This window comes from Liolophura sinensis, chromosome 8 (assembly GCF_032854445.1).
Source record: "Liolophura sinensis isolate JHLJ2023 chromosome 8, CUHK_Ljap_v2, whole genome shotgun sequence".
NCBI classification, from domain to species: Eukaryota; Metazoa; Mollusca; class Polyplacophora; order Chitonida; family Chitonidae; genus Liolophura; species Liolophura sinensis.
This window is the reverse complement of record NC_088302.1, coordinates 54,083,150-54,227,328: the sequence shown is the minus strand read 5'-3', so window position 1 is coordinate 54,227,328 and position 144,179 is coordinate 54,083,150. Positions and strand designations below refer to the sequence as shown.

Below are 144,179 nucleotides of genomic sequence, written 5' to 3'. Positions count from 1 at the left end.
GTTTTGAAATGTCCGATTACATTTCTGGTAGATACAGTTGTGACTGTGAATCGTCAGACTTACCATCCATGATAACATGTCATAACTGGTAACCTTGATATTGTAAATAATGATGATCTACGAGGTTTGCTTGTGAGGGATCCCAAGTATAGAGAGCCGAGAAAGATAAATACGAGAGCTAATAAGAAAATTGCCCTATCAGCGCTGGAAAACTTCGCAACAAAATGGTGAACCGGGAGAAGGTAGAACCTTCAGTCCTTATCACTTTGCTTGAACTAGTAAAGAAAAAGGTTGTGTATTAAATCCACCTTATTAATATTAATTCTCATTCGACAGCGAATGAATTCTGAAGGGTCTTACCATGCGAGAGATGACCTTAGAGAAAATACTTTATTGTTCCTGCGGACAAAGCTCCCAATAATATAATATTTGTCTGCAAGAATTATTACTACCAAGTACCAGACATCACTACAACAACTGCCGCAGCATCAACGCACTCTAGAACGCTCAATACTCTGGATGAACTATTTAAAAAACAAGTTTCCTTTCTCAAAAAGAGGAGTGTATCCGTACTTTTTCGTCACACCGATATACCACAACTTTACTGCATTCCAAAAATACACCAGTCCCCAGACAAAGGTCACTTTATTGCGGGATGGAGAAACTGTACCACCAAACTTGTATCTACTCTTTAACGAAGGCATTGTTATCCCTATGTACATATCTATCACGTACATGGTATTTAACATCATAGATGACGCCTCTTGTAGCATGAGATCTTTACATATTAACGGGAAAGACGTAATCGTCCGTTACTTTTGAATTATAATCTGATCGGTTAGGGTCTGTAACGCTCGTCATTTTCAAACTGTATCTAATACCGCTTAACCTGGGGCTAGGGGCCGTAAAGGTAGCCATGCTAATTACATCAGCATGATGCCTTTATGAACAGTTGCAATCAAAGCGCGACTGAGATACTTGTTTAGCTGATATTTGACATGGAACTCATTCACGGACTACGAATTTGAACTTTGATATGGAATTCATGCCTGGAATATTCATTGTCTGCCCGGCATCATTGAAAACTGATGACCGCTTCTCTCTTGTGTGTTACCGGCTTTATTTCTTATTTGTATAATTTCTTACATACCTTTGTCTTCGGGAGTTAGTATTAAACGTTGTTGTGGAAATGGATCTTGCGATTATCGACTTGGAACGCCCTTTACGGACTACGAATGGCATAGGAATATCGGACTTGACGCTTATTACAAGAAATACTTTGTCATTTTGGAAAAAGTACTGCAGTGCAAATGAAAAAAATTCTGGCACTGACTGTTTGCAGATCCTTAAAAACTGAAAATGTCTCACTGAAGAACCAGATTCTCAAATACACGTATAGTATAAGGGCATCTCTCCTCTGGATTTCTGCACTGCCTATACTAAATTTTCTCTCACAGATTTAATTGATAGAATTTCATCACTAATTTTATCGTTGTTTAATAAAACTGGTCACATTAACGTCAAAGGCAACAAAGCCTTCTTCAGTTCCACTACATACAAGGGTTACCATTTCATGGATGTTGATGCTAGAGTTTCTCATTAAGAATCTATGCCAAATTCGCGGAACCATGCATTCAGAGTGTATAGATGTTCCGATGGGTATCACTGATCCCCCGTTTGGCTGACCTATACCTGTTCTCGCATGAATATAACAATATGCAGAAAATATTAAGAAGTAATCCTCACCAGGCCAGATCTTTCTCGTCCACTAATAAGTATACTGATGATCTGCTAGCCTTGAACAATCCATACATAGCACACGCTGTGCATGATATTTACCCACCTTCGCTGGATTTACAGGAAACAACAGACCCTCCAGATGGTACATCTTATCTGGAGCTGTACTTGTACGAAGGCCAAAACGGTGTCTTCTCTCACAGACTGTACGACAAGAGGGATAGTTTCAGTTTTGACACAGTAAATAACCCTTACTTCGGCAGCAATATAACGAGTCCTGAGTATGGCGTGCACATATCTCGCCTTATAGCATTCGTTAGGTCCTGTGTTTTATTTGATTTCAAATAGCACCAAAAGTTATTATTGCAAAAACTTGTGCGCCAAAGTTATTCAGACATAGGCCTTCACTCTAAGTTTCTTAAGTTTTACAATGAGTATAAATTCTCTTGTAAGTAAATATGGAGAGAGCGTCACTGTTACTCTGTTTCATGATTGTGTCCGTTTTTTCCCGGGGTAAGGGACCGTATATTCATAGTGTTGAATTAATTCACCACTTCCGATATATAAACAGTTACAATCAAAGCGTAACTGAGGTACAGGGTTTCAATACTGATTTCACTCAGTCGCATAGAACACACCTTGCGTCTTTCCTACATAATTTGCATGACTCCGTCCTTATTTCGTACTTTATTTACTTTCTTAGTTCTTTGTGTTTAACGTTGTTTTGGAAATTGGCCTTGCGATTACTGACCCAAAACGTCCTTATTGGTTGACGGCTGGTGTATTAATATCTGTTTCGACGCACAGAGTTGAAACGGTTTATAAAAACATCACTGTAAACATCAGTGGTTGTTTGCTGATATATGGTAGTAGTAGTTAGGCATTTACATGAAAAGTAAAACTTTAAATTGACACGAGGTTGGATTTCAACTATCCCTTTGTCATCTCTGCTCTGGTTGTGCTCACTGTGACGTAATCTTTTATATTGTTGATGTTTCAGAATATGCCCATGAGGCTTGGCGTGGTAATAGCAAGTATCAGATATAATTTAAAAGCTCACATTTAAACCTTTGGCGTAATACGCTATTATTCATCATTGATTTGACCACGTGAACGACCCTGTCCATAAACAACCAGGCTATATTTAATGAGCATATATTGTCACAATGATCACAGTTGGCCTACTGTTTACTATATTTGACCATGGCAGATTTATAAATGAGTGACCGTGGTACAGAACAAACTTCAAAGAAATGTGTATGGAGGAATGTATTATTGACAATTAGGACCGACTATGTACTATGTAAACCTACTTAGTAGTGCTTCACCCAGAGCAATGTGTGGACATTCTTGTCTGTTAAAGTTATCAGTGCAACTAGAGTAATGAAATAAACTATTTACACTTAAAGTTTATACAGACATACCAATGGAGACAGGAATCGCTTGTGTTTGTAATAGGTATGTTGTCGCAGCCTGCAGTGGAGGCATGTTTCTGTACCATTTAGAAACATGCAAAGCACTGAGGCTCGCACATGGAGCCAAACTCAAAACAGATACGGATTCTCGTTGAAGTAAAAATGAAAGCACGGTTGATAATTTCAAACAAAGGAACAGGACAGTCATGATGTAATTCATTTGGAATGTGCTTCTCCCATTTCATCGCCAACATAAATTTGACAGTCCGGTACTTTGATATTGCACTGCCTGTAACAGTACGCCACCACTGACATCGGTGCTTGACAAACAGGTAACATGAGAAGCACAGATGTCGTATTGCCTGGATTCCTGGCCTCGTGGCTTGTTCTGGCGAGCACAGCGAACGGTTTATTCTGGCAGGATCTAGACGGTGCCCGGCCAGTGTTACCAGGGAACAATCAACAACCACTGGACAATCCTCCAGAAATTAGACCATCGTTCCAGCACCCCCCACAGCCCGTGCCTCCTGTTTCCCATCCCAAGCCATACCCATACTATGGATATGGATACGGATCTCATCACTATGATCCATACCATCCGTACGATCCCATTCCAGAGCATCCACATCAAGATGTTCATCACTACTACCCATATGGACAACATATGTACGGACACTATCCGTATGGTTACCTGCCTGAAGTTGATGACACGTATCCACATGGATACTATCCTCATGCTCCTCTCCCGCATCCATATCCGGGACTCTACCCTCCTCTGGTCCATCAACCGTATCCTACACATACTGGATACCAACCATACGAAGGAGCAGGTAAATTACTTCCTTCACTCAAGCCTTTGAAATACTGCAGCTTTAATGACATTGTTCATTTACTAATTGTGCTATTCAATATATTTCCCTTAAGCTCATCTACGTGTACGTTAAGGCCGTAGGTATATACTGAGAATGTATAAGAGATATAATAAGAGAACATATTGAAATGAAACAATTTTATTTCATCAATATTTAACGCCGTATTTAAGCTTTTTACGGTGGTCAGAAGTATATCCATTACCGAGGAAAAATTGTTGATAAAGCATATTTGGTTTATCTGTGTCCTAAACTGTTCAGGAATCATACGAGGGTAATCAGGAACCTACTTTAATGATTTGGTTTAATTGCCTTTGTTGAAATTATCAGTTGCTCGCTCTTTTACAGAACTGGGATGTCACTGGAAAATTGTATTTAAGGCTGTTGCTGGTAACCACCGAGATGTGTTTGCGGATTATAATGGCCCAGGCAGCATTAATCTAATGTCACCTCATGCCAAAGAGCTAGCTAGTCCTCTCGTCTACCGTGACGGAAAAATACTCGACATGTGGGACCACTTGATCATTTCCAAGGTAGGCACATGTTTAGCACCCAGCACACTTTTACAGATAACAAACATCGGTTAGACGGAATTTATTTTTACGATTCATTATTAAATTTTAAACACATCAAAGCTATAATCAGATGGATAGTGTTATTTAATTTTTAATAGGTAATATTAGATAATTTCTATTTCTGGCTGAAAATCGTTATGGTGAAAATGTCTGCTGACTCTAGCTCATGGCTGCTTTAACAGCTACTTCTTATTATTCACTGTATAAATACAGAGCATCGGTTATTCACTGTATAAATACAGAGCATCGGTTATTCACTGTATAAATACAGAGCACCGGTTATTCACTGTATAAATACAGAGCATCGGTTATTCACTGTATAAATACAGAGCATCGGTTATTCACTGTATAAATACAGAGCATCGGTTATTCACTGTATAAATACAGAGCATCGGTTATTCACTGTATAAATACAGAGCATCGGAGTTGTAAATGTAAGGGTCATACATACAACTGTGAATGTTAGATTACAGAAAACGTCTTTATCCGTTTTAAATCATACGAATCAATGTAAACCCATTTCTGAAGGCTGAAACCTCATGTTTTAGGTAAAGGTTGAACTCTTCGTACTGGGAGTCCGAGGTGTATGGTTTATTTTTGATGGCTTAGGATCTCGTTCCTCGACGTGGTTTGACAAAGATCGTTTAATCGCTAGTCCATACCATGATGTCAAATCTGGAGTTTTCGAGCACTTTTCCATAGAAGGGTAAGCCAAAACTGTCAGACATGTATAGCACTGTTTGTTGATGGCATGGGAGTGGAGAGGAGTTACAGCGGCCTTACGTCATGCGGCCTCGGTCAAAACGGCATCATTAAAGCTCGAGGCTAAATGTTCAGAATGTTTCATTGCTGTACTTAAATGGTAGTAAACTCTTTGTCGACTTTAGCAGGACCAGCTTGCTTGTGAGGTTAATGTAACTCTCCTCTTGCTCTCATCTACTAAACGTACAAAGTGGTCAACAAAATGAGGTAAACCGCTTATTGTCACTATGGCCTCGTAATCAATGAGACAGGGAAATGTACACATTTTCTGTATGTATGTATGTATGTATGTATGTATGTATGTATGTATGTATGTATGTATGTATGTATGCATGTATGTATGTATGTATGTATGTATGAATGTATGTATGTATGTATGTATGTATGTATGTATGTATGTATGTATGTATGTATGTATGCATGCATGCATGTATGTATGTATGTATGTATGTATGTATGTATGTATGTATGTATGTATGTATGTATGTATGTATGTATGTATGCATGCTGGGAGATTTACGTCGTACTTGACAACTTCTCAGACCTATGACGTCGAGACGTCATTGGTGTGTTTACATAAACCGTGTCTTGTGACACTTCTGCCGTCAGTGAAGTATCATGCCGCAGATATCATGATACCCCACCCAGTCACATTATACTGACACCGGACCAACCAGTCCTATTTCTTTTTTCAACAAGTACATTTTTAAGCTCTTTGGTATGACACGATCCGGGTTTGAGCTCTTGTCTAATGCTGCGATTGATTCCGTAGCATACGTGCCACGCTGTTAGGGATAACTACGTGGCTCTAGCACATGACACTGTTCTGTACTATTTTCAGGGACAGCACCAAAGAAAGACGGTTTTTCATGAGTCGTTCTACGGACAATTGTGCTGGAGACTGTGGTTATATGGCTGTCGTTAATGAACAGTCAACGCCTAACTGTCAATGGGAACAAGCCGGCCACTTGCCGCTCTTTGTCTACAGCACATTAATAGACACATGTGGAAAGTATCAAGATAAAGGTAAGATTTCCGGGTAGTGCTCCGAAATTACCCCACGGATATGCTTTGCTTTTCCAACACAAGTGGATTCAAACAATCAATAGGGGTATAACATCTTTGAGGGACATTTGTAAGTTGAGTTGGATAACATAACGAGATATATGGATAACAATAAATAAATAAGAAACAGAAGTTGTTATCCATATATTTTGTTATGTTATCAATAGGGGTACAATGAAATTGCAAAACACATGTGTGTTTTGATAACGGACCTTCCGTGAAATTGTACCTCAAGTGCGTGTTTTGACAGCACATAACTACTGTAATGTTTGATAGCATTGCACCACACATGTGTGTTTTGATAACGGATCTTCCGTGAAACTGTACCTCAAGTGCGTGTTTTGACAGCACATAACCATTGTAATGTTTGATAGCATTGTAACACAGATTCGTGTTTCCTCTACAGCATCTGGTTACCTGATTTTCCCCAAATTTGCACAACACATTTTGTTTTAACTTGTTTTAAAATTTCTGCACATTTGGTAAAACATTATCCTGAAGATGTCCTGTTTAAGAGAAATGCCTTGGTATTGATTTACACTGTCTCCAAGTAGAGCAACAAACGATTGTTCTATTATAGCACTCTCCACAGTGGACTTTCCTTGGTTTTAGTAACCATGTTATTACGTACTGTTCAACCGTTACTCCACTGTCCTTAAACGATAGGGAAATGAATAAACAAATTTATCCAAAAATACCACCCTATTTTAGATGCTCAACCCTTAGTCATCTATCACATGTACTCTCCCATGTACACTCCCACGTACACTCCCATGTACACTCCCACGTACACTCCCATGTACACTCCAATGTACACTCCAATGTACACTCCCACGTACACTCCCATGTACACTCCAATGAGAGTCTTTTACATGTTAACTGTATATACAAATATGAATGTAAACGATAATATTCGTTTCATAATTCTGTTGCACTGGACATTATTTCTGGGTATTTAAGCCATGACTGAATACGTAAGCACATCTGTTACATGAGTTTAGCAAAATTTTAATCATTGTATCATACTATTTCCTGCATCTACAATATGGCTTGAGAAAACTAAAATCAAGTATTGAATATCTTGCTAACGTCGGTGTTGTTGTGTTTCAGGAGAGGTTCAGTACGCAGATCGCATGGTGATATCGGTGAAGGTGTGTGACGTGCATGTGGGCACTGACTGAAACTTTGTCAACTTCCAGGAGGTTTCCTGAGTCTGACCATAGAGGAATTATGATTTCATTTCTTCTAATTGCCACAGTAACTCGTTGGGGGTATATAACCAGCCATACGAACAGTCTTACATTTCTGTTTAGAAGGTTAAATATAGTTTCTGCGAAAGCTTGTCACCTTTTTCAAAAAACGGACCAAAGATTAGTACGTTTTTGTTCTTCCATGTAAGTGAGTCTCATCTTTTGTGCTGGAATGGTCGTAAATCACCCTATTTTAGCACAGAAACGCCCCCTGTGTTGTCCGCTAATATTTCAAAGTAGGAGAATAGAGCAGTGTTCATGTGTGTACCAAATGTATGTTCCTAGACGTTTTTTTAAATTTTTTTTTATTCAAATATGAAGTCTCAGCTGGCATTGTTATAAAGATATTAACTTTTGTTGTCGATGTGTGTACAGATATATCAAGCAACATGCTTTATTTTTTGTGTCAATAAACGTATCTAGTAGTTTGAATATTTCTACTGCGCATATTTTATCGGTGTTGTCTGTTTAAAGTTTGCAAAAGAAGTTGTGACATTGTTTTATATTGTATTTGAAACAATGGTTTATTAGATGAATCACAGGCTTTCCCTTCAATCGCACGTGGGAAGGTTCTTCAGCAACATGGTGATGGGTTTCCCCCGGGCTCTGCCCGGTTTCCTCACATCATGATGTTGGCCGCCGTCGTATAAGCGAAATATTCTTTAGTACAGCGTAAACACCAATCAAATAAACACATAAAAAATTGTATACATGAAATGCTCAATTTTATCTTAACAAACATTTATTGGTGAAATGATATACGTGTTATGATTCCTGATATCACAATGCGTAATAATATTTCACCCCTTCGACGACAGAATTACATATGCCGGATCTTAAACAGGCCTGACAATCAATTTCCACACGCAGTCGAGTGCCTGCTGTTTCACCAGTTCGACGATAGAGGTATATGTGGGTGTTTAGATCCCAAAATATACCCTTACATTTTTGAATAGTTTATTATATTGCTCTCTAACCGGAAAGATACACCTGACATTCAAAGTAAACTGACAGTTGGCCGACCAGTACGTGACCAGTATGTATCTATGCGTCGAAGCAGACATTCGTATTCTAGCCGTCAACTAAAATTGATATTCCAGGCCAGTGATCGCTGGGCCAAAAACGAAAAGTTTAACACAAACGGCCAACGAACTAAAAAAAGTGCCAAAATAGGACGTAATCATGCAAAAAAGCAGTTTTCAATGATGTTGGAAAGATGCAAGGTTTGTTCAAGGTGAATGAATGGAATATTATAGGGCTTAGCTGGAGAAGTACTATGCTCACAGAATCACAAGTATCTCGACAAACGAAAAGGTGTTATCCAAATCGATTGAACAAGAGGCTGTATTTCATCGGTTACGTGTACGTTGTGACAATTTGCCGGTTATAACACTGTCATCGATGCTGTTGTGTTAGTCTCCATGCTGTTATCTTTTGTATCGTATGGCGTGTTGCTGTATGGCATAGGCATACTGTTTAGTATGTGTATATATATGCTTGGGTTTATGCGTCGTACTTAATTTTTCAGTCATATGACGACGAGGACTAGGAGTGTGTACACATATTGTGTGTTCTCGTGGCAGGGCGTGTCTACGACGCCAAACTGGTGCCGCTACAGAAGTATCACATGACATGGCAGCCCGCAAATTTACAATAAACTGACCTTTGGCCAACCGGTCATGTTTCCTTGCTGTAAGCTTTCAGTGCTTAGCGCTAAGCCAGAGAGCAACAAGTACCAATTTATAAAGGCTTTGATATGACCCGACCCAAGTAAAACCCAGGAGTTTCCGAACTTCGAGGCGGACGCTGCAAGCATCAGGCCACCGAAGCGGTACGGTGTGTTTTGTATTGTATGGCATACTATTTTGTATGACATAAGCCCTACTGTCTTGTATTGCATCCATGGTGTTCGTACACCAGCCCGTCAACCAATGAACACGTTCAGGGTCAGTAACTGTAAGGCTATTCCCTAAACGACGTTTAACACAAACTACCAAAGAACTAAGAAAGTATATAAAGTACGAAAAGAGGACGGAATCATACAAGGAGAAGCATATACCATAGGCCTATTGTTTTTTATTAGGCTTACTATTTTGTCTTGTATGGCACAGGCCTACTGTTTTGTATTGTATGGCATAGGCCTAATGTTTTGTATTATATGGCATAGGCCTCCAGTTTGTACTGTATGGCATAGGCGTACTGCTTTGTATTGTATGGCATAGGCCTACTGTTTTGTATTGTATGGCATAGGCGCACTGCTTTGTACTGTATGGCATAGGTCTACTGTTTTGTACTGTATGGCATATGCCTACTGTTTTGTACTGTGTGGCATACGCCTACTGCTTTATATTGTATAGCATAGACCTACTGTTTTGTGTCGTAAGCATAGGCCTGATGCTTTGTATTATATGGCATTGACTTCCTATTTTGTACAGTATGGCATCGGCCTACTGTTTTGCACTGTATGGCATAGGCCTCCTGTTTTGTACTGTATGGCATAGGCCTCCTGTTTTGTACTGTATGGCATAGGCCTCCTGTTTTGTACTGTATGGCATAGGCCTCCTGTTTTGTACTGTATGGCATAGGCCTCCTGTTTTGTACTGTATGGCATAGGCCTCCTGTTTTGTACTGTATGGCATCGGCCTACTGTTTTGCACTGTATGGCATAGGCCTCCTGTTTTGTACTGTATGGCATAGGCCTCCTGTTTTGTACTGTATGGCATAGGCCTCCTGTTTTGTACTGTATGGCATAGGCCTCCTGTTTTGTACTGTATGGCATAGGCCTCCTGTTTTGTACTGTATGGCATAGGCCTCCTGTTTTGTACTGTATGGCATAGGCCTCCTGTTTTGTACTGTATGGCATAGGCCTCCTGTTTTGTACTGTATGCCATATCACACATTCATATTTTGATTAACATCGTATGAACGATCCTGCATTGTTCACTATTTGGACACTGTTTTGACTCATTCTCCTAGTATATCCCTCCAGCCTGTCCGTCTGTGCTTCTCTTTGCATGAATCCGTCCGAACATTTTTGTATACTTTCTTAGTTCTTTGGTGGTTTGTGATGAAGGTCTTGTGATTATTGATCAGGAACGACGGCTGGTGTACAAATATCCGTTTCGATGCCTAGGTTACATTGAGTTTCTTGACGATTAATTTCCTTTTATTAACATAATATAGATTTTGAACTCGCTGTAAGGGAAAGCACACATGTATTAGTGGGAAAGTTCGACAGGTACTTGCTGATGTTCCCTACCAGCGGAAAAATTCAACAGGTGCTTGCTAATGTTCCCAACCAACTCCAACGATAAATGTGAAACATTAAACAACATCAAGGTCAGCAAATCAATGACTAACACTAACAATATGCAAACAGCGAAGTAAGCAAATCAGTGACTAACACTGTGTAAATGCAATCCTAAAGAGCTAATTAAAAAACTATTTTTCTACTTGTCGTCGTAACAAAGTATTATTGCTCTGTTCATGGGACCTGGAAAATGGTGTTCCCGTTAAATATATATTTAACGGGCGATGCCTCTTACCAATGGTGGTAGAGCGTCCCTTTCGAGAGCGGTAGATCCTGGTTCAATTCTGGGTCGGGTCACACCTAAGACCTTAAAAGTCGTCTCACTGAAGCAGCACTACATGAAAGAGCGGTGGAAATCCGCCCTGCAACGAGGAGGCATATAACACGTACATGCACCCTAACGACTGCGTCGTCGTCATATCACTGGAGAATTGCTAATTACGGCGTTAATCCCAAATCACTCACTCACTTACTTCTATCCGATCTCACGAGGGAAGATCTCAAAGCAACGTGCGGATGGTCGTGAGTTTCCCCCGGGCTGTGCCCGGTTCCACCCACCGTAATGCTGGCCGCCGTCATATACATAAAATATTCCTGGGTACAGAGTAAAACACCAATGAAATAAATAAATAAATGAATAAATAAATAAATAAATAAATAAATATATTTACCTTAACATAACTACGTGGAAGTAGCCACGGTGAACAGTTTCCAACGAGCCCCGAAGGACATGTTTAATATGTGTCAAATCTAGTATGTACTCCACAGCAATTTTTCGTTAAAATCTGAAACTTTCAAATAGTATTTGAAAACGTTATATTGACGATCTGCTAGCTTTAAACAATCCATATTTAGCAAAGGTTATGAAAGATATTTACCCACCTTTGCTAGATTTAAAGGAAACCACAGACTCTCCAGATGGTACATCTTATCTGGACCTACATTTGTACAAAGCCAAAAACTGTTTCCTCTCTCGCAGACTTTACGACAAGAGGGATAGTTTCAGTTTTGACATTGTAAATTATCTTTACTTTGATAGAAATATACGGAAGGGTCCTGGATATGGCGTGTCGCATTCGTTGTCTGACCATTTTAATCAACGTCAAAAGTTATTACTCCAAAAACTTGTGTGTCAAGGTTATTCCATGATACGCTTTTACTCCAAGTTTCCTAAGTTTTGTAATGAGTATAGTTCTCTCGAAAGTAAATATAGACAGAGCGTCCGGAGTCTCTGGCGCTCTGATCCCTGATTGTGTCTCATTCCGCTTAACTCGGTGAGAGGGACTGTATATTCATACTGTTGAATTAGATCGCCACGTTGGATATATGAGTTGCAATCAAACGGCAACTGAGATACATATTGTATTATCCACACCTTATATTATAGTATTGAAAACTGTTGACTGCTTCTCTATGCATAATTTTCGTACTATTTTCATCCTTTTCCTTAGCCCTTTGGTGTTTTGTGATAAAAGTCGTTTTGGGAATTGGCCTTGCAGTTAATGACCTGGATCGTCTATAATGGCTGACGGCTGATATACGTATGCCTGATTTGACACATAGATTATGAAAATGACTTCCCCGCATTTTCCTGTGCATACCTGTATTCTCCTAGCTGTTTTCTAATAATTAGCAAGGCTGTGAAATGGGTACACTGGACAAGGCATTCTTATGGATGTACAACTTCTTGGTTTATTTAACACAACGTTTCGATGCAGATACTAGCATCGTTATCAAGTGAATGATAACTTGATAACGATGCTAGTATCTGCATCGAAACGTTGTGTTAAATAAACCAAGAAGTTGTACATCCATAAGAATGCCTTGTCCAGTGTATCTCCTCACCGACTTCTAAATGCCACTTAAGCAAGTTGTGAAATGGGTAGGTTTAGTGTTGATGTTGGTATCCTCGTAGGTTGGTTGTCAGTAATGTGAAGGTGTGTTTGTGTAAGGTAGGAAGTAGGTTTTGGGTTAGGGTGGGGCTAGGAGGTAGTGCATTCTTATGACTATGCAGTTGTTTCCGACTTTTTTATTCATTCAGCTTAAGATATCCAAGGCTATTGCTTCAATTGCAACGCTTTGCATATACTCCATTGCAACGCTTTTTGAAATAAATAGTATCCACGCACTCCAAAAGTGCGCCCAGTTCCGGATGGGGAAATGCTTGACGCTTTGGAATTGGCATTCGTGGTATATCTTAGCTCTCTGTGATGAGCATAACTGCACAGGGCAAGTATTGGTCAAACTGATCTCTAAATATGGGGATCTTGTCACCTGTCTGCTACAAGTTCACACCGTCCTGATAAACCCTAAATCATGTACGACCTTAAACTCAAATTATGCGAGTAAAAAGGTTATTGCCAAAACTGCGAAGAAAACTTGATCAGGGAGAGGTAAATGAGATATCCCTATACTGCCTGATTCATGATTGTATATCGCAGGTGTTCGAACTGATGTCATCTTCCCTGTCAGTCTTTTGCTATTGTTTTCTAAACAACGTCTTTATTTATATTCGGAAAGAGTATGTCTTTAGTTTAAATGATGAATGAAGACACAGAAAGATATTCCAAACAAACATCTAACAGTCAACGGTGTTAATCATTTGGAATGTACACCGTCTTGCTGTTTGATGCTATAAAACAGAGGCGTTATCAAGCTGAAAAGGAAGTGTGTACTGCAGCCTCCAGAGAAGGTGTGTATACTTCCTTCAGAGTGCCGTAAGGTGGAGAAAATGAAGGTGACAGCATTTGCCGTTATTGTAGGGCTGGTAGGACCATGTTTGGCTCTAAGGATACCAAGTAAAGAGATTTTAACTGATGGAGAAAATATGCCAACAATCGACCATCCAGAAAAGGACCCCAGTAGTCACGCTTTCTTCCCGCAGGATCTCGATTCTCATCACCAAGACGATCCTTTGACAGATCCATATGGCGAATACTACCCTGATCATCGTAACACCTACGAGCAACAACCGCGCGAACCCTTCCTCGAGCGCAATTCGGATCAGCAGGACTCGCACAGGCCTTACCCGTACGATGATAATTCTAACGGTTACCACGGGAGCTACCCGTACAAACAGCATGCTTATAATGACTACAACTCCGATCATAGCTACCCGTACAAACAGCATGCTTATAATGACTACAACTCCGATCATCGCTACCCGTACGACCATTATCCTAACAACGAGTACAACTTCGAGCATCATGACCCGTACAATCATTATCCTTACAACGTGTACTATTCGGGTCAGCGTTACCCTTACGGCCATTATCCTTACAACGTGTACAACTTCGATCATCATGATCCGTACCACCATTATCCTTACAACGTGTACTACTCGGGTCACCGTTACTCATACGGCCATTATCCTTACAACGTGTACAACTTCGATCATCATGACCCGTACGACCTTTATCCTTACAACCTTTACTACTCGGATCATCGTTACCCGTTCGAACATCTCCCTGATGATTACAAAAACCTCGATTATTATCAACATCACTACGGGCATAAAAAGACTTACTGGTGCCCGTGTCAAAATCTGCACCGTAATGGAGATACCGACACAACCGAGGAAAATTAAAAGCCTGATCGAGAACTCTTTGGAAATCTTTGAAAAATGGAACCTGATCAATGATTATTTCAGTATTCTCCAACAGAGTGTACATGCTGTGTGCTGTGATTATCCGCATATAGCCCAGTTATGCCTCATCAAACAGTTTTGAGTTGGCTATCTTACGAAAGAAAAGGGTATACTAGTTCCGGATGTGTGCAAGGCATGATGAACTCTTCCATAATGTGTGCAAGGTACGATCAACTGTTCCCTGATGTGTACAAGGCATGATCAACTGTTTCCTGATGTGTGCAAGGTACGATCAACTGTTGCCTGGTGTGTACAAGGCACGATCAACTGTTTCCTGATGTGTGTAAGGCACGATCAACTGTTCCCTGATGTATGCAAGACACGATCAATTGTTCCCTGATGTGTGCAAGGCACGATCAACTGTTCCCTGATGTGTGCAAGGTACGATAAACTGCTCCCTGATGTGTGAAAAGCAAGATGAACTGTTCTTTGATGTGTTCAAGGCACGATCAACTGCTCCCTGATGTGTACAAGGTACGATCAACTGTTCCCTTATGTGTGCAAGGCAGGATCAACTGTTTCTGTGTGAGATCAATCTTAACGAGACTTTCTACTTGTTCATATACAAACATTTTATACCAGCTGTGTTTTATCAAGACTGTTTCGGACATCCTTTTTTAAGCATGATTTCAAAACTTTGCTTGTTCACTTTTGTTATCAGCCTACAGCACTGAGCAGTTAAAAACTGTAACAATTATTTCATCACCATATTATACTGTGAATACAATCTCTCCTGTAAGCGAGTTTTCAGCTCTTTTTTGCCCGGAAAAGAATAAAGTTATATTCTAGAAAACACTTTGTTTTTACTGTTTATGATTGCTTATAAACGGTACACAGAGTTCCGATCTTTGGAATACAATACTCCATGTTAACAAGGCGGCCAAGTTCAATGGCGAGTCCGATTATACTTAAAACTCCAGTCCGATCCTAGATGTTTACTTTAGAAAACTAGCTTATAAATCATACTCACTGTGTTTTTCGGACACAATATCCCACAATTAGAAAACTTCTGAGTTAATTTCCAACTCTTGAAACTTGGCAACAATATACGATTTTCATTCTTGATGATCGTGGGACAACTCTTAACAACTATTTTGGTGTCGTGTCATGTAGCACTTTGTTGTTGGAATGTTCGTACACAGTCACTTTCTGTAGATTGACAACGCACTGGATGGATGAGAGTGTGTGACGTTAGGCCACATGTAGGACCCTTATGTTAGAATCTTTCATTCTTTTCTACAGCTGTGTATGTAAGCAAAATATTTAGCGAGTTTACTCACTGTTAATTGAGACCTCAATACATATGGTTATATAAGTACATGTATAAATACCTGGCTAGTGTTTAGTTTGTCAATAACCTTCTCCCCATATATACGCTTAAATACTGCTACACCGCATATTTTGTTTGCTCTTAATTTGTTTAGTTTAAGGTGGAAGCTGTAACATTTTATTTATTTTATTTTTTTTTTTTGATTGGTGTTTTACGCCGTACTCAAGAATATTTCACTTATACGACGGCGGCCAGCATTATGGTGGGTGGAAACCGGGCAGAGCCCGGGGGAAACCCACGACCATCCGCAGGTTGCTGGCAGACCTTTTCACGTACGGCCGGAGAGGAAGTCAGCATGAGCTGGACTTGAACTCACAGCGACCGCATTGGTGAGAGACTCCTGGGTCATTACGCTGCGCTAGCGCTTTAACCGACTGAGCCACGGAGGCCCCTGTAACATTTTAGGTTCACGTTATGATCTAAAAGAATGAACGATGAGAGTTTTGAGAGTTTTATATGCCACTGTGGCAGTATTTCAGTTACATCGCCGCGATTGTCTAAAATATATATCGTTAGCTTTGTGACACTGAGGGCGGAATTATTAAATTTATTTCTTGCTTGACCAAGTAGTACCAACAGTTGGGGGACGAAGGTGGGTAAAGTCCAATCACAGCTTGCTATACACCCAACGAAATCACAGAACCTGATCATGAACCAAAGAAAACAACGACCTGGAAATATATACTCAACGAAACCACAATACCTGGTCAAATATGCCTAACGCTGCCATGGTATATGGGAAATATTCTTGTGTACTTGTGTAATATTCCTTGATAATTCAAAGGAAAGTGAAGGAGTTCATATGTATTCACAATGTACTGTATGCAAAAAGGCAGATATATATATATATATATATATATATATATATATATATATATATATATATATATATATATATACATCTTGTGAAACCACTTAAATATACACAAAGAAGATAAATAAATTAATTGTGATAGTCTTTACAGTATCGGTAATCTGTTACGTAGTTGTTGTTCGCTATTGCTGTCTACTCAACCTTATAGAATGTGTCAACCACGAATTCTGACTTGATTCGTCCTGTATTTAGCCATAATTATTTATACGCGATAAAGGCTTATGCCATCAAAGCTCGTCTTGCCTGTCATAATAATATTGCTGTTTCCTGAAGATTGTATATGTTTATTTTCAGTCGGTGCTCATCTGTTCTAAAGGAAGAAGCACGCAACCATTTCAAACAATCATTGGTACAGTCATATGTGTGATCGGTTGGAATCCAAACAATCAGGTCGTTGATTGCTATAAAATAGAGGCGTTAACAAGCAGAAAAGCAAGTCTGCACTGCAGCCTCCAAAGAAGGTGTTCATACTTACTTCAGGGTATCATAAGGTGGAGAGAATGAAGCTGATAGCGTTTGTCGCTATAGTAGGACTGGTAGTACCATGTTTGGTTCTGGCGATTCCATTCAGTGAGGACTTCTGGAGGAGAAGCCCCTGGACCGAATCCTGTGGTAGATCACCAAGACATAGATCCTTACCCGCACGGGTACAATCCGCTTCTTAATTACCCATACGATTCATATGACAAATTTGGATATTATAACTCGTACGACCATGGACTGCTCGGCTCATACCTGAATCTTTACCCGCATCCTCAATATCCGTGCGGACATCAGCCCTACCAGCATTACCCGTACGGATCCCACCACAGCTATTTCCCGATGCAGCATATTCGCACACGATCAGCAATACCTATCCGGACACCAGCCCTACATGTACGGATCCTATCCACAGCACTATCCGGGGTACCAATACCCATACGGACACGAACCCTACCAGCACAACCCATACGGATTCCTTTCCAGAGCACTATCCGGGCCACCACCCATACGGATATCAGATGTACGGAAATCACCATGGATACTATCCGAACCAACGTGCTGACTATCCCTGGAATCCTCACTACAACTACCCTTTTTATGGCCATCACTACGGTTATCATACAAATCAGGCAAGTGAGAATCCGGAAGACCCTAATTAGTTCACTTTTGTCAGCTTTACCGTTTTGCTCTTTTTCATGAAGTACAAGTTTTACTACAGCCGGATTGACATTTTGTCGAGTTTTTTTAAATGAAGGCATTGTGAATTTTTATCTGTAAGTTGTGGTCTGCTCTTTGTGGACTTAACGGAGCACTTTGTAACGCCGACCTGTATACCTGACAGAGAAAACACGGTAAAACAAGACTACCATGTACGCCTGTGTTATCTGTGGGGGTGGTGGTGGGTCCCCGTGTACACCTTGTGGAAGTCAAGACCTATTTAATTATTTGAGACAATATTTATCAACTTTGTACACCAGGCCAAGAAACATTTCTGGACAAATTGTCTTCAATAAATATAACGAGCATTGGGATTTTTATATGATGAAACACTGGACAATATATATAGGACAGATCTTAGTGTGGAACAACTAAAGTTTTGCAATGAATGTCGTGAAACTTATGACTAGAACTTTAAATACTTCTTTTTGTGGCAAAACCAATATGGAGCACTTAATCTGAACGTAAATTGAGTTTTCTCTCTGTAAGTCAAACCTTTTCCATCCTTATGTATATTCAATGTATACAATGTAGAGTGTTTGTTAGAATTATTAACAGTTGTATTCGGCTTGGTCATGGTATTAACATCACCATTAAATACTGTATGGACATTTTCAATGTGAACTGAAGACTGCCTTTATTATGTCCTCGTTTTGCAATATGTGGTATATTCTCTATGATTTCTGTTTCTTGGCTGATCGATTATTAAAAAAGAAAAGAGAGTTGACGACCGACAAACACTCGAGTTCAGTGCCGAGTTTTAACTTACTGACGGCAATATTAGAGCAGTATTAGAGCAATTTTGTGTTAGATTCACTGCTTGTAAAAAGTATTCTATTGCCGCTAAAACACTGAAATCTCACAGAGTGAAGGATTATGGCTTTACACCATGGAAAACTGTTACTGAAGAAAAACTATTCGTTTTTACTCAGTTTTGAAACATTCCTAGATGTTCAATATTTCTTAACTGAGATGAAAAATAACTTTTTAAACTTTTTAAAACAAAAGTTTAAACTTTTTATCTCAAGTATGTTGCCATTGTCTAAAAACCGAAACTCGTCGATCAACTATAGTTTTATAACAATGGCAATAAAATATTTATTTATGGTCTTTGACGTCATCCTTAAAAATTCTTCACTTTTTTGGTGGTAATTTTGGAGGAAAGCATTCAGCCACGTAGCTGGTCAACCAACGTGAGACAAAGACTGCTGGATGTGTACTGATGACGTGGTTGGTACTCAGCGAAAAAAATGCGTTGCTGGACAATGTTGAAATGACATTGTAATCTAAGCCTGGTACTACATATTCGTGTACCAGACATTCGTGTACCAGTAGTCAAGCATAAAGGGTCGTTCGGGGTTAATAGCCATTTTCCAACAGAATGTTCTTCACGATCTCTGACGATGACTGCAAATTGCTTTCGAAACATTAAGTTGTTTGTTTGTTCCTTGTACTATAAATGTTGTGTGTCTTCGTGAAAAATCATTTACAACACGTAACTATAACTAGATTCTAACAAACGAACCCTTCCCATCTGCCTGGGTAGCTCAGCTCGTAGAGCTGTGGGGCTAGACACCCTGAGTCGTGAGTTCGAGTTTCACTCAAGTCAGTCTCCAGTGTCCATTTATCAGTGTAGGAAATCATATCTACTCGATATATTCTCTGCCGATAATTGCAATTCAACACAAATCACCGCAGATTAAGAAAGGATATAAAATAGGAAACTGAGACAGTTTCATGCAGAGAATCAGTCAACAGTTTTCAGTGATGACGGAGAGACACCACGAATGAATTAAATAAGCATTCAACTCGCACACCACACTAGTTCGCAAGTTAATGAAAATGTTCAAAGCGATGATGTTTCTGAGCTCGATCAATATAAGCCCCGGGTTAAGCGAAATAGTGGTATGACACACAGCGTGTAGTGTGTAAACTCTCACACAGGATAAGACGCTTTGCTTCTCGATTGTGTCCACTTAACCTGTGGCCAGGCGCTATATATTTGTCCTGTTGAATCACTGTTGCTTAGAACATACCTTGCGTCTTTCCAACATCACTGAAAACTGTTGACTGCTTGTCTTTGCATGATTCTGTCCAATTTTTGTACTTTATATACATTCTTTATTCGTTATACGTCATTTTGTGAATTGGCCGTGCGATCATTGACCCGGAACGTCGTTATGGGTTGACGGTTGGTATACGAATGTCTGACAGATTCTTAGATCGACATATGTACGCATTATCTGTACTGTTGGTGATCTAATCTATGGTTAAGAGGAACTGATAATAAGACGGAAACAAATGAAGGTGCCATAACTTCTTTTACTCTGTTTTTCAACTTTGTAGTCAAGAGTAATTTAACATTAAGACGAGATGTTTTGATTTGTTCAAGGGAATAGTGATTAGGTACAGTTCAAGTTCATATTGGTTTTTTTGGTGGTTTGTGTTATACGTCGTTTTGGGATTGGTCATGCGATTATTGACTGGAACTTCTTTATTGGTTGACGGCTGATATATGATTGTCTGTTTCGTCGCATGGATTTATTTGATGTCTTACACCTGTAATTAAGATGAACTGATAATAAGACCGAAACAATTGAAATTGCCTACTTTTACTTCATTACAGATTAAGAGAGAGTAGTGACTGGGTACAGTCAAATTCAGCTTCCGGTACCTCAGCAGAAGGCAAACAACCCTTATCTCTTATCGTTGGCAACCTCATCCGATGACGGATTAACATCCTCTGAAAAAATCTCACGAGCTCATGCAGGTTTCGACGAGAAAGTGTGGGTCTGTGCGTCGAAACAGACATTCATATACATACCGTCAACCAATAAAGACGTACCAGGTCAATAATCGCGAGGCCAATTCTCAATAACGACGTATAACACAAAACATCAAAGAAAGTAAAACCGAACTAAGAAAGTATATAAAGTACGAAAATAGGACGGAATCATGCAAAGAGAAGCAGGCAACAATTAATGATGCTGGGAAGACGAAATGTATGTTTTTAGGGGAATGGGTGATGTCAGTATTCAAATCGTGTACCAAGCTAGAATATCAGATGTCACAAAATATGTGTCTCAGTTGAGCTTTGGTTGCAACTGCTCATATATCCAACGTGGCAATCTAATTCAACACGATGGATATACTTCCCCCAGCCCCAAGTTAAGCGGAATTAGACACAATCGTGAAGCAGAGCGCCAGAGATTCTGTACATATTTACGTACAAGAGAAACTCGGGGTGAAGGCATTTGATGAAATAACCTTGACACATTAGTTTTTGTAGTAATAACTTTTGCAGGATCTAACTAATGCTACAAGGTGAGGTATGTACACGCCAGGTGCAAGGCCGTGCGGTATATTGTTGTCCATGCAAGGATAATCTACAATGTCAATTCTGAAACTATCCGTCTCGTCGTAAAGTTTACGATTGAGAAAACCGTTTTGATCTTTGTACAAATATAGGTCCAGATATATAGGTCCAGCCATTCCTATGTTTGATTAGTTTAAAGTCAGCCGATTTTTAATATGCAGTTTAGAAAAATGAGAAAGATCGGGCCTGGTGAGAAGTATTCCTTAATAGTTTCTGCAAATGGTCGCATTCATATGAGAACAGGTATATGTCGGTCAAAAGTGGTGCAAATTTGTAACCATCGGAATACCTATACACTGTTGACATATGATTTCCCAGAATTTCACACAGATTTATTAATAAGAAACTCAAGCAATTCAATGAACATGGAAACATCCCATGAATGGTAACCCTTGTATGTAATGGAACTGAAGAAGGCTTTGTTGCCTCTGTCGTTAATATAGTGGTGACCAGATTTATTAAACACTGAAACAATTAGTGATGAAATTCTGTCTATTAAATCCGCGCTGAGGAGCCATAGTATAGAGAGTGGGGAACTCCCAAGTGGAGATGTCCTTATACGGTATGTGAATTAGAGCAGTTTTGTAGTATTCACATACAGTTGATACTTGAATTTTTTGCGATTTTGCAATTGCACAACAGTACTTGTTCCAAACTGACTGTTCCAAAATGGGAGCTCTCACAAACTGACATAGCTAAAAGGCGCGAGTTGGGGCTTTCGGCCCAACGGCGCCGTTAGCAGTTAGCCTCATCTTATCTCACTTAAATGAACTGGAGAGACTTCTGAAATGCCGAATTGGCTTATACACTGGTAGCTATCATACTGCCCTGGTTGCCCTGGTTATACTCACCATCCTGTTATTCATTATACATAGATACAATACAACACTAAAGAAGGCTTTAAAGTCCTAGTCCATCGAAAAGGTTTAGTGTGTCTTTTTTAATATATTTTGTGAACTTTGGGATTTGACCCAAAACCCGGTGATTTCCGTCGTCCGGGACTTTATGACGTCACAAGTAGACATATGAGTTCATTAGCCATATAGTCAACAATGGAGACCAGTTATAGACACCCCCCTGCCCCCCCCCCAAAAAAAACACACAAACGGCATAGAAAAGCACAACAACGTGGTCCAGTTATGCTAGGATAGCCATATACCCTGACATGCCCTCAAAGACACTTTTATGAATATATTTATCCGGTCTGGAAAATAAATGTACTCTGACGAAATCTAAGCAACCTATTGACTAGTAGCATTCTTTCTCAGCTGACGATTGCGCCCCTTGTAGTGTGTCGCAGTGGTATAAGACTACAGTATTTTATAAAACTAAAATACCGGTATATAAAATAAATAAATAAATAGCGTGTCGCCAGAACGTGCTCCAGTTCGCTATATGAAGACTCGCCTGTAGGTGTGTTCGCCATATTCGGCCAGCAAGTGCAAAGCGCACATAAAATGTTCAGAACAGCTCATATTCGTACTAATTTTACATTCCTGATACGAATATGTGGAGATGAGAACTCATTACGACGTATGAGAACGATCAGAATAGAAACACATGTTACATATACATTTATAACTTTGTACATTTCCGCCTCTAACACACACCACAGTTCCTTTCTTTATTGTAACATTTAAAACACGCCAATTACTTGCAAACCTTTTCTGTAAAAACACAGCGTATATTTTTGTATATTTTATACCTACATACACTGAACTTCTACTGGTGTACTATGCATCCCTGAGGCCAGGCCTTTGCTTTGGGCTTCAGGTTAGTCTTTATTAAAGGTAATGAAAAGTCAGTATTTCGAGTTATTCTAACCCGACAGGTCAGAATTTTGAGTTATTCTAGCCCGTCAAGTCAGTATTTTGAGTTATCCGAGCCCCACAAGTCAGTATTTTGACTTATTTTAGCCCAGTGACGTCTAATATTATAATATTTGCAAATAACTTCGCTGCATATATTTTTTTTAACCTATTTTGGCTTAAATGATGGTGCTAGTGGGTGAGAAATTGACTACTATTTCAGCATTTACATGAACAGTTGAAATAAATCTTAACTGAGTTAAAATGATTAGGGGACATATTTCACCGGTAACGTCCGACCATTAGTGACTATCAGACTGTTGTCGCTGCCCTGGTTAAACTCTACATGCTGTAATCTGTTTATTTCATATCTAGATAAACTGGTGATGTGGCTATTCATTGGCTAGTAAGCTGGGCATATAGCTTATTTACCGAGTTATCGGTAATCGAAACTGACATTACGGCGAGTTAACGGTAATCCAGGCAAACTCACCATATGGCGGGTTATCGGTAATCCAGGTAAACTGACAGTATGGCGACTCAGTAATCTACATAGGCCGATGATCTGGCGAATTATCGGTAGTCTACATAAGCTGACGATCTGGCGAGTTATCGTTAATCTAGACAAGCTGACGATCTGGCAAGTTATCATGAATCTAGACAGGCCGACGATCTGGCGAGTTATCGGAAATCTACAACAGTTGACGATCTGGCGAGTTATCATTAATCTAGACAAGCCGACGATCTGGCGAGTTGTCGGTAATCTACATAAGCTGAAGATCTGGCGAGTAATCGGTAAACTTGGTAAGCTGAAGATCTGGCGAGTTTTCGGAAATTTACATAAGCTACTGATCTGGCGAATTATCGGGAATCTACATAAGCTGACGATCTGGAGAGTTACCGGGAATCTTAATAAGCTGAAGATCTGACGAAGAACTCACACTCGAGCACAGTTCCGACATAGTGAATACATTAAAATGAGCAGTACTGCAGCAATTCTGTGCTAGAGTACTTGTTGAACACCAGTTCTTATGTCAGAGGGCGAAGGATTACAGTTTTACCACGTCACCAAAGAGAACCATTTGTTTTTACTCAGAATTGAACCATTCATTGATCTTTCATACCTTTTAGTTCAAATAACATTTCATGGTAACATAAACATATAACGTTTGTACAAAAATTGTTCATAGATATCTGGATATCAGTTTAACTGTTGTATTAATAAACACATCGTACTGAAAGGTTTGAATGATTCTACAGTGCCTTTTTTGTTGTCTTTGAGCCTGTTTAGTTTATGCAACGCTTCACAGCACTAGGGATAAACTGACACAATGCATCAATATATATATGAACTGGTGATTTATTGAGTTTTGATAACATTAAAACTGTGACTGGCCAGTGACAAAATGGCCTGAAAGTAACAAATATAAAATGGGTATAATTGGACACAATGCATGAAATACAGATGTATTTACGTCACACAGGCGAAAAATTTGGCATATACATACGGAATATCAAACTACAAAAGCAAAGCTAAGAATACAGGAGGATGCCAGATTCGAACCCTGACCGTGATGAAGATACTTTTTCATCAGATTCACTAGTCGATATGAGTAATAATCGAGCGTTACCTTGTTAAGTAGTGTTTGGCACCACATTTAATGGTCATGTGTACGGTATTAATGCTGGAACAAGTTATAACAGATTTACAACTCTATTTTATCCATCAAAAGAGAATTGTCTGGCAAATCCATATCAATTAATGAATTACAAGAGTAAAATGCCTTATAGGTATAATGGGTATCAAGTATACAGAAAGCACAAGCCTGTATGTAAGCGACTATCACCATGTAACTTCACATCAAATCACATCACAACACATCAGCATGTTATCCGATGACGTCATCATTACACCTGTACAACGTAACCACGTACATATTACTTAAGTAACTATGTGTCTATACATCTTTATCGCTCACTTATGTTTGGCACCATGCTCATCTACTGTCATCAGTCTAATGTATTACGGACATTCAACGATATATGGGTGAATGCTTTGAGAAGACGAGGACTCCAGTATTCATCACTAACGCACATGTGTGTACACTCATAAAAGCAATATAAAACTTTATCGGTGTTTATCCGTAACGGACAACTGGGCACATTTAGAAAAATAGTTAAAGTGGTGACTCTTACAATTTAGAACAATTAAGTGGTGTAATACGTAAAATAATTACCAATTCTGTGACAACACATCAAGCACATGCGGTTTCCGGTTAATAACAAGAGTAGTCGCCCCTTAATGGGGTTCAAAGAAAACATTGAGTTAGCTGTTGTGAAAAGTGTCAAAGGGAACTCAACAGTCAGCTATGTACACTGCCGTGATAGTGCCAGGCTACAATTATATGGTTTGGTGTTGTAATACTATATATCACTACTGACTAGGTAGCAGCACTTGTCGATCATTTTTAACAAAATATCTTCGACAATAAAATAATTTATTTTATCAATGGTGTGTGATGTCATGTTTACGAATTTTTCCTCTGTACCGGTATTTAAAATAAATTAATGACACCACCAAAATTGCCATATTCATTCGTCAATGTCAAAGTTACGAGTGGCTTGAGATTATAGAACAAGTTTAAAAGTTTAAAATACAGCACAGAATGATTCTTTAAGGTGCTAACGTCCGTGAATTCTGTTCGGCTTGTCCTGTACTCAGGCGTCCTCTTAATCCAAGACGTAAGAAATGAGTTAGGCGTCCTCTTGCTTCAGTGACGGCAGCACTTTAACGCAATGGACTCGCCCTGCCACAAGGAGACACATTATATGTACATACACCGACTGAAAAATTATTAAGTACGTCGTTAAAACCCAAGCAAACATACATACATACACTGTTGTTCCGATCCTTATTCTGAACATTTAAAAACACGCTAAAAAAACAGCATAGCTACAAATATTGCTGTTCCACTTTTATATGTTTTATTTCTGTGTTGGTTTACTTATATTTTACTTGTACGTGTGTTGGTGCTTATGCATCTAGATTGTTTTATGTATCAACCATGAACTGAAAACCTGCTCGTTTGCGCCAGAATTTGCTTGGTCAGTTGTAGGTTTGCTGGCAAAAACCTAAATATCTAATATAAAAAAAGCAATCAAATGTGAGGAAGACTATAGTTTAAAGCCATGGGTAGCTGTCATTTCATGTTCTGTTAACTTTACGTAATGCCTCTGAAATTCCATCTCTCTATGGTTTTAAATTTTCTGCGTATATTGTACATTGGAGTCTTAGAATCACGTTCATCACACCTCTCAACCTCTCGAGGATGCATTGTATGTTTTAAAAATGAGTCATTTGTTGTATAGCTGTGACTCGTGAAAAATGTGTACAATACTTGTGACAGTTCTGACTATAGTATGCTCTTACTATCAGATTGTTTTGATATCCACTCTGGTCGTCAAATGACTGACAGTGATACAAACACGAATAATACAATATACATAATGTATGTTAGCTAGGCAGGATACAACTTCGCCTCACGAGCATTGTATTTTCTCGGAGAATTAATAGTAATTTACCTAGGTAACGCGCTACTCATGGCATGTGCATCGTTAAAGTCAGAGGGGGAGGTGTAACTGATATGACACTTCTACAGACCAATGACGTTTACGTTTCTGAAGGGATGTTTTTGACCCTGAGGGCCTCTACTTTACCGGTCCCGTTGTCAGAATATTAGAAAAGCGTAACACACTTTTGATTTTTTTTTTTTTTTTGATTGGTGTTTTACGCCGTACTCAAGAATATTTCACTTATACGACGGCGACCAGCATTATGGTGGGAGGAAACCGGGCAGAGCCCGGGGAAAACCCACGACCATCCGCAGGTTGCTGGCAGACCTTCCCACTTACGGCCGGAGAGGAAGCCAGCACAAGCTGGACTTGAACTCATAGCGACCGCATTGGTGAGAGGCTCCTGGGTCATTACGCTGCGCTAGCGCTTTAACCGACTGAGCTATGGAGGCCCCCACACTTTTGAAGATTTAAATGTGCTATTCCCTAATTACCTCCCTTGCTAAAACGGCATAATCGCTATTATTTACTGATTTGGGATCAAAATGACATGGGTTTTAAGCAAAAAGACCGAGGGGTAGAAGCGATTCGTGATGACATATCGGTCAGGTATCCGCATCAGTGCAGTCGTGAAATTACGGGATTGGTGTTATAAGCGGTCTCACATAAGACTCAACATTTGTCCTCCACAAGTATCAGATACTTTTGCTTGAAATCTTACATAGAAAAGTTCACGACACAAACCAAACTTACTGATTTACAAGTAGATGTCCCCATGCCACTGAATGTTGAATTAGCCACGTCCATGATTTAGCTATAAGGCTGGACATACAATGTGCATATTCTGCAAATGTAGAGAAATAATATTATTTTTTCGGGTGTTGTTCAAATTTTTAAAAAATGTGAAAAGAATTCTCCAGTAAATTTAATTGATTTTTGGCAAATTTAGAGCCTACATAAACTACAAAATGTATTAAAATATGCATTCAATAAAACCAGACGCAAATTTGTGTTGTAGTCTATAATTTGCTTTTTTATTGCAAATACAAAAATCCACAGCAAATGCAAATCTAGCCATTAAATCAGTACACAAATAGTGTACCATGCTTGTTCGAAAAAAATGTCTGTCTCAGTCGCGCTTCATGTTCATGTGATCTTGATTCACGTGGTAAACATACAGCCACACGATAAACATACAGCCACACGCGGTAAACATACAGCCACACGATAAACATACAGCCACACAGTAAATATCCAGCCACACAGAAAACATACAGCCACAGAGAAACATACAGCTACACAGTAAATATCCAGCCACACAGAAAACATACAGCCACACAGAAAACACACAGCCACAGAGAAAACATGCAGCCACACAGAAAACATACAGCCATACAGTAACATACGGCCACACAGTAAATATCTTGAAACACAGTAAATATCTTGAAACACAGTAAATATACAGCAACAATGTCGAATATAGCGCTTAGAATGAATGTTAAACCCATGTGCCATGCAACTGTATAACTTGTCATTATTCAGTTATATGCACATCGATTGTTCTTTGATTTCAACTGTTCATATATCTAACTTGGCGATTTTATAGCACACGCACAAAAAACACGGCCTTGGAGCCTTCCACCAATGCGTTCCATCTCATGCTGGTTTTCTCTCCGTATTTAGTAACCCTTGCAAATCTCGGAACTGAAGGCTCTTCTGGCGCTGAAAGGATACGAGTTTTTGTATTAGCTTTCCTATTTGTGTTTCCTATTTGACCTTTGAACCCCTAACAAGCGGGTCATGAATATTTTACAATATTAATGTTACCAGTCAAAAAATCTTTAGGTTGGTAAGTCAAATCTGATAATTTACTTCTGTTCACCCAAGCGCATTTGTAGGCTTATATGTCAGAAGTGTTCTTGGAGAAATCAAACCTCTTGACTGTATAATGGTAATTAAAGATTTTGGAAGCGATTGGTTTAGCATATTTGTAGGATACACACAAAACTCTTATATGTCAAAAAGAATTGTCACAGCACTATAGAGTCTTAAACTGTAAATGGTACCGATGTAAATTTACAGTAAAATTTGCTGGCAATTTTCGGACCAGCGAATTTTACTGTATTTTTATATCGCCACAGTAAAGAATATTGTAAAAACCACAGATGTAAATTTACAGTAAAGAACAAGCGGATTAAGTAACAGTATTATCGTTAATAAGAATTACACTTTCTGCGGGGTTCGACCAAACGAGCTCAGAGTCAGGCCCCAAACCGTCAGCAATACATGTCAACCGTGTAGACCACTCGACCAAGAGGACTTCCACAAATATAGAAGGTAGTTGGCCGGTAGACTTTTCAGCGAACATGCATTACCTCTCTGATGATCACAAATGACTCTTAGGTGAATATATCAGACAATATATATCTGTCCATGTCTGATATCTGTATATATCTGATATTCACCTAAGGCAGTGGCGTTATTTTCGAGTGGTGTATACGGATGACATGTATTGCTAACGTTATGGGGTCTGACTCTAAGGTGGCTGGTGCGAAACCCGCAGAAAGAGTTATCCTTAGTAACGATAATGCTGTTACTCAATCCACTGTTTGTACTGTAAATTTACATCTGTAGTTTTCACAACATTCTTTCCTGTGGTGATGTAAAAATACAGTAAAATTCGCTAGTCCACAAATTGTCAGCAAATTTTACTGTAAATTTACATCGGTACTATTTACAGTGTACATAATTTAACATGCATGGCATGTTCATTGTCAAGGCCCTTATCAAAGTACTGTGGTTTTAGGAACTGAACTGTTTTGACTGGTTGAAAAAGCCGAACGTTGCCCAAACTCTAACTTGGACAAATCGATATGCCATTGACAGACCATACGTAGGATAAATCATGTCTATTATTTAAATGATGAAGTCCCCTTGGCATTGGTATTTGAATAATAAAGCGTTGTGGCCATTGCTATTTGAATGATGAGGTGTCCTTGTCATTGTTATTTGAATGATGAAGTGTCCTTGGTATTGGTATTTGAATGATGAAGTGTCCTGGTCATTGTTATTTGAATGATGAAGTGCCCTGGTCATTGTTATTTGAATGATAAAGTGTCCTTGACATTGGTATTTGAATGATGAAGTGTCCTTGTCATTGTTATTTGAATGATGAAGTGTCCTGGTCATTGTTATTTGAATGATGAAGTGTCCTGGTCATTGTTATTTGAATGATGAAGTGTCCTGGGCATTGTTATTTGAATGATGAAGTGTCCTGGCCACTGTTATTTGAATGATGAAGTGTTCTGCTCATTGTTTGAGGCAGGAAAGAGGTTAAAATGTCCCACTGGCAGAGAGAAAGGACGCATCTGCAAATTCCCTGCGTAAACCGACACACGAGGGCAAGAGCCATTAAACTAGGTCACGGCCAATTCCCATTGCCATTTGATGATGCATGACAAAGATTAACACATGGTTGAACGAAATGGAATGGATAGAGGCAGTCTGGATGTATTGCGAACATAAACCAGTTGTTTTACACACCCTATGCAAGGCGATGGAGTCATTTAATGTGGTTAATACAAGACTGATTCACTGAATGTGTGTTTGTTTCTAATCAACGTTATCATTCCTGAAATTCTGACTTGATTTGTCCACCATTTGCTCAGGGCAATGGCATTCCAGAAACGCGTATGGTATCAAAAGCTCATCTGCGCTTTTATACTTTGGTTGTTGTTTTCTAAACATTAAATATTATTTTTCAGAGAGTGCTCTCCCATTTGAAATGAGGAAATAGATAACTATAACAAATGTGTTACCATCAACAAAGTTGTAATCTAAACAGTTTTGTCTTTCGATGCTATAAAACAGAGGCGTTTCTATGCAAAATAGCATGTTGGTACTGTATCCTGCATCGTGGTCTGTACGCATACATCAGCGAGCCATAAGGTCGAGAGAATGACGCTGACAGCATTTGTAGCACTTGTTGGGCTGATAGGGCCGTGTTTCCCTCTGGGGATTCCAGACCACGATGCTTTCTGGGAAACAGGTGTTCCGAGGCCAATAGTGGATAATGGAGAAGACGACCTTCACTATTCCGACTCCTTCCACTCATTCGACCATCCTGATCAGCCATACAACGCACCGGGTATCAGTCACCCCACCTATGACCCATATGGACATCACGAATACTTCCCTAACTACCATAAGCCTTGTGGATTTTGTCAGCAGAGCTACCCCTATCACCCATATCCACACGGAACCCACCATTCCCCGCTGGACGAATATCTATACGGGCGTTATCCCCACGGACCTTTTGACAAGCACATTCCGGCTTACCATTACCCGCACGATCGGCACTACCCTTATCAACAATACCCTTACGGATACCTGCCCTACGAACACTATCCGCACGGACCCTACCCCCAGCACTATCCGGGCTATAAATATCCTTTCACCCCGTACAAGCCATATAGTCATTACCCGTACCTGCCTTATGGTGGTCACTAATGGACTCCCCACAACCTTTTCTATGAGCATCAGGATGCTCATGATACAGGCACCTCAAGCGATACAGATTCACCGTTGTATGGTTGACCGACTTATTATCAGAATCGACCAGGTTCTTTTATTCTTCTACAAGATAGCGAGACACTGGTGCACTTGTAAGTTTTACCAAAGCAAGACTGGTTTCTTCTCTTAACTCAAAGCAATATTATTTTTGGCAATCCCTGGATCCGTGTTATGTGCAGTCTTAATAGGAACAACTGCAGGGAATGTTGGACTGCTTAACTTTTGAATACAATATATCTATCTGTGTCTCACCTGTACCTGGCACTTTGGAATCCCTACCTGTGAATCTGACACAGAAAAGGCGGTACACCAAAGCTACCATGCAGATTCGTGTTATCTGCTAGAGAGACGTCTGTGTGGTGGCAATCAACAATTTGGATTTGAACATTTTTAAGAAGTAGAATGTTATCTAAAACTACCTGAAACTTAATTTGATAATTGATGTGAACAATGTTATAACACTTAACAGTTAATAGAGGTTGTCGAACTTTGTGTGCAACAAACGAAATAAGTTGATGGTTGGTATATTAATTCATCATTTATTCAGAACTTAAGAATCACTATATAATTTTGCACCGAGTACAAAGTGAATTGCTTGTCTTGACGTCTCCTGAACTGTCACTTTTTACGGTCGATACTCGTGATAGGGCCAATATGAATAACGAGTTAAGAGGTTCCATTTTGAAGTAGAGCTGTGTATTTTTATGATTCAAATGTAGACTTGTATTCTATGATGTTTCCTTCTTTATTCTTGGTTCTAAAGAAACCTGGACGTTCATGGTTGTAACCACATTTGTGTACCGTTATTGGTATCGAGATTACCTGGTTAACTGTTCACACATGATATACAAAACCTTACCTCTTTGGCGCTCTGCAGGAACAACGAAGCATTTTGATCGCTCGGTCACGCCCAACGTTTCTGACTGTTTCTTTAACATTCTTATCACGTTATTGTTCGTTACATGTGTCGACAACAGGGAATTTTCAGAACGTATGTACCAGTAATGTCTAATAAATCGCCAATGACATTACCACATTTTATTTTACCTAGTTCTGGCTTGACCATAGCACTGAGGGTTGCCTCAGTTGCAAGTGGTTAGGCATTCCGTGAACAATTGGAATATTACCATAACAGGTAAATTCAAAGATGGCCGGATTTCACCAATTACTTGTGGTCATTTGTCCGCTGCCAGACTGTCATTACTCCTCTGGTTTTAATCGTTATGTTATAGTATTTAATATTATAAACTGAAATGACCTTTTTCGGAAGACAGACAATAATGTTGTTCCAAGTCCGTGGTCTCTAATGTGTTACAGCACACTCAGCTCAAAACACGAAAGAGGCCTGCATTGTACCTCGGTTTGTCGCACTGAATAGTTGCAGTACACATTCAGCTTCCGGCGCATTCTTTGAAGGGAAACACTCAGAAACCACTAGTGTTATACATGGACGTATAACCACATGATGGACTACCAACTCATGTACTATACTACTGACTGATTGGCTGATTGATTGATGTATATCGGGGAGGTCGAGAAGTTTTCACATATTTGACGGCGGTCAGGTTTATAAGTGAAGAAACCAGAGTGACCGGATTAAGCCACCAGCCTTCGACAGGTACCTGACGAACATCTTGACTCAGCCATGCACGAGACCTCATTCGTCAAGGGCCTGATACTGGGCGCGAGCCCTTGCTTTATATACATTAACCAGTGTTTCAAGCATATCAGCCTGGGTCAGCTTGCAGAAAGAGATTATAACTGCCAATGCAATCGAGTGTAGGCCCTAAAGAATTGTAAGGTAATTGTGAATTTTTGAAGTCACAATCGCTACAGTACGCCAGATTCGTACAGAAACGTGGCCCGTGTAAATGTACAATGTAAAGGTCATTGCCTTTATTTTCAAAAGAGTTCATAATGATTCAGTTGCTAACAACAACAAGTGCAAAAATGGCCTTAATATCTTGCTGAGAAAATTACATTGCACATCTTAACAGCAAACCTAGTCACAAAGTACTGATTAACAGCCTATTTAAGGCAAGCATTTGTGCCTTATCTTTAAAGTAAACTTGTAAATATTTACAACTGGGTCGACCCGATTGTAATTTCTGATTGTAAATTACAACTATCAAAGCTTACAACACCTTCTTGTAAAGGGTGTCGATTGTTACCTATTTTTGCGATCTGGGCGGCTTTTCCATTGCATCATTTTTGTTCACCGTAATCCGTGAATAATAAAATATTTGTAGATTTAGTTTAACGCAGTATTACATAAATAGATTTCACAAAAGATTACACCAAAATATGGCCAATATCAAATTAAATTCCGATCTGAAGATATAACTGCGCTCCTCTAGGTGAAACAAGATCTTTAATAATCTGGGTGATTTTGAGACAGTTTTTTTAAAATCCTTTTATGGAAACACGAAGGCAGTTTGTATGATATGCAGCAGTTTCTTCCATTCATCAATATTCTTTGACAGAAATGTAATAATGCCAACGTAATCATGAATTCATCCGTTACATGGGACGAGTACGTTCTTACAACACAACACTATGCATTACATACACGAAAAAATTAGGCCAGGTCAAATTGTTGTTTTACATACACGAAAAATTTAGGCCAGGTTAAATTGTTGTTTACATATTGTTTACAATGTTTAACCTGTCCTGTTGTACATTACTCTACTCATGAATAGTTTTTTGAATGACGCTGCTTTAATACAGAATAGTTTAGTTCTTTGCTATTTTTACAGATTTTATGTTAAAAACAAAACATTACATAACACAGTTGATTGTTACATCGCGGTCGATCCATGGGTATAAGCTATGTCAGTACATATAGGTTTTGTTTACCAATGGCATTCGGATGAATCATGGCGTGCTACTCGTTTGTACAACCCCTCTACCCTAAGGTTGTGCTGTTAGAGACTTTATGCAACGTGTTCAGAGGAATCTCGAGTTATAATATACAATAGAACAGACTTACAGCAAAGAGATTAACACCAAAGCGACGACACTTATAGTTAGACGAATGGGTCACACGTAACCGGTGAAATCCCATCTCTTGTGATAATAACATAAATAGCATTACATAGGGCTGGATACCAGCTCAAGGTTGTTACATTACTACGTAATGAGAATCAATGTTTATTTGGCTACAATTAAACTAATGAAAACTCCGTCAACATAAAATAAATACCCAAGTTCTTGTTTTGCAAATGTTGAATAAACCGGAATTTAAAGAGCAGAAATGCTTCGTAACATATAAGGATTGTCTGGAAAGGACACTATGCTGTTACCTCCACACGAACAGTTTCATTTGTGTTACTGTTTTGTTCGTTAGGGATTCACATGAGCTCACAGTAATAAATAACTGGTGTTTATCTGTAAGTAGTTGCATTCCTTAACGGCGGTATTAACACATTAAATACTTTAAAAGGACAAACTTAGAATATCACGTTTGAATGCCGTGCTTGGCTCCATATTTAGGTTACAACGAGCAAACTTGGACATTAAGTAAATACAACGTTTAAAGGTGTGTGCGTTGTCTTAACTGTGCAATAAGTCAACTTTAATTAAAATCCAGTGTAAGGCAGAATACACGCATTGTATTTTGACTGGGATTTCAACGAATAGGTCCCTTTGTGCGAATTTTTTTACGTAATCGATCACAAACATCGACTTATCGTCGGTTAGACGTCATCAGTAACACCGATGGCGTCGGGCTGAGGTTATTTTGTTCAACCGTGTCTTGTCTTACCAATTACCCAATATACCTGTTCATTTCGGTGACCACAAGCCATTTTGACGTTTTTGCTCCACGTTGAAATGACGTCTGTGTGCTAAGAATAGAGACTAATTAGAAGTTACAGTTTCAACTTGTAACGTGTAACTTCAATCCAGAATAGGTAAACTAATTCTAGTTTGAAGTTACAAATTTCAAGTCACAATTTGTAACTTCTAACTAAAGGCCTCTACTGAAGATTAAACCCACTAAAATCTGTGTCGACGTTGAGCGTCTTCCTGAAAATCGTGTCATTAAATGAAAGTAGTTTTGAAATCTAATGAGAGACAGATTAGAAGGACTCACAAAGGCTTGGATATAAAACGAGACATGTATGACACACATGGTTATAACCTCAGGTCAAGTCCACACAAGCATTTTAATGTTTCTGCTCGACGTGAAAGCGACGTTTGTGTGCTGACATTGAAGAGTGCAACCCTTTACCATCGATACCGACGCTGGACCGACCCTGGACCGACGTAAACCGGAAAAACACTTGCATCTTTAACGAGAAAATCAAGCAAGTATATCACAAATGGATTTGAAAATGTGATGAATGAAACGTCTTTAAATAAATAAAAATTAAACCCTGAGATAAATTAGCAAGAGGCCAGATTTTCACCAGTAAAACGTGTAACGATTTGCCAACTACCACACTACCATATGTTAGCCGACAGCGGCCATCTTAACTGTGACCTTAGCTACCTCGAGTTCGCAGTTAAAACCGCGGAAGACAAGAAGTGTGCGGACGGTGCCCTCCGCGCCCTCGTAGAGGAAGCAGTTTAATTAGAACCGCGCCCCTAGCGACTTCCGCGAAACACAAGAACAAGGCTGATTCGCGATCTGTTCTCTCCTAGGCCGCTGAGGTAGCGGAGGACGCGGAAGGCGTGATTCCCTGCCCCCAACACCTTCCCCCCAGCCACCCGTCATTTTCGGGACCCGCCTCACCTTCCCCTCACCTTCCACGCCCCCTTACCTTCCGCTCACCTTCTACCGAATGCACAAGGGTCGCATTTATTTGTAGTCTTCTATATTTTAATCCATCAATAGTTACATTTTTCTGTTTCCCTTAAATGATTATTAATTTTTAAGGCAATGTGCGGTTCTGGGGAAGAAGTTGCTTTCAGAATTCCATACTTCTGCAATATGAGTGGTTCACAGGTGGACAAATCTTTATACACCAGCACTTAGCCCAAGCGATTTCATCACGAAGTGTGCTACATAGCTTTCTCGCAAAAAGACAAAAAAAGCAGTTTTAAAAGGTGTAAAAAAACGTAATTGTACCAAATACAACATACTTCCAGATTTTAGATCGGAAGCTTGTCATTACCTTTATAAAAGAAGATTGATCTATTCATATTCTGAAAGCCGGCGGGGCGATTCTTAATTGAGTTTAATTTAAACGAATTCATGACGAATTTTGTTAGACATGAGGCTCTCCAACACATGCATTTTGTTCACTTTTCCCTTTCGTTTGTCACGTACTTGATTGTCAAAAAGACCTGAATCCGAGTACAGTCTTTGATTACCAGGGCTTGAACATAGATAACTATCTGGGCCCGGCTATCCAAAATTGATTTAAGACTTAATACCAGATGTAACTTTAAGCCAAGTCTTCAACTTTGTACTTTGCCTAAAAAATTGTGTACCAGTATATTAAATATGAACTAAAACCGCTGCTGATATACTTTGCCTTTGGAGAAGTGCATTGGCTGCTGAGTTAGTGTTTCATTCTAAATACAAAATATGACTGAATACCATTATTAGGTAATAGGCTTTCGAACAACTGGGCCCAGCAGAATAGGCTATAAAATTACATGCTTATAATTTATAAATTCCAAAATTATTATCTCTCTGCGAGCAAGTTTCATGGACGTTTTCATTCAAACATATTACAGATATGCAGGTTAATTTTGAAACCTGAGTTCAGTGTTTTGTTGAGCAATAGCAATATGCATTAAGCTGTAACTGTTTATTAAGATCCATTATTTCCATACCAGCAGATCAAACACATTTCTCCGACCTGAAATTCCTCATTTTTGTAACTTGTTGTTTATTACATACCGTATTTTTGGCGACCTAAAATATGTGGAGAGAATTATTTGGTTTAAACCTTGGTAGATAAGGGGTTGGCAAATGGTAACCTGGAAGATAAGCCATCTGCTGAACTTATGGGCGTCAATAAATGGAGTCCTGCTAAAGCAAAAGTCTGATAACACGTTCATTAAGGAGAGTTTCCTTTCACGCGCAAACAGTCTCTTGGACAATGGATAACCAGCAATTCAACGCTTACATCCCACACGTGTACAATACCAGTTAAGAGAAATTACTGAGCACAAATGTAATACTGAAAACTTTAGAACAGAGCATTATGAATCACTGGAGAAATATATACCTCTTGCGCCCCGCGTCCATTCTATGCTTTTTGTTCAAGAATATTTGTTTTGAAATTTAAGTTATTAAAATTGTCATCTAATCGGTCTTTTCGGACGTGTCATTCTTGGGATTCTGACTTGATTTGTCCTCGAGTGGTTTATGTATTGACATCCCAGAGACCTATCTGCTATGAAGCTCATTTTCCCCGTCCTTTATTTTCTAAACATCACTATAAAATATGGGTATGTAAAGCACACCAACTTTTAAGGAAGAATGAAAACAGGGTTAAGTATTCCAAACAACGGGCAGTCAACGGCGTGATTCAGCAGGAATGTACACCCCCTTGCTGTCCGATGCTATAAAATGGACACACCATGAAGCAAAATAACAAGCTGGCAGTGGACACCCAGAAGAGGAGTGTGGTGTTGTAGTAAGCCTCCATCTAGGGCCTGCACATTTGCTTCAGGGACACCGTAAAGCAGGGAAGATGGGACTGACAGCGTTTACTACCATTTTGGGCTTAATGGGATCGTGTTTGGCTCTGAGGATTCCAGACAACCCTTTGTGGGACACGAAGCACGGGCCCAGGCCCAAGCCAGTAGTAGACCACCCCGAAGACGATCCACTTCACCCTGATCATCTTCACCCCTACCGTCATTATGAACCGTCTCATCACGATTTTCATCACCCTCCTCCTCCTCACCCGTGGATAGATCCACATGATGAATACGACCACCGCCCTGGGTATTATCCGGGCCACCCTTACCTGTACAAGCCTGACCCGTACGATCATCACGCAGACTATTACCACGGTTACCCAGCGGAACATGCGTACCCGTACAAACCTCACCCGTATGAGCATTACCCGAAGTACGATCGTTACGCTTGGCCTCACCAACCTGAGCCCGATTATCACCGTGGACAGCCAGAAGTACCCCCTCTGCCCTACCCAAGCCACAAGGTGTTCCACCCATATGAAGACACAAGTAAGTCAAGCTAACATTGAAACGGGCCCATAGGAAATAAATGCATTCAGCTGCCAGGTTATGTATAACAAAAGACTCATCACACAATATTAATTAATATTAATACAAAGAAAACGCAGTTAGAGTACGACAAAGGGCGTGGCGGGTGCTTTGAGTAACGATCATCTGCAAACACATTATACAGTTTGTAGGGATATTAATTAACTACCATGCGAAGTTTCAAAATCTCTATTCCACAATTAAAGTCAAAGCTTAAATTGGGATATTACTGACAACCTCTCAAAGACGCCGATTGTAGGCGACGTGTTCTGACATTTGTTTTGGAATTTTCAGCAACAGTGTTTTACAACGTACATCGTATTCTTTTTCGAATACAGTGTTCAAGTGTATTGTACCGACAAATAACTGAATGCCACGCGCCCATAGTTTACATCGCTCACGTGCTCTTCTGCAGCTCACAAACAGTTTAACAGTGTACAAACCTAAGAGCTTCTTTGACAAGTGTCGGTTTCTTCTTAAGTGTCCACAAATAATTTCTACAAACAGCCGGTGAATAGTTAAAACAATATAACTAATCAGAAATACCGAAAACTAACCAAAATACCAAAAACTAACCAAAAATACCAAGAACTAACCAAAATACCAGAAATTCTTTTAATGAGCAGCAGAGTGATAACAAACCCATGGCCTATTGTAAAAGTAATAAATTACGTAATAAATAGATTGGACTTTTAATCAATGCATATTAATACGTACAGACTCACAACCTCAAAGAATGCGTAAAGAAACAATTGGTCCCACTTGGTAAATTTAGTAAATCTAGTGAGTCTTTGACATTTATTACAAAACGTTGTGTTAAACCTGGGCAATGTGAGTGACAACAACTTCAAACACTTGAATGGTTTCATTTCCTGGTCTTGAGTGGCTGTGAGTGTCTAAAGCCGTGGCGTGTAATCGTCACTCACTGTAGTAGTGTTAAAGCTGGGGAATGCGACTGGTTACAACATTAAACTCTTAAACAATGACTGGTTTCAGCTCCTGGTTGCGAGTGGCGAGTAGTGTTTAAAGCTGTCGCTGGTAATCATCACTCAGTGTACGAGGACTACATGCACTTGGGTAATATTAACACCCACATTCCGTACGCTAGTGCGGTGTCCAGCCCGCTGGTCTACAGAGACGGTGAGGTTCTTGACAGATGGGATCACATAATTGTTCCAAAGGTTTGTACTGGGGTACCATGCCAAATGTATCGATTTGGCTACTGCTCACGTCAGAAGGCTTGACATACAGTTAAGCTCTACTACTTGCAATGGTTGTGTTTTTTCCTCTATTATTCCATCCATAAAACACCATGTCCATAAGTGAAATGCATCTTTAGTACTGATGAAAGAATCAAACCTGAATTCATCGCCTACGCGTGAGCATTTGCCAACTGTCACAATGTCGTTGCTGAGCTGAATTTTCTTTCCATACTGTAATCATTATAACTATAATTACAGAAAGAAACAAATAAGTCCTCAGGGATACATCCTGTGACATGTCCATACCTTACCTATCTTGATCATATATAACTAACAGAAGAGTACAGCAGTTCAGTAAATCACCCCAAAATGCACCGCTCCGGCAGTAAGTGGGAAGGTCTGACAGCAACCTGCGGACGGCCGTGGGTTTCCCCCCATCCTATTATCATGCTGGCCGCCGTCCATAAGTGAAATATTCTTGGGTACGGCGTAAAACACGAACCAAGTAAATAAATAAATAAAAAATGCACATTTACAACAAAAGCATGACCGGTTGTATTTCAGGTCAAGGTCGAGTTGTTTGTACATGGTGTCCGGGGGGTGTGGTTCATATTTGATGGCTTAGGCTCTACCTTCACAGACTGGTTCGACAGGGATCGTTTATTAGCCAGTCCATACCATGATATCAAGACAGGAGAGTTCCAATTTTATTCCATAGTAGGGTGAGCTATTCTTTCTTCACACGGTGAAGATATCAATGCAGAGTATTTTTTATTGTGTCTAACAAGTTACCCCCAGTTAAGTGTACCAGGCTTTAAGCTTACCACAAAAAGAGTAGAGTTGCCCTACTTCGACACAGCTGAATCTGCATCGACATTCGTATACCACTCTTACAGATGTATGAGAAAAGCAGTCATCAGTTTTCATTGTTCCAGGGAAAACAGTCGATATTCTATACATTACATCCAGATGAAATTTCCAACTCATAGTGCGTAAATAATTTCCTGTTCTCATACAAATAGACCAATGACCATTGGTTGTGGGTAGACCTATATACAGGTCTCCAACGGTATTCGTATCTGGTCGGTCAACACATTGCCTCGTTGTATTTTACGTGTAGGTCTACATGTATCCACATTCAACACACAGACACGGAAGAATAAAGCATTGTAGGAGAACACCAGAGAATAGATTTACAATAAGAGTCTAGCTTAGATAATTTTAACGGATGATGTGGAAATAGAAGTATCCCAGAGTTTCCACGATATAGGAAAGTGTAACATGTGGTGAGCCAGATCCTTGTAGGAATGCTGTAGTGTGATGTATAGGAATGCTGTGGTGTGATGTATAGAAATGCTGTGGTGTGATGTATAGAAATGCTGTGGTGTGATGTAAAGATATACTGTAGTGTGATGTATAGAAATGCTGTGGTGTGATGTATAGAAATGCTGTGGTGTGATGTATAGAAAAACTGTGGTGTGATGTATAGAAATGCTGTGGTGTGATGTATAGAAATGCTGTAGTGATATCTATAGAAATGCTGTGGTGTGATGTATAGAAATATTGTGGTGTGATGTATAGATATACTGTGGTGTGATGTATAGATATACTGTGGTGTTATGTAAAACGCCTTAAAATGATTTCATTTTCAGAGATGCGGCTGAACAAAATCGCTTCTTCATCACCCGTGAGCTGAACGAAGACTGTGTTGAAGACTGCGGTTTCCTAGCGGTTGTTGATCGGCCCGAAGAAGGTCACTGCCCCTGGCAGGAGGTCGGACACCGCCCACTCTTCCTCTACACCACGCTGACCGACACTTGCGGCCTATATCAGTCTCATGGTAAGTGTCCATGGCCGGAGTCCATAGCTGTGATGCAACACACTGTATATACGAGTTTAGACCTAACTGACCGGGTCAGATAGAGTGGTGCAATCTGTTTCGGCTACAAAAAAGGTTGGAATTCATTGGAGGCCCTGAAGGTAAAACAGATCAGAGGTAGTGAGGTTAAAATTGATCAGAGGTGATAAGGCTACAACTGATCAGAGGTGGTGAGGTCAGAACTGATCAGAGGTAGTGAGGTTAGAACTGATATGTGGTAGTTAGGTCAGAACTTGTCAGTGGTGGTGAGGCTAGAGCTGATGAGAGGTGGTGAGGTTAGAGCTGGTCGTGAGGCTAGAACTGATCTGAGGCTAGAACTGATCAGCGGTGATGAGGTTAGAACTGATCAGAGGTAGTGAGATTAGAACACATCAGAGGTCAGGATAAGTGAAATATTTTTGAGCACGGCGTAAAACACCAATCAAATAAATAAATAAATAACATCAGAGGTGGTGAAGTGAGAACGCATCAGAGGTGGTGAGGCTTGAAATAATCAGAGGTGATGAGGTTAGAATCTATCACGCACAGCCATGATTTTTCTTGTTTTAATTTCAGACGAGGTTCAGTATGCAGATCGTTTCGTGATATCAGTGAACCTGTGTGACAATCACAAGCTTACAGAGTGAAAGGCAAGCCGTCCAGAAAGTTCTGACCACGTGATTAACATTGTGACAAAACCGTTCCGGGCGCCAAAGTAATGTATCGATCATTAGAAGTTAAAGCAATAAAATCCGATTTTATTGAGAACTGGGCCCTTGCTGAACAGCTACGAGAGACAATTTCCTGGAGGCCATTCATCAACCCTCAGAAAATTTCCATGGGACATAGGAAAGGAAAATAACTAGGGATAATTTATCCAACGAATGAAACTTTAATACACTCCACATTTAAAGTTCACTTTAGATATTTGTTCCAAACTCGTCTCCACCTTCTCCTACATTTCTAACAGCACATTACGAACGTTTTTATTCATCATGTATCATAAACTTTATAATAGTAAATGAACAACAATTGGTGATCAGTATTTTGTCTGTGTTGGTGTGTTGTGGCAGTTTTTTTATTCAGTCTTTCTAACACTATCAGTTAGAATGACTGTCAGGAGCCAACGTAATTCCACTTTCTACCTCGTTTTCTCGGAAATGGCATTGCGTACTCTCGAAAATGGCGTTGCGTACCCTTTAATTAACAAGGCTTCACGTTTTACAATGAAAGTTACTAAGTAATGATTTACAGATGTGTACACCAAGTCCAGCTCATGCTTGGGAAGGTCTTCCGGCAACCTGCGGATGGTCGTTGGTTCCCCCCTGGCTGTGCCCGGTTTCCTCCCACCATAATGCTGGCTGCAGTCGTATAAGTCAAATATTCTTGAGTACGGCATTGTTCATGCCATAATATCATAATAATACTAACGCAAATGATGAACGACTATATATCGTGCAATGCACTCACGACAATACTTAGGCAAGTGATGACTGACTCAAGCGTGCTATACACTCATAATAATTCTAACGAGTACAATACACTCACAACAATACTAAAGTAAATGATGAACGACTCTAGCGTACAATACACCAATAATAATACAAACGCAACTGATGAATAACCCCAGCGTATAATACATTCATAATATAAGTGGCTATTCATTCTTTGCTGGTCACTGATGTCATTGTTCTAGCGGACAAAGCAAATAATAATACTACATATTGCAACTATTTCCATGATGATATACACAAAGGATTCTAAGATGACACACACAACCAAATCCAAGACAACACACAACGATTTCGAAGATGACACACACAACAAAATCCAAGACAACACACAACGATTTCGAAGATGACATACACGACGAATTCTAAGATGACACACAATTATAGGATGACACATGCAACAATTTCCATGATGACACACACAACGAAGTTTACGATGACACGCACAGTGAATTCCACGATGACACACACAACGAATTCCAAGATAACACACAACGAATTCCAAGATGACACACACAACGAATTCCAAGATGACACATGCAATCATTTCCATGATGTCACGCACAACGAATTCCATGATGACACACACAAAATATTTAAGATGACACACACAACGAATTTTAAGATGACACATGCAACCGTTTTCATGATAACACACCCAACGAATTCTGACATGACACACAACGAATTCCAAGATGATACGCAACACCGAATTCCAAGATGACACACGTGACGAATTCCACGATGACACACACAAAGATTCCAAGATGACCCACACAACGATATTCAACCTTCACTGCGCAATATTCTTTTTATTATTTATGCTTTGACAATATCATGATTTTGTGTATTTGAGCATGTTTTTAGCTTGTGTTTATAGCGTGACGTCACACTTGTTGCGTGACGTAGAAATGTTAAAGCTGACTGAGCGTCTGGGTGTGTAAAACAAAAGTGATATCTCACTGAGCCAGTGACATATCAGTGAAAGAACTATTGACATTTCACCTTTATATAAATAATAAAGCAGTTAAATCGTACCGCCCCATTGCACTGAACTACCACCGCTTTACTGGATTTCAAAAATGTACAAAAAGCTCCTTTATTGCGGGACCAAACTGGTATCTACTCCCTTAACGAAGACACTACAAGAAGCACAGTCATTTCGGAAAAAGCACTGTTGTACTAAAAAGTGAATAAATCAGGCGCCAACAAAAACTCACAAAACTCAAAATGCCTCGCAGCAGAACTAGACGCTGATTTACACATACAGCTTAAGGACATTTTCACTTGAAATTTTTGTACTCTTTGGACTATACTATTCCTCAAAGAGATTTAACTAATAGAATTGTATCGGTGTTGAGTACAAACAACTGGCATAAACGCCTTCTGCTGTGACGCTTTATACAGAGAATATCACTCATGGTACGAGTACGTCTCCTTGGTCATGTTTCCCCAGTAACTCCGTCGGGCCTAATTCACAGAAAATTAGGTATGAATTTTCTGATTTGATGTAAACATGTTTACCAGTCATAACATGTTTACATGAACTTCTACTTTCTATCCATGTAAACATGATGCTCTTCGAAATATGCTTGTGACCTAATCAATGTATAGACAGCCAAGAAACATAAATATGAGCGCCAATAAGAAAATTTTCTCTTCGGTACCTGAAGAGTTTCAAAACGGGAAAAACTTTGAAAGCAGGAGAAAGTTTACCGTGCAGATAAATTTTGTGCACGCAATCCAAGCCAAAAAAGTTCTGAAGGACTCTCCGGTGCAAAAAATACTGGATGACCTTCAGAGAAGTTATTGTTCCTATGGACAAAGCATCTTACAGTATATTTGTCTGCTCAATGTATTCTATAACGACCTACAATCTGGAGACATACAATACTCTCAGGACGTCTCACTGAAAAACTAGACGCTCAAGTGCAGGTGCCGTATACGTGAATAAATTTCTATGGTCTGTATAATACTATTCCTCAACCGATAGAATTTCATCACTAATTGTTTCTGTGTTTCACAAAACCGGCCACCGCCACATTAACGTCCAAGGCAAAAAAACCTTCTTCAATTCCACTTTATGGAAAGGTTGCCATTTATGGAATGATTTGTTCTTCAGTGAGTTTTCTGAATTTCATATTAATAGCATCTGTGTGAAACTCGGGGGAACCATATTTCAACAGTGCATAGGTATGCCAATGGGTACATATTGTACCCGCCATTTTGTCTGACTTTTACTTTTATATGCAGAAATTATTAAACGGTTATCTGCGTCAGACTCTATCTTTACCATTCACTCAATAGAATATTGATGATCTGCTGGCTTTGAAACACATGGAAACATATGAGTGCTTTAGTGCTAGCAGATATAACAAGGGCTGCCGAGATAGACGCCCACCTTTTATTTTTGGGGTTTAAAGAAAATTGCAGTCTCTTTAGATGATACATCTTATCTGGACCTATATTTGCACAAAGACATATCTCGCACATATACTGAGTTGTTGTCTCTGTCTTGCATTGCTCTTCTCTACCAATAAAAACATATGTCTACTTGCTTGTGTTTATTTGACTACTGTTTTCCCTTATATATGATAGCGATCCGGTTTACTGTACACCAGTCCACCAGCAGCCGCCCTTTGCCAGCTATATGACTTCCCCGCTCACAATGTAAAGCCAGCAGAATTCCAAACTAATATGGTCGGGAGCAACTGAACAGGCTTCATTTCATTTCACACGATTTAATGTCGTCTATGTACATTAAACCCAAGCGTAACATCTCTAGCAAGGTGTGTGTTCAACTCAGCTAATATTTGTGTATATTAAAACTGCAATAGCATGTGTAATTATTGTTAATAACTATAGACATGGTGAATAGTTCACATACTTAAAACGTAGGACGGGCTGTAACAAAATTAACTTGTTTTTCGACAGTAAGCATTCTTCATGTATCACATTACATTCCACATCCGAATAACACAAATGAAAGTATGGATTCAGCCTGACTTGTTTGACAATGTTGATGATGAGTGTCGTATTGGAGAATAGATTCTCCACTAAATTAACCATTCAAACATGCAATAGCTCTCTAAGAGATCTTCAAAACATTTAGTTAGCGGTAACAGTTTGATATGAATAATAGTTGAAATGAAACATTTAATCGCCATATTTTGGAAGTTTTTGTAAGGAGGATTGTCCTTGTTTATGATAACTTTATATGTGACTACCCGTATTTGGCATGTACATAAATACTCAATTTATCACCGAGATGGAAGTTCAGTGTGAGGATTTCCTACAGTGTGGGTAACACCTTGGGCAATATGCACACGGCATGGACTTCAGTGGTACTGATCGTGCTTTTGATAGACGCTGTGATTTCGGCTGGTCTTATATCCCCAGATGAAGAAAAAGAAGACCACAGAGTACTACGAGACGTGCCGATGGCGTCGTATAACCCATTTGAATCTCTTGTCAACCATGGTCCAGGAGCCTTGGGCGTTCCCCCGAGTCCACTACACTCTATTGTCCGTAAACAGCAGAACAGCCCTTATTATCATCACCACGGAAGCACTTATCACAAGCATGGCCTGTTACATCCTTATGTTGGGCCGTATTCGCCGTATGGGTATCAAATACTGTACATACCGCCCCCGGTCCCATTTGTGCCCCCGGAACCCCCCTTGACTAATGCTGGGTACCAAATCAGCACGTTCCATTCTTACGAAGAGCTAGGTAAGGAAGATTACATGAATGACAGTTATTAATTTGATCCTTTATATTTCAGTAATAATTATGCAGAAATGTTAAGTTCTAGTAAACCTACTGCAATATGTATAACATGTAATGCGTTTTTTTTGGACACCCAGCGATATATGTTGTGAAGTGAGCAGTTTTTACATATTTTGAAGTAAGCTGAAATCTTTTTTCATTGAATCAGCATTATTATATTGTTACGTAATGTTAAATTTTACTTTCTGAACCACCCAAACCCTTAAGTAAAGACATACATGTATTCTTTATTCAAAAGGCTAATTATGGTTCACCTGATTGGTATCTTCTTACTAAATTGTCCTATGCAGTGCCTTGTGCGAACAAAATATCTGAATGATTATCAGCTGTATTTTGTGAAGGTGCATAGCAGGAAATGGATTTATTCTAAGAATGTTCAAAAGTCAAGTCATCGCTTAAAGTGGCATCAACTCCTTTTAAGCACACTAGAGGTCATAACCACAATCTCAACACCGTGCCACTTAGACAAAACGTTATTGACTCTGTAGGATAATTTTCACCAGATATGTGGTGATTTGCTACAAGGTAACAAACGTTCTGTTCATGACACGCTCTGATTGGAGATGGAGATGTGGTTGTATGGTTTGGTGGAAACTAGCCTTCACGCTGGGGACACTACTCGCTTTAAATCTCTTGTTATAAATTTAAGAACATAACATTCATGTTTTTATGTAGATGCAGAAAGCAAACAAAGTTGTGTGACGCTGTTTTTCGTTTAGATCCTGACTGTGAGTGGAGAATAGTGTTCAAGGCCGTGGAGGGAAATGGTCGAGATGTATACTCTGATTTCATGACAGCTGGCTACCTGAACGCCCATGTGCTTGGTGTGAAGACGTTATCCAGCACGGTGCCGTTTCGAGACAGCGGAACACTGGATAGATGGGACCATCTCGTGGTATCTCAGGTATTTTCAGACAGGCAGGTTACTAAAAGTATTCTGTTTTTCTAATATACTGTTGTTTGGGAAAGTTTGGAGTATTCTGCTGATGAACAGCACTAGAAAAACACATTGTGCATTATTTTCACACTCCATAGTTTAAAACTTGGATCACCGTGACTGACAGTCTTTGATGTCACTTTATACATAATGACTTATTCACAAGCTTTATGAACAGTTATTTTCCATCATCAGGTGGTGTCATGAGTATTCATCTCGTAAGTGGGAAACTTGGTTCATATTCCGACTCAGGTCATAGCCAGGGCCTCGTAAATAAAAGTGGAACACTGGCAATTTTTAACATTTCCTCGCTTGGTGAGCAGTAAGGTCATAGGCCAAGTACTGGTCAGGAGAGTGTAAAATACGCTCACTTTGTATGGTGTCGTGCCTGGTGTCTTCACAGCAGTATATCAGTGAGGCAGCACTGTACCAATGAACAACTGGGATCGTCGTATACAATGATATATGATAAAAGGATGTTAAAAGCAAAATTATTTCATGAAAAAAAATTCCTTTGCTCATAACTGTAGCGTTGACACATTATACAACTTTGTATATTTTTATAATTTTATTTATAATTTGTGCGTTACAGGTTAAAGTAGAACTGTACAATGCTGGAGAAAGAAAAACCTGGTTTGTCTTCAACGGCCTTGGCTCATCTTTAGATTCTTGGATGAGCATGGATAGACTTATTGCAAGCCCATACAAAGACTTAAAAAGCGGAGAGTTTAATTACTTTTCTGTCAGCGGGTAAGTAACAGCATTTTGTTGTCCATTCATTACGATTATTCACCTAACACCATGGTATTTTGCTGCCAGTTGCCTTTGGGTAGGTTTTCATTAGGAACTTATTGGTACAGTTATATTCATACTATAATATTTCTAAATTTACAGACATGCTGCTGAGGAGAGGCGTTTTTTTATCAGTCGAGAGTATAACACTTGTGCTAATGACTGTGGCTACCTGGCCGTGTTTGATCCACAAGACACGAAGTCTTGTCCTTATGAAGAGGGCACACTGCCACGGTTTGCCTATGCTGTCTCAACCAGCAACTGCGGCAGATTCAGTGATGGAGGTATGGCCAAGCTGTAGTTTTGTTGCAGTTTATTTTCACAGTGAAACATCATTTGGTCTGCCCCATAAAGTAAAGTGACGTCAACCGTAATTCAACATTTCCATGTGGTGATGGCAAATAGTTCAGACAATAGTCAAAAAGTATTGTTCACGTATTCTTTTAGGGCAAAATTCTTTATATATCGTATATCCATTCAGTAAACATTCCTATTAATTACAACAATGATGCGTAAACAGAAGACACTTTATGCTAAATATTTTGAGATATATCCTGAAGCCTGCTCTGTGTTTTTATATTTTACAGAAGAAGCCGGATTCGCTGACAGATTAGTAATATCCGTCAAGATTTGCGACGACCTTTTCATAGACTGAACCACATCGTTGTCAAATGTAGGATGAAGATATATGAATTGTGTCAGTGTTTTACATTCATACCATCGTTACCTGTCGCCAAGGTCAGATATATCGGCTGTTTGTACATAGGCCCCAGGACTAGTGTACCGTTCTCTTTGCTCAACGCGATTTCTCTGTAATCGCTTGGCACAATCGTCCGTGTATTTTGTATGGTTCCAGACCACAACTGTGTATTCTTCATCGTCACAGAAAGCAGATTTCTATTTACATGAGCTTCTTTGTTTTATAACTGAATGCACGTCTGCCGATAATCTCCACAATGTCAAACTTTGAACGCATTATGCTCCACGGACTAGACATAGATGACTGTTTACCGCTCTCAACACAATGTTGAACTTTTACCTCTTTAACCTATATGTCATATAAGGTAAAACACGCCTCCACAGCTATAGATCTATCGCCGTAGATAATAGTGTGACATCACCGTGCATCCATTGACTTGATCCGTGTCTTAGCCAAAATCAACCTGGTGGGAAACAAGCAAAGAATATGAACAGTTCTTCCAGGCCTTGTTCCGGGAAACACATGTCGGTGACTGACATTGCAGGGACTATGGTTCGTAGCAGAAGCAATCCTTGTTGTTGGTTTATTAATAAGGTAGCAAACTGGCCATTAAGTGTAACGATCAAAAAATAAGGACTGAATGCACTACCCTGAGTTACATAGAACTTAGTACATAGAACAAATTGCTAACAATAGCATAGCTAACAAATTGCACTGTAGCCAGAATTGCGCCCAGTTGGGTCAAAAGATTGTTCGCTTTATTATGCATCTTTAATTGTCGACAGACTATGTGAATTTTCCCAATTGTATTAGACACGTAAACAAATCATGTATATTTCCTCTTGTTTTGTGAATAAATCATAACAACGTTGTAAATATTTCTCAACGCAGATTATGTCTTAAATATTGTTCATCATCATTCAGATCAACTCACATGTCTGGTTAACGCTTATTTCATAGTTTTAACGTCGTATTGTTTACGCATATGTTCCTCGTTTCATTCGAATAAAACATGTAAAACCATTTAACTTGGAAGAACGATATACTATTATGATTGTGTAACAGTAAGACAATTCCAGTGTTTCCCATTTCATATAAACTGTAGTGTATGGCGATGATGCTGGAATATTCCTTTCTCTTGAATGTGCTCTAAAATGACATGTTGTCTGAAAACTAAAGCTAACACTGGAATGGTTGAAAGTTTTACAAAAGATGTGGGTTCAATCCCGATAAGGGACAGGGAATTTGTGGATTTCCCCGCCCTGTTTGACGCATTTTCCAAGTTGTGAGTGGTTGGGGTTTAACACATTTCCCAAGGGCTTGTCACATATACAGACCTGCTGTAAATAACACAGGTGTCGATATAAGACAAAAGACTTCTCATGTGAAATTCCAATGGTTCTACAGGGTTATCGAGCTCGGGTCATAAGGTGTACTATTTAAGAAATATATCTTACATACATTTATGTATGCTAAGGGGAAAGAATTAAAATTAAGTGGTGAAAATATGAAATTGTTATTACGAACGAGATGGTACAGCATCTGCAGGATTCCTTTAAATGAGTTACACAAAATTGTCAACCATTTACTATTAACCATGGGCAAACGCGCTTACATGGTAACACCGAAGCACCCGAATCATTAAGAAAGCCTGACACACTGCTCGGAAAAACAAACTGCAAAGCTTGGGTTGATTTGTCCAGGTCAGAACCGTTTTTATTGTTTATGTTTTATTGTGCGTATATACATCATTTTTCGCAGATTTCAATTCAGCACCCTACTCCATATATCATCGAGGCGGCTTTCCTGTCGACTTGAAGATACCCTTAATTACCAAGGGACATTTAATTGCTGGAAACAAATTGCATATCACCTTAAATAAATAAACGTGAGGAAAACGCGATAATACTTTCTACGTCAAAATTTTATACTTAAAACCACACAAATTCCACGAAAACAAACCTGTTTGAATACATTTTACATAATCATTGTTATACAGTCGTCTAGATACGAATATCTTTATATCTTGATTTTTGTCAAACACTTCGGTTACATATCTCATCAATTTTCAGCATCGTAACATTACTAAACAACGCTGCCAATACCTGTTTCAGGGTCAGCGTGTAGCGATGAGTCACACAACCTATCAAGGCAATCAATATGATTATGTTGGTGGTACAAAACTAAGTCTATATACATAACAGGTAACGGAAGACGAATACCCGTTGTTTGTGGTGGGAAAACAGACGTTTTGAAATTTTATACAAATGCTCACTTTGCAAAACTAAAGTTTACAACTTAAAATATAATCATGCAAACACAAAACTTAAGACGGCTGAAGTTTGTCCGAACAACTATGCGTGTGTAAAATGTAGTCATACCCAAGGCTCTGACTTGATCATCCAGATGGCTTGGTGAATCCCAGTGTATACAACGATTCCTTTGCTGCTTGGCTGAGATCACGTGAGTTTGACGTACAGTGTTATTTATCATTATTACGAAATATGTCCAGGCCAGACCGTTAAGCCAGCGGAGCTCCACTAAATATCCAACGACACTTTTTGTGAAACCACTTTCTAAATGACGCCCAGCAGGTTCTCTTGGCACTTATCTTAGGAACGGATTTGCCATCTCAACGACAACGGCACGTAATTAATCATTAGATTTAGTTTAAAAATAAAACACATTGACTTAGATTAGACTCGTGTCTCGGGATTTTTTTGTTCGTTCGCTTTCCTCCTGAAAAAATATAACATAGAATTTATTAAACACGTTGTGATAAAATGAAAAGTCAGCATTTGCTTATCAGTCAAAAGATCATCTCGCATGTAGTTTGTACTGTTATAGAAATGCCGTAAATGATAAATGTTAACCACACACACATCTGAGCAGCAAATGTGGATTTTTGTGCTCGATATTAATTACAGTCAAGCTGTAAAAATGGTTTTTTACTGCCAAATCTCACCTGTGAAGATCTAGAAGGCTGAAAACGATGGTGAGTAAAACAACGACAGCCAACGAAACGTCCACAGCGATCAAGGTGACAACTGACACTGCAATGTGGAAGTCCCGAACTCAGTACCACAAACGACAACAACATTCAATAAGGCATGAAGGAGGAAGATTTGAGTCTGAAAATGACTGCACAAATAAAGAATTAAAACTTACAGGAATTGAAGCAAAATCTAAGCAGTGACAACAGTTTTGACAGTTCGGCCCATTGGCCTTTTATCAGTTTACCTGTGGTAAGGTAGCACACTAGATAGCTGTTTGCCTAAGTGCTTACATGGCAGCTTCTAATACATGTAGCTATAAACATTTCCTGGACTCGGCCAGGTTTCCGGCCACTACAATCCCAGTCTCCGTCGTATGAGTGAAATATTAAGTGAGTACGAGTAAAACACCAATCAAATAAATAAATAAATCTATACTTAGCTTACAAAGCGTATTAAAGAAACACACACAGCAGCATGAATTATTCCAACATGAAACTGAATAGCATTCGATCACGCCTTGCCTTTGGCGACTTACCACGGGATGAATATCCACGAATTGTCGATCCGCCATCTCTGTTTTTATCTGTCAAATCTGTAAAAGTGACACATGGGGCTTGAGTAGTTGTAGACAATCAAGGCGGGAAGAGAAAGAGATACTTGACAAATACACATGTAGTTACAAGTCATCAAGGTTATTAGTCAAAGAATAGGACGGGGGACAACCTGGAATCCGGGCTTAGTCTTTCGACGTCTTTGATAGATCAGAATCAGTTACCTCCCCTGACCAGAGCGATGGCGCCACTTTCACAAAACTGATCTACGACAAAAGTAATAAAAAATAGATTTACAAAGGTTTGTAAATGTGGGTTCATACATTCAGCGGTGTGGCCGAATGCGGAAAGCAATTTGTCCGTTTTGTATCACTGGCAGTATAGCGATGTCAAAACTAGACAATCCATTCTGTTCAAAGCAGGCGGAAATGTTGTATGTACAAGCATCTTGGTTGACACCACCCTGTACCTCGGATATCCCGTTAGCACAAAAATTACAGGAACAGTAATCCAAACCCACAACTTATCACACCGCCGTATATTCATACCTGAGCAGTTCGTCCCGTCATCATCACTATATAAGGCATTTCCCGCACACACGCAGTCAAAGCTACCCTCCAAATTTATACAGGTCGCGTGAACGCCACAGGCTGATCCATTACTGACGACACATTCATCTATGTCTGAAACAGAAAAGGGACGAAGGTCGCTTCATTAAAAGTTGTGGCCTAAAGTGTCTCCATGCAGGTTGTAAGGACGACGAACAAATTTATTTATTTGATTGTTGCTTAACGTCATACTCAAGAATTTGTTTACGATGACATTTATCTGTATCGATGGAGGAAACTTTGGCAAGTTCCTGACGAGCTTTGTCACATCTACAGATGCCACATCCACAGATGCCACATCCACAGATGCCACATGTACAGATGTAGTACATATACGCAGTACATATACTGAAGATGAGTGGTCTTCAGTGAATGTTGGACTAAACAAACGGCCACACGAGCGTCGTCGAAAGTTTATTGCCAGCAGGGTCCCAACAAGCAGAGGGATCAGGGGAATCTACAAATTCAAAGGCCGGGTTTGTACCCGCAGCTCGTGCGCCCTAGTCACTGAAAGACAATCATCTTTAAGACTCATAAATTGAGTGCAACTTGCTATTTCAACTGACATTGGCCAAAATATTTCCGCAGGTTTCTTGCAACAGGTTTGTGCTTATGCCTGAGGAGAATGAAACTGCTTTTTGCTTAGAGAATAAAACATCAGAAAAGAAGCGGTCGAATCATCGGTGATTTTTATTAGCTTGGTGGGGGAAAACTGATATAAATTAAGCTATATAACATGGTAAAGATTGTATTTCCTAAAACAGAAGCAATCACACCTGTGCAGTTGACCCCGTTTCCAGTGAAGCCGGCCTTACATGTGCAGACATAGCTGCCCTCTACATTCAGGCACGTGGCGTTCTCGTGACAAATCCCGATAAACTGACATTCGTTAACATCTGAAACAGAACAACACTGAAATACATGGAAATGTGTAATTGTACGTGATGTAGCATGCAGGCTACAGTAAACACAAGTTCTAGTAGGCCCGGCATTCATTTACACACAGTAGTTCACATGCCCATTTACACCTATATCCCCCCTGTTCACACATTCTAGTACATGTACAGTGATTGTCATCCGTCACCACGCTCCTGTGACCACGTGAACATTTACACCCATATCCCCCCTGGGTAGCTCACACATTCTAATACCTGTAGAGTGTCTGTTATCTTCCACCACATTGCTGTAGCGAAGTAAATGTACACACATATCGCCCGTGATAGTTCACACATTCTAGTACCCCACCTGTACAGTGACTGTTATCCGCCACTACGCTGCTGTGACCACGTACACACTTGCATACATATCCTCCTGGGTAGTTCACGCATTCTGAGCCCGGACCGCAAGGGTTGTCTTCGCATTCATCCACGTCTGAAATGCGGAAAAGGCGGTATGCATTTGACTTGTCAATTGTTAGCAATGTACAAGGCAAAAATGCTAGTAAATTCCGACTGAAAATAATGAGCAGAGTGTAAGTGTTTCACTAAAAGTGTAGTTCACGTCTTCAAGACGAGTTTCAATCGAATGTGAACTGTTTAATTCAAAACAAATAATATACTGAAACAGACATCAGAGTGATGTAAAACTTAACTGATAATATAAAGATCTGATTTCAACATAAAACAAAAGCTAAGTGTCCTTACTACAAGGACCATTAGTCTCAAACGTAACGTTTTAATCCACTCTGTCATTTAATTAGCGGTGCAAATATTATTAATATATATCATCTATAATTAATACATAACCAAATCGCGTCTGAACTTTTTCTGTTTTTGATTATAATATGGCGCAAACTAATAATAATTTGAGAAAATTAAATAAATTAGTAACTGGAAGCATTTTATTCCACTGAACCATGCATTCACTATTTCATTCTGTTAGGCTACCATTCCCTGTACTCATGTTTGAAAGGTTTGTCCAGCTATTCATCTACATTACCATCACAGTTCTCTCCCAACGGATTCCGGATGCTGTAACCCGGCTCACATTTACAGCGGTATCCCCCAATGTGGTTTAAACAGACTGCATTCCGCCCACAGGACGCCCGATACTCCTCACACTCATTCACATCTACAACAGAATGGTTGACATTTACAGCGGTATCCCCGATATGGTTTATACAGACTGCATTCTGCCCACAGGATGCTCGTTACTCCTCACACTCACATCTACCACAGAATGGTTGACCACATTTACAGCAGTAACCATGCACTACATTCCGCCCACAGGATGCCCGGTACTCCTCACACTCATTCACGTCAACAACAGAATGGTTGACCACATTTACAGCGGTATCCACACAATGCATTCCACCCACAGGATGCCCGGTACTTAGCTTGTATTATCTCGTAAACTGAAATCAGCTCTCTGGGTGAAGATAACATAACAATCCTCTCTTTTGTTAAAGGCTTTCCATGAGACCCGGTGTATATTAGAAAATCTTGAAAATGAAATATTCTTGAAAATATAAAAAGTGAACTTTCTGAATCCTACTTTAAGGTGAAAGTAAGCCAAAAATGAAATACGGTTCGTCAGACAGACAATTGAAAACCATGAATAAAAATTACAATTATTTCAAGACAATTAAGTGCAATAAAATGAACCAGATAGATGATGTTTGGGTACTGCCACAGACAGTGTGGTCCATACAGTTCACCATAGAATTCAGTAGTTTCAATAATGCGTTTAACAGTGTTCAGTCGCTGTGAGTTTAAATCCAGCTCATGCTGGCTTCCTCTCCGACCGTACGTGGGAAGGTCCTTCAGCAGCCTGCGGATGGTCGTGGGTCGATGGTCGGGGGACTCTGCCCGGTTTCCTTCCACCATAATGCTGGCCGCCGTTGTATAAGTGAAATATTCTTGATTAACTAAATCAATTGATAAACTAAGTGAAAATTTTTTTTTGTTCACAGTTTTTAGTTGTCCGTCTAACGAACTTTATTTTACGGTTTTAGCTTTCTTTTACTTTAAGCATACGTTGTGCGAGGTAACCTGGAGACACCATCCAGTTTTAACTCATGGATCAGGATTGATTACTGCGAGTTCATTTATGTCCAAATACTACTAGTAATTCGTAAAGGGAACGCCCTTTACGGACTACAATGGTATATGAATGTCGGACATGACGCTGATATACTTATTCAGAAGGCCTGTTGTACGCATGGAAATGGTACAATGTATCTATGTTTGCATGTATGCTTGGGGTTTTACGTCATGTGACGACGAGGAGCCATTAGGTGTGTGATAATATACTGTTTCTTATTGTGGCAGGGCGAGTCCATGGCGCCAAAGGGCTGCCGGCTGACATGACACCCCACCCAGCAACACTATACCCACAACAGGCCAACCAGCCATATTTCCTTGCCCTAACCACTCAGCGCTGAGCGCCAAGCGAGGCAGCAAGAAGTGCCATTATTTATTTCTTTGGTATTACTGGATGCCGGGTCTCCCCACGTCTAGGCAGACGCTCTATCCATTAAGCCACAGAAGCGGTCATCGCAGATCTGTGTGATTTGGGCTTACCTTCACAGTCTCCATTTTGGGCTCGCCTTTTGAAGCCACTGTGACACATACAGGAGTATGCTCCGTCCACGTTCACACAGCGGGAATGAGATCCACAGCTATGGCGTGATTCCATACACTCATTTACATCTACAAACAGAACAGTCACAGCTTAGATGTACAACAAACTATTGGGTTATTCAGATTATTATCATTTCATAAATATGATTAGTGATTAAGTGTTCGTCGGTTTACAGAGAAGGTATGAATGATTTACAGAGAAGGTATAATGATTTACAGAGAAGGTATAATGATTTACAGAGAAGGTATGAATGAGTTACAGAGAAGGTATAATGATTTACAGAAAAGGTATGAATGAATTCCAGAAAAGGTATGAATGAATTCCAGAAAAGGTATGAATGATTTACAGAGAAGGTATGAATGAATTACAGAGAAGGTATGAATGAATTACAGAGAAGGTATGAATGAATTACAGAGAAGGTATGAATGAATTATAGAGAAGGTATGAATGATTTACAGAGAAGGTATGAATGATTTACAGAGAAGGTTTGAATGATTTACAGAGAAGATATGAATGAATTACAGAGAAGGTATAATGATTTACAGAGAAGGTATGAATGAGTTACAGAGAAGGTATGAATGAATTCCAGAAAAGGTATGAATGCATTCCAGAAAAAGTATGAACGATTTACAGAGAAGGTATGAATGATTTACAGAGAAGGTATAATGATTTACAGAGAAGGTTTGAATGAATTATAGAGAAGGTATGAATGATTTACAGAGAAGGTATGAATGAATTCCAGAGAAGGTATGAATGAATTACAGAAAAGGTATGAATGAATTATAGAGAAGGTATGAATGATTTACAGAGAAGGTATGAATGATTTACAGAGAAGGTATGAATGAATTACAGAGAAGGTATGAATGAATTACAGAGAAGGTATAATGATTTGCAGAGAAGGTTTGAATGAATTATAGAGAAGGTATGAATGATTTACAGAGAATGTATGAATGATTTACAGAGAAGGTATGAATGAATGACAGAGAAGGTATGAATGAATTACAGAGACGGTATGAATGATTTACAGAGAAGGTATGAATGATTTACAGAGAAGGTATGAATGAATAACAGAGAAGGTATGAATGAATCACAGAAAAGGTGTTTATGAATTTCAGTCGTAACCTTTGGGGAAAACCCTCTCACATATAACACCACACACGTAAGTGCAAAAGAAAAGGAAGGAAACCGGTATGAAGTTATGAGGTTAAAGTCCACAGAATAATTAAGGAATTGAAAACGGAAAACAGAAAAGCATCTTTTCAAAGCTCTTTGCGCTTTCGCCTTTTAAGGAAAGCGTTTTGTTATCAAGATTTGCGAAAATCCAAGGACAAAAACATATGTGACAGCAACAGGTTAACACTGTCAAAAAGAACTACAGTCTACCTTTACAGTTCTTGTTGTCAACAGACGTATCAAAGTACCCATCCAGGCACTTGCACTGATACCCTCCGTCGTAGTTAAGGCAGACAGAGTTATCTCCACATGGATACTCTAGTTCGGCGCATTCGTCAATATCTACAGCGAAAACAAAGATTTCATTGCATGGTCATTCTATTCATTGACACTCGAAAAAATGAAGAAACTAAGTTTGCATTTATTCCTTTGGTTCGAACCCTATACTGATATATTTAGCAATTGTATATAAATTCTGACAGAAAACACAGATGTTTGAAATTGCACGAAATGCGTGAGGTCAACACTGCCTGAAGTGAATATTTCTGACATTAAACACAAATATGTAAGTAATGTACCTGAATGACTGACAACCTTCGTTCATTTATCATTTTTGATACGTTGGATGAAAGAATAACAACTGGAGTAAATGTTGAAAACGATATTTTCCTACTGTCTCCGGTATTTATTTCTAATACTGTACTCACCATAACATTCTCTGCCGTCCTGCCTAAAGCTGGCGTAACCCGCCTCACACGTACACCGGAAGCTGCCATTGTTGTTCGAGCACGTGGAGTTCCGCCCACATGGTGAGATGGCGGCAGAACATTCGTCTATATCTGCACAGAGGCGAAAATAATATCGATCTGAAGAACAGTCAAACAGTTAACACATACCACACTCTGATCCCATTATAGCCACATCGAAAAGCTTCATATTATTTCATTATTTGCCAATTTCACAGTAAGTTGGTTAATAATGAATATGGTTGACCAGTTTAGACAATTGCATTCTTTTGATCACATACATAATGACCGTTTGGAAACTAGCAAACAGCCTCCAGTGCGAAAGGGTTCTGTGGTTAGCCATGTCAAATTTACTTTTGACTTTATCCTGATCGTATTTTCTGATCATTGGCTAATGATGAGTACGCTACGTAATTTTGGCCAAAATATCGTTCAAAGCTTTTATATTATTTAGCGAACTATCTCTTTTGGAAAGTAATGAATGAATGGCTGGGACTGAACGTCACAGTTTCAGTATTTCAGATATGTCGAGATAAATAAATGAAAGTTATTACAGAAGTCTGATGAAAACAAGCAGAAATAACAACTGACATTTTGCTCAACAGATGTGTTTTCAACGTTTAAATGACGATTGGAGTGCATAGTTATGGAATTCTAACGTCATTTCCCCTCAACTGAGAAATACCAAATCTGTTTGAGCAAACACTCTTACTTCAACTATCCTTGGAATAGACTTTAACCATTGGCCATTCCTTTGATTTCATTCGTTTTTGTACCTAATCCTGTTGCTTCGGATAATGAGCAGTTGGACACACCTTGACAACTTGTGTCCATAGGCGTATATCCAATAACACATGCACAGCCGTAACTTCCGACCACATTGATACACTCCGCATTCTGACCACACACTGACACGTCTTCCACACATTCGTTGATATCTGCAATAGATCATATTTTTAGATATCTTTCTTTCATTGTTCTTTAGGTCTACACACGTTTCATTTATTCAACCCGACGGATGGGGTTGGGAGGAGATGAAAAGAATCAGAAAACAAACTGTTCAGCATGACGCCATTATTGATGTTTCTTAATTCTTCTTTTCCACTAACTCAGTCTACTAACAGGGTATAGAAGATTTACATTATGGTACTGTAAACGTGTTTTTATGCGCGTGTACATTGTGAAGCTCTGTTACAGTTTATTTATTTATTTATTTGATTGGTGTTTTACGCCGTGCTCAAGAATATTTCACTTATACGACGGCTGCCAGTATTATGATGGGAGGAAACCGGACAGAGCCCGGGGGAAACCCACAACCATCCGCAGGTTGCTGAAAGACCTTCCCACTTACGGCCGGAGAGGAAACCAGTATGAGCTGGACCGCACTGGTTAGAGCCTTCTGTATCACTACGCTGCGCTAGCGCGCTAACCGACTGAGCCTCTGTTACAACCCTACATTTGTATATGAACAGTGATCAATGGTGCGAAGGGCTGTTGTTTATGTGGCGACATCTTGCTCTTATAGCCGTAAGTCGTGCCCAAATTCTAGGGAGGCGGGAGGTGTTACGATGATGGTGTATTCCTCTTAAATAGGAAATGACCTCTATTCACTGTTTTTCAAAAAGACAGTTTCAATTTTCACACTTGACAATGTAATTGTTTGTGTATTTTTTTAAACAGGAGAATGATTATCTCAGCACTATATAGACAATCACGCCATGACGTTATTAATATAATTATTGGTAGTCCTCATGAGTTGTTCACTTATACCATGCGGTGGTTGGGTGAGTGGATAACTTCGCACTACAAAGCCACAACTTAGAGAGCTGGACTGGAACGCGACGGTCGTTGGTCAGGGGTTTTGTTTGCTCTGCTAACAAAGTCGCTACAAACAATTAGTCCTCACAAAGATGGTCTTCCATTGAATCAACTTTTAGGTGACGAAAGCCTCGTACATTACAGAGTTTGCAAGGTACCTGGGAGGGAATGTGGCTATGTTTGCACTCAGCCAGCTTTAAACCGGCATTCACCTGAAGGTATTCCTCTGACTACTGTATTCTTGAGTGCCGGGTAAAACACCAAAAACATATATGTTTGTGAAGTTTATGTATTTTCGAAGTAATTCTTACTTCATATCACCTACTTATTTAGGAATGCTAAAGGTCATAACCTCAGATTTGATATGAATATGACTGGTGTGTCGTCGGCCAGCCGACCTTCTCCAATCGAATTTTTGAATCGAATCCACCTTACGTGTACTCCGGAAAAGATAAACCCGTTGATTATTGTTTTAATACTGCACTTTTTGATGCAGTGCAGGCCACAGTACCGAGCTCCAAGTTAGTGAATGTAACGATCCACACAGATTAATTAAGAGCGGTTAGTGTGTAAGTTAAGCTGGGAACATGGCTGATTGATCTCAGAGCGGTTAATGTGGAAGCTAAGCTGGCAACATGGCTAATCGATCTCAGAGCGGTTAATGTGGAAGCTAAGATGGGAACATGGCTGATCGATCTCAGAGCGGTTAATGTGGAAGCTAAGATGGGAACATGGCTGATCGATCTCAGAGCGGTTAATGTGGAAGCTAAGCTGGGAACATGGCTAATCGATCTCAGAGCGGTTAATGTGGAAGCTAAGCTGGGAACATGGTTAATCGATCTCAGAGCGGTTAATGTGGAAGTTAAGCTAGGAACATGGCTAATCGATCTCAGAGCGGTTAATGTGGAAGCTAAGCTGGGAACATGGTTAATCGATCTCAGAGCGGTTAATGTGGAAGTTAAGCTAGGAACATGGCTGATCGATCTCAGAGCGGTTAATGTGGAAGCTAAGCTGGGAACATGGTTGATCGATCTCAGAGTGGTTAATGTGGAAGCTAACCTGGGAACATGGCTGATCGATCTCAGAGCGGTTAATGTGGAAGCTAAGCTGGGAACATGGCTAATCGATCTCAGAGCGGTTAATGTGGAAGCTAAGCTGGGAACATGGCTGATCGATCTCAGAGCGGTTAATGTGGAAGCTAAGCTGGGAACATGGCTAATCGATCTCAGAGCGGTTAATGTGAAAGCTAAGCTGGGAACATGGTTAATCGATCTCAGAGCGGTTAATGTGGAAGTTAAGCTGGGAACATGGCTGATCGATCTCAGAGCGGTTAATGTGGAAGCTAAGCTGGGAACATGGTTGATCGATCTCAGAGCGGTTAATGCGGAAGCTAAGCTGGGAACACGGCTGATCGATCTCAGAGCGGTTAATGTGGACGCTAAGCTCGGAACACGGCTGATCGATCTCAGAGCGGTTAATGTGGAAGCTAAGCTGGCAACATGGCTATTCGATCTCAGAGTAAAAGTGCATGGTCCATTAATGAACCCAATTGTATCAAAGAGTGGAGCCAATATAATGATTAGCTGAGGTTCTGATTCAACAGGTTTATACATGAATTACACGTCTAGTGATCAAATATTAACAAATCATAGATATATTTTTGAAACATTCATTGGTGAATAAAACATAAAAGCGTTTTTATTTTATATAGTCAGGAATTATGTCATTTTATGGAATCTCGCTGAATTACCTGTGCAATGGGTTCCGTCCCGTGACTCACTGACGAACCCAAGTGAACACGAGCAGCTGTAACCTCCTCCGAAGTTTGTACACACAGAATTCTCTCCGCACACAGCCTCGGTGCTCTCACACTCGTCTATCTCTGGAATAAGTGAAAAACAAATAGAATTTGTAAATCTGTTTATAGCAATGATTACAATGAATGGATGACTATGGAACAACGTCGCATCGTCAATATTGCTGTTGTATCGTGGCGAACAATGATTAGATCTATAGTCCTTCGAACATTAGTTTACAACAATGTTCAGACCAAAAGTCTATGTACAGATCTTACTGAGCAATCAAAACGTCGGTCTACTCAAAGCTCGCTTTGAGCAATGTTTAGGTCAATTATGTATGTTAAGCACACATTAAACAATTTTTACAAATACAGTCTGTGTATAGATCGTACTGAACAATGTTTAGACCAACCGCCTTTGTAAAGCTCGACTTGAACAATGTTAAGATCAACAGACTTTGTAAAGCTCGCCTAGAACAATGTTTAGGCCAACAGTCTGTCTAAAGTTTGTAATGATCAATGTTTAGACCAATAGTCTTTGTAATGATCGTACTGAACAATGTCCAGGCCAACAGTCTTTGTAAAGATCGTATTGAACAATGTTCAGGCCAACAGTCTTTGTAAAGATCGTACTGAACAATGTTCAGACCAACAGTCTTTGTAAAGATCGTACTGAACAATGTTCAGACCAGCAGTTTCTGTAAAGTACGCCTAGAACAATGTTAACACCATCAGTGTAGGTAAAGTTTTGTGATATTATATAAGCTGACGACAGCTTTGTTTAAATCTTACCTTGGCAATTTTTACCGTCATGTGTCGGGCTGGAATACCCCTTAAGACAGGTACAAATGTATCCGCCATAGGTATTGTCACAGGCAGAGTGAGGGCCACACGGGTCACGTAGCACTACACACTCATCGATGTCTGCAAAACGAAGTAAAACGAAGAATGTCATGCTAATGTATTTATTTGTGGACTTGATTCACCTTTTTCAGTTTAATAAAATTCTACCACATATATCACAACCCTTGCTTAGCGAATCATCAAAAAATACATAAGAAATCTGCATTCCAGAATTTATTTGTATTCAAGAACGTTTAATATCTTGTATATGTTTGTACTGGGTTTCTAGCGCCGTTTGTAAGGACAACACATGCACCCCCTCTTTGGCCCCGTGTGATGCAATCACAGCCACCCTTGTTCTTCTTAATTACAGGCGCTGTGCTTCACAAACAATTAGACAAAGATGCGTGGGAAAATAATGAAAGCTGGCTCGAAAACGATGGTTTAACATGTGTGTCTGTACAGCGATTTGCTTACTGGTATATCCCGTGTCCTATGTCAATTATCTCCTAGGGGGCCACTGTTATAGTGTTATAACGTATACGCCTACACACTTTACTCTGGATAATAGCACTCAAATGAATTAAGTACTATGATGTATTTTGTTTGGACAAACATTCCTCTGTAACTGTTCAAACAGGAAAAAGGCCCGCTATTTCACCTTCCACTAACACGAAAAGTGCACCAGTTCCGCAGTCATTTATCAGTGGGTATGCGAGACCATTCAATGAGAGAGCTTACTGAGGTATATGCTTAAAAATGATGTCATGTAGACATTCACTAACCCTATCTATAGACAGAAAAATCAAAATTTTATTTATCGTATAAATATAAACCTAGAAATAAAGTGGAATCATTGTCTTGGATACTTTGTCTGACATATATAGCAGCGTCATTGCACTGATACATAGTTGGCGAATTATATTACAATCTGACAAGTGCCATGCATTGCAATGGATATCATGTTTGCTACATATCTGGCAAAAAAATGAGATGTAATCATTGAGTACAGTACATGCTATATAAAACACAATCAATGCACTGAATACCGTGTGTGTGCTATAGTTGGTCTGTCAAAATTCTGGCATGCCACTGAGTTTATATTTACCGTGTCTGTCAGATAACTGATCATATAAAGTACAGTTATTCAATCTTGGCAATTTCCACTAGTTCTTAATTCACAGAAGTGAAGGTCGTGCCCTTTTTTGTTCTCTTGCATACCTACACATGCATCAGAAGTCGAACTCCATGGATATCCATTTAGAGCTCTTAATATCTTAACCTAGGTCTAAAGTCCAGTACTTCGAAGATATAGACTTCTGAAAGCCCTAAAACAAAAACTCCCTACAAACTCCATGTTCAATTTCACCTGTTACGCAGTTTCTTCCATTTCTAGCTGGACTTGAGAATCCAAATTTACAGGAACAGTAGTGTTCGCCATTTGTGTTGGTACATTCCGAGTTTGAGCCACAAGGCGACGAAAGGTCACGGCATTCATCGATATCTGTGAGACAGGTGGAAGAATAGAATGACATTCATCGATATCTGTGAGACAGGTGGAAGAATAACATGACATTCATCAATATCTGTGAGACAGGTGGAAGAATAGCATGACATTCATCGATACCTGTGAGACAGGCGGAAGAATAGCATGACATTCATCGATATCTGTGAGACAGGTGGAAGAATAGCATGACATTCATCGATATCTGTGAGACAGGCGGAAGAATAGCATGACATTCATCTATATCTGTGAGACAGGTGGAAGAATAGCATGACATTCATCGATATCTGTGAGACAGGCGGAAGAATAGCATGACATTCATCTATATCTGTGAGACAGGTGGAAGAATAGCATGACATTCATCGATATCTGTGAGACAGGTGGAAGAATAGCATGACATTCATCGATATCTGTGAGACAGGTGGAAGAATAGCATGGCATTCATCGATATCTGTGAGACAGGCGGAAGAATAACATGACATTCATCAATATCTGTGAGACAGGCGGAAGAATAACATGGCATTCATCTATATCTGTGAGACAGGTGGAAGAATAGCATGACATTCATCGATATCTGTGAGACAGGCGGAAGAATAGTATGACATTTATCGATATCTGTGAGACAGGTGGAAGAATAGCATGACATTCATCGATATCTGTGAGACAGGTGGAAGAATAACATGACATTCATCTATATCTGTGAGACAGGCGGAAGAATAACATGGCATTCATCTATATCTGTGAGACAGGTGGAAGAATAGCATGACATTCATCGATATCTGTGAGCAGGCGGAAGAATAGCATGACATTCATCGATATCTGTGAGACAGGCGGAAGAATAGCATGACATTCATCGATATCTGTGAGACAGGTGGAAGAATAGCATGACATTCATCGATATCTGTGAGACAGGTGGAAGAATAGCATGGCATTCATCGATATCTGTGAGACAGGCGGAAGAATAACATGACATTCATCTATATCTGTGAGACAGGCGGAAGAATAACATGGCATTCATCTATATCTGTGAGACAGGTGGAAGAATAGCATGACATTCATCGATATCTGTGAGACAGGCGGAAGAATAGTATGACATTTATCGATATCTGTGAGACAGGTGGAAGAATAGCATGACATTCATCGATATCTGTGAGACAGGTGGAAGAATAACATGACATTCATCTATATCTGTGAGACAGGCGGAAGAATAACATGGCATTCATCTATATCTGTGAGACAGGTGGAAGAATAGCATGACATTCATCGATATCTGTGAGCAGGCGGAAGAATAGCATGACATTCATCGATATCTGTGAGACAGGCGGAAGAATAGCATGACATTCATCGATATCTGTGAGACAGGTGGAAGAATAGCATGACATTCATCGATATCTGTGAGACAGGTGGAAGAATAGCATGACATTCATCGATATCTGTGAGACAGGTGGAAGAATAACATGGCATTCATCGATATCTGTGAGACAGGCGGAAGAATAACATGACATTCATCTATATCTGTGAGACAGGCGGAAGAATAACATGGCATTCATCTATATCTGTGAGACAGGCGGAAGAATAGCATGACATTCATCTATATCTGTGAGACAGGTGGAAGAATAGCATGACATTCATCGATATCTGTGAGACAGGTGGAAGAATAGCATGACATTCATCGATATCTGTGAGACAGGTGGAAGAATAGCATGACATTCATCGATATCTGTGAGACAGGTGGAAGAATAGCATGACATTCATCGATATCTGTGAGACAGGTGGAAAATTAACATGGCATTCATCTATATCTGTGAGACGGGTGGAAGAATAACATGGCATTCATCGATATCTGATATATTTGACATAAACTACAATCATGCTTTTCCAACTGTCACTTCAACTACAAATCTGATACAGAAGCTACTCAAAAATGCCTTTAATCATGTTAATGTAAATAAATTCGCATCGTACAGTTTGCTACTGAACTTACGCCAAAAATATGACTTGCTTTTGTTTTCTGCATATGAGATTTGAATGTACAGGACATGTTATTGCCGGATTATTTAACCTGGAACAATATTTTTTCCACGCGCCAGACTATGCCGTTCTCAATTTTTCCTCTCTTTTAGGACATTTTTTCCCATGGGCACCTTTTTGATATACTTACTTATTTGATTCGTGTTTTAGGATGTACTCAAGAATATTTCACTTTTATGACGACTGAAAGAAACCGGGCAGAGCCTTGGGAAAATCCACGATCATTCGTAATTTGCTGGTAAACCTTCCTACGTTCGGCCTGAGAGGAAGCCAGCATGAGCTTGGTTTGAACTCACAGCGTTGGTTCATTGCGCCGCACTGGCATGCTAACCACTAGGCCACCATGACTCCAATGGCAAAAAGTAGGCCTACTGTGTTCATGTCTTCTCACACTATCAGTCATAGGCCAACTGTACTTCAGTTCGGTTGAAAACCTCCTTCAGAAAGATTTGATACATACTTCAGTTGGATGTGAAGGCGTACTTTTGTAGTATTTTTATCGCACTTTAAGGCGCCATTGAAGTGAAATTTGTAGGTGTATTTTAGTGAGAGCTGAAGGTGTACGTTGGTAAGAGTTGAAGTGTACTTCAGAAGGAGCTGGAGGAGCATTTCTGACGTGAAGCAGTTTCGTGTAATCCGACGTAATATGTCGTCTTTATTCACTTTGTGTTGAATCATGACGAAAGTGTAAAATGACGCGAAGTACTTTCTTCATTTTCTCCATTGTGGCAGCGGATGTTTTGATGCTTGATTCTGCATGTCTGCTTCCGGGTCTTGTAAAGGTATCTATTTATTTGTAAAGGTGACACTTACACCTGTATTCCTTACTCAGTGTTACTGACTGTGCTGACGTTTGTTTCGTAATGTTTCGTCTGTGTTGTGAATTACGTATTTATGCCGTTCTCTGTATTTGTGCCATGATTCCGGCGTTCTTGCCGTTCTCTGTATTTGTGACATGATTCCGGACTTCTTGCCGTTCTCTGTATTTGTGACATGATTCCGGACTTCTTGCCGTTCTCTGTATTTGTGACATGATTCCGGACTTCTTGCCGTTCTCTGTATTTGTGCCATGATTTCGGAATTCTTGCCGTTCTCTGTATTTGTGCCATGATTCCGGAATTGATGCCGTTCTCTGTATTTGTGCCATGATTCCGGAATTCATGCCGATCTATTATATCTTATTTATCTTGGATTTATTGTTTTTTGAATTTGCGCACGTGGTCCTTTGATTTGTGCTGCTTTCCCTGTGTTTTGATTTGTGTTTTGTTTCCTGTTTGTGTACCGTGTTTCCTTTTTGTGTGCCGTGTTTCCTTTTTGTGTGCCGTGTTTTCTTGATGTGTGCTGTGTTACCATGGATGTGTGACGTGTTTAACTGCATGTGTGTCGTATTTCCTGGATGCATGCCATGTTTTCTGGGTGCATGTCGTTTTTCCTGGATGTATACCATGTTTCCTGGATGTGTACCGTGTTTTCTGGATGTGTACCATGTTTTCCTGGATGTGTGCCGTGTTTCTTTGATGTGTGCCGTGTTTCCTGGATGTGTGCCGTGTTTCCTGTGTGTGTACCGTGTTTCCTGGATGTGTGTCGTGTTTCCTGGATGTGTGCCATGTTTTCCTGGATGTGTGTCGTGTTTCCTGGATGTGTACCGTGTTTCCTGGATGTGCGCCGTGTTTCCTTGATGCGTGCCGTGTTTCCTTGATGCGTGCCGTGTCTCCTGGATTCTTCTAGGTTTTTTGTCTGACCTTCAACCGTCCTTTTCCTGTTGTAACTTTATTAAACGTTTAAACATGTACAGCTACTCCCTATCCAATACCCTTGGAGTGTCCATGCGTGCTAACAATTTGAATTAGAATTCAGGCCCACTTTGTGAGATTTGAAGGAGTCATTTAATGGGATTGGCGCACGCCGATAGTGGGATTCAGGCGGAATTGAATGGGAATTTCTTTGGTTCTATTTGGAGGGACGGTGTTTTAATTGTGGTTTAACGCGCGTTTTAGTAGGATTCATTTCTCTCGCTGAATTTGAAGGTAAGCTTTACAACTATAATCGGGGCCTTTGTGGCTCAGTTGGTTAGCACCCTCGCGCAGCGTAATGACCCAGGAGCCTCTCACCAATGTGGTCGCTGTGAGTTCAAGTCCAACTCATGCTGGCTTCCTCTCCGGCCGAAAGTGGGAAGATCTGCCAGCAACCTGCAGATGGTCGTGAGTTTCCTCCGGGCTCTGCCCGGTTTCCTCCCACCATAATGCTGGCCGCCATCGTATAAGTGAAATATTCTGGAGTAAAACACCAATCAAATAAATAAATACAACTATAATCATAGCGTGGAAGATCTACTGCACTATGCTTTGTAAGTATATGTAAAACATGGTGCAGTTTTGCAATAAAAGTATAAATAATGTCTAAATAGCACTAACCAACTTTTAATTCTATCATAAGATGTGAGAAAAAGTCGAAAAAAAATTTAATATGGTTTTGATTTACCAAGATTTGACTATGACATAAAATTATTACTACAATATTGTCTTATATGTACATCAAACTATATCACAAAGAATTTACATATATTTTCTTTGGAAAGAGGTTTAGAGGAATTAAAAAGTGCACCGTTACCTTCGCAGTAAAAGACTCCTCTAATTGACTTCAAAGGACCGGTAAATCCGGGTTTACATCGACATTCGTATGACGAATGGGTCGGGGAACAAAACGAATTCTGACCACATTTGTGCTCGTCTGTCAGACAGATGTTCACTGAAAAAGATGACGCATATAGCAGTGGTTTTATCAAATGGTTGTTCTTTGCACAACTGGCAGAGTTGTTTATTTATTTATTGGTGAATATTGGTGTTTTACGCAGCACTCAAGAGTATTTCACTTATACGAAATCGACCCGCATCATGTTGGGGGGAAAATCGGGCGCGGACGCCACGACCAACCACAGGTTGCTGGAAGACCTTCCCACGAACAGCCGAAGAAGTATCCAGAACACATGGCATAGTTATATATTCCATTAAAGATCCATAGTGAACAGAACTTTGATAAAGAAAACGTAAAAAATAAGACTTCCATATTAAATTTGGTCATTTGATGGAATCTTTTCAAATCCAGGGTGATAATATTGTTTTCAAACACGAGATGAGTAACTATTTCGGCATACATTACCAGGTTTTTGAGTATTATTGCGTTGAACGTCTGAAAATGCGTAACGTGTTTGCGTGTTCCCAAAGCCGGTTAGGAGAAGCAATTTAGTATATCAGAATTGCTTTCATGGCATTAACTATTAGCAACCATTCTAACAAAAACCCTGGATATCCCAGCCCGGGTATGACAATTACCGCCGAGGAAGTGGTATCTTTACGCAAGAAGTCTCATTGACATGGAGAAGATATGGTATCTTGTCTCAAATCACCATTACATGTAAATAAATCGATAAGTATTCCCTGAATTTCACGTCCGTTATGTAGGATCTACATGTGCAGTACAATTTCAACACAACACTATCACACTGGAGAAGGCGTTAAAATAATGAGCCACATTTAATGATCGGAGTTGTAATGAAATATGTATATCATACACGTAACCACAGGATGTAGGCGGTAGCCTTACTCAGTAGCAATACACGTATTATGTCGACATGAAAAATTACCCGAATTATTTGCACGCAATTATGTATTTAACGTACAAAATTTGAGAAATTACTTGAAAAGGATACAGATGGCCATTATTTACACATAGATGTTAGTTTCTGGATCGGTGGCAAAAGCTTCTTTACATCATGACAAAGAAATAAACGGGAAAGAAACTTGAGAACAATTGGAACAGGAAAGGAACAAAGAAAATGGGAGTTTATTTTTTGTGGCGATAAACATGTTTGAGAGCTCTTGTGTCATACTATACTGAAATTTAAGATTGCAATAATTCTTCGGTTGGCGATAAAGGATGAGTTTTAAAATCCACAATGGCAAATATTAGTTGTTATTTATCAAGATAAATACATGTGACAAAATCGTGTATTATAGCACTGAATGTACAACCCTGTTTAGAACCTAGTCTTTGTTGAATCTGCCCATATCATCGTATAACAGACCACATCAGACAGAACTTGGCAATCGATGGGCATATACAACCTCGTAGGTACATGTAATATCACATTAAGTGACCCTAAATTTCTAATAAAGCGCTGAAAAGGCAAGGTCAGTTAAAGACACGCGAAACCGTTGTCTTGAATGGAATGCAAATGAAGGACACAGCCTAATGAGACTGTTAAACGTTTGGCGAATGCTAGATTTACATTTACTGTGCACGTTGAACACATTCTTGAACATGGCTTTTACCTGGTAAATGGAAGGGCAGATAGCTTCGACGATTACATAGTAGTTTATTTATTCTATAATGCGTGTCAACCCTGACCCATTGCTTGTTAGTTCTTCGAGTTTTAAACTGATAAATGCAAGCTGACCGTTTTCGATCTGATAGGATCATTACTATCTCATATGATCTCTGCACACAAAGATTCGTCGTTATGAATACCATATCATGAGCGAAGTGAAGCTGTTGTCAAGGGGTGAGCCTGGTGTTGTAACCATCTGTTGCTCTGGGGGAATTCAGTCGACACAGTATAGCCCAGTCTGAGACAGGTGTTCAGAGCTGGCGTGGTCTAGGTGTTATACACTGTCTACTGTTTACATCAGGGACACCAGCGACGCCCTAATCGAGCTGAGCAACCTCCAGCTGATAATCACGGTAGTATAATATGGACACGATTACTAACATTCAGGCAAAACCTACGACAAAAAACATTACGTAGTGATCATGTCATATGTAGATCGCTAAAGGTATACTATTTTCATCAAGTAACTCAATAATCCTTAGATAATAAATGAATGGCTTACCGCCACGTCAGCATGCTATATTTTAACCATATATTAGACACATGGGGTTGATCAGATGAAGTAGACGTCTACTGCTTGCCACCAAATATATAAATGTACGAGATTTTTCTTAATAGAACTAGGTGGTAGCTATCTACCCCGATAAACGATATATGTGGCATGTCACCAATGTGGGGCATAGTAATAATACATTGGTCGATTGGGACTGTCTAACTGGATAGCCATAGCGGTCATCCATTCATTCATTATTCAATCCACACCCATCACGTGAATGTGGCTGCACAGACTGATCCTGTCCACGGGAATTACTCCTCGTCACGGGCGTTCTATCCCATTGTAACGACTGCGCAAGCAACTCTCTGTACGCTCTGATTTCGGCAACATCCTACTGGCCTCAGGGACTCTAAAGTCACCTTTGGAAATCCCTGTCCATGTAACAACCATATAACCTTTTAAAGTTAGTTTGATAGTTACATTTTTTGTTGCAAATATTTCAGCGACTTTGCTGTGCCTGATTATATTTTACCTATCTAGTCATGACAGTATATGTTTTACCCACCTAAATATGTCTATGCATCTTTAACCACCTTGTCATGTCTGCACCCATTTAACCCCCTATTCATGACTGCATTTTAAATGCAAAGAAAGCGCTAGTGTGAAGTATACGTCAGATGGAAGGCCATTAAACACTATCCACAAGAATAGATTTTTCTCATCCCAGAGAAATGCAGTTAAAGCAATTGATATTGGGACCGGTGACGTCACATGGGGTTTCTGTCACTTAAATACATAGAGTGCAAGATTTCATCGTTCTGGATGCATATACAAATAGATCTATGGATGCATTGGACCTTGAAACAAACTATTTCGAGCACAAACTATGAATGTGATATCACTGATACTTTTGGGTAACTACAGACCACGGCAGAATCTGATATTTTAAAACCATTTTACTAAATTTGAAAAAATCGAAAAAAAAAGAAAAAAAAAACAAAAAACAAACAAACAAAAAAAAAAAACAAAAAAAAAAACAAAGAAAATTGAACTAGTTTTCTGGACATTGTTGAATTGTCTTTCCTCTGATGTATACTTCATTTTAATGTTTTCTTTGCCTTCGTTGCGCATGACCACTCAATCATATGTAGATGCATATACTTTACTCACTTAGTCTTCGATACTTATATTTTACCCACTAATCATACCTTTCATCTTTCGTCTGCATTTATTTTACCCTCCTAGTCTTACGCGAGTGTATTTCATCCATCTAGTCTTGATTGCATACATTTTTACTTAATTAGTGTAGGCTGCGTATACTTCATCCATTAACTATGTGTGCATATATTTCAACCTAATGATATCTGCCACCCTCATTCGCCTAAAGCGTCGCTTTAAGTCAGCAAGTTTGCCTATGCCTGTAAAGGTGGTGCTGTTCATCTTTCGCCCACCTTGGTGGGCACCGTCATATAAGGGAAATAAACCTATCTGCGGCTTTGATATGCAATCAAATCAATAGATAATAGTCAGATGCTTCAGTCATACTGTCGTGAGTGCAAATATTTCTTCTGTATTACTACGTTTGCAATTATTTCACTTAGCTAGGTATATCTTGTCATACGTGCATCTATTCCATTCACTTCGCGATGTTAGCATATATTTCGCACAGGTAGCCACGTTTCTCATGCGTGTATGTGTTCCACCTATACAGCTGTGCAGTCATGTTTTCTTACATTCAGCCAGTTACTCATGCATGTTCATGTTTTAGCCAACTTTTCATGTCAACATATGAGCCATAATCATTCATTCATGCATGTCAACATATATTTCACCCATCTATGTGTAAATATGTTTCATCCAGTTAACTATGTCCGTACACATTTCAGCCAGCTAACTCTGTGACATATATTCCATCCCACTAGCCATATCCATGTATCTATCGTGGCAGAATGCGTATCACCCACCTTGTCCGTGGACCTGTGTCAGCTGTCTCAGGAGCAGAAGCACGGTGAAGCAGTAGGAGTGGGTAATCCGTTTTACCATCATCTAGGGGTGAGATAATTGGGTGGATATCGGTGTGGTTTCGGTGGCATTGCAGCTTCTCGTTTTCCACAGGTAATGTCACCCCGCTACCCACGCTGCACGGTCAATGCTCACGTCCCCACACAGACGCACAGCCAGGCTTCAGTCCGTCAGTCCGTCATGCCCTGCTTCCATCCACTATAGGCCTACAGATACATAAAATTCTATTCCAGATCTGTTGAAACAATCGTCAGAAACAATCCCCGGGCTGCGAATGTCATCTTGTTATTTGCATGCCGATAGTGAATCTAACACAGTTTGTCGTCGAAAGAGCACATCATATACCCACTTTATGCTCGTGTTTACCTTCTTCAGTGGACAATTATGTAAGGTAGTGAGGGTATCAATTGTACAGTGTACCAGCTGACACAGCCAGGGCTGGCATGTGAAAGCTGTTTACACAAATGGCAGCCAAATATACTGAAAGAACCCGTTCTGTTCACATTTGTCTATTCCACACAAACAGCTTCTGGGGGTAGACTGTGTACCCCACACAATAGACAAACTGGCCCGCTGTATTCAAAGGACGAAGCGTGCTAATAGACCGATTAGATCTTTGCATGATGTGACGAAGACATTAATAACTGCCTATGTTAAAGCCGGTCGCTTTGTGGTGTTATTTTGTTTGGCTTACTCTAAGGCTCGGCTACAGTAGCCGCGGGGGCTGCCAATTACTGGTCAGTCAGTAAGCCTGAGACTACCGATCACTAGCAAATCGAAACTCCCGTCTTCTCCAGAAAGCTGACCGGGTTGATGGTGATAGTCACGAGCGATCATCCTTCAGAAATCCTCCAAGTATCGCCGACGTTGAAAAGCATTGCGATCTGCTAACTGAAGTTAAACAAGACAAGATTCAATGTATTTTAGTTATATGGTCAAGAATGAATCAGTGTACCCTTAGCCCTTGGTGAGTGGGGTCTGTGTAACCCCCGTTACCTCCGCATCCACCTTATTTCAGTAGGCTTGTCAGATGCCTTACGACTTTCCCAAACAGGTTTCTGTGCTTTGACCAAGGCTCATTAGGTGCCTGGAGAGGTCTTATGGTTTCCCTTGTATCCTGCAAGGTTCATATCAGTGAAAACATTCTGAGTAAAGCCTAGTAAATTGAAAAAAAATATATATATGTGATTCACAGGCTATTAATTGATAAAGTAGGTGTCGAAGTGAACATTCCTATAGTCTGCCAACTTTCAACCCACAATGGGCGTTTTTGGTCAAAAATTGCGAGACAAATTTCGAAAAGAACATTCAACGCCAAGCATATACCAAGGAGTAAAGGAAGAATATAGCTTAACACATTGTGGCAGAGTCATGCAAAGATAAGCTGTCAGCAGTTTTCACTGGTGATGTAGAGACGCAAGAAATATTCTGGGCAAATGAATTAAATAAATGGCATTAAGTAACGGTTTGACCAACCTTTGTCCAATCATTTATTTGTTTATGTCATTGGTGTTCTACGCCGTACTCAAGAAAATTTCACTTATACCGCCCCCCGGCGGCCAGTATTATGGAGGGGCGGGGGGGGGGGGTGCGAGCAAAAGCCGGGGGAAACCCTTTAGTGCAATTAGGTATGTCGTGTAATCAATCTACGATATGTTATTGTTATTCTTTTTTATCGGCTAAAGTAAAAGCGTTAGATACACTCAAATGAACGAAACAGGCGTTGCGTTTTGATCTAAGTAAGTTTGCTATAATATTTGCTGTCAAACTAGAAACTTAGAGGTGGAGTTCACATGAGAAACCTGCTTAAGTTAAAAGTAGGGTCATTAGGTTAATAAGGTGTCATTTTCAGTCAAGCATCTCCGGAATGCAAATAATTATGAAATAAGCTCCAGAAGCTCACTGGCCCATGCTCATAGCACCAGGGCAAAAGTGGACATTCACCTCACCATCTGGTATCACAAGCATCCATGTGCCACTTATGCGTTTCTTTTTTTTGGGAGAGTATATATTTTGGAAACTTAAGTATGTATTAATGGTAACATTTCCACCATTGTTTTTCACAAGCTTATTCGCTCTTTTAACATAGGGAATGCAGCTACCAACAACTATGCATGTATAAAATTGAATTTTTCACAGTAGTGTAATCTTAACTGTGATCATTGGTATCTGGTCACACATGACCGGTAAAATTCTGCAAACTGTGTGGTAATTGGCGCCTGGTCACGCATGACCGGTGACAGCCACAATCGCATTACTATTCATAACTGGCCACATATGGCCAGAAAAATAGCGACACCAATGGTAGGCTCGGTATAGAACATACAGTAAATGTCTTTCTATAAAAGTGCATGTCTCCTTGGTATATGCAAAGTACATTGGTCCTCTCTACCTGGCCACCGGATGAACAAGGCTCTTCAACTCTGCTTCAACAAATCATCATGATATCTTGGAAACATCATCCAGTAGAAGAGTGCTGCACGCACGGTAGATTTCAAGACACTAGGCATGACAGCAACTGATGGGCTGGCCTTAACACAGTGGCTTTTTAAATAAATAATTTGTCACGCAGATTGGAATCCTCACATCTATGAGCATATAGAAACTCTGTATACAAGTACGAGTGTACACGACGTATGCGTGACTGACAACGGTTAGTTCTTGTCAAAGATACTGGTTCAACCAAGATGAGCCAGCTGGACTGAGGTGTATGTATAATCCATTTCAAATTCAGCCAAGAAATACGTTTGTAAATATATGCATGCATTAGACCAATTAGAAGAAAAAAGGCAACACATTATAGCAGATATGGGGGTGAGGAAAAATCGCTGTTACTTAGTGGTGGAAACCACACTGGACTCATTACATGAGGGTGAAACTTTGGTGCTAAATTTGGTGCTAAAATTGTCTCAAAACAGTTCTTAAAACTTTCTAGAGCTGATATAAGAGGCCTAATTATACACTTTCACGTTATAGGAACGGTTGTAAAACTATATATTTCTGTATTACTTCAACCGCTGAATTCAGCTCATGTGATCACCTCGTTTTTTCTTTTCATCTATTCTTTCTATATAGTCATTGCCTTTTGTTTTTATATATGTGGAAATACAGGACTGCTATATAGGCGCAGGTGTTGTTTGTTGTGCGCTTAAGAGGTCAAATTTTGCCTGCACTGGTTCGACTAAAATGACGAACGCTTCCATCCAAATGTCCAAAAAGTGAAACAAGGCCAGCGTGTGAGCTAGGCCTTGGTCATCAGGCAGACATTGTACATAGCGACTGGTGCAATGAAAAGGAAAGGCGGCATTTCAAACGTACGCCATAAATATCTTGGCTGTTCTGAATCCTTTTCCCAGGCTCTTGTCATCCACTATGTATGAACCCACTATGTATGAATTCGGCTGTGAAAGTTAATGCCCATGGTTGGTAGCGGATTGCTTATAGCCCATAAATTTTATTCAGTCATTGTCGCCATCCTCTTTGTCCTTAATGTTGTGAGTACAGAGGAAAATGATGAGGCTACACAATGAGACTGGCATCGAAGCAAGAGTCCTGTAACCTTCCAAGCGATATCTGACAGCAGTTCTACCTTTCCGCCTAGTAAACAGAAGAAACAAACTAAATGACTGAGGATACTTGTGAGAAGTTTGAGAAACTTCATGAAATATATATTTGCGTGTCTATAACGCCATTCTCAAGCAATTTGTACATATGCGAAGGAAATTTTTTAATTTTAATCAAAATCTTAAACTTCCAAAAAATTGAAAGCATCAGATAAAATGTAGATATTCTGTTTCTTAGGTGTCACAAAGAATTTCCCCTACAATGAAAACGTGTTGTGGGTAGTCCGATAATGAATCAACCCGGCAGAGAGGACAACAACGACAAGCGCGTATGGTGGAATCCGAAATCTTTGTGACACCCCGTTTAGTTCGACACTTAACCAATAGGTGCTTCCATGGCGATTGTCTTCACCCAAACGATGCAGAGGAGGACTGTCACGCTAAAGTGAACGATGGTCACAACCGGTTTAGTGCAGGCCCATGTCCGGTTGATATATGTGGCAAAGACAAACGATTCGAGAAGCTGATCAATCAGGATATTGTGTTCCAATGCCCCATACTCCAATCCTCGGATCTCCTTGTTCACCCAGAAGATGTACCGCAATAAACAGTATTACACCAGGAACAGAATCATTTGGCTAAATGCTCTGAATGTGCAATTGTATGATGTCGTTTACATATCTTATGCCATAAGCCATGTATTCCATTCCATCGTGAACATATTTTTGACATTTATAACTACACAATGGTATCCACGGTCAAACTCCAAAAGAGCAATTTTATTGATAAAATCTTTGTTAGGGTAGGCCATATAGGCATTCAATAGTCTCCTTTAATTCCAGCGAATTGGATATGGTTCCGACACTGCTTCTTTTATACAGGGGTTATGTACCGCCAGAATGTCGCTTATATAATAATTGGTGAATGTGAAGGAACGTGCTTTATGAAGTTGACTGTTTTTCAGCATATTCTACATATACTCGTATTCATATCTGAATAAACACTTATTTATTTCATTGGTGTTTTATGTCATCCGCAAAAATATTTCACTTATACGACGGCAGGCATATTTTGGTGGACAGAACCCGAGGGAAACCCATGGCCATCCGCGGGTTAATTTGTGAAGAAGTACAAGTCTGCTAGCTGGGGAGAGCAGTTAGCTCCCTTGGGGATACATATGCATTGTTGATGTTTCGCGCAGATTTTATTAATCAGAAATTCTAGTAAATCTATGAACCGTGCTGCATCCCATGCATGGTAATCTGAATAAGTTTTCAAACTGGAAAAGGTCTTGTGAGCTCCAGCATTAAGGAAATGATGGCATGTCTATTAAAAACCAAATCAGTCAGATTACTATAAACACGTTGGGTCTCATCTTGATGAGGGATTGTAGAGTACAGATTAAGGAAGTCCCATGTGGATACATGTTTATACATGTTTATACTGCATTGCATGGACCATTGATTCTTCCAAATGTTTAGTATCCATATCTATTCCACGACGGAGCTTCTAGGGATAACTGAACAATGTCTTTCCCAAAACATTTTAACTTCTTGTGGAACTTTAATTTTTTTTTAACAAAGTGGAACGGGACTTAATTGCTCATTGTTTGGATCCGCTGTAATTCTGTGCATGTGTGGTGACGTAGGCCTATATGTATACACACATTTAAAAATCTTTACGTCCATACAGTCATGGAAGATGGAAACAGAGATGGAAACATCAAGCAGATAAAGCATCAAGCATAAAGAACATCATACGGAGAAGAAAATCTTGTAGCCAGGAATTCATGTGGGCTAAAACATCAAGCAGATAAAAACAAGCATTACAAAAAAAAAGGAACGACATGTTAAAATCCATGACATTTAATAAATGTGATTAACAAATCAATAATCATTTAATCATAATCATTTAATAAATCCACGACAATTAATAATAAAATTGGCTAAAGCTTGAAAAAGTTTGTTAGGATCCCTTACCAGTTTTAGGACAGAATCAGGGATACCTACACAGAGGAGTTTAAAATATAACTCAGCCCTCTGGGCGCTAAATTGTTTACAGTGGAACATAAAATGGATTCATCAAACTGACAATTATCAACAAGGCCAGAGCCATGTAAGTCATACCTGTGCAAGTAGGAATTAAGTGCGATGAGACCCGATTGTAACCGAAGGACCAAGATTTCTGCATGTCGTGAGGATGACTTTACTTCAGGGGAGATAACTCTAGGGTTAAAACTAAATTGAAGTCGGCCTTGTCAGATAACTCCCAATCCCTTTGCCACAAATTGACAAAATATTGGGCATGTGTGGGGTTTTGTTCATTTTGGTGGCACAGTGTATTTTTGGCACATTTTCATCATCGGGTTTAAAGGAAATCCCTGTCCTTGAGAAACTGGTGATCGTTTAGAATGTTATCGAATGTGCTCCCAACTGCAGAAATTAGGCTTCATGGAGCTTCTATGTTTAACTCTTCAGCGATTACTTGCATTGATGTCTTACACATATTTCTCAAGGTTTATTTGATTTTACTTGGTTTAGCCAGTTATCGAGAACAGATGTTGCCACATTTTCTCCTCTTTAGCCAGCTTATAACGTTTTTTTCAGCTGCATCCAGGATTACATTGTAGATCGCATATTACTTAATCTTTCTCATATCTCTATACACAATAATATTTTGAGTTATATCTAGGTCAAAACATCTTTACATAGTTTATGGACAAAGTTGGATGATTCACAGTCACAATATAATATACCAGACATTGCATTCATCAACCGAAAACTCCTTGATGGCTTTGGGGTACATAAAACGTTAACCCACCACATTACTAGTGTATTGATAAGAAACACATGGCGCTTCCTTGAGAGAAATAACTGAGCATGTCGTTTAAAATCCGGGATATAGTGCATACTTATCCATGTGTATAAATATTGCAGATTGAGCTTGAGTCTGTCTTGGACCCTTCTAACTAGCTGGACCGGCCTGTAAAGCCTAATGTATTAATATCTCATGTATTTCACTGTTAAGTTGTACGACGTTGAACCCTAAGCACTCACTCACTCCCTGTTAGCTTTCTGTAAATACTTTAGTGGCAGGAAATAAACAACTCCACCCATTTTATGAACACTGTCTACAGGTGAATTAATTAAACATCCAAGGGATTAAACTGTAATATGATCACGAATCCATTAAGATTTCTTTGACGAAGGGTGCAGTTTTGCCGTTGTTTTGAGCTTAAAATGTATGTGACAGTGAATGGAACACGATTGTGAGCAAAATTACCAACGCCTTCCACATTATCAGAGAACCATCCTCAGGAAACGTGAGACTTTTCACTTGATGACCTTCTGCACCCAGTACAACTGAAGGCAAGGTAAACATTAAGAATATTATTCCTAATTCTACCCCGCTGTTAGTTTGAGGGCCGTGTGCAAACATACAAATTAAGTTGAAATGACCGATCAAACGACATCGACTGTGTCACGCAACACACCGGCCGGTACTTTTACATCCCCAAGTAATACCATTTCATGCTGTTTAGGTCACAAATAAACGATTTTAAGTTTGTTTACCTGCTAGATATGCTTTCTGCTTTATATAAAGGTGAACTATCGGAATTTCCTTCAGTGGTAAAAGTGTTATTTCGAACAGTTTATAGATATCACTTTTGTTTTTACATTTTTTAAATTTTACGCCCAGACTCCATGACGTTGAAAAAGAAACATTTGTTTTAAGACGTTCCAATCTGAGCTCAGCGGTATGACGAGGGATTTGCACAACAAACACCACTACGGCGGAGTTAAACCCTAAAGCCAAAAATTATAACTATCAGCATGGTGAATACCCATACTGCGTTGAAGTAGCCATAGGTATGTGACAGGGTAAGGCGTCAAATACCAATCAAATAAATATAAATTCAACTACTTCCGTAAGTTCAAGGCCCGGTTTGGGTACGAGAGTATCCATGACATGGCTGCTGCCTCGCCAAACGCGGTCGGTTTGAGTTAAGCTGTCCTTTATTTGCCTGTCATCGCTCTATACTTGTATCTGTTATCCTTCCAGGTATGTATAAGTATTCATTAAGTTGACGTGACCCTTTTTTAACTCATTTTGTAAGTCTTTGAGCGCGAAGGTCACTATTTGTTTGATTTCCTGTCAAGCGATCTGTTGTGACGTTGTTAGCGCGTTCAACTGTGTAATTACCGGAGACCAGAGTTTGGCTGATCGCGGTTACTCAGTTTGACATGCTTTATATGGTTAAATGTGAGCCTACAACAGGTATATTAAGATAGGAACGGAAGTAATGAGTATTTCTGGTAAATACCTTAACTCCAGTGTGATTTACAATAATTTATAAGTGGATGTTACATGTGACTCATTTGGTATGCTGTCAGGTTATTTGACACAAGTAACCGTGACATGCCTGCTGCCTCGCGAAAGGCGGTCGGTTTGAATTAAACTCTCGCTTATTTGCGTTTTATTGCTCTAAACTTGTATCTGTTATCCTTCCAAGGTTACATACGACTGTCACACAAACGAATGAGCCCAGTCCCAATGTAAAATCAGAGGGAAGAAATAAAGATCATAGCTAAAAGCAAGCCAGCGTTGTTCCCTCTGTGAAACTAAAAGGACCGGTACACGCCACAAATGGCACCCGAAATGGGACTTTCTGGACAGTCTGAAGACCACAGGAAGGTTATGGGATGATTCTGAGGTTCAATGCCAGACCGGTGTAAACAATTGTGGTAACAGTTACTCTTTAGTTGGTTCACCCAGTACACAAGGAAAACCTGGAAATCAACTGTCTACAAAGCTTTGGACTATTTCTTACTGTGATACCTTGTTATTACTCTGGGCCCAAGGGTTACATTGTATTAGAAGGTTAGAAAGATTGGAAGGTGACCACGTCCACTTGTGCATGCAGCGATATAATAAAAGCGATGAAAAACCTCTAAACAGGAAAGACGCGAAATGTTTTCTCTGTTTGATGGATCCAAGGAACGTCAATCATTTGACACAAACTCTATGGTGCCAGCTGCTTCACTAGAGTATCATTAGAGTATCAATGATAGAGTATCATTTTTCTCAGCCGATTAGATGGGCACTACGGAGGACAGCTAGTGAGGGTAAGTTAAATATCGATACAGGCATAACAGTTCGTATGCTCCTTCTGAAATTTGATACCATATTTGATAACGTTTTAACTGTAGAGGCTCTTCTGGAAGACTTTAATAGCGCAAAGCAGAAAGAGACAGAGACTGTAGTGGTGTGGGGATGTAGGTTAGAAGGATTGTTAAGAATGGCAGAGCAGAGAGGGACAGCTTTAGTTGGCGATCAGGATATGCTCAGAACGAAGTTTTGGAGTGGTTTGTTTGACCATGAAGTTAAATCTGCCATAGGTCACCGACCTGACGCAGGTGATCATTTTAACAGATTGCTTCGAGCAGCACGTGCAGCTGAACACGAGATTAACCTTGGCGACAGAGAAATTGTTAAAGTGTGTGGGAGTGAAACACCAGATTCAACAATTACCGCACACACATGAAGATCAGATATAAGAAGTTTTGCAGAAAGTCACTGAGTTTGCCGATAAAGTAACTAAACTGGAAGCCAGGAGAACCCCTGTATGTTGGTTTTGCAAGGGGGAAGGACATGTGAGGAACAACTGTCAAAAAGGAGCAGAGCAGCCGGGAAACTAGAAACCGCCTGGATCTGAGGGCAGATGCCAGGCGAGAGTTATTCTTGCTCTGTAAAATGCGGAGTAAGCTAATTGGTAAGAAAACCTTGGCTGCCATAAAAGTAAATAATGTTGAAACACAGGCATGTTTAGATACTGACGTTCAACAGTGTCACAATCTTTTCCTTGAAGAGGAGGTAAAGATTACCCACTCACAGGCTTTACTAAAATTGCAGGTGCTGGGGGAAACACTATGCCTTACACTGAACTTGTTTTAGGCACAGGGAAGGAGTTTCGGGATGTATTGGTATTAGTGGTACCAGATTATGCTTATTCCAGGGATGTATTAATGGTTTTAGGGACTAAAGCCATTCTACAGACAATAAATGATGTTGAAGGCTCGGAGCTTAGATATGCATGGTCAGTGGCATTTTATAGTAATAGCAAAAGTGAGGAATTCATGAAAGGTAAAGACGGAGTGTATGGAACAGTGAGGACAACTAAGCGTGCAGTGATTGGTCAAGAACAGAGAAGAAAGGTACGTGATGTAGTTCAAACTCGACCAGATTTGTCCAATCGAATGGTCGGAATAACAGAATAACCTAGTAAGTCGTCATTGTCAGATGGTTTGCTTGTCACACCTAGCTTAGTTAATGTTCCTTCAAGACGCCGTGACACTGAGTGAGTCCATGTAAACCTTACGAATGTAATGGGTCACAGGATAATCATCCCTGTCGATTCATCTGATTGTGATCGACAACAGTGTGAGGTACTTGATACGCCAGGTTATACTGAGAGTCCTGATGAGGATTTGCTACAGAAATTTAATCGGTATAGTATGAAGGGTTATATTGAAGGTTTAAAGAATCCCCTACGTAAGTATGAGGGTGTATTTTCTTAACATGAGGTTGACTGTGGAGGAACCAGCGCAGTTAAACATAGGATTGAGTCAACTGATAATTATCATAATCGTTCTATTAAGATGAGACACCGCAGAATACCGCCATTACTGTATGAGGAGGTGAGGAAACATCTTAATGACATGTTGAGAGCTGGTACCATTAGACCGTCTAAGAGCTGCTGGGTATTTCCTGTTGAACTATTGCAAAAGAGAGACAAAACCATCCGTTTCTGTGCTGACTATAGAACCTTAAATAGAAGAACTGTTAAGGATACCTTTGCATTTCGCCCATTAGAAGAAACGCTCGATACTCCGGTACACTCGAAGTATTACTCAGTACTCGACTTAAAATCAGGATTTTGGCAAGTAGACATGGCTACGAAGGATCGCGAAATGACGGCCTTCACAGTAGGACCTTTGGGGTGATAAGAATTTAATGTAAGAATACTAATAGCCCAGCAAGTTTCCAACGGCTAATGCAGTTGAGTTTGGAAATTTGCATCTGACTACATGTCTGGTTTTTGTAGATGATCTAGTATTCTCAGATACCAGGGAGGAGCATACGTTCCGTCTGGAAGCAGTTTTTAAAATGTTGAGGGAGTTTAGACTTAATGCCAGACCATCAAAATGTCAGTTTGAGGGAGTGAGGACCATCGATGTGGAAGCTGTATTCAATTGGCCAAAACCAAATTGAGCAAGTTTCTTGGATTTATTTGATTTTATAGACGGTATATTAATGACTTATATAGCCTGTTGCAAGGTAAGGATCTCATCGAAAGAAATCTTCCGCCCCACAGGATGGTACAGGATTTTCATGGGGTGAGTTACAGAGGGCTGTATTTAATCACTTAAAAGTCTTGTTGACGACAGCAGCAGTTTTGGGCGTTGCAGACCCACGTTTGCCTGATGAGTTGCATACAGGTGCTAGTGGAGGGGGCCTGGTAGCGGTCTTATATCAACGCCATGCTAGTCGAAGATTATCAGTGGCTGAGTAGAAGGACCCAACTCATCGGTTAGGGTTCTTGGCCATAAACTGGGCTCTTGCAGATAAATTCCAAGACCTGTGTGAAGCGTACGTTTCAAATCTGTACGGATAACAATCCTCTCACACGTACTCACATCGGCAAAACTTGATGCAACAGGCCAACGATGGCTTGCAAAGCTGGAATCCTACGACTTTTCGATCATCTACAAGTCTGGGAAAAGCAACAAAGATGTTGATGGTCTGTCTAGAAGGCCCATGCATTCTCAAACAGTTAAAGCCATCTGTGATGGTGAATATGCACACTGTTTGGTCCCTGTGGATAACTGTGGATAAGAACACTATTCTGAGTCAATGCTTGAAAAGATAGACGTTGCAAAACAACATTGGTAAGGTTTTGGAATGTCTCCAAAATGACAATGTTGGAAAAATGTGGGATGTAGAGACTGACAACCTATAGAGAAAAAGAAATAGGTTAATTGTTAACAATAGTATTTTATACAGGAGCGTAAATCCGAATGGCAGGATCATAAAGCAGATAGTCATTCCGGAATCACTGCGGGACAGTGCTGCATGAACTTCATGACCAGGTTGGACACTCGAGGCGTGATCGTGCGACTAGGTTGGTACAGAGTCGACTTTACTGGCCTCGTATGACTTCGGATGTGGAGGATCATGTTTAGGGTTGTGGGCGCTGTGTATGCAGGAAAGCACAAGCTGACAAAGCACCACTTGTTCCAATCATAATCAAACAACCTCTTGAACTTGTATGTATGAACTACTTAACCGCTTAACCATCATCTGGGAATGAGAATCTTCTGGTTATTACAGATCGCTTTACGAAGTTTGCTCAAATTGTCCCTACCAGGAGTAAGACGGCAAGGACGACGGCTAAAGCGCTTTGTGATAACTTTAAGGCACAGTATGGTTTACCTATATGCCTTCATTCAGACCCGGGAGCCAATTTTGAGAGTAAAGTGATATCCGAATTGTGTGCTATGATCGGAATATAAAAGAGCAGGACCACCCCGTACCACCTCATGGGCAATGGTGCCGGCAAAAGGCTCAACATGACTTTATTGTCTATGCTTGGAACCCTGGCAGAGGATCAGAAATCCAAATGGAAACATCTTCCTACTCTTGTATATGCGAACAATTTTGTTCCTCACGAAAGTACTGGCTACCCTCCATTCCAGGTGATGTTTGGTAGACAACCCTAGCTGTCCATTGATGTGGCATTGGGTATTGGAGATGAGGTGGAGCAAAAAGCCTTACCGACGTTTCGCCGAGTATTTAGCTGAGAAAATTGGATACTGCACAAGACTAGTGGAACCACTTGGTAACACGGCCGTGGGCAAACGAAAACGTTACTATGATGATAAACTGCCTGGACCAACCTTGGCAATTGGTGGAAAAGTCTTGGTGTGCAAAGTAGGTATTACAGGACGACAAAAGTTGGCGGACAAGTGGGAGGAAACGGTGTACAAGGTGATAGGCCACCCTCATAAGGAAACACCGGTTAATAGTGTAGGAAATTGCAAGAAAAACCTTCAAAGAAATATGCTGTTGCCTTTGCAGTTTACCCGGAGACCAAACTCTCAAGATATGACAAAGTTTAAGCCCAGAAGCCCAGAAAATCTACGGCTACGGCGCTCACGGAATCAGAATCTGAGGACTCTGTTAAGCTGTCTCTTATTTGCCTGTCATCGCGCTATGCTTGTATCTGTCATCCTTCCAGGTGTGTAAAAGTGTCATTTTGTAAGACTGTAAGCGCAAAGGTCACCATTTTTGTTTGATTTTCTGCCAAGTGTTCTGATATGTCGTTGTTAGTACGTTCAGCTGTGTAATTACGTGACCGGAGCTGGGCTGATCACCGCTACTCAATTTAACATGCTTTATATGGTTAAATGTGAGCCTACAACAGGTATACTAAGATAGAAACGGAAGTAATGAGTATTTCTGGTAAATACCTTAACTCCAGTGTGATTTACAATAATTTATAAGTGTATGTAACATGTGACTCATTTGGTATGCTGTCAGGTCATTTGACACAAGTATCCGTGACATACTTAACTCCGCTGCTGCCTCGCGAAAGGCGGTCGGTTTGAATTAAACTGAAGCTTACATGTCTGTCATCGCTCTAAGCTTATATCTGTTATTCTTCCAGGATGGCATACGACTGTCACACATACGACTGTCACACATACGACTGTCAAACATACGAATGAGCCCAGTGTAAATGTAAAATCAGAGGGAAGAAATAAAGGTCATAGTCTTGAGGAAGTCAGCGCTGTTCCCTCTGTAGAACTGAAGTGATCGGTAAACCCCACTCCCGTTATACGTAAATCCCACTCCCGTTGTATATAGAATGTAGAGTCTTCCGGTAAAAGAGTAATTATATAAGAACCGAATTTAATGTCCCGAATAATGAAGACCATCATACATTATCTGTACACTTTAGTGCCGCCGACTGTTCGTCCTGATTGTTTCTACCCCATCATTTACAGCATTTCTCAACTGAAATTAGGCGTGTATTTAGGACACAGACAGATACCGGGATATCTTATATATCCGATTAAATGACAGAAAATTACGGACGAACTTTCTGGAAGTTCAGGTGAAGAACAGGTGGAAGACGAGTGATCTTGAAAGTAAGACTGAACGAAAGCGCCACACTACAAGGAATTATAGCCCCGGTCCCACGAACAAGGGAAGTAATAAAATAATGCAAAGTCGCTCGAGTACTGTATTATTGCTGACATTGGTAGGCCTATACACCGGATATAACACACTGACTCTTACAGTTAGGCGGAACTTAATGTCATGTAGTACTTTTCCACCGTCCGCGATTACTTGAATAGGCTTCAGTTCAAGAATCATCAACGCTGAGTCAGTGTTTTTGTCACCGTGGATGTTGATTATTGGAGCATCAAGGGCAACGATTCCAGATCAGTTATGAATTTAGTGCTGCGCAAAGTCGCCTCCCTTGTTATGTGTCATTCGTTTGGATATTCCAAATGAATATTTGGTTTTCTTTCCATCGAGAATTTTCTGTAGAGAGCTGCTGTTCTTGAAGAGCCTTCTGGAATACAGTGTAAGCGCAGGGTATAGCTAACAAGGGGTCTGTGATCGTACTTTGCTTGAGACCATTTATTTTATCATAAAACAACGATAAATATGGCGTGGGTATCAGAAAGTCATATGTGGGCAAGTGGGACAGTAACTTATCAAAGGTTGGTGGTTTACCTCGGGCACATCGGTTTTCTCCATCCATAAAAGTGACCAGAAGGTCTGTCAACAACCTGAGGATGATCGTAGGTTTCCTCCCACCATAATGCTGGCCATCGTCGTATAAGTGGAATATTCTTGAGTACGGCGTAAAACACCAATCAAATGAATAAACAAATAAAACTGACCTGCATCGTGAAGAAATCTGACAAATCTCAAATTAGTGGATAAATAAATTGTGATGTTTTCAGCAAATAAATAAGTGTCACAACCTCATGTACCTAGCGCTTCATCGTTGATGTATTTCTCTTCATTGATTGACGTTTTACGCCGTACTTTTTCCAGTTATACCAAAGAGGCCAGCATGATTGTAAGATAAACTCAGGCAGACCCCAGGGAAATTCACGACTATCCTCAGGTTGCCGTACACCTTCCCACGTACGACTGGAACGACATTGGACCTTTACGCTGCTCTAGCACACGCTAAACACTGGGCCAAGGAAGCTCTCAGCAAGTAGCCGACCTTCGGTGAAAAAAATACTGGGCCAAAGTTGCTGTGTATTTTCTTCATACAAACATTCTAACACTGTAACTTATTTTCTCTAGTCGAGTGATGTGAACATAGGGTAGCGACGACAGCAAGTCTTGTGGAACATTAAACGAATCTGTGTATAAAAATCTGTACGCATATATCTGCATATGTCTCAGGAATTTGAAAGGACTATAGTATTCATCCACGTCGATTGTTACGTAAGCACCCATGGTGACATGTAGTTATGTAAACACACACAAATCCTAACCCCCTAACTCCATAATCAAGTATTCCAGAGTTTTCACATCTAAAACAGGCGGTTAATTCTCAATTGGCTTAAAACTGTAAACGACCAGATTCTAAAATCGATTTAATGCATTCTATATTAGACTGACACAAAATTCCATATACAGTTCAGAACAGAATTATTTTCAGCTTACACAGATTCCACCCCCCGACCGTTAATGGACCGTTAAGAGGCTAATAATGGAACATAAACTAAAGATAAATAATACCTGAAGAGTGGATCTTCGTGCAGTTATTCTAAAACCTGAGAATTGTACAGAATCTTACAGTTATCTCTCCCACACCAGTAAACACACTATAAAGATACTCTGGATATCAAGACTGCACAAGGCAGAGAGCATTCAATGTGCCTTAAGGTGACTACTTCATCGGACAATCAAATATGCATATATTGGGAGCAGTTGGTTATAGAGTTTAACAAATCTGCATTGAACATGGAGCTTTATAATGACATTAAATGCCATTTCAGGTTTACACGTACAGCATAGTTTAGTTATTTATTTATTTGATTGGTGTTTTAAGCCGTACTCAAGAGTGTTTCACTTACACGACGGCGCGTACAACATAGTAAAATAAACAATTCACAACAATACTGCCGTCGTTGGTGGCTTGTTGTAAGGAAGGTCATACAAGCAGCGAGATCGGCAGAATCCACCATTCCCAGTCCAATGCTGGGACTGAATTCACAACTTATGTGTCCTAGCGACAGAGTGTATCAACCCATACCTAAGGCTGAATGTTAAAGAAAAATGTACTTAAGACCAACAACCCCTGTCAAGTGAATCAGTTTATTTTATTACGGTAACATCCACTCTGTGTATTGCCCAAACGCCATTGGGAGTAAATTCCAGGTATATAAATCTTCTCGTGTGGTTGACGCTGATCATATGATCATATTGTCCAGTTTCCAAGAATCTTTCTAGGAAGAGTTTTTCTGGTATCAAAAGCAAAAAGGACAAAAATTTCACCAGATATTATGTGGGAAGTCATCAGCTGCCATCATCCGGTGAATTGACACATCCAAAGTTCAATGATTTATTCTCAGCAAAACCTCAGACGCATCGCCGCACGAAGAGAGTCGGGTTATTCTATGCTGTGACAGGTCGTATATAACCTCAGGACAATTGTCATATATTGGTGTAGTTTCTGTATCATTATGGCGGATTAAATATCTGAGATTCGTCCGAAAGCCACTCTGGCGTGGGAGGACAGCAATCTGTCAACAGGTGGGTGCCCCAGGTGTAGACCACCACGCCCACATACGTGTTCAGCTGACAGATAATGGAGCTGGCAGCCAGAGGATTTTTATGATCATTTACTATAATATTTTAACATTGGATCCCGTAATTTAACGATAAGGTGAGAAATGATACGGTGCTTTTTGGTAAAGATCAAAACAAAAAAATCGACTTCAGCGTAATGTGTTAACCGTTTCTATGACCTTTTGTTATGTGAATTGCCGTCAGCTAAATTTAGCTTGCCACTGTTTACATATGCTGAGTTCAGGGCCTGCTGTCTGCCTCTACCTTAGAATGTTCCAGAATACGCTCAGTTCGGGGCCTGTTTTTTTTACAACAAGTGTTCAAGAATTTTCTTATTCTAGAAAATTCCACCAGTCTATATAAGACCTTTGAAAGCAGGTCAAAGTAGGAGAAAGGAGAATTATTGAGAGTTTTGGATGCTTTCGCTGTGTGTTACTTTAGTAGGCCTTTTTGGTGTCTTTATAGCCTTTGACTTTGTTATATCTTAACTCCACCGAGCACTTGTTCAGTCTGAACTTGTATATTTAATTTGTGTTCTTGTGTACACAGTCCTTATTGGTACACGAACCCTGTCTGTGGAATTTTGTGTATATTTCGTCATGCACTCAGTTATACTGTGGATTTCCCCTCTTATGGATATTGCCTCTGTGCAATTTTTAAGCATTGTGGAATATATGCGTCCGTTTGGACTTGACACCGTTGTGCATGTAAGTACTTTAGTATTTGTATAGATATTGCTATCCTTTCTTGTTAAACTTAAGTACTTTCGTATTTGTAAAAGTCTTGTTATCTGTTCTTGTTAAACCTAATAAATTGTTGTAAAATAAAATCTGCTGGTTTTGGTTACTTTTTTGTGCGGCTAAACTGTCGTGTATTTCGAACAAGCCATCTCTTTATAATACAGACAGTTTGGGGTCGTAACAACTTTACAGGATGGGATGTAAATGTTATTTATTTATGTTTTGTTCAACGTCATATTCAAGGATTTTTCAGTTATTTGATGGCGGTGTAAAGGTGATGCAGAGATCGCTGCTAAGATGCAGGACTTGGCCGGGGGGAGGGGGGCACTGCCGAAACATTTCATGACCGCAATGTTCACCCAGAGCACACATAACAGGATGCTAATTAACAGGTGAAGGAAAACTCACTGAAGGAGAGTTCCAGTTGGCAATATTGAAAAGTGGTACTGAAAAGTCTTATACCGTATAAAAAACACAAGGAATTTTTTTCTTTATGAAACAAGATCATATGAATATGGAGCTGAAGAAAATTATTGAGCTCAGTCGGATATTATCATGCCATGCCATCACATCTTATAACCAAGAGTCCTAAGCATGCGTTGTTCAGACACTCCTGATAGGGTTAAGAAAAGAGTCGACAGTGTTCTGCTCCTGATTGTGATAATGGCATGACGTCATCATTTCGGTCATACCTTAGTGCAACAACCCAGGAGCCTCTCACCCTGCACTCACTTTTACTTTAAATCCAACAACTTGTGGATTGCTGTGGGTACCCCCAGGCTCTGCCTGGTTTTCTCCCACCAGACTGCTGGCCGCCGTGGTAGAAAACTTGTGGATTGCTGTGGGTACCCCCAGGCTCTGCCTGGTTTTCTCCCACCAGACTGCTGGCCGCCGTGGTAGAAAACTTGTGGATTGCTGTGGGTACCCCCAGGCTCTGCCTGGTTTTCTCCCACCAGACTGCTGGCTGCCGTGGTAGAAAACTTGTGGATTGCTGTGGGTACCCCCGGGCTCTGCCTGGTTTTCTCCCACCAGGCTGCTGGCCGCCGTGGTAGAAAACTTGTGGATTGCTGTGGGAACCCCCATGCTCTACCTGGTTTTCTCCCACCAGACTGCTGGCCGCCGTGGTAGAAAACTTGTGGATTGCTGTGGGTACCCCCAGGCTCTGCCTGGTTTTCTCCCACCAGACTGCTGGCCGCCGTGGTAGAAAACTTGTGGATTGCTGTGGGTACCCCCGGGCTCTGCCTGGTTTTCTCCCACCAGACTGCTGGCCGCCGTGGTAGAAAACTTGTGGATTGCTGTGGGTACCCCCGGGCTCTGCCTGGCTTTCTCCCACCAGACTGCTGGCCGCCGTGGTAGAAAACTTGTGGATTGCTGTGGGTACCCCCGGGCTCTGCCTGGTTTTCTCCCACCAGACTGCTGGCCGCCGTGGTAGAAGTGAAAGAGTACGGTGTCAATCATCAATCAAATAAATAAATAAGTCACTGAATTAATTTCCCTGCTCTCACTGGCTTTGAAAGATCTTTCCCACGTGCGCCTTGGCGATATATACACCATATTGGTCGAAGAGAAGTGGTATTCACTATAAGCGATATGGTATAGCTGTACACTGTGAGATAGACGATATGGTAAAACTGTATGTTGTGAGATACTAGGTATGGTATAACTGAACATTGTGACATACACAATATGGTATAACTGTAAATTGTAAGATACACGATATGGTATAACTACACGGTGTGGTACAATTGTACATTGTGAGATAGACCATAATGTATAACTGTACATTGTGGGATACTTGATATAGTGCAATTGTGCATTGTGAGATACGGTATAATTGTGCATTGGAAGATACACGATATGGTAAAAATGTACATTGTGAGATACACGATATGGTATAACTGTACACTGTGAAATTACACGATATATACTACCGGGCAAAAGAAACATATAACCTTGTTCAGCACCACAAGAAAGAGAAAGAAAGACAGACAGTATCAACATGATAAGCATTATATAGCAATAAACCATTTTCCAAGTTCTGTTCAAAAATTCACAGCCATATGGATATTACACTTGCTGTCAGGCCGAGTAAAGAAGGCATGGGGTAAATCTGAAAAATTACACAAATGCAAGTAAAGGGACTCCCTTAAAAACGTGTACCTAATGTCCTATCATGTCATAAGACAGATCGTTAGTAGCGTGTGCGAGCACCCATTGCATCAATTAAAGCCAAAATACGTCTCCTCATGGAAGCCGTCAGCCGCCGGATGACGTCATCAGGAATTCTGTCCCACTCCTCAAATAAAGCCTGTTCGAGCTGTTGCCTGTTTTGTGGGGGAGGGACGCGTTGTCTCAGACCTCGATCAAGATGATCCCACAGATGCTCTAAGGGATTCATGTCTAGCGATCGTGCTGGCCAAGGCAGTACGTTGACATCAACGGTGTCCAGATAATTTAGTACAACTCTGGCGGTATGAGGTCGTGCATTGTCCTGCTGCAAAAGGATACCCCTTTGCTGTTGATGCACGAATGGCACCACAACAGGTTCCAATATTTCATCTCGGTATCTTTGGCCAGTCAGATTTCCCTGGATGATGACCAGTCTCGTTCTCACCTGTCCACAAATTCCGCCCCATACAAGCACCCCACCAGCACCAAAAGGGTGGACATTCTGAATGCAGTTTTGTGCCAATCGCTCTCCCCTGCGTCGATACACACGAATTCGACCATCATTTCTGAAGAGGTCATATCGGCTTTCATCAGTGAACAGCACCCTTTCCCAGTCTCGTCGCTGCCATCGACGTACAACTCTCGCCCAACGCAGCCTGTTTTGACGGTGTAGAGGAGTCAATGCCATTCCACGGAAGGGGGGATAGGCTCTGATACCACTCACGCGGAGTCGTCGTAAGACTGTGCGTCTGCTGATGGGGTGTCCCAGTGCCGTTTCCGCCGTTTCCGCCGTTGACGTCGCCGTCACAAATCGGTTACGCAGGTGGATTGTGCGGATGTACCGGTCTTCGCCAGGCGTTGTAACACTTGGCCTGCCCGATCTTGGACGATCTTGTGTCCTGCCTGTTAGGCGGTAACGACCCAACAGTCTGCTGATGGTGGCTTGACTGCAACTGAATGTTCTGGCAATGTGGTGCTGGCTGGCCTCCATGTCGGCCATACCAGTGGCTCTATCACGTTCTGCTTGTGTGAGTCTCGGCATGTCTTAGATGTTTTTTATGGTATTGCACCCTTACCATGTGCTACATCGGTATTTATACGGCAGTCATTATCGAGAATTTTCAACAGGGCCCAAAACTCTGTTTTTCCGATTTTTCATGATGTCTTACACCAATTTCAATGAATCTCGTTAAAAAGTGACGTGTACACAGGGTGCTTATGTTCAAACGTATTCGCACAGCGTTCAAACTTATTCAACTTATTTTTCCATAGAAAAAACTGCATTTAAAAGTTATACGTTTCTTTTGCCCGGTAGTATAGTATAAGTGCACATTGTGAAATACACGATATGGTATAACTGTACACTGTTAGATACACCATATGGTATAAATGAAAGTTATGATATAACTGTACATTGTGAGATACATGATACGGGAAACTGTACATTGTGAGATACATAGTTTGGTATAACTGTACATGTACATTGTGAGATACACAGTAAGGTATAACGGTTTATTGTGACATACACGATGATATAACTGTACATTGTTAGATACACGATACGGTATAACTGAACATTGTGACATACACGATACGGTATAACTGTACATTGTAAGATACACGATATGGTATAACTACATGGTGTGGTATAACTGTACATTGTGAGATAGACCATAATGTATAACTGTACATTGTGAGATACTCGATATAGTGCAATTGTACATTGTGAGATACGGTATAATTGTGCATTGGAAGATACACGTTATGGTATAACTGTACATTGTGACATACAAGATATGGTATAACTGTACATTAAGAGAAACACCGTCTGGTATAACTGTACGTTGTGAGATAGACGATATGGTATAACTGTAAATTGTGAGATGTACACGATGTGGTATTATTGTACTGGTGAGATACATATTATGGTATAACTGTACATTGTGAGATAAACGATATGGTAAAACTGTATATTGTGAGATACTAGATATGGTATAACTGTACACTGTGAGATAGACGATATGGTAAAACTGTATATTGTGAGATACTAGATATGGTATAACTGTACATTGTGACATACACGATATGGTATAATTGTACATTAACAGATACACGATATGGTATAACTTTACAATACGACATACACCGTCTGGTATAACTGTAATTGTGAGATAGACGATATGGTATAACTGTAAATTGTGAGATGTACACGATGTGGTATTATTGTACATGTGAGATACATATTATGGTATAACTGTACATTGTGAGATAGACGATATGGTAAAACTGTATATTGTGAGATACTAGATATGGTATAACTGTACATTGTGACATACGCGATATGGTATAATTGTACATTAACAGATACACGATATGGTATAACTTTACAATACGACATACACCGTCTGGTATAACTGTAATTGTAATTCCTTATTTGTTTATTGAGGATTTCCCACAGCTGTATAGCCACGAGGGATCTCCTCAACAATAAAATCAACGTATATACATAAAATAACATAGACAACAAAGAGAGCAAATGACATGTACATGTACAGAATGAAGTGATGGGAACAAAGAAAGATCAAAATCAAATCATATTACTGTTGGGTTTGAATGGTGAATCTATTGGCCATGATTATTAAATTATGTTCAGATTTTAAGATCACGCTTAGTTCAGGTGAACCAAATAAGAGTATAGTACAAATGTGTTTGTACAACTAGTCAAAAATACAGAAGGGTGAACTCCAGGAGATATTATTCTAAAGATGCTTATTAGCAAGTGCTTTCTATTAGTGGCATAGGCAGGGCAGTCAAGGAAATAATGAGATGCATTTTCACATTTATGTTTACATTTACCGCTTGACTGATCCTCAATAATGTTATATTTAAAGAGGTCACTGTGAAGAGCACTCAGTAGCATTCTCATACTACAGAGCGCAATAGAGGGAAAGGTGTCAAATGAATTATACACAGATGTTAGATCACGGTTAAAACTGTCTTGAGAGTACAAAAGTTCTTAACTGTTTCCAATGAAGAGTTTTGGATATGAACAGGCAATGAATTCCATTCTTTGGTAGTCTTGGGAAAGAAGGAAGAAGAGAAAATCTGAGGTGGGCATTTAAATAATCTAAAGTGATGTCTATTTATAAGATTGTAGGCATTTGTTTCGCTGTTATACCTTTTAGTTAGTCAGGTTTTTAGGTATGGAGAAGAGAGCCCATTGATAATTTTATGAAAAACCAGAATGCGCTTGGACCTACGCCGACTCTTTTAGTTCGTTTAAAAGAGATTTATATGAAGTTCGACGTAAGCCCCCTGTACATAACAATGCTGCTCGGCGTTGGACATTTTCCAATGAGTTGGATATTGAAACGCTGCAGTTGTCAAATAGAAAATCTCCATATTCAATAGGAGACACTATCAAGCCAAAGTGATCATACACTTTCTAGTAAGTGTTCGCCTGGCCCGACTAATCATACTCAATTTCATATACTTTTCTTAACATGTTCATTCAATTTACCATTGTGTTGCAGAATAATTCCGACATGTTTATAGGACGGAACGCTCTCAACATCTACGCCATCTAAATACAATCTCGGATGTGAGGGATTATTTTTCAAAGATATTAAGAGATAAACAGTTTTGGTAGCATTAAAAGACACAAGCCATTTACTAGCCCAGTTGGATAGACGTTGAAGATCACGATTAAGTTTAGCCTTAATGTTGATAAATCTAAAATTTCTTCAGACGAGGATGTGTCATCTGCAAATATGTTCATATTACATTCAATATTCATACTAATATTATTGACAAAAATTAAGAAGATATTTATGTTTACATTCACTACATGACTTGTGGACACCGGCATATATCTGTGCTGTTAAGGCAAACCTTAATTTTTCTGTCACACAAATAATTTTATCAAATGCCTTACTGACATCTAAAAATAGTAAACAGGTGTCATTTCCACTGTCAAGACTTTTGTATATGTCATGAACAATTTTTGTAAGCTGGCATACAGTCGAATCCCCACCTCTAAATCCAGAGTCCTGTGGTATAGGAAGATTATTTGACATACAACACTCATACAGATGTTTATACACGACCTTCTCTAAGACCTTAGAAAGAAAGCGTTGAAGGGGCACTGGTCGATACTTAGAAACATCATGTCTATCTCCTTTTTCAAATACAAGGCAGACTTGAGGGAGCCTTCATGCTGCTGGAAAGACAGCTGTCCGCAAGGAATAATTAAAAAGATTCGTTATGAGGGGCCGACTGAGATGCGAAAAATTTAGAGAATTCATTCGCCTTTTCAACGTCATCTGACACGTTTTTGCCATTGACAGCAAGAGGAGGAATGAGCGGTTTTGCTTTCGATCCTAGTAGAGATTTCATTATCGATCAGTATGTTTTTGTATTCAGCTGGGGGTTGGAGAGTTTACCTTTTAAATATGTGGAGTAACGCAGTATTGCTTGACGTTTAGCATTATTGGCCTCTCTTCTAGATATATAATATCGAAACTTTTCCCCATCGGACTTATGTTGAAACAACGATTCCTCACTCGTATCTTGTGCCGAACATCGTTGGTCATCCAAGGCTTGTCACGTGGTCTAATAGTGACTTTCTTATTCGGAATACATTCATTGCAGCATGACAAAAACAGTGTTCCAGACAAATAATTTGTCATTAACATGAGAGAAAATATTACCAACGGCATAAAATGGTGTAACAGAGAGAAGATTGCGCAGACCATACCAATCAGTACAATGGTCGAGATTAGCCATTGGTGAGGCAAATCCGTAGTCAATTGCATAACCAATAAAATCCGTTATAATTAAGTCCAATACATAAGCAGCATCATCAGTATATCGAGTGGGTTCATTAATTAGTTGAAAAAGATTTTTCCCAGCTGCCATATCATAAAGGCTCATTTTCAATTCGCTCATATCGTAGTATTTGTCCCAGTGTATACATCTACCATTAAAATCACCCATTATTAACATGGCATCGGGATTTTCTGCTAAGACTGAAGTTAAATTTTCTTCCAGATCACTTAAAAAAAGCTCACGTAAATGAGCCGGTTGGTTAGGTGGGCGGTAACATGACGTAACCTGCACGCTTTTGTTATTCTGTTCCATGATTATCCATAACATCTCACTGCCATTCTCTAAATCCTTACTTCTCGTAACAATTGCCACTCTGTACTGACTTGTGTTATCCATGATGTACCGGTAATAAACAAAGAGATAGCGAGTGAAAGCACATGCACTAAAACCTTCACGTAAATACCCAGTTCATAACATAACAAAGGGAGTGTTAATTTACTATGATGATCTAAAATTAAATACAAATGAAACCACAGATTAAATTAGACAATCAATTCCTGCAGAGAGAACCTAGAGAGAAGAAACTCATCTTCATCCAAAGTTGATAAAAGAGATTGATAAATCTGACAGGTGTGGTATTTACGTTCGGTATAGATCATCTTGACACGAAGGCACATTAGGGTGCCTTCATGACGCTGGAGCATTCCACCAACAGAATAATCCATTTTAAAGTTCATTGGTCAAATTTGGCACGATTATGTAATATAATAGCACAAATTTACGAACACAACGGCCCCGGTGTACATTGTACATTGTACATTGAATGTGAGATGGACGATATGGTATAACTGTACACTGTGAGATGTACACGATGTGGTATAACTGTACATTGTGAGATAGACGATATAGTATAACTGTACATTATGACATACTAGATATGGTATAACTGTACATTGTGACATGCACGATATGGTATTACTGTACATTGTGAGATACTAGATATGCTATTACTGTACACTGTGAGATGTACACGATATGGTATAACGGTTGGATGAAATCTATCGGGTAAGGTACATGTATATCCGATCAGGTAAGTGTAATGTAGAAGTGTAGAATAAGAGATACCCAATAAAGGATAACTAGAATGTAAGAGACCTGATTAGGTGTAAGTGTAAAATATAGGATACCCACCCGATCAGAGGTAAGTGTAGAATGTAAGATACAATTAACACCATAGGCTTTCAGATTTTTGTTGATCATTGTGTGATTGCTGTGCTACGAACTCCATCTTTGAATACTGTATTGTCTTTTTTTGTTTGTTCTGGAGTTGACCTGCTCTGTGTCTGACCCACATTTTCCCCTTTGTGTGACGTTATAGCCTGCACTGTAATCCAGTCGAACGTTCTGGAGGCGTTCGGTGTTGATGAGTTTAGTGTCATTGTACATAGAGCATACATTCTGAAAATATGTATCGATGTAGTAAACATCTTTACGATCAAACCATCTACGTTAGTCTCTAAATATGAGCTGTAGAGTTGTGAAGCTCGCAGTCATTTACTCAAGTCCATTTGGGACAGTTATATCGGGTTTGTGATATCGGCTTTCGATTGGAGGCTTTCCCTCCTAATTGTGGATACTATATTTACGTGGACTGACTCACCTTTGAAAGCCTGAATGTTCCATCCAGATTTGGACGCTGTCACCAGTAAGAGGCTATATATTTTTGTAATTAGTTGTATTGTTTTGTATATAATTGTCACCTGTGTTTTTTGTCTATTATGTTCAGATATATGTGTTGAACTTATTCAATCGTCTCCGTGTTTCTTTGTATGATCTTTTGTAAGGCCTATCGCTGATCTGAGAGTTGAACAAGCCAGTTCTTTCTCACCTTAACTCTCCAGTAGTGGAACCCTTACAGTTTGGCTGTGGTATTCATGTTCTTCATGTTTTTGTGAAAACAAATATTAAAATAAAAGGCTTTTTCCAGAGATCTGTGCAATCATCAATAGCCACCAATTTGAATGGCATGGCCCTCGCTGGCTCATTTAACTGAAATGCTACTATCGCCAATCTTGATATTCCCTTTCATAGCCAATGTGGTCGCACGACCGAATCTAGCTCTTGTTGGTTGGACTCCAGATTGAGTCAGAGAGTGTGTCAGATACCTGTCGAAACACAGTGGTTTTAATGTGCCCTGTTTTCCTTCAATAATAAGCCTGGCGACCAACGCACATAAACGAAAAATTCTCTGAAAGGTGTGGTCAACATCAATCAAGTAAATAGTTAAAAACTTGGTTAGTATATTTTACTTGTAAGACGATGTCGACCAGGTTTATAGGTTGAGGAAAGAGTAGCAGGGCTGGCTGGATTCGCAAACCGACCTTCATTTAACAAGAAACAAATGTCTCCACATTGAGATTGAGCTCAAAGTATGTAACGTTGGCGGAAGGCACGCGATCACGAACTAACTTAGTGTACGGCCAACCTATATCTCTTGTGAGTGATGTTTATACTCTTTTCACCAGAGTTTACGTCTTCAGACGTCGGATTTGAGCCCTTTTCTACACACCTTATACGTGGCCATACCTGTGACATAAACTTATCTTACAGGTGGGGAGAACTTAGGAAACAAACACATAACACCTGGAGTAAAGAACATAAAATCGACTGATCTGATCAAATTTTGATATTAAGAACATGTATGAAACAATCATTAACAACGTAGGAGAGAAAGTAACATCGTGTGCTTAGAGCACCGTAAACTTTAATATGCACCTGTCTCTTTATAAACATAATCTAAAAACAACAAAATCTCAATGTTTTTGGACACATCGGGAAATCCTTGGACTCACAACGTGTCCCCTACGTAAGACAGACGGGAGAATTTTCAAATACACACGTCCATTTCATCCAGCACTATGATACCTGAGTCCGACTTAATCGGCCAGCTTTAAGCAACATCTCAAGTTTGATCACAATCACATTTGTTTGACCTATCTGTAAACGATATTTTACACATGCCACGACCAACCAGTAGTAATTATCACTTAAATAGTCGTTTCACACAAATAAATTCCCTGTAAAAAAAAATTCCATCCATCCATATAACCAAACATCTTTCGCCAAACTCCAGTCCGCTAAAAAGCCCGTTGTCTTTCAACTTTCAACAAAATCATATTGACTAGTCTGATTACGAATGATACTAAAAAAATATCAACGCCAATATGACAACATAAAACACCATGCTTGCAGGAAGAACACAAAGACAGAATACACATAAAGCAAAGAGGAAATGGTTGATGTCTGAGATATTTTACAGGTCTATATAAACGCATGCCTGGTATCGGAAGAACGAAAATTCTGCTGCAAACGCGTGTTCTTTGTGCACGTCCCTATGTAACATGAGAGACACGTGTGTTAACCAGCAGGAGTATTCCTCAGCACTCCTGGTCATCAGCGTACTGTAAATAAACCATTCTTGCAGACTAATAAAATAATAAATATAAGTCGCTTCTTTTGTGTTCATTGAAAATATCAAAGTATGTTTATGTTAACACGTCGATTCCGTGGCGACAGCTTCCGGTTTCACCGGTACGGGAGTCACAGGCGGAGCGCGTTTCCGCAGCTTGGTTCCTTTTCGAATATCCCCGAGGAGCTTGTCAATGATACAACCGTCTTCCTCCACTGGGGCTTGGATCGGCTTACCTGAAAAACCAACCCAACCAACAGTTAATACTACATGTTTAAGCACATTAAAGGGGTTGTCATAAGGATGGTAAGACATTCATCAAACCACCCTGTCTAATGGTTTCAACCTATTACAATATGGCTACAGTATTGTCAAAGTGGCGTTGAGGCCATAAAAGTTTATTCGTTCATTCAAACCATACTTGAATGGAATTAATCTATCTCACAGGCTTGGTTATTTGATCTTAACAAGCCACATATTTGCCAAAAGCAAAGACACAGAACTCTGGAGGTACTTATCTCTTTTGGAAGATTTATTTCAGTGATGTTTTACCCAAGACCCTCTGAAGAATCCGTAAAACATAATAAAAGGATCATGCTAGGAAAGAATGATAAATGTAAATTGAATAATACCTTTGTTAGCTTTCACCAGAGCTTCTCTCTCTTTTTTCCTCTTTTCAGCTTTTTCCTCCTGTATTCTTCGCTGGTCGTTTTCCTGAAAGACAACACCGATGGCACTCGAAGACAGATACATGTAAAAAGCTACAAATGACTCAGTACATTAACGTGTCGATATTGCTACTTTAATAGGGCATAAATGGCTCAACACATTAGCATGTCGATAGTGTTACTGAAATAGGCCTATACATATGCAATCGGAATATTAAGTAGCCTTCAGTGGTGACGTCAACAGTGATAGCTAGCTACCAAAACAACACTGGGAAGAGAAACCCGAATTGGGGGGGCTAAGCTGATCTAACATTCTCAGTAAGTTCATCGATGACATGACTTCCGAAAACTTCCCATCACTGGTGGCATAAAACAGAATTTTATTAAGAAATATGAAGTATGCCACAAAAATAAATTTTTTTCCTTCCTTGACATAAATGTCTTCATTAACTTAAAACCATAAAAGTTCCTGTTTATATATCCCTAAATACACAATGACCCAGTTTAAACGAATGGGAAATAAGATACTAGTCTAAATGTTTGATACGAGGATTAAACGACTATTCCTGTATACGAAGCCTACCTAGCCAGGAAATATGGACATGCAGGTCTACTGCTGGCTCACACTGCCTAGATTCCAAGCCATACAACATGGTCGGCCTTATTCCATGTGAACAGCCAGAGCCTGGAGAGTTATTGTGTTCCCAATATCCGAAATGGCACAGAAATGGTTGTAGACAATGGTAATGGCAAAGCAAAGGGTTTGACTGATTTATGCTCTTCCTGGCCTATGTCCCCTACAGTACATGGTGTCTCGTTGTGCATGTCACTGAAGCCAATTCCCTACACACTCTCACCGTGGGCTATGTCTGCTTTGATAGCTCTCTTTTTATGACATCGGTGTTGCTGAGCGTCACAAATCAGACGCGGGAGGGCGGAGGGGAAGAGGGGAAGGGGGAGGTGAGGGGAAGGGGGGTGCTGGATCAGCTGCGGTTATCAGCAGTTATCAATTAATCAAGGGGCTCGTACAGAATTCCCGTATCAGATGGTACAGATCTGTAAATGCCATACAATGACAAAAGAGTGCCACAGCTACCATGACACCTACAACGTAAAACACTGACCAAAATGCTCAGCACTGCTTAAGAGGGGCCTTGACACGATTATATCGGGTCAGGAATTCCTGGAAACACATCACAGTAACAAAGTACTGCTGTTATTAGCTGTAGAGTCAAACGTTTTCTAGTCACCTGATCAAGCTCTTCCATCTATACACAATGGAAGCAATCAGTCCCTTCACCACCTTTACCCTAGTAGACAAAATAAATCCTTTCTTTCTACTGGTATGATAAATGAACAAGCGAACCCAAGCTGCGACACACCTTACAATGTACTTCACATTCGAAAACAAAGAACACACTTCCAAACAACACTAACAATGGGGTACTATCATAGAGCCGCTCGTCGCAGCGTTTTTATCGCCACTACTATATACTTCGACTTACCTTTTTACACTGCTGTAGTTTTTCGCAGAAAACTTTGAAGTTGACTAAACATTCCTCAACTTTAAAACTGTTTTCATTTTCGCAGAAATGTTGGGCAAGTTTTTTTGACAATTCCCGAATGTTGTTCAGCCCTTTTTGCACCTCTTCCAACTCTACAATACCACCCTGAAACATAATATGAGATAGTTCATGCAAAGAACGTAACATAAATGCATGTACATGAAGCCTAGCTACACGCATACAGTCTGCCATACTGGTAAAACGCCACTGTTAAGATTTTGTATCCATTCAAGTTTTCCAAAGTTAGAAGGATAGTTGGCAGTTGTCAAGATTGATCCTTTTCAGGACACCGTGTTGACAAAATCACAGTATCTATCGGTCAATTGTTTTCCACAGTGGGGATTCTGGATGAGACTGTGGAAGACGGGAAATTTTCTCTATCCCTAAGCACTATGCAACTATTTAATTGGTAATAACAATTAAAATTCATTGAACTAAGAGTTTCTCTAAATTCCATTATGTTACTCATGCCATCGTGATGATGTCATCCACATCAAGGGTATAAACAACCTGCAATGTACCGGGAACACCACGGACCGTCCGCACATCAGCCCCATGAGTACACACAGTCAAAAACATTGTGAAGATTGTCTTGCCAGTCCTTGGTATAACATATAACATGGCACCAAGGTATAAGATACTTGAGCGGACTGCGTGTTATGGCCCCATCAGTTCAGCTTGGTCTAAACATGTCAAATGAGCATGAATTCTATTTTATTTTGAGGTTCTCAAGACGAACAGAATTTACTGAGAATAGAAACCTGTAAGTACTGCAAGACTGAAAACATATCCTAGGTTTATGATGTATACAGGGGCCTCCGTGACTCAGTTGGTTACCGATTTAGTGCAGCGTTAAGGCCCAGAAGCCTCTCACCAAGTCCAGTTCATGCTGGCTTCCTCTCTGGCCGTATGTGGGAAGGTCTGCCAGCAACCTGCGGATGGTCGTGGGCTTTCCCCGGGCTGTGCCAGGTTTCCTCCCACCATAATGCTGGCCGTTGTCGTGTAAGTGAAATATTCTTGAGTACGGCGTAAAACACCAATCAAATAAATCCAATAAATATAATATAATATATATATATATATATATATATATATATATATATATATATATATATATATATATGATATAATAAAAGCAAAAATCAACATTAATGCAACATACCTGAAGAAACTGACTGAACTGGTCTTTGATGTCACTATTTTGATTCTCTATCTGGGACTCCAACTTTTTGACAGAGTTATTGAGCTGATTCATGTCGGATGACAAACCGTCCACTGTTAACCTGAAAAGTCATGACAGAGTTAGCAAATCATATAACAAGATTACAATAAATTCTAAATCAAATGAAGTAAAACTCCTTCTTAACCACAATTGAATAAAAGCTTTCGGTACGATATAAATGCAATATTCTTAAAACGTTGAAGAAACCTTACCTGCCACATTGCAACTATATTCATCAAGTCCGAAGCCGCATGGTTCGCATTTTTGTAAACATATCCACATATTCAGCGTAAGTAATTCCATGCGTTTTATCCCTGGTATATGTGTTTAACGTTGTATGACTTTCATCACGGCCGTCAGATTGACAGTTGAAGGAAACCAACCAAAGCCTGGAGGATACCGCCGCACATGGCCAGCTTCCTGAAAAGCTTGCTCACTTAAGCCCGTAGCCAAGCAGCAGGAACTAAATTTGAAAATGCCATCTCATTGGGCAAGGGAGGTTGTGTGGCCTTGCACTTGAGATTTGTAAAGCAATTGAAGAAGAGACTACCCCACCCCCTGTCAACATTTGGCGGCATACCTGGCGGCTGGAGTAATGACGGGTAACAATTCCTCCGCAAAGTTGATCACCTCTTTGTTTTCCTTCTCGGCCTCAGAGACTAGGAAGTGTAGCAGAGTAACTCGAGGCTTGTTTGCCCGTGTGTCCATCAGCTTGTTCAGGGAACTGATTTTAAAGCCCACGGCATTACCGGCATACCCGCCCTGAAAATATAGCAAATTTCCATATAAATGAGAGCCTTATGGGTGTATTCAAATAGCCCATATTTACTGTCAACTGATACACGATTTCAGCCTGAAAAAAATTGAGATAAAATGCTCTGGTGTAAGATATTATTGCGTTTTTCTGGTAAAATTTGAGTTGAAAATGTCAAGAGTGGAAGATGATTTGTAAAAGTTGCTTACAGCGTTGAGAAAGTTGCCGGTGTGGAGCACAAATCGAAGGAACTCTTTTAGAGAAGCACTTTCCATTAATTGCTCGCAGGCCTTGATGACTGTCTGTACGTCAGGTTTGAGGACGTCCATAGTGGACCGGAACTCGTCCTTTAGCACCATCCCATCCACCCGCATTCTGTAGCCATTCAACTTGGACAGGTGGTAGAAAAACTTTTCGGCACTTCCTAATCGTTCTTTGTCTCCCTCATAATTATTTATCATCTCGATCTAAAAATTGACAAAAATACAACATTTATAACATTTGCGTTTATACTGTCCACGACAGCTTGTATCATGATCGAACTCAAACGGTCCTTCCTATTTTCAACGAAACAAGAAAACCAAACAGAACACACACAAACTATGGCTGTAAGTTTGACAACGTTTTACTTTGCTAAACTAAGAGCCAAACACATTGTAAATGAACATAGGTATAATGGTCCTGCGGTGCTTTAACTCTCCACAGATGTAATACCTGATGCAACCTTACCTCATCAGCCTGGGGCAGCAGCTTTTGTAAACCCTTCAGTCTTTCCGGTCCAATCTTCTGCTCATCTCCTTCTTTGATCATTTCTACGATTTCTTTATGAGACATTTTAAACTGCCTCAGGAAAATGTTCACCCCCATGCTTCTCTTCATGTCTAGCAGGGTCACCTAATATGAAAAACAATGTAATAAAACAATTAAAAAAAAAACCAGTTCACACAAGCCCACGTACACTGCAGTTACGCAATACTTACATGCCCGTAAGACGGCATATCAATTAAGGTAACAAGGTTTCTCATGTTTTGTGTGACGTCACTAAGATAATGAATCATTCAAACAGTCTCAGTGACTGAATTCATTCCTATGCTAAAATACGCTACTTAAACAATGCACTAGTAAAACTGTACAAGAATCCGTTACATCAAAAACTGTAAATTGTTTCTTTTTTTAAGTAGAACTATTGAAATGTGTAGCTGTTTACTTTTTGAAAGGTTATATAGGTTGTACACTGAACAAGGATTAAAAACGTACTGCAAAGTCCTACCTATGTGCACACATAAATTAACAAATTCCGGGAAATAAATTAAAAAGAATTTTAAAAAAAGTCTGTGTACACATAAACTAACAATTCCAGGAAATAAATTAAAGAGAATTTAAAAAAGTCTGAGGTGTTGAATCGATTTACTTATTAATTACCTCGGTTGGTTCCTTCTTTTTTGCTTTCTCCTGTTGAACGGCCTTTTCTACCTTCTGTTGACTGAAGAGTTTCTCAATGGTGTCGTACTTAACCTGTACTTTATCATCCATAATAAGAACTTCTTGCCATACGCTGTGATCACCACCTGTATACACCAATGTGTTGCTCATATTTACACAGTTAATCTAGATCCACAGTTGTGCAACATTTTTCATTGCGTCATGATTCAAAAAGGAGGTTGAATTGGAGCAATTGTCAATGACCACTTTTCTTCTATTTTTGAAAGCGTATAGGCCTATAGTTTTAGTTTGACAACCTGAGAAGAAGCTGTATTTCACGGTTTATGTGTGACCATTTTCCAGCTATCAAATTGCCATGAACATTTTGACATCATAGTAACCGAATAAGACATTACGTAAGAAGAATAGTTATTTCAGTAAACTAAGAAAAATGGCTAAATTACTGATTTAACAGTAAGATAGTTTGGAAAAGGCTGTCCACGTTTCTGTATTCCTTCACCATGCACTTCCGCTTTTGGGCTTTTTGATTTTTAAAACAGACTTACGGGACAGAGCTTGTGGGGGAACCTTGGTCCAGTTAAATGTCCTCAGCTTGGTGGATGGAGTCGGTGTGGAGATGCCAGCGATTCTGGTAGGTGACTGGAATGTGAGATTTGCTGGTCTGTACCCTGGGACAGGTGGCGGAGGGGGAGCGCCTGGGGCTCCCGGTACCGGTGGTGGCGGAGGTGGGCCTCCGCCTGGAATTGGTGGAGGTGGTGGCGGCGGTGGTGGGCCAGTGCCAGGGATTGGAGGTGGTGGGGGCACACCTGACATGCCGGGTAGTGGCGGTGGGGGCGGAGGAGGCGGTGCACCTTCAAATCCGTTCATGCCGGGTATTGGTGGCGGCGGTGGTATGCCAAGAGCACCAGGGAGTGGTGGAGCTGGTGGGATGCCCGGAGCGCCCGGAAGAGGTGGTGCAGGAGGAGGCGGGGGTGGGATGCCCGGAGCATCCCGAAGAGGTGGTGCCGGAGGAGGTGGCGGTACACCAGGCAGTGATGGAGCTTCTGGTGGCGACGGAATGTCAGAAATAGTGTGACTATCATTCACAGAATTGGGGAGAGGTGGGGGCGGCGGTATCGCTGGTGATATACCGTTCACGACGGCACCAACGTCAGTGTCTGATTTTTCACTGGTCTTTGGTTTGAAAGGTTCAGCTGAATTCAGTGTGCTTGTCTGTGACTGGACAACGGCCTCTACATGCTCCTTGTGACTGAGAACCCCATTTGTTTGTCTCATATCCATCAACTGGTTCTGGCTGGAGATATGGTGGTCCGGGCTACCGTCACTCGTATACCCAGAGTCTGACCGACCGTTCACCAGTCCCGCCTGGGGGCTTTTATTCCACACCACGGCCTTTGTATTTACATCGGTTTGCACGGATCTCTCAACTGACGGATGTGGCACAGTAATGGTGGGAGCTGCCATGCGGGCCAGCAGTTTGTCCGGGGGAGTCTCTTTATCCAGTAGTAAAGTACGTCGTGACACTTCCTGGAGCAGGTCCCACTGACTAACACTGTGGAAAGAATAGCTGTGTGCACGTCATACAAACTTTCTTTTCAAGGCTAGGACGTTTTGTTCAAAAAGCTACTCAAACAACTTTGCAACGGCTTTCCTTTCAGAAAGAGCATTGGAACCAAGATTGGCAAACACCGGAACACATAACTTTTGTCACTGATACGCTTATTAAACTTTGTGGCAAATACTCGTGCTAAAATGGTAAAGTCAGCGAGAAGTGAACCATTATCTTCAGTTAATAGGTACACGTTTGTTTGCTAGCCTGTTTGCTATCATGTTTCTTAAATCTAACATAAAGGTACCGTACCATAGTCATGCGTACTGGATACTTTCTGCTGAGTGGAAGCGTGTATTTTTCTACAACTAAGGATCTGACCATTACACAGACAGAGTTCTGGTAGCGACATGTATAACTTAAATCTTACACATTTGAGGAATTATATTTGATGTTACCTTAAGTCATCCTCCGGATCGATGTTGAGTAATGTCTGAAGGATTGTAAGGAAGGCGTCTGCTTGAGGGGTGTTGTATACCTGACAAACAGACACAAACAGTATCACTTGATGCTACTCAATATATTAGTCATAGACACCAACACAGCCACATGGAAATATTCACATCAAGGTACAATTCCAGGGGCTCATGGGCTGTAAACTGGTAACTTATTATCGGTAAACCAGTTTTTTGTGAACTATAAACGCATATACCGCGCAACGTTAAATATTAAGTGGTCATTTACTTAATAGAGAGAACCATTTCCGGAAAATGACTAATAATTACTTTCTCATATCCATCACAGCATATTTCGGTTGCAATAATATATATTTCAACAGAACATAAATAGAACTCCAAGCATTAAGTGCATTATATTCGTTCTCTTACTTGCCAAGAGGGAAATGCAACCCCTTTGGTATAACTGGATTGAACGTGTCTATATTTTGGATAGCTCAATGTTTCTGTGACTTTGCGTTGAGAGAACAGTTATCCGATGCGTATGGGTTGTAGGATCATGAACAAAAGTTATTTGTATACTAGTTCAGCGCCGAATCATGAGGCTTCTACAAATTGTGCCCGCAATCGTTAACATTTATCCAGTGATAGAAATTTCTCACCTTCTGGAAGATAGCATTAAACACATCTTGATGATTTGTTATGTCAATGCCGCTTGAGTGCGTGCTGGCGAACGTGTCGTCATCACACTGCTTCTCTTCCTCAAACACGTCACACTGAATATTCAAATCATCATCGTCTTCATTGCGCATGTCCACGATCAGATCCAGCAAATCCAGGCCTGGAGTAGGTAAAGGTGATTGATATACTTCATGACATTTAGCCGTCTGACTTTAATTAGAGAAACAAGATCCTAGTTCTAAAATTCCTCTAAGCAACGACCGATTTCATAATTAGTCTCCGAAGCCTACAAGAGGGTAAACGGCTACTTTGGTCACTAACAGGTGAGTATGTACGGATATTTTACTATGTTCACATTCTGTCCCATTCCCTTCTCAGCATTACTTTTTTTGTTTGTATACTTTCTACCAATATTTACTCGGGGACTTTGTGGCCGAGAGGGTAACAAGCCAGCGCAGCCAAATAACCCAGCAGCTTCTCACTAATGCAGTCACTGTGAGTTCAAGTCCAGCTCCTTGGCTTCCTCTGCGGCCTTACGTGGGAAGGTCTACCAGCAACCGGAAGATGATCGTGGGTTTTCCCCGGGCTCTGCCCGGTTTCCTCCCCCATAATGCTGACAGCCGTCGTATAAGTGAAAAATTCTTGAGTACAGCGTAAAACACCCATCACATAAATAAATAAATACCACTATCTATGTTATCGATATGTGTTTATCACCATAAAACCTGATGGTATGCTGCGTCACAACCTGTTGGTAAGTTTGTAGCAAATGCTATTTCTGTTTGAGAAACAATTATACACATGGCATATAGGTGCCAGTCTTTGCACCCGTCTGAGAAAATCAGTTACAATATTTGGTCTTTTTGCTATTAATTTTTACCGGATGTAGGGTTGTACCTACTATCTGTGTCCAAACCACTATAATTAATCTGAAAATTTCAGGTAATAAATAAACTGATATTTTATGCACTCATCCCACATCGTTCAGAATTTTCGAGATTTATTTGAGTAAAACGTACAGTTATATTTGATTTCGGCGTTTTCTGTCTTTGCATTTTCCATACATTTGTATTCCATCATGTGGGAAATAAACATGCAATATACCAGACGTCTCTAAGTTTAAAACCTGGCTAGTAAATCAAAACTCATAGCTAACGTCAGCAGTGTTATCCTGTGTCCAATCACTATTTGGTGCTGACGACTGAAAACCAAAAGCTCTTGGGCAGACACAAATAAACAGACGAACAGTTCACACCACGTCCTGTCTCCATATGTTCCCCAAACCCACATTATAAGGAATCTATCTTACCGTTTTTACTACACTCATTTTTCTTCCAAATTACACTCATTTTTAGTTTACATTGGGTTATATCAAGTTATACAATATGTTTAAGAGTAATTCAAATATTGCGTTTCTAAACCAACGGACCACTTGGCTTATATATATATATATATATATATATATATATATATATATATATATATATATATATATATACACACACACATATATCTTTGGTTTAAGATTTAAGGAAGTTTTTGTATCGCCTTCCAAGAAGCGCCTCTATCCTGTACTACATGACGACATATTAATCTCGAGGAACAATATTTTGTACCTTATTTGCTCATCTTCTTTTTACTCACCAACAAACTCATTTCGAATCCTCATGCGTTCCTCTAGGTTCTCAGTCGCCACTATGATACAGTTGATGAAGGCTAGGAGCGTGGTTTTATATGGTACAATGTCCGCACCTTTCAACTCGTTCATGATCAGGCTAAAGCGGTACCGTTGTTTTTTGGCTGCCTGTGTGAAATAATAAATTTTTGTTAGCTTTGGACTGTAACAAAATAGTTGTACAATTGGCGTTTTAGGCCCAACACAAAATATCCCTGTTCTGTTACGGTGAGCCAGAAGAGTGACATCTATTTGCTTGAGCTGGGATTTTCACTTTTACGGCAGCAGTCAATTTTATGGAAACCAGGAAACACGTGATTAACCGTAAACGTGACGTTCTACTAACCACTGACATACCAACGACATGTAAGCACAACAGAAAACGTATTTTCTTCTACAAAGGCGAACAGGCAACAACGGGACGCAGATACAACACACGGACAAAAGCTGTCATCAAAGATGAAGATTTCTAACACCAGCCTTTATAAAGATATGGCCTGGATTAAATACCCCTGACGGACAGAATGAGAACAGATTTGAACCCCTTCACATCAAGGACCATCACAGACTCATTCTGAAAATGGTTATGGTTTCGCCACAAGTTACGTCCACTGACAAATGCGTTCATACGCTCGAGTCCAGCTCTCGCTTATTCGATTGTGTTTCAAGGTATTGGGGGTTTGGTAGTTGTTTACTCATGACACCCCGGTTTACCAATAAACTGGAAAAGTTCTTGACCAGGACGCCATTGAAATAAATGAATAATCTTCATCACATTATGCTAGTAAAATTGTTAATTTATTTTGAAGGGTTTTGTAACACGCAAAATGGGTTTTCAAGTAGAGAAATTATCATGTTGCATTGGACAGCGTCCCCTGGAGGGCGAGAGAGTTACCTACCTTGAAGCTCTCTAGGGCCTCCACAGCGAGTCTGTAACCATCCGGCGAGTACAGGCAGAGCGCCGAGAGCAGCTCTATCACTTGCTTTTTCACCATCACATTGTTAGTGTCCAGAGCTAAAATGCAGCAAGATTTCACACATGTTAGCGACATACAGAATGACAGTATATAGCGTGTTTATGTATAGAATGTAATGATTAATGTGCGAAAATGTATCTCTTCTTGTACTCACGAGAAATCGATGTACGGAGGCAAGTATTAGGTACGGTGGAAATGATAAATGAATTATGATTGATATTACCGCTTTGAACTTTGTCACATAGAGGTAGTATGTATGATGGTTTCCTCAAGAAGAATGGGGTTTCATTCTCTTACTTATACAATAAATGATGAGTCACTTTTAATCACATTTGTGATTAAAATTACAAGGTTACAACAGACCACAGACTGACGACAATTTTAACTTAGTGCCATTCGTCTATGCATTGAGTTCACCTTACAACATTAAGTAGCGGTTTTATAGCAATGATTTATCAGACTTGCATAAACCTGAACAGTAAGTTCAGCGTAAAATGTCAAGACCATGGGAACAACAATTATCCGGATCACCTGGAGTCAGTTCAAAGGCAGGCTCACTGAACAGGGCAAGCAAACTGTCTACCGCAAAAGACGTCAGTAAGCGATTGAATAACAGTGAGCTTTGAAATCACGGTTAATCACTAGAACGTGTCGTCTGATATAAAAACTTCTTCTTAGTTACTGCAGGAAAAAAACGGAAATCAAATATACCTGTATTGGTGAAGTAAATAGCATTCTTGGAAAACACAGCTATGGTATTTCTGATGTGACGTCTAATGCTGACAGACACATATGCGTAAGACGTTTTTATGACAGGCAGCCTAGGAGAACATGACTTGGAAACATAGCCCTTTCACCGGTACAATAGCACTGGCCAGCATACATTTAGAGTACAGCCATGAGTTAACGATGCATAACTTGGAATTGTAACAGGGGTCAACAGCAGTATTACATACATAATTGTGCAGCCATGAAGAAAACACTGCAATAACATCATATCCCATTACAAACTTTCAATACGTGATAAGAACTCAACTTCAACTGGCTAATGCAGAAACAATGTAATCATGCCATGCAAACACATCCATTGAGAGAATGTCATGGTTAGTACTGACGTCATTGCTCGATGTACATCGTTTACTTGTCTCTTTACGTTATAACTCGACCTTGTCATGATGTAGGGAGACCCATTTAACCAAGAACTGGACTTGAACGATATGCAGAGTTCAATACCGTACAGGGGTGAATTATAAACAGATGCTTTCAGGAACCAGGAAGTACGTCTAATGGAAGTACGGAGCTACCTCAATAGCTGGGTTAACCATAGTGGCTTAGTGATCTATTTGTTGATGCGGGAGATTCTACATGTGTACAACGTCTTTCCTGTTAAAAATGCTACCTCCTATCTTCCCAAGGGAGACATCCAGGCAGCGTTGTGTAAGACTCATCACTTACATTTATATATGCGGTTTCGCATAAGGTAGCATGACTCCCTCTGAGTGGAATATATGTTGGTTGGCCTACCACCGTCGTAACTAAACCCACCTTAGCTCCACTGGATGATTTTAGCGGAGTATTGTTGCATGTTTATAATTTTAGTACATTAAGTTTTTACATATCTTTAAAATAGTACAAAGAGCCTCCGTTTTGAACATTTTCCAAATCAATCATGACAGAAGGATTTAATTTGTCCGTGTAACCACTATCCCATATGGGGAGGTTAGATAATGTGATCTACCGTGGCTTTAAAACCTACTCCTGCGATAATATCCCTCAGGGCATCGTTATATAACCGCAAATTCTCATTCATCTCTGACCAGATGCAAGCACACCTCACATAAATTATTTACGACAGATCTCTTTTTCTGGTTTCCATAGAAACTGAACCTTATGCGAGCAGACACAGGCTTCCCTGTTGGTTCGAAGGCGGCCGTCTGGTCGAATTTGACTATTCAGACATTTATATGTATTTACTTTCGCATTTGCCATATCATGACATCTACAAAAATTACTATTACTTGTATTTATGATTATTCTTGTTTATGGAACAAAATACAAAGTTTATCATCTACTCTCGACAAAAGCTTTAATCAGGACAACTGTATCCCACAGAAACCTGCTCGGAAAATAATATCATAAATACCATAATCGCTCATGTTCACCAAAACGTGGCTTTAAGAAAAATCAAAGCTACAAAGAAACAAATGAGAATATTTACCGTGAGCAAATTTTGTGGCGTATTTCAGAGAGCTGCCAACAAGACAGACTAGGCCGTCTACAGAGTTCATTACCGTCTTGATGCAGATTACACATTCTAGACGCAAGACCAGGTTAGAGAAACACCCATTCTTATACAGCGCCAAGTTCTCCAGGCATTCAAACAGCAGTTCTAGTCCGTCGTTGTCGAGGAACACCTTCATCCAAAGACGATTTCCACAAGAGAGTTTCTGGCGAAGTCTAGAGAAATTCTTCACCGACGCGTGATGGAGGAGGTAAATACAGGCTTGTGAAAGAAGCAGATCTGTAGCGACGTCAGCCAGGTGGAGGTCGGACACCGACCGTGTCAGTTTGCGACGGCGTCCTTTAGTCTGGGTTCTAAGGGAGCCGTTGTCTTTTACCATATTTTTCGGAAAGAAACTGTTCAAAGGACGCAAGGATGAAAAATCTCCTGAGAGATTCATTCCGACGGAGATGAGATCAAAATTTCTGTCTGTCACCTCAGAAACACTGTCTTTATCCAAGCGGTCAGTAAAAGTCCACCTTTTCCCGGATTCTTTACGCTATGACTGGTCTGTGGCCCTCAACCACACGGCAGAACCTCTGTCAACCACAACTCGGAGAAGCCTGTCATTACACACGAGTGGGCTGTACCAAGATTCTCCTCTACGGTTGTCCTTTTGACATTGGGTTTTAGATAACGGTTTTAGGCTTCGCGCATCTGATGTTAATATATCGTGCTATAGTCAATGAAGGACTGACCATAAGACAACAAGAAATTCAAAAGAGCAACCTCATAACACATAAAGTCAGTCTACTATGTAAAACATCCGTCGATATCTGACCGTTTATACCCCTGCGGTTAGGTATCATTTGATACCACAGAAGATCAATGATCACTTACAAAAGGAGTTCCATTTATGGAAGAAGAGCCCGAAACATGAGCGACTGTACGACAATCACCACTCGGGCGGCCAATAAGGACGTATATTACTTTCACTTTCAAGACGTCTGAATCGCTGTAAATATATCTTGTCTTCGGGCATTTCTATAAAGGTTCATCATATTACTAGCTCTATGCAGCCTGTGACGCACCCATGTTGCCATATTTGGTAGGTCAGTGGAATCCCAAAAACAAAGTCTTATGACAGTTCTTGTGATAGGTCATGTGTTCCATGCTCCAACACACTGATTTATTCACCACACTGTTTTTTCTTCACACTGATTTATTCACCACACAGATTTATCCAACTCATTGTTTATTCACCACAATGATTTATTCATTACACTGATTTATTCATCACACTGTTCTTCATCACACAGATTTATCCAAAACACCGATTTTTCACCACACTGTTTTATTCGCCGCTCAGATTTATCCACCACACTGAATCAAACACCACACAGATTCATTCCCCACACAGATCTATCAAACGGACTGATTTATTCATCACACTGCTTTATTCAAGAAACTGTTGTTTATCACATAAATTTATCCAACACAATGATTCAATCACCACACTGATTTATTCTTCACACTGATTTATTCACCACATTGATTTATTCACCAAAAACATTTATCCAACACACCGATTTATTCACCACACTGATTTTCACCACACTGATTTATCCAAAACACTGATTTATTCACCGCACTGATTTTTTCCACACAGATTTATCTACCACACTGATTTACTCACCACACTGATTCACCGTACAAAGTTACTTACCCCACAGATTTATTCACCACATTTCTTCACCAGACAGATTTATTCACCACACTGACTTATTCACCACACAGATTTATTCACCAAAATGACCTCTTATGATGACCTCTTTATTAACCTCTTGTGATGGAAGTACATGAAATTTAGTGGATTCACTGCCATGTCAGATGGTGTTTTTGGCCAGGTTAATATATGGGTGTTTACATCAGAATTTGTTTGCACACTGAATCGGGTGGGGACAGGAAACAATGACTGAATGCAGTATAAAACTGCTCGCAGATGTAAAAGTAGAATGGCTGCTGAGTTAATGCCACATGATAGGTTTTCCTGGAAATGGCCTTCATTAATCAGACTTGACATTTATTAAATGCACTTCCTTTCAAATGGTTGGTATTCAGTGTATCTGTGGAGAACGTTTCACTTGCCCAACAGTACACAGTTGTCAATATCTGTCACGCTGCCTTCAACGTCACATTACACGACACAACAGTAAAAGTAAACTAAAGAATTTATTTATGGCAAACTGACACCGAGCACAGCCCAGGGGAAACCCACGACCATCCGCAGGTTGCTGACAGACCTTCCCACTTACGGCCGGAGAGGAAGCCAGCATGAGCTGGACTTGAACTCACAGCGACCGCACTGGTGAGAGGCTTCTGGGTCGTTACGCTGCGCTAGCGCGCAAACCAACTGAGCCACAGAGGCCCCTCTAATGTATATATGCCTGATCCATGCTGTTATGAGGTCACCCTTTATCTCATGTGTATGCATGGCTTCTAGCACTGTTCTCATCGTGATGATCACTTTAGGATCTAATTCTATTACTGTTCACATCGTGATAATTAATTTGGGATTTGACTATGCCTGTTCTCATCGTAATAATTATTTGGGATCTAAATCCATCACTGTTGACATCGTGATAATTAATTTGGGATTTGACTATGACTGTTCTCATCGTAATAATTATTTGGGATCTAAATCTATCACTGTTTACATCGAGATAATTAATTTGGAATTTCATTATGACTGTTCTCATCGTAATAATTATTTGGGATCTAAATCTATCACTGTTTACATCGAGATAATTAATTTGGGATTGGACCATGACTGTTTTCATCGTGATAATTATTTGGGATATAAATCTATCACTGTTTACATCGAGATAATTAATTTGGGATTTGACTGTCACTGTTCTCATCGTGATAATTATTTGGGATCTAACTGTACCACTTCCATCTTTCACGTCTGTTTCTATCGCAGCTGTTAAGCATTGTGGTAGTTCATTTAGATCGTATATAACTCCATCGTATACGTATATGACCTCTATCTCTGTTCACAATGTGATAGTGCATTTGGAATTTGACTCTTTCACATCTATATGCATGGTTTCTATCATTCTTCCCATCCTGATAATTAATTGGGGATTTGACTCTGTCACTTCCATCTTTTACGTCAGGGGGTTCTATCGTCGATGACATGCCATGCGATTGTTCATTTAGATTTATAACTCCATCGTGAACACTTCATTTGACTGATATAATTGTTAATGGCACCCAGGTAAAAAGATAACGAGGTTATTCTGTACTCTATACAATAGTTACTATAGTCACTATATAAGCGGCATGCTGTAACATAGGCTTACATCTCAGCCTCTCCCAAAGCCAGTTGTAACCCAGGTTAAAGTTTTCAGAATCCAACTCCCAATATGATGCAGTTCATATTGCTTCTACTCTTCATGTAGATGATTAATGACGTCATACCTCATCAATACATCGCGGGTGGCTGAGTCACCGCCATGCATACATGAAAGATCGCAGTGCGGAATTTCATCACGTGCTTTATTGTTTTATATCACTGACAAGCGAGGGAGATCAACACATCAAACCTAGGTGAATATGATAATAAGGGATTACCACACGGTCAGCTGGTAAATATCAGCACCTGCCTGTGTGATGGAATGTCGTTTTCTAGCCAGGTGCGGAGGATAAACAACCATGTCGACAGCTGACAAACTTATCCACCTGGACTGTATACTCTGAAGTCTTCATGTTAATGCATGGATAAAACAGGAGAACCTAGAGTAACCCCCCGACCGTCGACAAGTACCTGATTAAAAACCATTCTGAAGAAAAGCATATATGAAGCAGGGAAAGTTGAATTCGAGGCCGCCAGCTCATGCGACACCAAGGCTTCCATCAGAGTAAGCAAACAAAAACATCTCCATATAACAAGAAACATACGGACGTTCCAAGAATAAACCTACAGGCGCCAAATTCTACAGTTAAAATCTCGGTTGATACGTGGAAGCCAGAATGAAATTGATAGAATAAATAGTGAGGACAAAATTCGCAAAATGACTTAACGGAATCCTCGCTTTTACCCGAAGGGTTTTATGAAACTAATGCTGATCCGTTGAAATCTTTCTTCACAACCAAATTAAGCTATCATGTAATTCATATGTAAGCCACAGTACTGATAATAACAAAATGGACTTACTTAAGCATATATTACTTGAATGAAAGGATATTTTTTAAATAAATCGTTGGTGTTGATCTTAAATTAAACTACCCGTGACAAGTGATTAAATGACGCCACCCCAATTATGGAATCATAAAATAAGCTACAAGTGCAATATGCTTTAATAATGAGGAACTCAAAACTCATTCAAGTCTGTTCTTTTGGAAAAATATCACATGTTTGCATAATAAATAAGACTGATAAAATTGGAGAGAAAGAGTAATGTTGTTTTGCAATGAGGTTTACCTGCATTTATTGTATCAAATGTGGTCGACATTTCAGTTATGTGATCTTAATCAGGTTTCTAACTTATGCTTCTTCATGATGAATTTCAAAAGCAAAGAGATATTCTTCAACCACAAGCTGAGCAAGGTAATGTATATGGCTAATGAAACAGAGCCCAAGAGCTCTTGAACACTCTGAGATTATACACCACAGTGTGTAAAATCTGAGTGTAAATCACATGACAGACGAGGTATCCTGATGATCACGTCAAACGTCACATGACAGACGAGGTCTCCTGATGATAGCGTCAAACGTCACATGACAGACGAGGCCTCCTGGTGATCACGTCAAACGTCACATGACACGTCACGTCGCATGACAGACGAGGTCTCCTGGTGATCACGTCAAACATCACATGACAGACGAGGTCTCCTGGTGATCACGTCAAACGTCACATGTGACGTCGCATGACAGACGAGGTCTCCTGGTGACCACGTCAAACGTCACATGACAGACGAGGTTTCCTGGTGATCACGTCAAACGTCACATGACAGACGAGGTCTCCTGGTGATCACGTCAAACGTCACATGACACGTCACGTCGCATGACAGACAAAGTCTCCGGTGATCACGTCAAATGTCGAGCCATTGAAGACCTGTCTCCTGGTGATACGATGCCTTCATGTGGCTTCGTATAAATACGGATAAGAAAATATCTGTATTTTAAAAATAGAATATGAGAATATGACTATGAGAATAATGTAGTAATACAATGATATGTGGATGCCATGCCATGTGAATGCGATGTCATGCGGAGGTGATGCCATGTGAGTGCGATTTTTTTTTTTTTGACTGGTGTTTACGTCGTACTCAAGAATATTTCACTTATACGACGGCGGCCAGCATTATGGTGGGTGGAAACCGGGCAGACCCCGGGGGAAACCCACGACCATCCGCAGGTTGCTGGCACACCTTCCCACATACAGCCGGAGAGTAAGCCAGCATGAGCTGGACTTGAACTCACAGTGACCGTATTGGTGAGAGACTCTTGGGTCATTACGCTGCGCTAGCGCGCTAACCAACTGAGCCACGGAGGCCCCGCATGTGAATACGATGCCATGTGAATGTGAATGTCATGCGGAAGTGATGCCATGTGAATGCGATGCCATGTGGTGTGTGTTGTGTTACACCTGTATAATCGCAGGAGGAATTCTTGTACTGTGGCTGCCTTCTTACTGAATCAATCCTGTTTGCACGCGTTATTTTCCAGCTCAACATACATGCTATTCTCCAGCTAAGTTAGACGAGAGAGGTTGAATACAAGGCACAAAGTGTTTCATTGCTTGGGTTTACAGGATGTCGTAAAGTTTTTAGAGCTCACGGCACACTAAGTTACATCTAATCACTCGGCTTGAACCTTGGTCCTTAATTGATCATGCTGGTTGCACGAATCTTATTATCCAGGATGACAAAAAAAGACACATGGGATTACCTAAACAGTAAAAACGGGAAAAAAAATTGTTTTGGCTTTTCTGAGTCTATCAGTTTAAGATATGGCGATAATTTAAGTGACAAATAAGATGCTTATTATTCACCCAGGAAATGATAGGACGACGGTAATTGAGGGACGCTGCCAAGTTGTCATTTTGATACAGGCGTTCTGTTGGCGTCAAGGCAACGTGTTAGTCTGTTCATGTGAAAACACACTCATATCGGCTAGATTTCAGCGTTGCCAAGCAACTAGATAAATTTATCGTCGAATTGGCATTTGTCATTATGTATAAGAAAGATACAAACTCCGGATCTAAATGAAGAAAGACGGTCGTTAGCATTTCAAGGTGGGCGTTTGCACGGACTTTCGTCAGCATGTCCAATCTTAGTCCAAGAGACAACTCAAGCAATAATCTCACCAATAACTCATATTTCGTTCCATCGATATCTTGTTATGCGGTAATCAAATCTACTACATCGCCAAGGAAGATAACTCAATCATGCTTGAATAATTTCTTTTCCAGATAATTGCGATCTGGATTTCCGGGCTGTTTTGCGACCGTTTATTTCTGTACACTTCTTCCAACGACAGCCTAAGCCTAAACCTATTGGAGCCAGACCTTAAAATAACCCGGCCTTGTTTTCCTCAGCTTTCTCCTTCATTAATCAACATTTTCCCTGAGAATAGCTGATAACCAACAGATAGTACGGTCTCTCTGGAGTGTTGCTTCCAGCAATGTTGCCCAGAAATTTACTGCCGACTGTTTCACTTATTCACTTGACCAACAGTTCTAAATTATTCATAGTCCTTGGCAGTTGTAAAATTGTCAATCAGACAACCAATTTAGCAAAAACAGAGATGCAAAGACAATTATTACCCCAAAATCGACTTCACCACACTATTCATTACAAACCCAGGGGACGGACTGCTTATGAATAAAAAGAAAACATCCACAAAACGAGGTAAAAGCACCTATGTACCTTATATAATATATCAACAGGCAGTTCTGCCTACAAGTCTGTCGTTTAACAATCCTCAAATGCTGTATAGGCTATGACGGATCACAAAGACTGGTTTATGGGACCCAGTTACAAGGTAAACTATACAAGTACGTTAATGAGATAGTGAGTGAGTGAGTGCTTGGGGTTTAACGTCGTACTCAACAATTTTTCAGTCATATGACGACGAAGGAATCATTAGGGTGCATATACGTGTAATGTGCCTCCTTGTTGCAGGACGGATTTCCACCGCTCTTTTATTTAGTGCTGCATCACTGAGACGACTTACCGAAGGCAAGTAAGCCGCCCCGCCCGAGCCATTATACTGATACGGGTCAACCAGTCGTTGCACTATCCCCTTCATGCTGAACACCAAGCGAGGAAGTTACAACTTCCTCTTTTAAAGTCTTAGGTGTGACTCGACCAAGGATTGATCCTGGATCTACCGGTCCCGAAGCGGATGCTCTACCATTAATGAGATAGAGATACAAACTGAATCACACAAGAAGGCTGATGAGACCGAGTAACAACGTCAACGACACAAGCAGGTCATATGATCGTGGCAGAAATTGAACGGCATAAGCAGGTTAATGGGACCGAGGTGCAAAGTGAACCTCACAATCAGGTTGATGGGGCGGCTGTACAAAGTGAGCCTCATAATCAGGTTGATAGGACCGAGGTACAAAGCGAGCCTCACAAGCAGGTTGATGGGACCGCAGTATAAAGTGAATCTCACAATCAGGTTGATGGGGCCGCTGTACAAAGTGAGCCTCATAATCAGGCTGATGGGGTCGCGGTACAAAGTGAACCTCACAATCAGCGTGATCGGACCGCGGTACAAAGTGAAACTCACACTCAGGTTGATCGGACCGAAGTACAAAACCACACAAGCTCGTTTATAAGACTCAACAAGACTAGAAGCAGATTTGCTACGTAGGGTGCATAGGGCTCGAACTCCGAGACTAATGGGGCTTCATTAAATATAATGCTAAAGGTGTGTTGCACGTCTTTGTGTCCATGTAATCAGGTAATTACACGCTTATGGCGGAGATTAAACATGCCATGTTTCTCGTCTATACAGCGAGTAAGACATAGCAGGATATTAGGGTCGGGTGTATGGTTGGATTTGCGGTAACACATGCACTTGGTTACAAAACATGAAATCTGTCTATGGTTGATGATTAATATACATTATTGTCAATCTAAATAACCCCATATGGCGCAGTGAATGGCAACAAGACACCAACCACTCCTGGACGAAAACAACTGGCTTACATCTACTGATTCATGTACACTTAAAACTAAGCGGATCTTTAAATTTCCATTTTTAATTATCACTTTTAATATTTAAAGAGTTAGGTGCATAAGGTTTTAGTAACCATGACGACACACACGGGAAGACAATGGAAATGTAGTCAAACTGGAACATTAAAATCAAGTTACGTTTACTCGTTGAATAAGCTGATTTGAATGGTTTCAATAGTTTTGCCATGTTACAACTCTTCATAAATAGTAGCGCAGTGATTATATATTCATTTATGGACAGATGAATAGATCTATACGCTGCACTAAACATTCAGTCGTCGATTGGGCTATTTTTTTATTCACTACTACGCTGGTATAAACAAGTGTAGGGGCAGACAGCATTCTAACAGCTCTGAATATTGGTTTTACATACAGACTACAGTGGATATAATGAACCATGCTATAACACTAAAAATAAATACAAGAACATAAATATGTATAGCGCGGTAGTTTCCCACGTCAAAAAAAAAACTGGATAAAAACACGTTATGATTTAAAGATAAGCATACTGCACAAAAACAGAGACTAGTTTAGCACTGCACTTAAAATCTAGACAGCAACACAAACACTTCATTAGTAGACTCATGTACAGTGTGAAATGTGCAAAAAATGGACATGACATGAAATACAGAAAGCTGCAAGTGCTACATGTACAAGTGCGCAAACAGAAAGAAAACAACAATTAGGCATCACGTCCGCACAAAGCCCTTAATGTACACCCCGATATGACCCAGTGACGTGCAAATATTCACGGAAGAAGGTTACTGGTGACATGTGTTTTACTCACCTAACCCTGAGATAAACCAATAAAAATAACCAATCAGTCACTGAAGCTTGAAACTAGTACACTCAAAAGAAGCTCACATTTATTTTTTTGTGAATAAAAGTGTATAAGATCTACAGTCAATCCCGCCTTAAGCAAGCAGTCAATGAAGTGGGAAACACTAACATAGTTTTCTAACAAATAAAGATATTTGTACTAACACTTGGTACTTCACGTACACAACAAATCTTCACGTGTTTATGTCCAAATAATTAAGGTAGAGTTAGAGCTAACAGGTTGTTGCCACAGGCAGGTAGCTACTTCATTTGTCCAGCTGGGTGTTAAAACAGGTTTGACTGTAATACAGTGATGACGAACAGAAATGCAAATTCATATAGAACAAAATGATACGAAATAAACACATATATTGCAAACTTTGCTAGACAATTTCAACACAGAGGGCTCAAGCTTTCACTGTGCTACATAATGATATCATTGGTACTACTGAACATCAGACGTGTTAAGAAATCGGCACAGTGTCGGGTGATAACATCTTAAGGTGGTCGGCAGGCTATTCTATATGGCATACATATAATCCCAAACAGACTTATCAAACCAGGCCATCAGTTTTCCTTGTAGCAAAATATGTGTATACTGGACTCGTATGAAGCCCAAATGTATGTGAAGTTCTGAGTAATTATAGCCTTCAAGAATTTCGATAAATCACATTTTATCACTGAGATCGCCACAGTCCAATTTTAGGAGTAACAGCATGAGTGAAGGTGAAATTCACTGACACGGAACGTTGCTAGCTATTCGGAGTGTCCCTCTAGCTCACATTTACCTACTGAATTATAAAGGGTTTATAGACTCTATAAACTTTTTATTGGAAGCGATGTCCTCATAAATGCTTTAACGATTTCTTACCTAAGACTACATAATTTTTAAAATAAACACATGCGGAATCCAGGAATTATCCACACGGACATGCAGTACTTTGTGTTCAGGGACATATGGCTCAAAAATTCGTTTTCTGAAGTTATTTCCTGAAAGCTTAAAATGTTTACTTGTCACATCCATGTAACCTAAAGAAGATAGGATGCTTGACCTTTAACCTGTCTACAGGGCAAGAGGTTAGAATGCCTTACCTTTGACCAGCTTGGTGGTGTAGTCCTCATGGTTCACCAGATAATCCACGCCCAGTTTGGTGTTCAGAACACACTTGATACACGCTACGCATTCCAGTAGAAGCAAAGCCTCCGATAGCTGGTTTACCCTTTTACTCCCGATCATGTCTACATACTCCAAAAGGGCGTTCAATCCACCCGCCTCCAGAAAGCCCTCAACCCATGTCCCATCAGCACTCTTCATTTTCTTCTTGAGTGCCGAGTACGTTGACATAGACGGCAGTTTCAGAAGTCCCACACAAATCTCCGGTTCGCATTTGTCAAAATCCACATGGGACAGAGTTTGGGTTATTCTGCTCTTCCAAGAATGAGTCCTACTGTACGGCCGTTTGGCAACACCGCCTTTCTTAGCAGCCGCCGGGGCAGCCTCGATGGCGGAGGTGTCGGGCCCAAAACTGACATTGGCTTTCGGTCGAGCACCGGCGCTTGAACCTCCGGGATCTCCGTCCACACTGGTCCCGCTCACATCTGGGGGTGAGGTCGACGGTAAAGACGAGCCCAGTGTGTGGTCGTAATCCTCATCGACATCCTCGAAAACGTCTTCATCATCTGATTCTTCTTCTGATGTGGTCTCTTCAGCGGCGAACGCCTGGAAACGGGCCAGGGCCTTTCGGAAAAAGCTCGCCATAGCCTTCTTAGCCTGTTGGAGAGAAAAGTGATAACCAGATTATCAAACACGAAGCTAACAGAACCTGGCCTGAACTCACAGACACTCACAAAAACAGATCGGGCCAATAATCTCCTGAATTCATTAACGAACGGGATTAGCTCTTAACAACTTACATAGACGGATACAAATAGGCCGAGACAATCAGTCCATTCTGATCAGTCTGTTGACAGTGTTATCAGGTCGGACTGGATCGCTAGTTTATGCACATATCTTATTGAGTACACTGAATATCATGGTCTCCCTTTGGCCATCCTACCGTATGTATATACACAAAGTTGTGGGCCCAAAACAGTAAAGCTAATCAGCTAAGTCTCGTGTGGGACGTCCTCACACATTCCTGCTCTTCAAAGTTTGAACTCGTGAACGACTGAGCTAGGTTGACATCCGGGTCCCTGTGATAGCAGATGGTAGTGGTTATCCACCCACAGGCGGGCTCTTTTTTACCCTCTCAACAAAATGCTGTGTTTCACTTTTGTGGTTTGTCAAAAGGGTTATTCTGTCCGACTAATACAGGAGTGTCACTAGGACAAAACTCGCCTGAAGCGGTATGTAATGACTACTCCGACTGTATACGACAGAATACCAACTATAACCCCTTGTCTAACTGAGGGACTGCACAATTCCCGAATCCCTGAGGATAGGGTGGTTGACTGTTTTGTGGCGAGGACGTGTACTATTTCTCACTTCAAAATCACGTGCTCCTCACTGGCCTCATATATAGCGGTCCGCAATGCGTAACAAGTAATGCAGTAAATCCTGTCCGTAAATTAACAGCACTGGTTAATCGGTGGTGTGTCTAGAATATAGATATCGCGGCATTTGAGGCCAAACGAGCCTATCGTGTTAACGACGATACTTTCACTTATCCCTGCAAAATACCACATCCAGCTTGACAGGTAGTTAAAGTTGCCATACTCGCTAACCGACATTACCCTTTACTGACAGTTTTTGGACATAAATATTATGTAGCCCCACTTCCTGTTCTTCTTGAATGCTGTGGACACACAAAGCAACGAGTTAACCTTGACAAGGCTGTACCCGCAGTTAAGAAATCTCAAGTATTTCAACACAGTATGAGTTATGACGGCTTTCTAGCTTGAACTGTATATACCGGCCAGCTAAAATTTTCCGCAACAATTCGCTTTACGCAGTTAGCTAAGTTATTAACTAATTACATTTGTACGTATACGTGTGTCAATAGATTTTGTAAACAGCCATGAAATTATCAGTCAACTCTATTAACCCACTCTCTGCGGCAGGCTCAGAGTTGACGTCGCCAGGGTGACACAGAACAGCTGTATCCTGCCGAGTCCAAGCATACCTACATGCAAAGCGTGACATGCTCATGTCGTCAGTGTTGCTAACATGACTGCCCACAGAAAGTAAATGTAAACTCGTTATGTACAGGGGCCTAACATCCAAATGAGTTCAGCCCGAACGTCGACACCATGGTATTAGCGTTGTACTTCGCTGGTTACGTGTATGCCGTTCGTATGTTCCATCAGTGACTGGGGAGAACTCCGAACAATCAGTTGAGTTGAGCCGAGTCTAATTCATCTCTCGTATACGTCGAGCCTTAGTGTAACGTGAAAAAGTCTCGGACAGTGTAAAAAATCGTTTGACGCTTTCTTTGATGTCACTCTCACGTTGTCCCTATCGCTTAGATATGTAACACCTAGTGTGGCATAGGTGCATACAGAACAAGGTGGGTATACAGACCGACTTAAATGATGTCTAGGCTACATGGAAGCAACTGTAGCCTAATATTAGTCTATCACAGGACCCAATGCAAGTCGTCCTGTCATACTAGCGTAAATCCTGGTCCGGGCTACAGTGATTCCAAAAGGCGGGCTATTGAAACACCTGTATCACAGACCGTATTCCACGCCGCATTAACGCCATCATTACGCGGACATCGCTATACGAATGTTATAAAATATATTTGTAAAAAATCTATTTTCAGAAAGAATTCAAGTACACAGAGGAATAGATAGATTTGACATCCATACTAGATTTAGAAATGGCGACAGATTTTACACTGATACTAGCTTTTGGAAATCCGATTGATTTGATGGTGAAGAAGCATATTGTAGAGATGTTTTTATAACGCCTATGTCACGAAGCAATCTTTTCACGACACCACCATACATCAGAGCCCAGTGTATGATAAATACCTTATACTGAGATATTGCTCAATTATGAGGTATCTAATTATACCTGAAAGCTTCGCTGCTTCCTTTTCTACGCAGTTCTGTGGTCATTTCAAAATTAAGACGCTTCGTTAAACGACAGAATAAACTCTGTACAAGCGGCGCATGTCCTAGCAGATGCAGAGGTAGTGATTAACAGCTTCGTGCACCACTTTTACACACAGGCAATACGCAATGATGGCTAGAAGGTTACCTCAGACACTAAAGGTTAAAACTGAGAAAATATTCCCACAACTCGTCCGTGAAATATGCAACATACCACACTGGTTTCTAGGAGTTGTTTTTTTTTTATATCATTACTGTAAAAATCTGCAATGTGAGAATAGTAACCGGCCATCTGACAGGCATACAATAAGAGTAACCGGCCAACTGACAGATATGCAATATGTAGATAAAAACGAAACACTCTTTTATATTAAAAATTCTTATGGTTGAGCCTCCAAACTGCCAATCAAAACCCTCAAATCGTTTTTAAAATAAAAAATAAATTAAAACACAAGAGATAGTTGTAGAGGGATGTGCCGCATTGATGTCGCACCATAGACCGGTCACTGTTTTTTCGCAAATATTCAACCTTTCTCATGACATTTCGGAACAGCCGTTTACGGTTCAATGAATCTACTGCACAGAGCTGATGATTTCACTGCAATATTGGACAAGCACCCTAAGTATGATCTTATTTATACCCGACATGAATTTTATCTAGGAACTATCAACATCATATAACCGTTGAAAAACAAATTCGACCAAGGCTATAAATTTTAACTACCCAAATTTCCCTTTCGGACTTTATAGATGCAATTGGAACAACTGATTCTGATCTTACATATAGAGCTCCTTTAAATATTTCCCCCATGTATATGTTTTAGTTACTATTTATTTATTTATTTCTTCGTTTATTTATTTATTTGATTCTTCTTTAAAGCCAGGCTCAAGAGTATTCCATTTATAGGATGGCGGTCAATTTTCGTGTTGGAGGAAGCGGAATGCTTGGTGAAAACCGCGTCATCCAAGCCGAGACAAGCATTAAGAGCGATTGAGTTTGGATACTAAATTCTTCTGGATCTAGATGACTAAAACAGAGATAACACTAAATGATCTTTGCTTCTTATTCAATACTAGAATATCATGTCTCAGAAAATGATTTCGGCGTTCCTTAATATCAAAGCAGACACAACTGTACTTGTTGCTAAACTTCTGTCGCCATTACTAGCCGCAGAAAAGCTGACATCATGAACAACTCAGAGAAAGAGATGGCTGGAAGTTATTGAGATACATCACATTAGTCCGGAGAACCCAGAGCCCAAGTCAAGATATATTGATCATGTTGGTGGTAATTATAAACTTCTCATCTACCCTATACTTTGTCTTCACCTTAACCATGACTTGTTTCATAACTTTCCAACATTGGTTATAAACGGTCAGTTATTTTGGGCTAGAAGGACCACTATTAAATCATTCACCACTATGAAAGGGAGACGATTTGGACAATACACGAGCAATAAACCATACAGAACAGGAATGGCAACCTGGTGTTGCCAGGCTGGTCAAGCTGGCCAAGCTGGACTGGGAAGTAAAAAGGTAATAACTTACACCACCGCACGCCATTTTCTTGAGTTCGCGATGATGCCAGACACTATGATGATGAAGTTTGTCAGGAGTGACTGACTTTGTCAACTATAGATGGGTAGAGCCTGTGGCTTAGTCCTGTGGTCAGACTGGAGGTCAGACTGGCGGTCAGTGGTGTACAGGATTCATCCCGAGCAGTGTTTGGAATATCGGAGCGAGGCAATGAAATAACAATATCACATACCTACACACCGTTATATGACTGAGCATGGAGAGCTCTTGTGTATTAAATACCGCGCATTGTAAATATGGCCTCTGTCAAATCGGATGTGAATGTAGGCCATGAAGTGGGTATAATGCGAGTGGAAAACAATTTGGCTAATGTTTTACCCCGGGCCCATCGAGATAATTCAGCAGGGGTGGTTTACTATGGATGATTAGAGAAATGACAGTGGCCTGTGGACAATAGTCTGAAATTACAAGATAAGCATGTTTGTGTTTCCAATCGAACTATCGTTAAACGAGTACCCGTCCTTATGACCTACGTAACGTACAATCAGAACTGACTAATATGTTTTAACCTACCGCCCCCAAGCGGGACGAACGTACATACACCGTTGATGTCTGGCCATCACTAATGTCTCATTGGATATGTGATCTGTCCGCAGAGGGTGCAGAGATATGGATAGTAGGTTTACATCAGGCATTTGTACAATGTCAATAGCCCAGACCGCTATATTCAACAAACCCACATAAGCTTACAGGAACAGTTATACAAACCGTTACCAGAAAAGATGCTCAGTGGCCCCTCTGGCTGCAGGCGCTCTTACTCTTGTAGTGATACCATTAGCAGCGAATCTATAACCAGTGTAGTTTAAATGAAATTATTTGGCACACACTACTGAAAATGGACAGGAAATGACAAATTATCTTTTTTTAGCCAATTCACCAACAAATACCTGCCGTAAGGAAAAGTGCAAGTGACATGTAATCATGTATAGATGCAAAATAAGTGCATATATCGTATTTATGTAAACAATTTATATGCACATTATGCACAAAACATACATTTGTTATGCATTACGACTCAATATTCCAGCCATAAAGCTCCCAGGCTGACAGACGGATGTGCAACACTCAGTATCACAATAAATGAACAATATTACTGTAACCGCATCGTCCTAATAAACCATCTGACCTATCAGGATGTGAGTACCATGGACTATCTGCAACTTAGATGTCAAATTACATCCTGTAACCTAGCCTTTATACTAAATGTAATGCATGCGCGTAGAGGTTATACACATATAAATGCATATTCGCAGTACAAACGAAATGTGTGACGCCAATATAAGTGGTTTATACTGCTCATCTCTGCTGGTGCATGTGTAGAGGGTACTACTTGCTTGTCTCAAACGTCTTAGAATTTAGCCCTATTCACTTTTCTACTCTAATTTAAATTCAATATTTCATAATATTCATCATCTAATGGAAGGGTGTGACCCTGTATCCTTCCTTTACTTGGGACTGTAACGTAGATTTCAGTATTATTTCAGACAACTTGATTGAGCGAGTGAGTGCTTGAGGTTTAACGTCGTACTTAACAATTTTTCAATCATATGACGACAAGGGAATCCTTAGAGTGCATGTAATGCACCTCCTTGTTGCAGGACAGATTTCCACCGCTCTTTGATCTAGTGCTGCTTCACTGGGACGCCTTACCGAAGGCAAGTAGGCTACCATGCCCGAGCCATTATACTGATGCAGATCAGCCAGTTGGCACAACCCCCTTCATACTGAAGGGTCAAGCCGGGAAGTTACAACCTCCTCTTTTAAGGTCTCGGGTGTGACTCGACGTAGGATTGACCCGCTGGATCTACCGCTCCCGGCGCGGATGCTCTACTACTGACAACTTGAAAACGACCGTGTCTGCGCTGGCTGACGGGATTATGTCATTACCGATAAGGAAGGCCGTATCAAAGACCTGACCTCCCGCCCATGCAGTCAAGATATGAAAAGTACTGATATCAGGTCCGCTAGTAGGCCCACTCAGGATACACCTATCTATATATGCCGCAGACAATGCCAAAGACACGGCCCAGGTAGACACAGAATACAGAGTACTGACACCAAGCCGACCATGCATGCACCGAATTATTTAAATATGTATTAGGTCCATATATCAAACATGTATTCGATTTCTAACTAAGCATATTTCATGGTCACTAAAACTGTGGATGGGTAATATCCTTTAATTGTTTCTCAGGCAGACAATTTTAAATCCACTGGCGTGTTTATTTAGTCCGATTACTTTGGTTACAGCCTTGCATTCGGCAAACTGTAGTAGCTGTTTAATGGCCATAATTGTTATGTTTCTTCACTGATCATGTCAGTGGGTGAAACTGATCATGTCAGTGGGTGAAGCTGATCATGTCATAGGTTGAAGCTGATCATTTCAGTGGTTGAAACTGATCGTGCTAGTGGGTGAAACTGATCATGTCAGTGGGTGAAACTGATCATGTCAGTGGGTGAAGCTGATCATGTCAGTGGGTGAAACTGATCATGTCAGTGGGTGAAGCTGATCATGTCATAGGGTGAAGCTGATCATTTCAGTGGGTGAAGCTGATCATGTCATAGGGTGAAGCTGATCATTTCAGTGGGTGAAACTGATCATGTCAGTGGGTGAAGCTGATCATGTCAGTGGGTGAAGCTGATCATGTCATAGGGTGAAGCTGATCATTTCAGTGGGTGAAACTGATCGTGTCAGTGGGTGAAACTGATCATTTCAGTGGGAGAAACTGATCATGTCAGTGGGTAAAGCTGATCATGTCAGTGGGTGAAACTGATCATGTCAATGGGTGAAGCTGATCATGTCAGTGGGTGAAACTGATCATGTCAGTGGGTGAAGCTGATCATGTCAGTGGGTGAAACTGATCATGTCAGTGAGTGAAGCTGACCATGTCAGTAGGTGAAACTGATCATGTCAGTGGGTGAAACTGACAGAGGGTGGTGTCAGCTTTCTAGGTTTTTGATGGTAAATGATTTACACTTACATACGTACTGAATTGTGTGACAATCAGTCCACATATCAACACACCCTAATATGTTATGGGTTAAAGTTATAAACAGTGTTTATCTCCATAGTTCAATAGTAAGGGATAATCGGTGAGCCAAATCATACCTAACGGTACCGACAAGCAACTCTGTCTAGTCTGCACTTTGTGATGTTCCTTTAAGTAAGCGCTCACGTGAATGTGTTGCAGACACACTGAGAAAAGAACACACTGGTACATGTTCTACATGCACATATGCCCCATGAAGTTTATATGTTTGATATTCCTATACTCGTAGGTAAACTGTCCAGCAAAACCATTTCGACCTTTTAAAGTATCTATATACCGTTTAAGATACGCGCATATAGAAACAGGTCAATGAAATTAACCGGACAGTTATTACTGAACGTATAACATACTTGACACAAGCTGTATGCCTACATCGCTGACGTAAATGGCGCCTGACTGACACTACATTTTCTTCATAGTTAATCTGCCTAACATTGAAAAAATCCGATAGGCCAGAATTTCGTAATTTATGGATTAAACACATAAAAACACAAAGACAACAGTAGAAAAACGTTGATTTCTGACAGGTTTATGACACTTCACAACCGGTTTGGTGCTTTATAATACAAATTGTTTCTTACACTTTCCCATTTGCCTAACAATGGCTCATACGTAACAAACCCACAAACCCACTGAACACCTTATCTATCAACAATACTTTGGAAACAGGGAATGTACGTCACACAATGTAAACATTCATCAGTGAGAATTGTTTTGTTTTGAAAATAAACATGAACTCGATCGTCCAGAAAACATCTGCCGTGCCTGGGAATTCTGTTTCTTATAAAGTGTACGGAATACATTTTGTATGATAGGTGGGACATACACAACCAGAGATATATAAATATTTAATCAATTTGCACTTATGTTGCTGGTAGAAATACGCCTTATTCGGCTTGCCGATGTGGCATGAAACCGTATCAGTTCTTTCACTCATTTACTTACCCCCTCATTAATTCAGAGGAAACAGGAAAACTGCCTACAGCGCCGTATACTGTGTAACATAAAGCTTCTGTCCTCGTTTACGAGGTCCTAAATATAACCCACCCAGGACACGGCTCGTGGGTTTGGCGCTGACCCAATAACTTATATACTGTTTTCTTTAAATGGAAATATATTTCCCATGGATAATATGCATACCGACGTATATCGCACGTATATATCGAAATCCCAGGATTTCCCATCTATCCCACTATATTCATACAGCCACGTAGCATATACCATTGAAGTACGATAAAGCACCCATGCGATACGATAACATCCGATACGATAACACAGTGGGTAGGCAAGGATTTTAGATATCCAGGCATGACTCATATATATTGATTAAGGGTTTGACACCACCATAGCGGTGTTTGTTGTGTAACCCGATACCACTAACTCGGGATTTAGCGGTGACACTCGATGTTGTTTAAAATGTCCTCTCTATCTAAAGGAGAAGAAAACTTTAAAAAATGAAATCATAGGCTGAAAAGAGGACATTTTTTTCTATCTGGTGGTGCCTGTTGCATAATTTTGCGCTTTTTCCTCGCCATACACGTAAAGCCTGAAAACGGCAAAGATGGCATAAATCGCTGAGCCCATCGCGTCCTGCATCTTTATTTATTTATTTGATTGGTGCTTTACTCCGTACTCAAGAATATTTCATTTATACGACGGCGGCCAGCATTAGAGTGGGTGGAAACCGGGCTGAGCCCGGGGGAAACCCACGACCATCTGCAGGTTGCTGCAGACCTTCCAACGTACGACGTGTTTGATTGATATTTAAATTTTCTTCTCCTCTAACATGTTTATTAGCACACGGCCCACAGCTGACAGCGAGGCAGAATACACATTACATAATATAGAAGTTATATTAAATCATTTTTAGACATCACGATTGCCACACGTAACACAGAAATAACGGTGATCTAATTTGGCATACATATTGGCTGTATTCGAATCCACTTAAGTGTGTAACCCGAGTGCAGTGTTCTCATGTCAGCTGATACGAATGTGTATGTGCAAATAGAGCACAGGGGGCGCTTTATTTTATTTCCGTCCTCATTACACTCCGTTTCAATCCTGGAGAAATGGGCAGTAAAAATTTTGTTCGTGAACAGTGATGTCGTGTTGCACTTTGCCATTCGAAACCTCGCTCTCGTGGTGGATCAACACAAGTGCAGCGATCTGGATACGCCCATTGTCAATTAACGTGTGCCGTAGTTCTTAAATGTGAACTACAATTCGCAATTTCGCCTTACATGAAGTTCTCTGAAATAGCGAATAGTCCCTACAAACTAGAAAGGGTATTTATAACAACTATCAAGACAGGCTAAAGGTCAAAGATATCTTACATATCCAGGGGATTAGTCTTTCATTTATCGGTATAGACCCTATATGTCACGTTGTCATTCAGGTTGGAAAGCTGGCAATTGCGTTTATAAGAAAATCGTGTGTTATATATGGTATTTGTCAGCCCCTGTCACATATTCACCTGATGAACACCCAGACACTGATATCACAGAAGCATATGCGACAAACATTATACAGGCCATGTGGTGCGGTATGTATTTAGGCGACTATCCTTATGGATACATGAGATCTTGTCCTAGATCATTAGGCACAGAAGATCTATTGCCTCTAAAAGACGTCTATATCATACTTGACATTTACCCTGACAAGACAAGCCTCCCTCGGATGACCACTGCCAGTCACTGTGTCAGCCCATCAGTGAGGATATCCGAGTATTACAATATTCTGATAAATCTTACTTTCTTAGGACTCTGACAACCCAACATATTTAATCTTCTGGGAGTGTTCAGGAGTATGCTATGGTAAGACAGAAAGCAGACAGATCGTCATACCCTGTGAACACAGACTTGGGCCTAATAATATATCTTAGTAGGTTACCTTTATGGACGTATGGACAATGTGTGAAAACACTCTCTATCAACACAATGTATAACAATCCGTACCGTCACAATACTGGTCTCTTTTATACCATGGCACTGGCAAAGAGCTGAACTTTTTGAAAGCTTGTGGGAGCTCTAACCGAACTACTGTTGCATTACGAGGATGTTAATATTACCGCTTACCTTTGTTCACTAGTTAGAAGCCCAGTCCCTGTGTACCTATCCACAACGTCACAAGCTTTGCTCGGCTCACACACCACTTTGTTTACCTCACCTCTTGTCATCTGAACTTCTGCATACCTGTGACATCCTCGTTTTCACCCTTCATTGTTTTGACGTGCTGGTCTATTCCTCCACCTGCCCCCGGACGACACCGTTGGCCAGTCTGGGTGATCACGTGACCCGTCGGCACGCGGACCGGTATTACAACGTCATTAATTACTCACCGTAATAGCGCCTCAGTAACAGTTTTTGATTGCGCATGGCTCTAGCCACGCTAACAATATACTAAAGGTAGGATTTCGACAGAAAAAATAACATAGAAGTGGAATATAAACGCAGGTGCATGCAAATTGTGGTTCACTACGTTTAAAACTGGGAATATAAACTGTCACAGGCAATTATCGGCTTAGGCATGTTCTGGAAAAACTAATACGGAAGACAAAAAAATGCTTGTACCGAGCTATAATGGATATGTAAATAACACTTCGAATTAACTTGATACTATGAATTGTGCCTACACGTAAGGTGTTTCATATGTACGTCTAGCTGTATTTATTCATGTACAAGCAAATCTGTACGTCATATTAATACTTAAATACTGTGTCCTGGTTTAAATATGTTTGCACCACCCGGCTAATACCCCGCTAGACACGCTGTATTAAGTCACATTCATTCGATTTATTCATTCACATTGATAACATTTATCTCACACAAAGAAATAAAAGTAAAATACATCCTTGTGTATGCCTATAATCTGGTATCATTTCCCACTATGAGTCGACCTGTATAGCTTCAGCGTGACTGCATTTTGTAATGCATCTCGTTCTCAGTTCTGTTTTCTATTTCCTCTCAGACCACGCGACTGTCATTTTCCGGGTTTACTCAGCACCGCCCTTTCGCACATCGACAACAACCTTCAAGGAACATAAGTTAACAGTCTTGTACAGTATAAATAAATAATGGCAGAGACAAATGTCTTTGTGGATATACTGGCTGACAAAATATACAGTTAATATTTAACAGATCCATGGAACTTAGGCACACCGCAGTGTCTAACACCGCCCATATCAATCATATACCCAGCATCGGAATTTAAGGTTATTATAGCGTAGATGCTATGATGCTGCACAGACAAATACTGGTGTGTGTTAATACAGTCGGGAATTGATCTGTGTGGTTAGGTCTACGTATCGTGAAATAGCCTATCATCACCAGTGGTTTAAACACATCAGACACTATAACGACTACACATTGCTACACATTGAACCGTGTTAAATATAGCCACATTCCTCGGACAACTGCAGAGCCTCGGGACCGTGTTGTGCCGGGTACAGCAGTTATACAGCGCTAAATACAGGCTGTGTATAAAGTCTTAACGCGTGGTAGTCCCACGCTAAAAATATGAAGCTCTCCTTCTGTGGTTGTCACCAGTCTAAGAAAGGGGAACGTGGCAAACTGTTTATTTTGAGAAGATTTTTTATCGCTCCAAACCGGTTGGGGGTGTTTTTCATATTTCTTTTTCTTCAGGTTTTGTTTGTGATGTTCCACCCACTTTCATTTTACTTGTCCTCGTGTGACACTTACTTTGTGCCTATGAATAGGCCCGTACGGATTATGTGAGCAAATCTACATGACCAACCAGTGACACTGTTTCATGCAGTCATATGAATTAAATGTCTAACGGAAAAACATATGTTCCCAAGCTGGAGTGAAACAGGTAAAGGGGGATAATTTATGCACATGTTAGGCCATTCGAGTGGGGTGATCTTGACAGCCCACCATTGCAAGTCCTAAGGATAACAAATCTATGTACAATCGAGCCATTTCTCACGTGTTAGAACTGGAGAAAAGTACCAGTGATTAAGTGTTATTATTGTAAGATGGTTTCATTATAGGGGGCATTATACACCTTACATTACATAAGAGAAGATGGATGGGGAGTGCATAGGAAGTAAAACAGGGACAGAAGTAATTAACCATATTATATATTAATGTTTCACACGTGCATCAAAATCATGCAAAATCAGGAATCGTTAAAATAAAGCCTTCGCGCTTTGTGATTTCTTGGAATGGCAATACCTTTAAGCCATTCAGGTCATGTAACGTTAGTTACCTCTACAGGTAATGGGATTTTCTCGTTTTCCGTGGTACCACATTGCGTGACGTTTTGAAAGGTCTGCATGGTTCAGTTATTATCGCTTGGTTTAGATGCTCTGAGGCTAAATCCAGTCCTGTAGATATCAGAGCATAAAGTTTAATACAAATATAAGAGACGCGCACATGACCTCGCACGGTTTTCAAGGACTGGTCAGAGAACATTTTGCTTTCTTCATAGACACTAGGTCAAGAGATTGAATCTGACTCCACTGACTCGATAATAGTTTTATGTACATAGGTGCGCAAGCCACTTGGCATAGGTGTTATGGTATCCACTCTGTCCCGTGTTCAACAACCTGTTAACGGTCATGTGATCGAAATTATGTTTAGAAGAATAAATAAAGTATGCGGTGTATTGATAAACCAATTTCACCGTCGGATTGACGATGTCTTGAATTACAGCCGTTTATGTTCATTTACTACACTTGTGGAGCTTCGTTCTGAAATTGCAACTCTACCGTGCTAAAATAGCCAACACTGACTAGATAAAGTATGCGGTGTATTGATAAACCAATTTCACCGTCGGACTGACGATGTCATGAATTACAGCCGTTTATGTTCATTTACTACACTTGTGGAGCTTCGTTCTGAAATTGCAACTCTACCGTGCTAAAATAGCCAACACTGACTAGATAAAGAATCATCATTTTTTTTAATTAGATGATTCTTAAGCACGTTAAACTCATTGTCTTGCTCTTCAGTAAACCACAGCTGATCTTTGATAAAGATGACATCACCAGTATTGTATTTATTGTCTTATATTAAATTATATCCTTACTGTAGTTCCTCTCTTAGGCTGATGATTTTCTCCGCTACGTAGACAAAGAGAAATTGCTTTTGCCGTAAATTGTCATGTAGCATGTATAAACAGCGCCTTGGGCACTTGAATTAAAACCTGAGCGTCAGTGGTGGGAGATTTCACTGACGAATTTACTAAACTATATTCAGAGATCGTTAAACTGTACAAAGCCCTTTGTTTACTCTGTCTTTTCGGCCATCATGTGGAAAACAATGGGGTGCACAGCAGAAAGTTTGTTAAATGAGAGACGTAACGTAATAAAAGACAGCAAACGACTTACAGTCTACTTGTGTAAACAGTGAAGACAATGTCTGGGCACCACAAACAAAAAAGCACCTGTAGGGAGGTAGAGACTATAACAACCTTATGGTTCAAGCGGTCTTGGTCTAACATACACACGCACGGTAGATTAAATATCTCGGTTGTAATTGTTACAGCCGCGTTACAGTTAATGTGTTATTAGTGTGTATCAAATAGCTGCGACCATACCAAGCATATAGTTGTTTCTAATAATAAAGATAATGCATGGATAACATGTATAAAATGCGCCCCACGGCTCCCCCACCCCCACCCCTGTGGGGTCGCGTTTGTTACAAGCTTATGTTGTCCTGTATACAAACAATGGAGACAGTGAATACATACGCGTTATATATCAAACGACTTCGATTGTCACAAGTTCATCGTTAACCTTTTCTAACTTTTTCGTTTGTCACAACCGACTGAACGCTGACCAATGTGATCACATGACTGAATCCAGCCCTTGCTGGTCAGCTTGCCGATGGATGGTAGTTTTATACTGCGGACACGTCCATTTCCGCTGCCCACAAACCTGGCCGCCATCATATGAGTGAAAAACTCCTCAGGAACGCCGATCAGATAATTTATTTAATTGATTGGTGTTTTATACGCCGTACTCACGAATACTTCACTTATACGAGAGCGTCTAGCATAAGGGTGGGTGGAAACGGGACAGAGTCATCACTGGGTTGCACACAGGTCTTCCGACGTACGACCTCTGAGTAAGTTAAACTTGAACCCACAAATAAAGAAAACCAAATAACTTATCAAACGTTTTTGTTGTTTTACTTTAGACTTTCCGCATAAATTATAAGAGCATGAAGTAACAATACGTTAATCAGTATTGCTATTTAAATGGTTGCCCTCATAGCAAAACGAGATATCAGGACATGGGAATTATTTGCAGTTTGGTTTAGCATGAGCAGCTTGCTCTGCGCAACACTTTTTCCTAATGCCCTGTATACTGATTTTGTTTGTGTCTGCTTGACAGTTTGTGTGAAAATATTTTGTCGAACGAGACCTTTTCTTTCGCCATAAGGTTCAGCAGGAGAGGACAAATACACACTTCATGTGAGCGAGCGACCTTTTAAATGCAAACAAAAACCGATCGATTTATATACATTTATGTATGCTAGTGCTACATTTGATATACGGGTAATGTGACTATATCCGAGGGCTCAGCTGTCACCTACCCGGGTCTCTAACGTGGAGGGATGTGGATAAATCGTAGAAGATGGCATTGTACCATACTGCCCCAGCAAACGACAGTTTTGTCACAATGTACCCCCAAGCATAGCTGGTCTGGCATATCTAACTGCCTGAAATCTAGTTTTGTTTGAAATGGTTCACAATGAATGGGCACAAAGTTACGATTCTTTTTTCTCTGCCATGGTTGCGCTTTCATTTCCTGATCGGTTTGTTTGCTTGTTTCTCTCTGTGTGGCTGCCTGCTGTTTTGCTTTGTTCTGAAAACTATTTCACGGAAATATTACACTTTTGAAAGCCCTTGAAGTATGGTATGAACGTGAGCCCAGTTACTGAAAGAAGATCGGTATATTTAAGAGGTTTTCACCTAGGCGAAAGGTAACCTCGCCGTTATCTTGTGAGTTTAGCTAGAATGTTGCACATGAGAAAGTGACATCCTCGCACTGGAGACGATTAGAGCATTATTACTTCCGATGGCCAAGGATGGACATTACTCGAGCGCCTCTTGAGATCTCTTTGGAGGCATTCATACTCCTTACAGCGCATGCGCTGCTCTTTACTCGCCTTACAACATGGACTGCCATCACAAAAACATCCTGGACCTTTGAAACCTGTGCAACGTACGCAGGCTTGTTTAGGCTTAGCCTCACCACCGAAGTCCTCACGCTGAACTGTAATCAGCATTCAGCGTTCATCATTGAGCATTTCAGTTGTCCGTTAGAGTCAATATGTATATCAATAGATCTGCATGAGATCTGTTTCAATCTTCCCAGCTTTACGCTCAGAAAGGCAGATTTGTACCCTTCAACTGACTAAATTGAAACTCAGTCTTTTCAAGTATTCTGTCGGTAACATGAAAACGCTACAAAAACATGTTTCCGTGGGAAGGTCTTCCAACAACCTGCGGATGGTCTTAGGTTTCCTCCCACCACAATTCTGGAAACCGTCGTGTGAGTTAAATAAACTTGAGTACGGCGTAAAACACCAATTAAATAAATAAACATGCTTCCTTCAATCCTATATTATTTCTGACTTCATACAACATATTTTTTCATTAATGAAAAGAAAGTAACATTACAATGAACACAAATATACCCGGTGCATTTACTCCATGTCAAATTTCGCTAATTGCCATTTAGTGGAAAGTTTTGATTGACCTACACCACAGAAAGGACTATGACTATCAACTTTAATTTTTTGTGTTTTGATAATGACCAGAAAGATTTAGAAATAACTACTGTGAGGAAAAAAGATGATCTCAGATGTATGAACCTCATTCGAAAATGGCGATTTGTGAGGTTCTCTCCGAGTGGATTTGTCGGTAACACTTGAGTCCCAGGTTATTGAACGTAACGATTCAGGGCGGTTAATATGGAAGCCAGGCTGGGAACATGGTCAACCAATCTCAGATCTAACCCACCCAGCTTAATTAAGCGTCCTCTTTCGCACCATCACTGAGCGTATCTGGTTATGCAGGTTGAGACAGAGCTTTTGTTTCTCCTGATTTCACTGGCGCCCCCGTAATCGTCGCGTTGCGCATGATTTCTTCACAAAATTTGCTTGTGCTGTCAGTGATATATTGCGAGCCAAGATAGCAGCACAACCCTTTATAGAGTATAGAAGACAGTGATGGCCAGTTTCTTCTCTTTCACCTCTCGCGGAAATGTGGCAAACATGAGGTAACATGACTATGTATCTAAGTAAAATCATCCCGAATAAAAACACAAGAAAAAGAAAACAAACAAACACACACAGACTCACAAACACACACACACACACACACACACACACACACACACACACACACACACACACACAACAAAAAATATTATATACAAAAGTAAGACCGAACTGAAACATAAACGTAAAGAGCACGAAACCTGCACAACGACATAAAATATATTCGTGTACAATCGAGCCAGGTACAAAGTTTCTTGTTCCATTCAAATTTCAAGGCAACCCGTCTACTATGTCGATTCTACCTGGGGTTTCATGTAATTCGAACTGCATAGTTTGGTTTGAAGGTTTCTGCGAATTCAGTGTCACGTTTGATTTTAAATCACACCATGTGATGAGTATATACTTATTTTTCGTCCACACACTATCTTGTCGAATTCGTGACAAATGAAAATTCATTACAGGGTAGGCCCCCTAAGCTTACAGTCGACCATCTCTGCTGCGATCCGAAGAGCGGCGAAGAACCGCGCGTGTCATTTAGGCCACAAATGGACACTGTACACGAATTAAATCCAGTCCTTACAATACTACTGAATCTTACAATCTTTTCAAACAATTGGTTGTCCGTCCTAAATGTGTCATGCTTGAGCAGTATTCAGAGCAATAAAATGAACGAAATTGTACACAAGAAGATATATAGAAATTACTCATGCATGTATACTTGGCTTTACAGTATATTACAAAATGACAAAATACTACATTTTATGCAAGCTACAATACGGTGTTTGTGACGTTGTTAGATGACAGAATCCAGCAAAGTACATGCCTTGGAAAGAGATCTTTGGTATGATTGAACAGCTTGTTGGAAATTATAAACCTAATTATCACCTGGATTATACAAGTATACATGGGCTAGATCCAAGACGTTCCTGTCCTTTAAAGGTCATGCCAGTTAAGTTACCATTAAGCTACTTGCCTTAGACTTGGAATCCTTTTCAGGTGGCTTTTCCATTTAGTATTGCTTTCCCTCAAGCCAGCTGAAGATATCTCTTGTGTAACATCTGAGCAGACTTGTTGGGAAACTATAAACTGTACACTATGCGCAAAGCTCTGTTTGAACAGTTTATAATGCGTGTTTGTTCGTGTGTTCGTGAGTATAACAAAAACATAAGCGAAACACAATAACGGTTTTGTCAGACACCAGCTATACCACTTACCGTTTTTGAGCCAGTGAGAATTGCTGTACCACTTACGAAGACGACGACGACGACAACAATAACTACTTGCCGTGGGCTGTCGTTTTCTGGACATAGGTATCCCATCCCTACACACATCAGTAGTGTGATTAAACAGAATATTAGCGCCACCATTTCAGACACTTCGGCGGTTAGATTTGTACTATGCAAGTCCTGCTATTAGTACTTCCACTTGAACTACTTACTTCGGCAACCTGTGCATAATTACATCAGCAGTTTAAACTTTTCCGGATCCGTCTCTTTCGCTGTAAGTTTGCTTTGTGGCGGGGTTCAGCTTATTTCTCCTATATGTCCTATGTTCGGACTTGTGGTGTGTGGGTTGATCTGTACAAACGACCAACAGCCTGTCTGCCGTGCGGTGGCACCAACAGTACAGACCTCACAGCTGTTAACTATTGTTATTAATTGTGTGCATTTCACACTTTCATTACATCTGGTTGTGCAGTATTAGCGGGGACATTTCTCCCTATGGACATGTATGAATACAGTATGCATATTACAGCTGAGCTGCTCTGTTCAGTTCACGTGGCTGTAAGGTCACCGGAGCCGACCGGCCAGGGACCGGTGGTACAACAGATTAAAGCTTACATCATTAAAGGCGATTGAAAGCTTGGCAGACAGGGTTAGTTTAATCCCGACAAGCTGAGTTGAAAAGGTGATCGGATTATCAAGGTTAGGATAGGACCTTAAGGTCACTGTTACAACATATAATCAGCGCGTAATGGACGGCGATTCTTGCACAATAACCAAAAAAAAAAAATACTACCAACAAATTGAACAAACTAACTGACATGAAAAGGCTTTGGAGGTCATAATTCACATTGCTATCTCATTATCCGATGTATACCATTTAGTCTTATCGTAAATATATATAGGGGGAATCTGATTGCCATGTGACCTACCCTCTTATGCTAAGCATCAGCTTCAATCAAACCCTGTACCTAATTTAGTACTGCTCATTACTATTTAGTTTTCCAGGTACCTTGCCCGGTTGTTGAGTTTACTCATATGTTGCACGAAGAGAGGAAATCATAGCACGTATTTGAGATTTATTTATGTTTTTATAGCCTACGTACCTCTTCGGTTAGCCGATTTGATATGATTGGAAATGCATTATTTAGGGTCTCTCTTT

General features: G+C 40.2%; 3 protein-coding genes and 1 long non-coding RNA gene across 8 annotated transcripts; 1 reads left to right on the top strand and 3 right to left on the bottom strand.

Moving 5' to 3' along the window:
- Window positions 1–13,714: 13,714 nt before the first annotated feature.
- Window positions 13,715–14,569, top strand: LOC135473685 (histidine-rich glycoprotein-like). The gene has a single exon (XM_064753551.1). The coding sequence runs from the start codon at window positions 13,715–13,717 to the stop codon at window positions 14,567–14,569; it is 855 nt and encodes a 284-aa protein (XP_064609621.1).
- Window positions 14,570–51,044: 36,475 nt separating this feature from the next.
- Window positions 51,045–62,687, bottom strand: LOC135473850 (adhesion G protein-coupled receptor E2-like). The gene is made up of 12 exons (XM_064753768.1): window positions 62,564–62,687; window positions 59,811–59,933; window positions 58,957–59,088; window positions 58,460–58,591; window positions 57,016–57,144; window positions 55,433–55,564; window positions 54,740–54,865; window positions 54,271–54,390; window positions 53,435–53,569; window positions 52,871–52,927; window positions 52,305–52,392; window positions 51,045–52,078 (listed from the first exon to the last, which is right to left on the bottom strand). Exons 2-12 carry the CDS (start codon window positions 59,827–59,829, stop codon window positions 52,036–52,038), a joined length of 1,113 nt encoding a protein of 370 aa, XP_064609838.1. The 5' UTR covers window positions 59,830–59,933; window positions 62,564–62,687; the 3' UTR covers window positions 51,045–52,035.
- A 716-nt stretch (window positions 62,688–63,403) lies between these two features.
- Window positions 63,404–74,261, bottom strand: LOC135472127 (uncharacterized). Its single transcript, XR_010444500.1, has 4 exons — window positions 73,837–74,261; window positions 69,600–69,737; window positions 64,824–64,958; window positions 63,404–63,535 (listed from the first exon to the last, which is right to left on the bottom strand). It is a non-coding gene; the product is annotated as an uncharacterized LOC135472127 (long non-coding RNA).
- Window positions 74,262–100,815: 26,554 nt separating this feature from the next.
- LOC135472280 (inverted formin-2-like) lies at window positions 100,816–143,231 on the bottom strand. Of its 5 annotated transcripts, none has more exons than XM_064751713.1 (15): window positions 143,009–143,231; window positions 124,931–125,609; window positions 112,462–112,577; window positions 111,532–111,691; window positions 109,869–110,047; window positions 109,210–109,289; window positions 107,748–108,754; window positions 107,182–107,327; window positions 106,489–106,653; window positions 105,969–106,226; window positions 105,586–105,767; window positions 104,946–105,066; window positions 103,724–103,888; window positions 102,183–102,264; window positions 100,816–101,786 (listed from the first exon to the last, which is right to left on the bottom strand). In XM_064751713.1, the coding sequence occupies exons 1-15, from the start codon at window positions 143,159–143,161 to the stop codon at window positions 101,632–101,634; spliced, it is 3,648 nt and encodes a 1,215-aa protein (XP_064607783.1). In that variant the 5' UTR covers window positions 143,162–143,231; the 3' UTR covers window positions 100,816–101,631. The 5 variants fall into 5 exon arrangements, with proteins under 5 accessions (XP_064607783.1, XP_064607786.1, XP_064607784.1 ...); XM_064751716.1 differs by lacking the exon at window positions 143,009–143,231 and adding an exon at window positions 135,618–135,785; XM_064751714.1 differs by lacking the exon at window positions 143,009–143,231 and adding an exon at window positions 129,443–129,736.
- Between the last annotated feature and the right edge of the window lie 948 nt (window positions 143,232–144,179).

Excerpts from the sequence above, each read along its gene's own strand:
- LOC135473685 (XM_064753551.1), top strand. The coding sequence starts at position 13,715 with ATGAAGGTGACAGCATTTGCCGTTATTGTAGGGCTGGTAGGACCATGT.
- LOC135473850 (XM_064753768.1), bottom strand. Across the intron at positions 54,391-54,739 it reads GGATAACAGTCACTGTACAG|ATGTTAACGAATGTCAGTTT; the intron begins GTGGGGTACTAG and ends GTTCTGTTTCAG. Across the intron at positions 52,393-52,870 it reads TCGTGGATATTCATCCCGTG|TGTCAGTTGTCACCTTGATC; the intron begins GTAAGTCGCCAA and ends TCCACATTGCAG.
- LOC135472280 (XM_064751713.1), bottom strand. The coding sequence starts at position 143,161 with ATGGTGGCGCTAATATTCTGTTTAATCACACTACTGATGTGTGTAGGG. Across the intron at positions 109,290-109,868 it reads TTAATGCTATCTTCCAGAAG|GTATACAACACCCCTCAAGC; the intron begins GTGAGAAATTTC and ends TCTGTTTGTCAG. Across the intron at positions 108,755-109,209 it reads GATCCGGAGGATGACTTAAG|TGTTAGTCAGTGGGACCTGC; the intron begins GTAACATCAAAT and ends TTCTTTCCACAG.